Source organism: Meriones unguiculatus, chromosome 8, assembly GCF_030254825.1.
Source record: "Meriones unguiculatus strain TT.TT164.6M chromosome 8, Bangor_MerUng_6.1, whole genome shotgun sequence".
Lineage (NCBI taxonomy): Eukaryota > Metazoa > Chordata > Mammalia > Rodentia > Muridae > Meriones > Meriones unguiculatus.
This window is the reverse complement of record NC_083356.1, coordinates 87,869,359-88,013,537: the sequence shown is the minus strand read 5'-3', so window position 1 is coordinate 88,013,537 and position 144,179 is coordinate 87,869,359.

The window sequence follows — 144,179 nt, the reverse complement described above, 5'->3', positions numbered from 1 at the left end:
ATAAGTAGACATATAGTTAAGACTATATAAAAATTAAAACACAATTTCATTGTATAGTTATATATTTTAATAATATATTTTATTTAAATTCATATATTTTAATTAAAATATAAAAACATCACTTTTTCTCTTTCCTTTCCTTCCACCAACCCCTCCCAAGTCTCTACAGTCCAACTCCTTCCATGTCCTCTCACTCTCAAATTAATCAAATTGATATCTCATTCTCCAATTATTGATTACATATATATATATACATATATACAAATTTATAAAAATGATCCTTTGAATCTGTTTTGCTCTTTGTATTTATATAGTTTCAGGGTTGGACACTTTCTACTGGAAAACCAATTTAAGGACTCATCCCTAAAGAAGCTCATCTCTCTCAGCTGTCATCAGTTGTCTGTAAACAAAAGGCTGAAGGGTAAAGAGAAGGGGAGAGAAAGGAAGGGGTGGAGAGTAAAGGGAATGGAAGAAGAGAGAAGTACTGATTGAGTAATTTTGCTAGTTTGTATGTTAATCATCCTCCTTGAGTCTCTGGACATAAGCAAGTAAACTAAAATAAGGACTAAGTTGACTGTTGGAAAGTCTAATTCACAGTAACCACATGAAGAGTTCCTGAACGCATGCCATATTACAAAAACACTATCTGTGTTGTTTACAGTGGAGTTAGTCAGTTTATTAGTTAGAGTGCTTCATTATGTATAAAAATGCCAATGATAGTCTCCTAGTCAAAATAAACTGGCATAAAGTGTTCTGCATACACAATTTGTGGGGAACAGTTACTTTGCTATTTATTTAATAATTGACCATAAATGGAGTCAAAGTGCAAAGGGAAAAACTGAAAAGCAGCGCACTAAGGGCTTTTTGAAAGATTGATAAATAATGTGGAATCTCAATTAGGCTGTAGAAGGAATGCAGATATTAAAAATTTGGTCAAGAATCTAATTAGCTGGAGGTAATTAAACAGTCTCACACGGGGTCATTAATCTTTTCCACAGACCTTTGATGTTTTGCACACTGTCTCCTAGTCATTAATAAAATTCATAACACTCCACTTTGTGCTGTTTTATCATCATGTTTTTTTTCCTCTGTAAGAGCATAGAGCAAGTGTCATTGCATCACAAGGACCATACTTTACTTAATTTCTTTTCTTCCCCCATGTTTGTTAGGATTAACCATTTAAAAAAACACAGATGAAAAGCAAAAGACACAATTAAATATATTCACAACTTTAGTAAATAAAATCTCACAATATTTTAAGCATCTTTTAAAAGCAAAGTCTCTATTGTTTCCATGCAAATATTTTTACAAAAGTAAATAATTATGAAAGTGAATTTAGTTATATGAAGACTTACAATGTCACATATTAAAGTTGTAATTCCTCAAAGATAGGTCTACTTAATAAAACAGATAAAAGGAAATTACTGAACAAAAATTATACAGTGAGTAGAATAGATCAGAATACCATTTAATAGTGAATTATTCTCATAAGTTTCAAAGTAATGACATATCCAGAATGAGCTGGATTATATAAGACAAAAAAAAAACCAAAAAACCACAAAGCCTTCATATAAAAAATATGATTCTGATGATGAATAGAAAAGCACTTTATTCATTTTCAGATATGTAGTGTTTGTGAGTGTATTATTTTACTTAGGTCTTCACACAAAATAAATAATTGAACAAAAGAAACCTGTTGTTACAGGGAATTGATTGTATTTATAATACAGTCTGTTATTTCAGAAGGCATTCTACCTACACCTCAGTAGATTAGTAGAGGACGCTAAAACAAATTCCGTTATTCTGAACATTTGATTGCAGATATACTATCACACAGTAACGTAAGAAAATGTTTTTTAATCTGAAGATATATGATGATTGAAAACTTACTCACTATAGAAATCCAAAAGAATGATATCTGCAGATACCGAGCGTACAGAGCATTATTTTATATGACATTTCTGATACAAGACTTGTTAACAAAGCAAAGAACCAATGTTTATTTAATTAAATTCACCTCAATTTGCTTTCTATCTAGGGTTTTAAGATATTGTCATTTTTGTTCAGATATTGTAGATATTGTTTTCTTTTTTAAAGGTTCATAGATTACAAATAATTACCATTACTTTTTAAAATGATGATAAAGAATTCCTGTAAGCTTCGTTTAATATCATATAAAATATTGTAACATACTGTGATATTTAATAATTATTCTTTGTTTGTTTAGACACTAGGAGGAAATAAGTTTAGAAAAGCAAAAATGTCATGAGCCTTATAAAAAGAAAGATTTTTTTAAAGAAAAATATCTTGACTTCATTAACAGTACATTATATGAAATTGAGATACAATCCATTTAGCACAATGAGAAGAAAACATCAAACTCTTTTACAAGAAGGAATCACTTAGAAAAATCCATTTGAAATCCCTAGTCAAAAATAGAAACTCTAACTCCCATTGATTAAAATTTAATAGTGATTTGACTAATCAGGGTGTTTATTCTAAGCAATTACAAAGTATTGCTATTTGTTAATTTGTATAGCTTTGTTATTCTCATTAATCTAGAGACATAAATTTAAAACAGGTTGAGCTTAATGACTAGGGGAATATAAATAAAATAGTAAAGCATTTAAAATTCTTCATGGGTTTAATATCATGGCAGAATCACCAAAAATAAAATAAAACTAAGTTTAGATCACACGATGAGATACAGACCACCTGTGATAGATTTTTCTGCATTTTGTTTGTGAAGTAATTAATTTTCTTATATGAAGCCCCAAATAGTAATCTATATTTAACAGTCTAAAGTAACTTCATGTAATTAAAAAATGTGCAGGGAAGTTGGTAACATTCTATTCAAATAAAATAGGAAAGCTTGCTTTGATGTGTATATGCCTTTGTGTGTATGTGTTTGGTGAGGTTTTATGGATGCCACTTTTATTGAATATTTTTCGTGTAGGAGATACTGCCTATCATAGAGGAAAAAATGAACAGACAACATATTAATGCAATTTATCATTTTGTGGCGTATAAAGATCTTTAAAAGTGGTTTTAAAGCAAAATGATTTAAATGTAAATAAAAACCTAAGTATTTAATAAATAATATAGAAGCTGTGTTTTTATGAGTAAATAAACTACATAAATATTAAAGCATTAGACATTTGTTATTTTAATATTTAGGTGCTTTATATACAATGCTTATGTTAGCTCTCTGGATATTCATGTGAAATTTAAATCACTCAAAAATCAAGAACTGTGTACTTTGTTAGAGGAATAAATATTTCCTTTGTTAGTTTCCTCTGTGTCTTTTAGTCCTGGGATTTTGTCTCTTTCTTTTTATGAATGTGCCATAGGAACAAAGCAGGATCACAGTTTGATCACATGGATGTCTAAGGTTCAATACTACCTCCCCATTTCCTGGTTAACTGTAAGGTTGTTCCCCAAACTGCAGGCCATACAGAAATATACAATTCAGGAATCATTATATCATTTCCTGTCCTGTTTCCTGTCAACTGTTCCTGCCAAAATGGCTAATCATGACCTATTTTCAGAAAGTAAAAGAAGCTAAGATCAGAAACATGCAGCAGATGAAATCTCTTTCCTAAATGTAGTTATAAAATCTGGACTTAAGAGGGCAGGAGATACTCTATATCCAAACAGCAGAAGATGAAGAAAACCTCTCAGAGAGAAAATCATCCTTAAACTCGGGTGTGTGGTGACGTGATTTATCTTCAATAAACTCTGTATAAATGCTTTAGTTACTTTGACACCATGATTAAGGGGATTTGCAATGATATTTGAAGCTGTGGACTTCCCTACCCACTGTGCTCAGCTTACTTCATTGAATTTGAATTGACTATGTTTTTTAGACATTTAAAATTTCTGGTAGCTTCTGGATACATCACGAAGAGAGAGCTTACCTGTAAACTGGGACTAGGAGATATGTCATCCATTTAAATAACTACAAAGCACTTTTAATCTTTGCTCTCCACTAAAAACTGTATTCTTTAAAATTATTGATAACATATGTCACAAATGAATATGTCATCAAATGCACCAAGTTAATGTGCATTTCCATGGTTTTCAAATGAATGTTTATGCCATTTTTCCTTTTTAAATTTGTTTTTAAAAATCACTGGAATTGAAAATATGAAACCAATTAACATTTTGGAAAGTGAATCATTGGTAATGATCATTTGTAGCAAGCTACTCAGGAGAATCTGCCAATGAGTATAATGAACAGTATCATCTTTATTTTCACATGGCAAACATTTTAGTTTATATGTATATAAATATATATCCATATATATATATATATATATATATCCATCTATATGTTAGGATGTTTCAACTATTATGACATGGTTTTAAAATCCAATGCAACATGAAATTTAACTTGTAAGTAAAAAAGATATTCTAGGAAATGAAATATTTTTTTCTATTTTTTTCATGTATCTCAGCGTCATTTCACTGACTAACTAAACTAAACACCATAAAAACCAAAACAGAAAAAAAAAAAAAAGATGAAAAAGCCCAACCACTATGTTCCTTAGCACCTAAATGGTCAGGTAGCTGAAGAAAGTTATATTGTAAGTCTAGAAATGGGTATAAAGGCATGAACACTTGACTTATTCTCATTCTGTGGAACTTTCCAAATCTGCCCCCTTCTCAGAATGTCAATATTTATATCACATTGGACCCTTTTGAACATTGTCTGCTTCTTTCATGAAGACACCAAAGTAAATGGTGGTTTTTGTTAGAGGCTTAGCTGCCTTGGATCTAAGAATTATGAAACATTTTTACTTTGAGAATCACAGGAGGAACTTTACACTACTCTCAGACTTGCCTGTCAATGACAATTTAAACCTTTTACTTTTGAGATTATGGTATATCGTACTCCTTTCCTTTCCGCTGCCTAAAATTTCCACATACTACTCCTTGCTCTCTTTCAAATCCAGGTCCTCTTTTCTTCATTAATTGTTATTACATACGTATATGTATATACACACATGAAATACACAGGAAATACATCCCATGCAATCTCAACGTCCTCTATGCTCTTATGCTGTCATGAGTAGAGTTTCTTCAGTAACATATTTTGTGACTTTAAACAAATAAAATGAATTTCTAAAACAAGGTGTTCTTAGAACCTTTCCTCTAAATATCATTTTCCATGAAATAGTCAATCTATATGCTCCAAATGTTCTAAAATTAGGTTACTTTTTTTTCAAGTACTTACTGATCTAGTCTTAGAAATTCTGAATGTTTTTGGATCACGTGGGCCATATTTAGGGTTTGCTGGTTTTCAGGGTATCTCTGCATTACTTAATTCTGGGCTGAAACTCTGCATCCAGATGATAGTGTCAAACATAATTGCCATGTTTCTGCATGGATGAATCCTCTGAAACAGTTTCAGTACTTGCTATATGGTATTATACAATACTTCATAGGAAGAGGTGGCTTCTTGACATTTGTTTTCTATGTTCAACTTCCTGAAATACAGTATATGAGAATAACTCATTACCCTAGCAGATGATACATTCTTGCGCTAAACTTTTTTTCAACTAAATTTTATTATTATTATTATTATTAATTACAATTTGTATACTTTGCATCCTGCTGTAGCCTACTCCTTCATCCGTTTCCAGTCCCACCCTTTCTCCCTCTTCCCCTCCTATATCTCTCCCCTAATCCACTGATAAGGAACATCTTCCTCCCCTACTATCTGACCCTAGCCTATCAGGTCTCATCAGGACTGTCTGGATCCTCTGTCTCTGTGGCCTAGTAAGGCCACCTTACTAGAAGGAGTTGATCAAGGAGCAGGCAACCAAGTTTATGCTAGTAACTGCCCCTGCTCCCTTTACTAGGGAGAACCCATGGAGACTGAGCTACCCATGGGCTACATCTGAGCAGGGAGTCTAAGTCCTTTCCATGCATGGTCCTTGGTTGATTCATCAGTCTCTTCAGGCTCCTATGGACCCAGAATTTTTGTCTCTGTTGTTCTCTTTGTGAAGCTCCTGTCCCCTCCAGGTCTTTCTATTGCCCACTTCTTCCATAAGATTCCCTATACTCTGTCCAAAGTTTAGCTATGAGTCTCAGCATCTGCTTCAATACCCTGCTGGGGAGAGTCTTTCTGAGGCCCTCAGTGGAAGGCCTGTGTCCTGTTTCTTGTCTTCTACTTCTGATGTCTATCTTATTTGTCCTTCTGAATGGGGATTAAGCCTCTTACCTAGGGTCCTCCTTGTTGGAGGACTTCTTTAGGACTATAGATTTTAGTATGTTTATCCTATGTTATATGTCTAATATCCACCTATAAGTAAGTATATACCATGTGTGTCTTTCTGCTTCTGGTTTTCTCACTCAGTATGGTTTTTTCTGGTTCCATCCATTTACCTGCAAATTTCATCATTTCCTTGTTTTTAATTGCTGAGTAATATTCTGTTGTGTAAATGTAGCACAAGTTTTTCTTTTACCATTCCTTGGTTGAGGGAAACCTGGGTTGTTTCCAGATCCTGGCTATTATGAATAAAGCTGCAATGAACATTATTGAGCAAATGTTCTTGTATGGTTGAACATTTTTCAGAAAAAAAATCAGAAGCTTTTCTGTATACAAAAGAAAAAAGGGAAGAGAAAGAAATTAGGGAAACAACACCCTTCACAATAGCCACAAATAGCATAAAGTACCTTGGTTTGACTCTAACCAAGCAAGTGAAAGACCTGAATGAAAAAAAATAAACTTGAAGTCTTTGAAGAAAAAAATTAAAGAAGAAATCAGAAGATGGAAAGATTTCCCACTCTCATGGACCAGTAGGATTAACATAGTGAAAATGGTCATTCTATCAAAAGCAATCTACAGATTCAATGCAATTCCCATCGAAATACCAACATAATTCTTTACAGACCTTAAAAGAACAATTCTCTGTTTCATACAGGAAAACAAAACAAAACAAAACCTAGAATAGCTAAAACAAAACAAAAAACCCTGTACAATAAATGATCTTATGGAGGGGTCTCCCTTGATTATCTCAAGCTGTACTACAGAGCAACAATAATAAAAATGTCATGTTACTAGCATAGAAACAGACTATGGATACTTGATTTTTGACAAAGAAGCCAAAACTATACAATGGAAAAAGATATGATCTTCCAAAAATGGTGCTGGTTTAACTGGATGTCTACATGCAGTTAAACTCTTGCAGCATGCTCTATGAAAACTTGTTGAGGAAGTTAATTATTGACTACCTGTGAACTAAGCCATGGCTTCCCTGAATGAAATGGCAAGCAAGAAAATGATGATGTCCTTCAGTATACTTCCATCTTTGACTCTAGACCTACAACCCGAAGTGAGGCTAAGCTGCTCCTAAAAGTCAGGTCTAAAGTCTGCACTAAGATAAAATATCCTATATCCCTAAGGATCTTAATTAGTTTCCTAATTAATATAAACAAAAACCTGGAGAAGATGCGTTCAAATTTATATTGTTTGTGGGACATTAATAAGAAAGTAAAAAACTAGATTAGGTTGTTTGTCAGCATATGTCCATGGAGCTGAAATTGTGAGTCTAATATTACAGGTCATATATATATATATATATATATACATATAGAGAGAGTTTTGTATATATTATATAAATAAACCTAATATAATGTAAAACAAATATATATTTATAATTATTTGTAATATATGAAATATTTTTATATTTTATATTATATATTATTATAAAGTATATAAACATAATTAATATGTTAATTATATATGTATTTTGGCTGTGTTCTCAATAATAGGAAGTCTGGAAGGTCTGCTTTAACTTTATAAGAAAGAGATTTCTGAGAGATGTACTTATATCCTTGATATTTTCTGTGGGTTAGATGTTATAGTATGTGACACTTCTTAATGTGATTGCTTAAATGCATTGGGTCTCATTGGACTCCATAGTACCAAGAGCCAAAGGCAGTACTGATTCATCAAAGACAAGGTGAAGACATTTATTATATTAGACATCATAGCAAAGCAATGTTTAAAATTGCCTTGCTCGTATAGATCTTTGACACTGAATCATTAATCATACCGTTTACAGAAGTGAAATAAACAAGAAGGTTCCTGTGATGGCTACTTTTAATTGCCAGCTTGATGCAGTCTAGAATCATCTGGGAGACAGTCTCAGCGAGGACTGTCCAGATTATGTTGGCCTGTATGTATGTCTTTTGAGGACTGCCTTTGTTATATTAAGGGCTGGGCAACTCTCACATTATGAGAAGCACCATTTCCTGGACTTGGGTTCTGGACTGTATAAAGAGTAGAGAAGGTGAACTGAGTATGGGTATGTATGAATTCACTATTCTTTCTTCCTAGTAATAGATGCCATATGACCCAGTTGCTCAAGCTCCCACCACTGTGACTTGGTTGTTAGGATTGATTGTAAACTAGAATTGTGAGACTAAATGAACCTGCTCTTCTCTTATTTGCTTTTCTGCAAGAGAAAAAAAAGGCACTAAGGTAAAAACTAAGCTTTTTCTTAGTTGCATAAGTAGGAAGATTCCACAACAAATAAATTAAAAAACCTCCCAACCCCCCAAAAAACATTCTAAATGGCCATAACAACCAATTTCTATAATTAAGTAATTTTTCAGACCCAATTCCTCTAAAGAAAGGGAGGAAGGTCTTCTAGAAGAAGGCTCTCACTACCATAATGAAAATATTTACTTTTAGTATTTATTTAGCTTTACCCCAAAGAACTGTTTAGTTACTTTTGGTTGCTGCCATAAAATACCTCAATTAAAAGCAATTTTTTGGAGAAGTCTTTTTTGACTTGCCGTTTGACAGGAAGTGCCCATAATGTCAGGAGAGGCATGCTACAAGTGGAAACCGGAAGATCACATCTCAAAAAGAACACAGCAAGCAAGGAGGATGGAAGTTCGAGGTTACACATTTTAAATCCTTCCTCCAGCACTGTTCCATAACTTCAACTTGGGGACCAAGTGTTCAAGTACATAAGTTTATGGGAATATTTCGTATTCAAAACACCACCAGCTCTTAGAGATTTTTACATGAATAACCAAACAGTTTTGGAAAAGGAAATACTTGGAGCTTTTGGAACCTATTAGACACTATATCTGGCTCTAAATTAACATTGATTCCTGTAGCTCCAAAACAGCATTGGTAGCCTCCAGCTAAAGTACAGGCTTATGAAATTCAGATGATCAGTGGAGTTTTAGGCAAACTCTGATTCATCGTTGGGCACAACAGATTTTTTAACTCACCCGGTGGTTATTTCTACAGTGTCAGAATGAATAAGTGTAATAGATACACTTAGAAAATTGGCGGAATCCCCACATTGGTTCCTTGACCAATGGAGCTATTATGGTTGGAAAGGTCAAATGGAAGTTATTAGGGCTGCCTCTGCCAAACAAAATAGTGAACAAAAATTCCATCATCACTGAAGGGATTACACAGGTTAGGGGAGGTACTTGGGACATTAGAACAAGTGATCTGTAGGCAACTACTCTCCCTCTGAGAGATAGCTCTTACCTTGCTATTCAACTTTCAGGGCAATCTGAATCCTTGACAGTAAGTCGCCGTGTAACTTGAGCTGACCTTAATGGCCTGAGTGATATGAGATTTAAAATTCCATGAAGTTGAAATAGTTCAGAAACAATTTATCATTGAATGGAGGTACTACTTGCCTGGTCAGTATAGAGCAGGTTCTCAAGGCCAAATAAAATTGCTTGAAGATGTTGCATAATTTCTGTGACTCCTAAATTTGAAACAATACTTACTACCTCCAGATATTTACTTGTGCTCTTGTAGTCATGTCATAGAATCAGTGGCTGATGGAACAGAGCAACAGGGTTTAGTTTATGGATATTTCTGTGTGCTATGAACCACACAATCAATTAATTCTATGCACCACAGCTGGAGTATCACAGCCCCCTTTCTTGGACAACAGCACCAAGCAGTCATGAAGGAGAATTTCCTAGTTGGCAGAACACTGGAGATTGCACATGGCTGTACTTTTTTTTTTTTTTTTTTTGTGCAGGGAAAAAAGACCAAATGTGTGACTGTATAATGATTTGTGGGCTGTAGCCATTGGTTAAGTTTGATAGCTGGAGACTTCTGAGGAGGAAGAAAATGAGAAAACTTTTTTTTTTTTTTCAATGCAGTTTATTCAGGAACATTGAACAATCCTCGGACCCCGGGGAAAGCCAGCCCACAGCTTAAATAGCCTCTGGGTAGCCAACCCAGGCGTGCCACGGGGGCAATGCAGATAGGTCCACATACATGGAAGCAAGCCAGATCCTTGGCCTTAGCCAAATGTGGAGTTGTTCGTGACAGAGAGCACTCACCATCGGGAAGGTGGAAGGCGGAAACCAGCTCTATCTTTAAGGCATAGCATTCCGCAGCTCTCTACAGTTCCCCCTTTTTGTTTTAGACGCATCAGGCAAGAGTAGAGGTCTGATCTCTGATATTAGAAATAAATTGGGACTTTGTACAGATGTTCATTTAGGTGTCATCCACCCAAAGAGCATCAGACCCGTCCAATACCTTTTTCTCAGAGGCGGGACCTGGGGCATCAACCCGCATGCAATCAGACATGCTCTTCTCTGGGTCCAAAGCGGCTGACCCTGAGTGCAGTGCTTAGCCTCGCATCCTGAGCGTATCATTTTAGCTTTTTATGTCATCCAACCATGCTTGGGGAGAATGTCCTGCTTCAATGGCTGTAAAGGCCTGAATGATCATGGCTGCATCACACTGTTGTGAGACTCTAATCTTGCATATATACCACAGGCAAACCAAGGAGACCAACACCAGAAGGCCTGCTAATACTCCCATGCCCGCCCATTCCTTCAGATGATTCATGGCTGCAGCAATCCATGTTGATAATCCTGTGGCTAGTCCTGCGTCCACTCCGGTAGAATTTACTGTGACAATGGCCACTCTCAGCTGCTCCATCGTAGTATCGAATTCTCCAGTCCAATTACCTAAAATATAGCTCGACAATTGTTTAGACAGCCAGATAGAGCCAAGTAATTGTGGTAATGATACTTGCTTTTTTGCCCAATGCTGGAATGCTAGTAAAGTTAGGTATGCCCTGGTTACTCGCATGCCTCACTGGGTGCCTATGCCCATTGATGCCCCTCACGCTATGACTCTCTTCAGACAGAAAAGGGATCTTGGAACTACAGCCACCATTGTTACTACCATCTCATTGACGGCTGTTGGAGCTACCACCAGGGCATTAGCCATGAGTCATACTGGGCAGACTGCTCAGACCCTGAATAATCATTTAGCCAATGTAGCTCATGCCTTAGTTGTACATAAAGGAATTAACTAAAAGGAAGCTTGATGGTGTTCAATCAGAGGATTGACCTCTTGCAGGAGCAAATTGATACCCTATGGCAAATCGCTCAACCTGGCTGTCAATGAAAGTATGCTGGACTTTGTGTCACTAGCATACAACATGAGAATTTTTCCTGCGCTGCAAATCTGTCTAAACAATTGTCGAGAAAACTTTTAAGACAAACATTTGGAGAGAAGGCATATGGGTAAATCACTTTAAATTTGCAAACCGTATAAAGATAGCTGTGTCCCATGTAAATGCATATCAAAAGGTGACTTCAAAAGAAGAGTAGTTTCTGGGTACTAGATAGGATGGCTCATTCTGTCAATAGTAATTGACTTCCATGTCTTGTTATCTCTGTCATAATCCAATCGGCCCACGAATAATATAGCCATGAAGTAATAATGTAGCAGAGATGGAAGTAATTTGTGGGCCCACAAACATGCACTTTTTATTCACCAAAGCTGACATAATTATTGATGCTTAGTGATAAGTCCACTAGTAAAGATTAGTACTCAATTCATAATGTGACATCATTCTCTAGGAAAGCCATCTAATGATCTGTTCATGTGATGTCTAAATTGTACTAGCTCTTTTGTGGAAACAGCAAGCATTTTGTCTTTATTGGAATAGTTTCTTATTCTCCAAACTGATTTGCCTTCCTGCACATAACCCTTTGCCAAAACTGCTATCTGAGGACTTAGCCAATACCTTTAGGATCAAAGAGATGACTCCACAGCCAAAGAAGTGCATACACTCAAGGACTTCCTATATCAGGTTTCTCACAATCTCAGAACATCTGTCTTGATAAAAGTATGGAATGATCTTTTAAAGCTGTAGTTACAAAGCCCAGGAACATGGCTTAGTGTTTAAGAGCATTAACTGTGGTTGCATAGGACCCAGGTTTGGTTTTTAGCACCCACATGGTGCCCACAACTGCCTATGGATCCAGTTCCAGAGGCTCCAATGCCTTCTTCTTCCTTCTTTAACACTGGGCTCAGACTCACACATGTGAATATAGGTCTTCACACATGAATATAGGTCTTCACACACATATATAAAATATTTATCTTAAAATATTTTTTATTTATTTTTTATTAATTACAGTTTATTCACTTTGTATCCCCCCATAAGCCCCTCCCTCCTCCCCTCCCAGCCTTACCCTCCCTCCCCCTTCTTCTCGCTTGCCCCTCCCAAGTCCACTGATAGGGGAGGTACTCCTCCCCTTACTTCTGATCTTAGTCTATCAGATCCCATCAGGAATAGCTGCACATGTCTTTAATTAAAATAGAATTGCATGACTTTCTTCTACCCTTTTATTCCTCTAGCACCACCCAGGTATCCTCCCTTAAGATCCTCTCATCCTCTCCAACTATCAAGGGATACATCTTGCTGATTCCAGCTTTTTTGTTAGTATTGATACAGTTTTCAAGGACCAGCACTGTATACGGGCCCAGGGAACACAGCAGAAAAGTTAATGGAAAGATTGTAAGAGCTAGAATACCAGGAAATCTACTGTGAAATAGTCTCTCCTGGAAATAATCTGCAAAATAAAAATGGAAACAATGACAAGATCAATGGACATGCTAAAACAGAAGAAGAAATTTCATTGGGATCCCCTTTTAGACAAAGATCTACAGGCAAGTAATGACTTCTGCAATAAGAAAACCTAGCCTTTCCCATGGGTGAACCACATTATTGACTGTTCAGTAATTCTCTCTTTAAAATTACAGTTAAGGCACTAATTAAGAGACTATAGGCTAGAAGGTTGTTTCAGACACTCTAAGAGTGGCACATGCTCCGACTCTGCCTCCAGTACATGGTGCTCCTCCTATAGCTAGAATTCATGGGTCCAGGAATCTGGGGTTGAAGTACAGACGGTACCATTCACTATCACCCCTAATAAACCAGTAGCCAAATTCGCTTCCTGTTTCTGTGAAATTCTGTTTTGCTCATCTACAAGTTTTGATATCATGGGGGAGTGGAAATGGGAATTCGTCTCCCAGGAAGCATGACAAACGCTCCACTGATGAGCATACTTTTCCTTGTCACTTAGCATTCCTGATACTGATGAGTCAACAGGCAAACAAAGGAGTTACAGTGCTGGCAAAGGCCATTGACACAGTCAGGGGGTAAAATGTTCTGCTTTTCCACAGTGAAGGAAGGATATCTATTTCTGGAGAGCACGAGGGGCTTTCCAGATCTCCTGGCGTTACGTAATCATGTGATTAAGATTAACTAAAAAATTATAAATAATCCAACCACAGTAGAATGATAAATGGCCTAGAGCCTTCAAGAATGACAGTTATGTATACCCTTCCAGATAAAGAACCAAGAAATACTCAGGTTCTTACTGATGGTGGAGAAAATACAGCATGTATGGAAAAAGGTAGTTGTAAGTGATGGCTAATGCCACTCACTGGACTAGTTACAGAAATAGTGTGCTCTGAGTCTTTCAACCAAAAATGTGACCTTCCTACTACATATGGTGGGGTAAAGCTGGTGTAGCATTTATGGGAGTGGTCAAGCAAGGACTGGTCAATCTTTAGACAATATTATAAGAGGGAGTCCACCCCTGTCACTATCTATGGGGACAGGAACCAGAGACTAGATAGCCCAGAGACACAAGATAGAACCAAAGAGGATCAGAAATTTAAAAAAAAAAAGTCAATGAAATAATCCCGAATTCTGCTATGCTCAAATGCCTAACATAATCACCATCAGAGAGATTTTTATCTAACAATAGATGGAAACAGAGTCAGATTTGACCCATAGCATTAGGTGGAGCTCAGACAATCCTACACAGGTGGGAGTGGAAGGATTACAAGAACTAGAGGGGTGGAGAATACAAACACACACACACACACACACACACACACACACACACACACCACCACCACTACCACCACCACCACCACCACCACCATAAAAGAAAAAAAAGGCCCACCATAGAAACAAGTAACCTAAGTTGAACCGACAATCATATACACACATATGTTATAGTTGTATACTTTGGTCTTCTTGTGGGACTCCTAATAGGGGAGCAGGGCCTGTCTCTGATTCTTTTGACACTTTTTGGACCCTTTTCTTCCCACTGGATTACCTTGTCCAGAGTAAATACGAAGGGTAGTGCCTATTTTTGCTCCAACTTGACATACTATGTTGGGTTGATAGCTATTGGAAGCCTGCCCTTTTCTAAAGAGAAACATTAAACTATTTTTATCCAGTTATTTATCATTACATATACTTAGGTAGTTGATTACTGAAAGAAGTCTTTGAACAGCAAGTTAATTTAAGTAGTAAAAGTTACACCTGAAATCTATTTATCCTTTAATATGAAGCCTGTTAGTAAGGCAAACATGTCTGTGAGTTTGTCTTTTTCATCAGGTTACCTAATAGTTGTAGAAAAGTAAGGCCTTGTGTTTATATGTGAAATGCCATGACCAGGCAGCTGCTGGTCATGATGAAGCTACAGTAAGCCTTCACCACCATCAGAGATCTGAAAAGGAGAACTTATAGCACAAAGTATAATCCAAATGACCTACATATCAATGAAGAACATTAAACTATTACCTAGATGATTGCCCTAGGCTCCCCTGGTCTTGATGGCTTTATTGGAAGCAGTGGTTGTAGAATTTTGCCTGTCATATGATGCGGCATTAAATATTTAGCTGCCACACAGGACTGTATCAGCCATTGGCTGCCAGACCCAAGTCTAAGAGATCTTCTTGTAGAAAAGGAACCTGGAGTACTGTCCTTGCTTTGATGAGGCATATTAGAACAGTTGGGCTAACTGTTCACAGTTTGTGGAAGGCCCTGGTGGCAGGTGAGGGATAGGGAAGTTTTGCAAATGGTTAGCATTTCCACAATCCATGTAGAGTCCTCATGCTCCCTATGTCTTCTTTGGAGTCCTTTGGCTTGACATTTGGTGGTTGGATCTCTGTGATAGCAAGTTTTTTTTTTTCATTAAAAAATTTAAATACAGGATAGGAGCCTACCACAGAGGGCCTCTGAAAGACTCTACCCAGCAGTGTATCAAAGCAGATGCTGAGGCTCATAGCCAAACTTTGGGCAGAGTGCAGGGAAGCTTATGAAAGAAGGAGGAGATAGAAAGACCTGGAGGGGACAGGAGCTTCACAAAAAGAGTAACAGAACCAAGAAATCTGGGCCCAGTGGTCTTTTCTGAGACTGATACTCCAACCAAGTACCATGCTTGGAGATAACCTAGAACCCCTACATAGATGTAGCCCATGGCAGCTCAGTGGGCTTCTTAGTAAGGGGAACAGGGACTCACTCTGACATGAACTCAGGGGCTGGCTCTTAGATCATCTCCCTTTAATGGGAGCAGTCTTATCAGCCCACAGAGGAGGACAATGCAGCCAGTCCTGATGAGACCTGATAGTCAACGGTCAGATGGAAGGGGAGGAGGACCTCCCCTATGAGTGGACTTGGGAGGAGATGAGGGAGAGAGATTGAGATTGGGAGAGAATGAGGGAGGAGCTACAGTTGGGACACAAAGTAAATAAAATATAATTAATATAAATTTTTAAAAAAATTAAATGCCACATCCATCAGAACCCTGAAAAGTTTTGAAGGCTGTCTACAAGGCATACCTGATTTTAAATGAAAATTTATTTGTTTTTAGTTACTTGTTCTAGGTTTAACATGAAAATGTATACAGGAGGTTAAATAAACCTTGCCTCTGTAGACAAATTACATTTGTAAAGAATTTGATCATTTATAAGGTGACTGTTAATCTGCATGTCTTAATTATCTTTAATAGTAGCTTTTTATAAGATTAGCATTCTACAGTCTTATCCCTGTTAATTTCAACCTTAAATATTACAATTTCTAAATGGAATTCTTTTTAATACCAAAATAAAACTTTAAAACTTACATATAGCATTCCGCAGCTCTCTACAGTTCCCCCTTTTTGCCTTCCACCTTCCCGATGGTGAGTGCTCTCTGTCACGAACAACTCCACATTTGGCTAAGGCCGAGGATCTGGCTTGCTTCCATGTATGTGGACCTATCTGCATTGCCCCCGTGGCACGCCTGGGTTGGCTACCCAGAGGCTATTTAAGCTGTGGGCTGGCTTTCCCCGGGGTCCGAGGATTGTTCAATGTTCCTGAAACTGCATTGAAAAAAAAAAAAAACTAAAAAAAAAAAAAAAACTTACATATAGTATATAGGGAAACTGGCAGCTTTACTTTCCTGGTCCTTTTATGGTATATCATTGCAGAATGTCATTGCAGTTTTTTTATGGCTCAGTTTATCAAAAAGCTAAAGCTTAACAAAGTTAGCAAAGACAAGGAGGCTAGACATACATTTTAAAATCAGTCTGTTACCTTGAATAAATTTCAGGTAAGGAGAGACATTTTATATGAGCCAGGTCAGACTGGTTAGGTCATTGACTTGCTGCACCACACCATAGGATAGGAATATCCCAGTTTCTGGTGTTTTGTAGTTGTGGTCAGCAACTATGCTGTTTGTGATTGGTATTCCAGTGTACACTTGAGCCTTTTCTGGGTGAGCCTTTAAGCATAAAAACATGCTTTTTTTTCATGACATATTTCATTTAACAAAAACAGTCAGAAGTAAAAGCATAAGAGTTAAAAAGCAAGGTGAACATTTGAGTCTTTACCCAAAATGATAAACACTGATGGAGGTCTTATAATCTTTGCTAAGATTACCTATGTAGTTTTCTAATTATTAACCCTGTGTTATAAGTTTTATGTCAACTTATGTCAACTGAGGTGCAGAAAACTCATATGATAGTCTTACAGAGATAGGGTTTATTTCTTAGCAAAAGTTTTAAGCAACAGTATTATTTTTAAAAGTCATTTTTAAAGATGACTTAAAAGGCAAACTAGCTTTTCAGCTTCTTTAGTTCTTTATATATACTGGATATGAGTCCTCTGTCAGATAAAGGGTTGGTGAAGATTCTTTACCAATCTGTAGGCGGTCGCTTTGTTTTGATGACGGTGTCCTTTGCTTTCCAGAAGCTCTTCAGTTTCATGAGGTCCCATTTATTGATTGTTGCTCTTAGAGCCTGTGCTGTTGGTGTTCTGTTCAGGAAGTTTTCTCCTGTACCAATGAGTTCTAGGGTATTTCCCACTTTTTTTTTTCAAGCCGATTTAATGTGTCTGGTTTTATAGGAAACAACCTAGGAACCTACCACAGAGGGCCTCTGAAAGCCTCTGCCCTACAGAGCTACAGTTGGCCTCTGAAAGCCTCTGCCCTACAGAGCTATCAATGAAGATGCTGAGCCTGATGGGCAACCGTTGGGCAGAGTGAAGGGAATTCTATGTAAGAACTGGGAAATAGTAAGAGCTGGACAGGGTCTCCACAAGGAGAGCAACAGAATCAGAAAATTTGAACACAGGGAACTTCCCAGAGACTCATACTCCAACCAAGGACTATTCATAGAGATAACCCAGAACCCCTGCACAGATGTAGCCCAGGGCAGTTCAGAGTCCAATTGGGTTCCATAGTAATGTGAAGAGGGACTGCCTCTGACATAATCTGATTGGCTTGCTCTTTGATCACCTCCCCCTGGGGGGGAACAGCCTTACCAGGCCATAGTAGAGGACAATGTAGCCACTTTTGATGTGAACTGATAGACTAAGATCAGAAAGGAGAGGAGAACCTCCCCTATCAGTGGACTTGGGGAGTGCCATGCATGCAGAGGGAGGAGGGAGGGTGGGAGTGGGAGGGGAGGAGGGAGGGGCTTATGGGGGGATGCAGAATGAATAAAGTGTAATTGATGAAAAATTAAAAAAAAAAGGCAAACTAGCTTCTTTCTGTTCATGAGTTAAACTTGTTTCTCAAGTATTGGGTTATGCCCACCTGTAACCTTAATTACAGATGCTTCTTTCTGTACTGCCTGTTCCTGGAATGGCAACCATGTCTTTTGTTTTCAAAAGTTAATCTTTTAAGCCTGGAAATCCACCTTTGTTTCAAAGGAGTGTTATGCTACCTTGTTATGACTATCTGTTGTTATGGTCACTTTGCACCTATGTGGGTGTGTTAGCAGCAGGAGCTTGGTGTGGCTCCCAAGTCCACCTGTAACTGGTACAGAAACACACAAGAAATGGACAGATGAAAAAAACAAAAACAAAAACAAAACAGTACAAAAGACACACCTCTGATAGAATGTACAAAGGCAAGAAAAACACAAGACAAGACACAGAAAATAACAATAGAGACAATAAAAACAATTGGAGTCATTCAGAAGTTCACCAATTTGATCAAAGAAAAAAAAATTTAACACATTGGAGGCTTTTTCTTTCTTTCTTTTTTTTTTTTTTTTTTTTCAGTTGCCTCCATTAAAAACCCAGATATCAGGAATCCACCAGAGGATTTCTTAAGTGCAGGGTTTCACTGATTCACTTAGGCTGGACATTTCTGAGTTCCACCTTGGCTCTGGGTATTCCAACCCCCCTGCGCTGGGCCTCTCCAAACTCTATTTGCCCTCCAGGGCCCAGCATCCTTATGGTTCCTTGGATCTGTTGTGTAGCCTTGACTTTGAAAGCCAATGGGTCCTTAGATGTCAGGTCTCTCAAATTTTCTTGTCCTGATTATCACCAAGGTATCCGCAGGGTCCCAAGTTATCCTCGTCTCATAAAAAACAAACAAACAAACAAACAAACGAGCAATTTAAAACAACAACAGCAAAAACTTGTGGCTCTTCCTGAACTCTCCAGAAGGCAGTAATAATCGGTGGGCAGTGTTTGGGCTTTCTTTGCCCTGGACAGAGGCTTGTTAGGTCTCATCAGTCTGCCAACGTCCCTGGATGGGAATCCCATAGTACCAGAGCAGAACCAGAAACTAGCTGTCACAGCAAAAACTAAAAGCTTCTGTGACCTACCAGAAGGAGACCTTCATGAGAAAAGAAAAAGATGCTTGCTGTTTTACTTTTTTTTTTTTTTTTAATGCAGACCATTTGCTCAGGCAGATGCACTGGGGCCTTGGAATGTTTTCAAAGTTTACACCAAATAAGGACCAGCTCTCCTGTCGAGGCAGACCAAAGGGAAGAGTAGAGCTTCTAAATTTTTGAATTTGGGTTGGAGTCTTGAGCTCACTGGGGCCTCCAAATGTTAATCTCAAAGATGGGAGAAAGACCACTTACCCAAATCATCACGACCTAATTAACTAAAGCAAGCAATTAATTAGAACCTCGTTATTATTTACACAGGCTGCCTTCTCCTAACTCAAGGTTTAGAGGTGAGGAATGCAGGATTTTTATATAACTCAAAGGTAGAGGTGTCTCCAAAATGGGAATTTGTCAGGCCAAATAGGCAGAGTTAGAGGAGCAGAATGTATATGTAACAAGTTAATCTGAAGGATCTTCTGAACAAAGACATGGGTGCAAGGCAACAACAGGGAGTCATAACAAGGTAGCCATGACACTCGTTCTGTAACAAAGGTAGCACTGCAAGATGGTTATTAACTTTTTGAAAAAGGTCATGATTGTTATTCCTGAAACAGGCACTACAGAGCCATATGTAGTTTATTCTTTTCTCAGGTGGTATATAGGCCAATTATTGTGAAACAGGTGTTAATTATAAACAGGAAAGAATGCACTTTGTCTTTATGAGATGGTTTTTAATCCTAAAATGAAGACAGGATGGTTCTTCACGTGATAATTTTTGGAATTATGTTTTAGAATGATGTTAAATTACAAATGAGCGTTATTCTTACATATCTTCCACACATCACCTCATAGATAGGTGTGTTCTGCATTTTGACCAGTTATGGAATTCTGGGATGATTTCTATCTACCATAAAAAGAAGGTTTTGTGAAGAGGGGTGAGAGCTTCACTTATTTATGGTTACAAAGACAGATGTTTAGAATGCATTTGGGAATTATACCGGTGTAGGCTCACAGAATATCATGGAAGACGGGGGAGAACAGTTGTATGATGCAGAGGATTAGGTTACCTGATGCTAGATTGTGTGTGTGTGTGTGTAAAACACTAACCATTATAGAAGAGTTCATTTATTTAAGAGGGAGTTGGGGAACACAGGAAGAATTGGGGAGCAAGGAGTAGCAATAATTTAAATATGATACTAATATATAAAAATTTGAAAAAGAAAATAAATGTAAATAAAGTAAAATCCAACTTTAAAAAAATGTATTACCATTTGGCCAACACAAAATGGGCACCATCGTGACGTTTTTGATTTTTGGAATTTGTTTTTTTTTGTTGTTGTTGTTGTTATTTTCATTATTAATTTTTGTTTGGATGATTTGATTTTGTTTGGGTTTTGGAGAGAGAGAGAGTGAGAGAAGGTGAGAAACAGATGAAGCTGAATGGGTAAAGAAGTGCTGGGGAAAATCTGGGAGGAGGTGAGGGAGGGGAAACATGATCAAATTCATCGTATGTAAAAGTTAAATAAGGTAGATTGTATTGATAACTTCGATTCTTATTTTTTAAATTCTTCTATCATATATTCTTTCAGCCACAGTTTTCCCTCACTCAACTTCTCCTATTTCCTAATCCCCATCTCCCCTCCCTCCCAGACCCACTCCTCCTCTGTATCTCTTCAAATAAAAAAGCAGGCCTCCCAAGGCTATCAACCAAATGTCCTTACAAGTTACAATAAGACTAGGTACAAAACCTCATATCAAAGCTGAAAGGCTGGACAGTCAGCCTTTTGCAGTCAGAAGAAGAGGTTACCAAGAACAGGCAAAAATGTCAGAGATACTTTCCACTCCCACTGACAGGAGTTCCACTAGAACACCAAGCAGCATAGCCATGATGTACATGCAGTAGACTTAGTGCAGACTCCTATATGGTCCATGATGATCATCTAAGTCTCTGTGAATCCCTGTGAGCCCTACTTAGTTGATGCTGTGTGCCAAGTTCTTCCTGGTGTCTTTGCTCTCCCCTGAACTCTACAATCCTCTTCTCCATTTTCTGCAAGGTTCCCCTAGCTCCACATAGTGTTTAGCTGTGGGTCTCTACATCTGATCCTAAGAGTTGCTGGATGATGCCTGTCTGATTATTGTTTTCTTTTTCAATGTTGTTTTATACATATATGTATATATATATTTCATCTGAATGCAGCCATGTTAATGAAAGATATAATGAGCTACAACTTTGCACACAATAAGTATATTGTGTATATATATTCTTTAGTGATCATTATAGGGTCAAGTAAAGCTATATTTAGCACAGAAAATTAGTATATTGCACTTTTCCATGACTTCTCAAGGGTTAGGAATACTAGAAAATAACAATTATTCAAAGAGATAAATCATAACACTTAACAACAAATATGAAAAAAGGTTTTGACACTCAGACAATAATGCTATACAATGGCTAATAGTGTTGGTAGGCATGAGCTTATTGTGTAATCCAAATGCTGATCTCTGTAACCCCCCGTGTCCGGTTACTCTCCTTGTTCTGAAAATCTCCTGTCTCAATGTTGTATAGACACTGCTCCTCAGTTGTCTCCTGGTATGCCAGCAAAGCAACTTACATAGAATCACTGGTTCAGGAAGAGAATAGGGCTGGACTTCCTGCCAGCCAGAGGAGGAGCTGGAGGAGGAAGTTGATGGTTCAGGCACTGGAGATGCTCAGGAGGAACCAGGAGACAGAGCTCAGCAAAGCAACAAAGTGCAAGTATCTCTGAGAAGCTGGGAGGAAGCTAAATTAGTTTAGATGGCTAAGACTAAATTAATAACTGCTCAGTTCTTGTGCTGTGCAGCTCGTTAAAATAACGTAATAGAGTCTCAGTTATCTGTGTGATAGCCAGCTTAAAAGAACAGAGAAGCAAACACAATGTTTATAAAAAATAACCTTAAAAAGTGTGTTATATGTTTAAAAACAAGATTAAAAATATGACTCATTACAATCTCAAATTCAATTAATTGACAAGCAGTTGGGTATTAATTTAGTAGTATCTAATTTAGTATTTGTTGACTATTTTTTAATATTTAATTTTTTTGATATTTTCATAAAATGTATTTTGATAATATACCTCCTTTAGTCCTTTCTGTAACTCCTCTAATATTCACCCATATTGTTATCCCAATTTATCTTTCATATGAGAATAAATGTGGCCACTCTTTTATAAACACGTTAAATACTTAAAAAGATATGGTTTGAAATATCTTCTTCCTCTACATGCCTCATTCATTCTATCATACATTTGAACAGTGGAAGGAAAGGAAAATGTTCATATGCATACAAAGATGCATACATTTAAAAAAGGAATAAACAATAATCTTATTATTTCTAAAATAGGATGTTCTGGGACTCAAAATTACCCTGGAACAGGTATACCAAATCAATTTTATTTGGAGAAATTTAAATACAAATACAAGAAAAAAGCTATATTTATTAAACAAGCAACTATCTTTAAAGAAACAAGTCAAAACTGATTTGCTTTGTCCATCTTAGTTCTCAACTTAAACTCTGTGCATGAGAGCATGAAAAATAGGCAAGTGGATGTCTCATTAAATATTTCACAAAATTAGTAAAGTTAAATTTACTTTAAATCATGATTGTTACCAGTTCTAAGGCAAGTAAAGAAATACCATACGGTCCTCTATACAAATTTAGTTTTAAAACAGGAGACAATTTCCTGAAGAGAACACCAACAGCACAGGCTCTAAGAGCAACAATCAATAAATGAGACCTCATGAAAGTGAAAAGCTTCTGTAAAGCAAAGGACACTGTGATCAAAACAAAATGACTGCCTACAGATTGGGAAAGAATCTTCACCAACCCTTTATCTGACAGAGGGCTAATATCCAGTATATACAAAGAAATAAAGAAGCTGAAAAGCAGCAATCCAAGTAATCCAATTAAAAAATGGGGAACAGAGCTAAACAGAGAATTCTCGACAGAGGAATATCGAATGGCAGAAAAACACTTAAAGAAATGCTCATCCTCATTAGCCATCAGGGAAATGCAAATCAAAACGACCCTGAGATATCACCTTACACCCATCAGAATGGCCAAGATGAAAAACTCAAGCGATAACACATGCTGGAGAGGTTGTGGAGAAAGGGGAACCCTCCTCCACTGCTGGTGGGAATGTAAACTGGTACAACCACTCTGGAAAGCTATCTGGTGCTTTCTAAGACAAATAGGAATAGTGCTTCCTCCAGACCCAGCTATACCACTGCTAGGTATATACCCAAAGTTTGTTCAAGTACACAAAAAGGACACTTGCTCAACCATGTTTATAGCAGCTCTATTTGTAATAGCCAGAACCTGGAAACAACCCAGATGTCCATCAACGGTGGAATGGGTACAGAAATTGTGGTATTTTTATACAATGGAATACTACTCAGCAATCAAAAAGGAGGAAATCATGAAATTTGCAGGCAAATGGTGGGATCTAGAAAAGATCATTCTGAGTGAAATATTCCAGAAGGAGAAAGACAAACATGGGATATACTCACTTCTATAGACCTATAAGATATGATAAACATAATGAAATCTATACACCTAAAAATAAGATAATCAATTGAGCGGACATGGGGTAAGATGATCAATCCTCATTTAGAAAGACAGATGGGATGTGCATTGAACGTATGACAGGAGTCTACTGAGCGCATCTGAAAGACTCTAACTAGCAGTGTTTTCAAAGTAAAGACTCATGACCAAACCTTTGGCAGAGTACAGGGAATCATAAGAAAGAAGGGGAGTTAGTCTGATGGGGAAAGGATAGGAGCTCCACAAGGACCAAATATATGTGGGCACAGGGTCTTTTCTGAGCCTGACATTCAACCAAGGACCATGTATGGATATAACCTAGAACCTCCATTCAGATGTAGCCTGTGGTAGCTCAGTAACCAATTGGTTTCCCAAAGTGAGGGGAACAAGGACTATTTCTAACAGGAACTCAATGACTGGCTCTTTGGTCTCCCCACCCCCGAAGGGAGGAGCAGTCCTGTTAGGCCACAGAGGAGGGCTTTGCAGCCAGTCCTGAAGATACCTGATAAAACAGGATCAGATGAATGGGGAGGAGGTCCCCCATATCAGTGGACTTGGAAAGGGGCACGGTGGAGATGAGGGAGGGAGGGAGGGACTGGGAGGGAATGAGGGATTGGGACACGGCTGGGATACAGAGTTAATAAAATATAACTGACAAAAAAAATAAAAAAAAATGGGGAACAGAGCTAAATAGAAAACTCTCTGTAGAGGAATAGCTAATGGCAGAGAAACACTTAAAGAAACGCTCAACATCATTAGCCATTAGGGAAATGCAAATCAAAACGACCCTAAGATTTCACCTTACACCTATCAGAATGGCCAAGATAAAAATCTCAAGTGACAACACATGCTGGAGAGGTTGTGGAGAAAAGGGAACCTTTCTCTACTGCTGGTGTGAATGTAAACTTGTACAACCACTTTGGAAATCAATCTGGTGCTTCCTCAGACAACTAGGAATAGTGCTTCCTCAAGATCCAGCAGTACCACTCTTAGGCATATATCCAAAAGACGCTCAAGTACACAGTAAGGGCATTTGCTCAACCATGTTTGTAGCAGCTTTATTTGTAATAGCCAGAAGGTGGAAACAACCCAGATGCCCCTCAACTGAAGAATGCATGCAGAAATTGTGGTACAACTACACAATGGAGTATTACTCTGCAATGAAAAATAAGGAAATCATGAAATTTGCAGGTAAATGGTGGAACCTGGAAAGGATCATCCTTTGTGAGCTGTCCCAGAAGCAGAAAGAAACACACAGTGTATACTCACTCATATAGACATATAACATAGGACAAACCTATTAAAACCTGTACATCTAAAGAAACTAATCAAGAAAGAGGACCCTGACTAAAACGCCCAATCCCCATTCCGAAAGGCAAAGAGGATCGACATCAGAAGAAGAAGAAAACAGAAAACAAGCTAGGAACCTGCCACAGAGGGCCTCTGGAAGCTCTGCCCTGCAGACTATTAAAGCAGATGCTGAGACTATGGCCAACTGTTGGGCAGCGTGCATGGAATCTTATGTAAGAAGTGGGAAATAGTAAGATCTGGAGAGGACAGTAACCCCACAAGGAGAGCAACCAAACCAGAAAATTTGAACACAGGGGTCTTCCCAGAGACTCATACTCCAACCAAGTACCAGGCATGGAGATAACCTAGAACCCCTGCACAGATGTAGCACATGGCAGTTTAGTGTCCAAGTGGGTTATGTAGTAATGGGAATAGGGACTGCCTCTGACACAACCTGATTGGCCTGCTCTTTGATCACCTCCCCCTGAGGGGGTAGCAGCCTTACCAGGCCACAGAAGATGACAATGCAGCCACTCCTGATGTGATCTGATAGACTAAGATCAGAAGGAAGGAGAGGAGGCCCTCCCCTATCAGTGGACTTGGGGAAGGGCATGTGTGAAGAAGGGGGAGGGAGGGTGGGACCAGGAGGGGAGGAGGGAGGGGCTTATGGGTGGATACAAAGTGAATAAAGTGTAATTAATAAAAATAAATAAAATTTACAAAAGGGTTATTCATCTTAGACAAAGGAGTTTTGAAATTTTACCCTTTTCAAAAAGACCATATACATATATATCAAATTTGTTCTCAGTTTATTTTATCTTTTCTTACATGTACATAAGACAGATTTAGATGTCCCCAAACTAATTGCTTTGGAACAGCTTACAATTAACTCAGGAAGAGCATATAGCACCCAGGCTTTTAGACTCACCTTCACACACACACACACACGGGAGGGGGAAGGAATGGAGGGGGAAGCTGTTAAAGAACAACTTTCATGCTGTGCAAAGAAGATGCTGAGATGCCGAATGCTTTTTGATGCCTGCGGGTCACTAACCAAAGAGAGAAAAGAGAAAAACACATTCACACTTTATGGCTCTAATTCAAAATCATTTTTCTTTACTTTTCCATCCATGGTGCCCAAATAGGGTCAAAAAGCCAGCACCTCAGTTATTTTGTTGAAAGTATAACAAATGCCTTAACTCTCTGCACCTATTACCACCACAGTGAACACTAAGTAAATCAAGCTTCAAGCTACTAATGCTTTCTTCCTGATACAACTGGACCTTTGTGGTGAACTTTAGAAATAGGTTGAATTTTTCATAATGGTTTTCCCAATATAAGTGGTTGATAATTAAACGAAAGACGTTTCCTCTTACGAATCACATTTTTTTTTTCCTACAATGGACTAGGTCAGATTGGTTTGAAATCTAATATAAAGCTTGACCAGATGTTATATTTTATTTTAAAAAATGAGATTCAAGTCAAGCGTTGTGTGTACCATTTGAACTTAAGAGAAGGTATGAATCCATGTTGTAAATAATTGTCCTGTAAAAGCTTAAGTATGTAATTTTTATTTGAAGAAAACAATGTAATTTTCTTAATGCACTTCTTAAATCAGCATTATCAAGGAAAGGCTAGGACTCAATGGAATGGAGATAAGCCAATGGATTGACTAATAAATATTAAAACCAAACGAATAAAATGTGGCCCATTTATATATACTAACTTAATTTTAAAAAATAATTTTAGTAGTTGTAAATGGATGGAGGAAAATGCATACTCACAACACACAGAACTCTCAAAGGACGTGCTGTGTGTGATGTTGGGAGTGAACAAATGACTCTACCCTATAAGTATCTTTGCTGCATATCAACATTTTACAGACATGATCCTGGGCTTATATTTATTTTGAAGTTGTTATGATAATCTTAATATAGTCATGGTGTTCAAAATAAAAATCAAGAAAATAAGTAGAAGAAAAAAATAAACCCAATTTTATTTTTTGCTCATGACTTACCTATTTTGAGTATTAATTTTTGTTCACAACTGTTTCTTCAGACTACAAACATTATTATCTACTGACGTCACAGCTTCTATTTGTTACCTTTCTTCTATTATTACAAGATTTTTGAAAGAAAGAAATTTATTTTGATTTATGGATACAGAGATTTTCAGAGAGAGACAGAGAGACAGAATGAGAGGAGATTTTTGATATTTTATAATTGTTCCCATAAAGAATTCCCACAAAGAACCCATAAATCAATCAATCTGTTTAAGAAGTCAGCGATTTTTGTCTGGTAGTGGCGCACACCTTTAATCCCAGCTCTCTTTTTTTTTTTATTTTTTTATTTTTTATTGTCATCATTTTTTTTTCTTTCAATGCAGTTTATTCAGGAACATTGAACAATCCTCGGACCCCGGGGAAAGCCAGCCCACAGCTTAAATAGCCTCTGGGTAGCCAACCCAGGCGTGCCATGGGGGCAATGCCGATAGGTCCACATACATGCCCAGCTCTCTTGAGGCAGAGGCAGGCCTGTGTGTTTGAAGCCAGCCTGGTGTACAGAACTAGTTCCAGCACAGCCAGGACTACACAGAAAATTCATTTATTGAAAAACAAAAACAAACAAACAAAGTGTTAGTGTTTTAATGATTCTACTACCTCCAAATGCCTACCTTCAAACACCGTATTATGAATTGTGAACAAAAGATTCAACACATGAGGATGCTTTTATTTTCAGGCTGGGATCATTTTATATCAGGGCCTGGCACCAAAAGGGTCATGTCTAACTTCTAATTTAACATACACTCATTCTACTAAATGTTTCATAGTCCTGGAATAGTGGCAAAGTTTCCTCTGAGGCTTATGGCAAGTGTTTGCCCATGAGCTTTTGTGTAAATCAAAACACAACTAACAGATTACTGAATTAAAAGGCATGAGACAAGCATCCCCATCTGATAAACATGCTCAGAAAAGAAGGAGCCAATGTAGCTAGGTGAGCTACATAAAAATATGTTGTTATTGATCTGTCCTCATGATGCGAGTTCTAATAATCTTGAGCATCCCACTTCCATGATCTTGGTGGTTGAAGCTGGTTTCATGACTCTCTTAGGTGCCTCTGTTTACAATGTTGGCTTCCATTAGCAGAGATTCCATGTTCTTGGGTTTGAGTTCCTCTCATTGCTTCAAATATTACTCTCTGAGGATCTGCTTGAAGGAATATTGAGTCTATTACACAGTTTGGTTCAGCAGTGTTTTCTGGATGCCTTTCTTAACCTTTTCATTAACAAGTTCCAAAGTCTCCTGAAGTACATGATCAGATAAAATAATAACAATGGTCTCATATCTCAGAACAAAATTTCTGTGACATTTAGCTTTCTTTTTTCTCTTTTTTAATTAATTAATTCAATTTGCATCTCAGTCATAGGTCTCTCCCTCTACTCCTTAACTTCCACCCCCCCTCCTGCATCCCGTCTTGTTTCTTCTTCGGGGAGCACCCCTAGAAATTCACCCCAGCTCATCTATTCACATGAGAACTGATTTCTTCTTCCTCCCCTGTGGCCTTGTAGGGAAGTCTCATCAGGGGGAAGTCATCAAATATCAGGCAACATAGTCGGGGATATCCCTCACTTTATAACTAATGGACCACCATGAAGCCTAGGGTGCCCATTTGGCTTCTCTTTTTGGGGTCTGTACATTATAGTATGTCTCTCCTGTACAATATAACTAAAATCTGCTTATAAGTGAGTATATTCCATGTGTGTGTGTGTCTGGGTGTATGTTACCTCACTCAGGATAATCTTTTCTAGCTATTTGTCTGAAAACTTCATGATTTCCTTATTTTTAATGGCTGAGTGGTAAATTAAACACCAGCAAACCAAATAATCAAAGGAAAAAAAAGGGATACAGAGATAAACTGAATTCTCAGCAGAGGACTCTGAAATGGTGGACAAGCGCTTAAAGAAATGCTCGACATCCTTAGTCATCAGTGCAAATGAAAATGATTCTGAGATTGCTTCTTACACCTGTCAGAATGGCTAAGATCAAAAACTCAAGTGACAACACATGCTGGTGAGGGTGTGGAGAAAGGGGAACACTCCCCCATTTCTGGTTGGAGTGCAAACTTATGCAACCACTTTGGAAATCAATCTGGCACTTTCTCAGAAAACTGTTAATAGCCATACCTCAAGACCCAGCTATATCTCTCCTGGGTATAAACCTAAAAGATGCTCCACCATATAACAAGGACATTTGCTCACTCATGTTTATAGCACCTTTATTCATAATAGCCAGAAACTGGAAATAACTTAGATGTCCCTCAACCAAAGAATGGATAAAGAAACTGTGGTACATTGATATTTGGCTTTCTAACACAGTGAAGAAAACAGCTAAACAAATATCTAAAAGTAAAGAAGGTCTGTTTTGTCTCACAGCTTCAGAGTGTTCATGGTAACTTAATTCTCTTTCTTTCTATCTCTCTCTTTCTCTAGAGAGAGAGACACACACATTATATATATACACATACATATAAATGCATAATATCATAGGACAAACTATTCAACTAACAGTAGCAACTAAAAAGCATTCATGGGGCTTGGAGGACACACCATTGGAAAGATGCAGCTTCAAGAGTACAGCCTCTTAACATGTTTCACAGAAGGAGATTCCACCATTATGGTGTCCACCACATTTCAATAGCTCATTAACTTATTTATCAGTCCATGGGTTAATAGGTTGACAGTCAGAGCTCTCATGATCTACAGAGTTCTTAAAGGCCAAGACTCTGAGGAACACTACTTCAATAAAGACAAAGTCTACAAAGCAGGAGATTTTAATAGACATTTGAGATCCAAAGTATAACACCAGTGAAAAATGTTCAGCCTGTAACTTCTACGAAATTCCTACTATTTGATCTAGATACTTTTCTGTGTTTATTAACAATTTTTCTATTATTTATTATAATAAGTTAGCTATATATATAGTAAAAAATCTACATGATCTATCCCTTATTCACATTTATATGGCATTATTTCTTTGAGTAAAAGGCTCCTAGTACGGGACTTCTAGTTGATATCCCACTCTCCACAGTAGTGGTGCTCTAGAGATTCTTATATATTCAGCAATGTACATCCTTTATCTGAAGAACAGAATAATCTGATATTCTGAACATATTTTGTAGATATTGTTTCACATGACCCTGCCTCTGAACTTCCCTAGACTCTTTGTTTACAAAGTATGACTTCCAACTTCAGCTGTCCTAGAAGATACGGCCTACAGCACTAATAAATATGGAAGATCGGCACACACATAGAAATTAGGAAAAATACTATTGAATAATAACAATCAACAAATCAAGGAACAATCACAAATGAAAATGAAACACAACAAATCAATTTTACAGAATACAGTGAGAACAGTACAAATGGAAACATAAGACAATACACAATTGAAAACGAGAAGGGAAACTCAAATAAATAGATTACATTAGACAAAAGAGAATAGTAAAATCAGAACAAAGATAAATCAAATAACAATTAAACCACAGAGAAAAATCAATGAAACCAAAAACTAAGTTGATTGTCCAAACAGATTTAACAAAACTGGCAAAGCTGATTCACGATTCAATGAGGAAGAAAAGGAGAAGAAGAAAACCTAGGTTTAGAGAAGGAAGAAGGGATTTAATGAGAGCTTTCTCAGGAATAAAACAGGACCTATGAGCTGGGTTTGGTGATACTTGTCCCAGCTCTCTGAGAAGATGAGGCAAGTGGACAAAAATTACAAAACTTGCCTAAGCAACTTAAATACAACAAGAAAAGCACACGGAGAGGTTAGTTCCTTCGAAGTCATTTACATAATTTACTGTGCAGCTGAATTATAATAAATTTCAACAGTCTTTCACATTGTACTAGTGCTGTACCTTCAGCTATTGGAAAATAACCACCAGATGTGTTACTTGAACTCTAAACTGCTTAGCAATTTTGCTTATGGAAACCTACATAGACATATTTATTTGTAGTATAATTAATAACCAAATAAAACTTTATGAAAAAGAAAATAAATCTACTATATTATCACTTAGTTACTTTTATGTCCCCTGTAATTCTAGTACTTTTAAGCAGTTTTACACGTCTTGTCTCCCCTTCACTGTAATGTACTTTACTCAACATTATTTCTATAAAACTATGAAAAACCCAAACTGCTCAATCACTGCATGTCTCTATGCCCTGATATGTATATGGAATTATTTACTTTAGTCTCTTATATTTTGTATAATGAGATACCTTGTTAGAGCCAACATATTCCTCAATGATGCCTGTTGCACATGATTCATAGATCCATTCCATTCCTTGATAATGGGAATTAATTTTGAAAACACATTAGTTGGTTGTTTCATCTAAATATCGTATAATTAATTTTTTTTCCTTTTCAAAACATTCACTCACTAGAACCAGTCCTCTTGATTTCCATTCTCTAGTAGAATAGAAACTTTATTTTTATTTTTTATTTTTTATTTTTTTTATCAGTTACATTTTATTAACTCTGTATCCCAGCCGTGTCCCAATCCCTCATTCCCTCCCAGTCCCTCCCTCCCTCCCTCATCTCCACCGTGCCCCTTTCCAAGTCCACTGATAGGGGAGACCTCCTCCCCATTCATCTGATCCTGTTTTATCAGGTATCTTCAGGACTGGCTGCAAAGCCCTCCTCTGTGGCCTAACAGGACTGCTCCTCCCTTCGGGGGTGGGGAGACCAAAGAGCCAGTCATTGAGTTCCTGTTAGAAATAGTCCCTGTTCCCCTCACTTTGGGAAACCAATTGGTTACTGAGCTACCACAGGCTACATCTGAGTGGAGGTTCTAGGTTATATCCATACATGGTCCTTGGTTGAATGTCAGGCTCAGAAAAGACCCTGTGCCCAGATATATTTGGTCCTTGTGGAGCTCCTATCCTTTCCCCATCAGACTAACTCCCCTTCTTTCTTATGATTCCCTGTACTCTGCCAAAGGTTTGGTCATGAGTCTTTGCTTTGAAAACACTGCTAGTTAGAGTCTTTCAGATGCGCTCAGTAGACTCCTGTCATATGTTCAATGCACATCCCATCTGTCTTTCTAAATGAGGATTGATCATCTTACCCCATGTCCGCTCAATTGATTATCTTTTTTTTTAGGTGTATAGATTTCATTATGCTTATCATATCTTATAGGTCTATATAAGTGAGTATATCCCATGTTTGTCTTTCTCCTTCTGGGATATTTCACTCAGAATGATTTTTTCTAGATCCAACCATTTGCCTGCAAATTTCATGATTTCCTCCTTTTTGATTGCTGAGTAGTATTCCATTGTATAAAAATACCACAATTTCTGTACCCATTCCACCGTTGATGGACATCTGGGTTGTTTCCAGGTTCTGGCTATTACAAATAGAGCTGCTATAAACTTGGTTGAGCAAGTGTCCTTTTTGTGTACTTGAACAAACTTTGGGTCTATACCTAGCAGTGGTATAGCTGGGTCTGGAGGAAGCACTATTCCTATTTGTCTTAGAAAGCGCCAGATAGCTTTCCAGAGTGGTTGTACCAGTTTACATTCCCACCAGCAGTGGAGGAGGGTTCCCCTTTCTCCACAACCTCTCCAGCATGTGTTATTGCTTGAGTTTTTCATCTTGGCCATTCTGATGGGTGTAAGGTGATATCTCAGGGTCGTTTTGATTTGCATTTCCCTGATGGCTAATGAGGATGAGCATTTCTTTAAGTGTTTTTCTGCCATTCGATATTCCTCTGTCGAGAATTCTCTGTCTACATGCAGAAAAAGGAAAATAGATCCATATTTATCACCCTGCACAAAACTAAAGTCAAAGAGGATCAAGGACCTCAACATAAAACCAGATACCCTAAATCAATTGGAAAAAAAAAGTGGGGAACAGCCTAGAACTCATTGGCACAGGAGACAACTTCCTGAACAGAACACCAACAGCACAGGCTCTAAGAGCAACAATCAATAAATAGGACCTCATGTAACTGAAAAGTTTCTGTAAAGCAAAGGATACCGTCATCAAAACAAAACGACTGCCTACAGATTGGGAAAGAATCTTCACTAACCCTTTATCTGACAGAGGGCTAATATCCAGTATATACAAAGAACTAAAGAAGCTGAAAAGCAGCAATCCAAGTAATCCAATTAAAAAATGGGGAACAGAGCTAAACAGAGAATTCTCGTATAATTAATTTTATGTATTTACTTTAACTCATCTTTCAGTTGATCTGACTCAGAACACCTTTCTGAGTACCTTACTACCTAATTTTCTTTGGCCACCCACATGAAGACTCTACAAAGCAGGGGATAGAAACAGATGCACTACTCACAGCCAAACTTTGGACAGAGAGCGGGGTGTCTTATGGAGAAGAGTGATATAGAAGGACCTGGAGGGTATAGGAGATCCACAAAGAAACCAACAAGGCAAAAACAAAAAAAAAAAAAAAAAAAAAAAAAGGCTGGCCCCAGAGGGTTCTACAGAGAATGATATATCAACCAGAGACCAGGCATACAGAGGACCAAGACCCCTTGCTCAGATATAGCCAAATCTGAGACAGCTCAAATGATAATATTTGATTCCCACAAATCACACAGTATGTATTCCATCAGAAACATCCTTTTAGATTTCTTCCAGAGGTTATATTTTGTCATTTCAACAGGTTCATAAAGCAGTATTTGGGGGCATTTAGCTGTGGCTTTTGAACATTCTCACTGTCTAAAGTTAGTGTATATTTTTATTTTCTTGTGGTTCATATCCTTTAGATTTACATGCTATGTTCTCAATATGCACTGACACATAGGTTTTGCAACAACTGCCTAGCAGTACAACAAGGCTGGCATTGTTTCTGACCGTCATCAATATCTTAGTTTTCTTATATAGTGTCTAAAAAAAATATTCTGACTCTAAGCGTCCACATTAGGTTACTTGACTGAAGCAGTGCTCCCATACCTACTCCTCACCTAAGTCTAATGTTGTAACACATCTTAACACAAGAAACAAAATAGTCTAGGTACTTATGCTATGCAAAATTACTCAGGAACCAATGAATAAATAATGATATTTCATGAATAATTAAAGAATAATGTTGGGTGCCTCAAACAGTCTTTGTGTGCAAAACAATAAAATCTTTTACTGGGCCATGTGACACACAGTACAATAGGAATAACGTTAGTGGTATCCTACTTGGAAACTTGTATTTTGCTCTCAAATTCTGCTTTTTGTTTAAAAATTCAGTGCGCAGGTATGACCTCAGAACAGTGAGAAGTTAGTGGTTAAGTTGGAAGACAGTGTAAAACAGCGACACTGACATTTTTATTAAAGCAAACTATTTCTGTGCTAAAAAAATTGTATTCATGTACTTTTCATTATATTTAGATTTCTATAGAAATAGGTAATATCACTTTTGGTGAGTTGTACATTATGATAACTCAGGAGTGGGTAAGTCACTTACCATCATGGTTAATAATAATTAATATTCACAAGAAGAGTGTCAGTAATGTTACCAAAATATAGTGACATTTATTATCATACAGCAAGAAAGTAAAGGCTAATAAAAATGCATAGATCTGCTTTTACTGTTATAACTTGGAGCCAGTCATTTACTTGCTAAGCCTCAAGATTTTTACTTGAAAATTTTTAATTGAACTAATCTTAACCAATTCAGAGTTTCTTTCTCATAGATTATTACAGAATGTTTTAGGATGACTTATAAAGCTAAAGAGAATTTTATATCTTTGGTTCTTTAAAGATTAGGTGGCATGATTATTTTTTTAAAATAATGATGTTTTATGCTTACTGTTTGTAAAACATTTAAAAAATTTAAAAGCTAACAAGTGAGCTAGATATGACAATAACAATGGAACTCCCTTTAGAGACAGGGGAGCTCCAAAGAAAATTAAGTAATCTTGTTCAATTGGCCTCTGTCCATTTACATCTCCCATTTTACTACCTTAACTCTTAACAACAGTAGACAAATGTGAGTGAGCAGAATGGCCAGAAAAGCAACATGTGAGACAGGTTTCATTTTACACTCTCTAATTGAAGTACTCCTATTTCCAAATGTTTTCCTTTAAACTGAAATTTTCTGGGGTTGCTTAAGGATTGTATTAGAAAGCACATACAAAATCTTTGCTATAAGGATATTCAGGAAAATACACATCACCTGTGTATTTCAGTGTTCGTGGTCAAATCACAGGTCAAATTAAAATAACATTTCTCACTTCATATAAACCTCAGATATTATTGAAGCAACCATACTTTTTCCTCATATTACATTAAAAAAATGCGTATTTACTACTGTGTGTCATTACTAGGAAGCTTTGATATCTGCAGTTTGTTTGAATATCACATATGAGTAGTTTTTACATAATTTGATGTTTTATATTGAGTCCTGTATATTTTCATTAATTTTTACCAAATAATTCTACCTCCACACATACATAATATAGAAAATAATTTGTAAATACGGCAGGAGCTACTCACTGAGATATTCTTTAAGTCATAACATATATAAAACTAATATTCTAGAGTAAAATGACAAAAAGAAATGATTTTATGCACTTTTAAAATGGTGCAAATTTCACAATATGACCAAGCTGAATATTTTTCCAGTGTGCTGGGAGGACTAATGCAAAATGGCAGCTACACAAAACTGTGTCAAATTATCACCCATAGAACCAAGCAAATAAGGTGAAAGATCACAGTACCCACTCTTAATATGACTAATGAAAAGACACACTGAAGAAGTCAGAAAGGAGACTGTTGCCATGATCTTCCCGAAACCTCAGAGCAACCTAATTTTTAGACATATATGTCACCCTCCATATACATACAAAATAGAAAAAAAAAATAGTGGAGACAGCAAGAGTTTTTCATCCAAGAGAAAAATCATCCAATTCTTACACTTGAAACCTGGGGCTATTCATGCAAATTCAGGGGGCGGTGAAAGCCTTCCCTGTCGGAGTGGACTCTCTTTCTAGACTTTGCATACTTCGTAAACTTTTGTAAACTCTGGAGGCAGGAAAGTGGCCAGGGCCTTGTCTGAGGTGCACCAGGAGCCATTCCCTTCCCACAGACTTCCCCGTCATAACAGTATTTCTAGTCTCTGTAAACTGTCAAAAAGGACATTCTTCCCAAGCATGGTTGGCTACCATCAAAAGCTAAAATGTTACGCTCAGGATGCGAGGCTAAGCACTGCACTCAGGGTCAGCCACTTTGGACCCAGAGAAGAGCATGTCTGATTGCATGCGGGTTGATGCCCCAGGTCCCGCCTCTGAGAAAAAGGTATCAGACGGGTCTGATGCTCTTTGGGTGGATGACACCTAAATGAACATCGGTACAAAGTCCCAATTTATTTCTAATATCAGAGATCAGACCTCTACTCTTGCCTGATGCATCTAAAACAAAAAGGGGGAACTGTAGAGAGCTGCATAATGCTGTGCCTTAAAGATGGAGCTGGTTTCCGCCTTCCACCTTCCCAATGGTGAGTGCTCTCTGTCACGAACAATTCCACATTTGGGTAAGGCTGAGGATCTGGCTTGCTTCCATGTATGTGGACCTATCTGCATTGCCCTCGTGGCACGCTGGGGTTGGCTACCCAGAGGCTATTTAAGCTGTGGGCTGGCTTTCCCCAGGGTCCGAGGATTGTTCAAGGTTCCTGAATAAACTGCATTGAAAAAAAAAAAAAGATTAAAAAAAAAAAGTTGATCTCTAGACTCCTCAATAGGACCATTCCTAGATTATGCTAATTTAAGTAAAAAGTCTGAACAAAATGGGATCAATCCCTGAGCAGGAAACCCCACCAATGCCTGAGCTCCTTCAAGCTCAGGACTTGAAAACCAACCGATCCTCACCCTGGAAATCTCTCACTTAGAAAGCTCCACCGTCTAAGATGTGATCAATCCCTGAGCGGTGCCTGAGTTCCTTCAAGCTCAGGACTCGAAAACCAACCAATCCTCACCCTGGACATCTCTGACTTAGAAAGCTCCACCGTCTAAGATGTGATCAATCCCTGAGCAGTGCCTGAGCTCCTTCAAGCTCAGGACTCGAAAACCAACCAATCCTCACCCTGGAAATCTCTGACTTAGAAAGCTCCACCGTCTAAGAAAACCGATATAAAGGCTATGTCTGCTCAATTCGCTGCCGTTCTCTCCTAGCCACAGGGGCAGCTAACTCTGGAATTGTCTCTCCACACCCTGCACCTTCCCAATTAATTTCTTTTATCAGATTTTCTGCCTGTTGTGACTCTTATCAGAAGAAGCCAAGAAGCAATAAAGAGAAGGGAAGAAGCAAAGAAGTGTAGCTGGGCTGAGGCTCCTCAGCTCCTCAGCTCAGTTGGGGATACTCCTCCCTGGGAGCTGTAATGCCTCTGCTGTTTTGGCTTCTACTGAGACACTGTTCCACCTCAGAGCTGTAGAGATGCCGAGTTCCTGTGTTTCGGCATGCCCTACCTTTGGGACTCTGTCAGGCCTCAGATGTGTGGTTCCTGGGCTCTAGTATCTCAAGACACTCTTCCATTTGGATACCTTCTCTCCTATGAGTTTGGTGCTTTCTGAGCCCCCGGGTCTCTGGATACCCTTCCATCTGAGGAAAGAGGCCAACTATACCAATATCAAACTCCAGTGAAACCTGGTACTATTGAAATCAATTAAACTCTAGTATCAAGCCAATACCTACAGAATTAGCCTCCAGAACTATAATAGGTCATATCATTTCATTTATCTTTTCTCAGTCTTAGACGGCAGGGAAGATAACTCTTCATCTCTCATGCCGTGCCACTGTGTAACGTAATTATCACGGAGCTATTGTTTGCAGAGCTCCAGAACCTCCATGGCAATGTGCTGTGTCTTGTACCCCAGTGAAACAGACTGATGTTTGGCTTATGGCCTCCATCATTATTATCTGTAGGATGACGGTTGGTGCAAACTTCAGTCTTGTGGGTCCCTTTGATTATTAGAGACAGCATGACCAACTTACCATCAAGCTAGCCAAATATCTACCTTCACCAACACACAATCTTGTGTTGTATTGCATAGTATAAGGCCTCTTTTATTTTTTTATTTTTATTTATTTACTTTTTGGCTAGACTATTGTCGTGGGGAGAAGAGTTTGCCCTGTGACAATGGTGGGCTTGTGAACCACAATACTGTATAGATTTAAGTCATCCCCTCTCTGTCTTGGCAGTAGGCATAGTCTCTGGAAAAGTTCCAGTTCTAGAACATTATAAGAAAGGCCCACCTCCTGGACTTTGGTTTGAGCTAGTCTCACTTGTGGTTGATTCCTGGAGTCCTGGCCTATGATTTTACCTCAGCAACTGGCAAAAGTGTATCATTGGTCATATCCCAGTATTATACTGGTCTTGAGAGGATAGGGGCTCAAACGGTTTTGGTATAAGATAAAACCTTGGGGTTGATTTTTCTTTGTTGCCTTTCTTACCAGAGCAAATAAGAACCGTACAGTCTGGCATTATACGGATAACTAACAGTAATATGGACATTGGGGCATAAACAAGTCTCAGAGAGCAACTGGAGATAGACTACTCTTTGTCTCATTGTAGTCTTCTGTTTATTCTCTGCAACACATTAACAAATGATTTGAAATAAACTTGGCTTAGACTGCCCTCTAATACTGAAACAGGGATAATATAGTCAGACCAGAATCCTGATATATCTGGATCTGGGTGCCATCTAGTGCTGAAACAGTGAAGATGACTACAGACTCAGCAAATTCCCAAAAAACTGGTGAGAATTCATGGAAAGTTAGCAATAGAAAAGCCAAATTAGGAAGACTGAAACAAATACCTCATCCTTTATGTTATAACACAGTGTTAAGAAACTATGGTCACATGTAGTACTCAAAACTATGTTTCAGGAATGGCCAAGCAGTAATCAGCATAGGAGACCTTTTACACAAGTGTTACTGGAAACCTGATGAGTTGAAGACAACAGAGGTGAACACTGAATAATCTAAAGCAAAAGTTAGACAATGAAGTGACAGCAGTTAAAAACCAAACAAAAACTCTGAGCCACGGATGGCGTTCAGTGACAGGATAGAATGAGATAGGATCATCAGTGACAGGCAAGAGGAAACAGAACTAACCAACTCCCAAACAAGCTGAAACGTAGTTGAAGAACACAAATGAAAAACAGAGTTTGAAGTTGAACCAGAAAGCTGGGGACACAATTTTTTAAAAATTGGGATTTTTGAGATTCATGAAATTTTGAGAATGCTAAAACATTAGAAAGCTTTTTCTCCTTGGTTTGCCTGTGGTATATATGCAAGATTAGAGTCTCACAACAGCGTAACGCAGCCATGATCATTTGGCCTTTACAGCCATTGAAACAGGACAGTCTCCCCAAGCATGGTTGGCTACCATAAAAAGCTAAAATGTTACGCTCAGGATGCGAGGCTAAGCACTGCACTCAGGGTCAGCCGCTTTGGACCCAGAGAAGAGCATGTCTGATTGCATGCGGGTTGATGCCCCAGGTCCCGCCTCTGAGAAAAAGGTATCAGACGGGTCTGATGCTCTTTGGGTGGACGACACCTAAATGAACATCGGTACAAAGTCCCAATTTATTTCTAATATCAGAGATCAGACCTCTACTCTTGCCTGATGCATCTAAAACAAAAAGGGGGAACTGTAGAGAGCTGCGGAATGCTATGCCTTAAAGAGGGAGCTGGTTTCCGCCTTCCACCTTCCCGATGGTGAGTGCTCTCTGTCACAAACAATTCCACATTTGGGTAAGGCTGAGGATCTGGCTTGCTTCCATGTATGTGGACCTATCTGCATTGCCCAGGAGGCACGCTGGGGTTGGCTACCCAGAGGCTATTTAAACTGTGGGCTGGCTTTCCCCAGGGTCAGATGATTGTTCAAGGTTCCTGAATAAACTGCATTGAAAAAAAAAAAATAAATAAATAAATAAATACGAATATCAACAGCATAAGACAGATCAGAATTTTTAGTATTTGATAGGATGCAATGAGAGAAGCCATAATTGCTTCTTTGATGGTCTTGAAAAAGACAAAAAAAAAAAAAAAAAAAAGCATTTCCAAAAACATTATCTTAGGACATTCCCTAAACCAAAGGAGGATACAAATGAATGCAAGAGCAGGGATGCTTTTGACAGTGGAATGTCTCCCATAGGCTCACATATTTGAACACTTAGGTCTGGGATGGTACTATTGTTTCAGATGGCTGAAGACCTTGAGAAAGTTTAGTCTGGGTGGCTAGGCTCAGACCTCTATTTTACAGCCACTCTCTTCTGCTTGTCACCATGCTTTCCCTGCCTGCATTAAGTGTTCCTTACCACAGTGGATCATATCGCTCTAGAACCATGAGAATAAACTCTTTAATCTTTAACTTGATTTTGTCAGAAGTTTTGTTTGTTTTTCTGTTTGTGTTTTCACAGCAACTTGAAAGTAACTATGACCATGAATGGATATAACCTAGAACCGAGCTCAGATGTAGCTCATTGCTGCTCAGTATCCAGCTGGGTTCCCTAGTTAGGGGAACAGGGACTGTCTCCAACATGAACTCAACGGCAGGTTCTTTGACGCCCTCCCACCCCCAGGGAGGAGCATCCTTGCTAGGCCACAGAGGAGGACATTGTAGCCAGTCCTGAAGAGACCTGATAAGCTAGGATCAGATGGAAGGCGAGGAGGTCCTTCCCCATTAGTGGACTTAGAGAGTGGCAGGAAGGATATGAAAGAGGGAGGGCGAGTTTGGGAGGGAGGGGGCTACAGCTTCGATACAAAGTAAATAAACTGTAATTAATATAAAATAATTAAAATTTAATTAAAAAGAAAGTAAGTATGACCAGTGACTACAGTAAACAAAAAGTAATAATTGAGAGACACTAGTCAAAGCAGCTAAAAAAAGGAAAGGCAATTTTATGATGATTATAGAAATCGGTTTTACAAGTTTACATTTCCACCAGCAATAGATAAGGGTTCCCCTTTTTCCACAGCCTCTCCAAGATGTATCGTCCCTTGAGTATTTGATCTCAGCCATTCTGATGGTTGTAAGGTGGAATCTCAGGGTCATTTTGATTTGCATTTCCCAGATGTCTAAGGATGTTGAACATTAAGTGTTTCTCTGCCATTTGATATTCCTCTGTTGAGAATTCTCTGTTTAGCTCTGTACCCCATTTTTAAATTGGATTACTTGATCTATTGCTTTTTAACTTCTTGAGTTCTGTATATATTCTGGATATTAGCCCTCTGTCAGATATAGGGTTGGTGAAGATGTTTCCCAGTCTGTAGGCTGTCATTTTTTTTTCTGATGACAGTGTCCTTTCCTTTACAGAAGGTTTTCCGTTTTATGAGGTCCCATTTATTGATTGTTGATCTTAGAGCCTGTGTTGTTGGTGTTCTGTTCAGGAAGTTGTCTTTTGTGACAATGAGGTCAAGGCTTTTCCCCACTTTTTCTTCTAACAGATTTAGTGTGTATATGAGAAAACAATACTTCTAAATATGTATATATTAAACATTGGAGCATAGTAGCCTATGCAGTATATACTAATAGTTATAAAATAAAAGAATACTTAATTAAATACTGTAATAAGTGTAGATATTAACACCATACTCTCAGCAATGGACATATCATCAAGAAAGGAAACTGGTGAGGAAACCTCATTGTATCTGTTATGAGTGTATACAAAACCATCTATAGAGTACTTCACCTGACAAGAATCAAACATATATTCATTTGTTCTCATTAACACATGAAAATTTATCCAGGACAGAAACTATACGATTTCCTCATTTGACATAGAAAGACAGTGAATAGAATTTAGCATACCCAAGTGACAAAAGTTCTGAACAGGTTAGACATTCAAGACATGTCCCCACTGTTATACAGGCCGTGTACACCCTGATATTAGGCTAACAAGGGGAAGGCTAAAGACTTTTTAAGACCTAGAACAAGACAAGATTGAGTCTTTTCACCATTTTTGCTCAATGTAGTATGGGGAGTCATGGGCATAGATAGTAAGTACAGAAAGAGATACAGGATATCTGAATTGGGGCTGTTTGCAGATGACGTGATCTTACATAAAGAAAGCCTCCAAAACTCTTCTATCATAAAACTGTGAGAAATAATAAATTAATTCAGAAAAAAAAGAAAATTCTGGTTACAAAACCAAAATAAAAAATTTAGCAGTATACCAATATTGATTAAAAAAAAAAGGAGCCAAATGATTGTAGCTTTAAAGTCTAAGAATAAATAAGTGGAATGAAATGAAACAGATATATTCTTTAAAAATGTGAACCATTTATGAGAAAAAAAAAACAGAAGGAAGCAAAAACTAAAAAGAACATGCTATACTCATGATGGCAAAGATCAATACTGTTATATGATCCAAGTTACACAAACTATTTTGAATATTTGATATAATTCCTTTTCACAGATTTAGGATAACTCTAGAATTAACATGGATACACAAAACCCCATATAAAAACCTAATTCAGAAGAAAGAAAAGAAAGGAAATAATTATATTATTTGAAATTAACCTGTCAAATTGTGACAATCAAGAAAGCATAGTAAAGCAGAAAAAAGAGACATAAAAAGCAATATGAAATAGGAATCTGACAAGTAAACTCTTACACACCGTCTGTTTTTGTTTTTTCTTTTCTTTTCAGAAAGTGGTAATAACATGAAGGAATGTTTTCAGTAAATGATGTTGGGGAAATAAGTTATCTACATGCAAAATAATGAAGCTAGATTCTTATATGTCCCCAGTTACAGAAATCAAATAGATTTACCAAATCAAAATGAATTAAAAACTTCGATGTAGTCCTTCAGAGAGGGAATCTACTCAAAAATAACAGAGAAATTATTTAGGCTATGAGAATGGGCAATGAATTTTTCAGTTGAACTCCCAAAGAGAAGGAAAGAGAGGAAATCTAACAAAAAGGGTTACATTAAACTTAAATAGCTCTGTACAGCAGAAGAAACCAAGTGTAAAGAAAGAAGAGAAAACATTTGCAATCTATGCATCTGATAGGTTGCTGACATTTGGAACATATAAGAAACTCCCAAAATTCAACAGAAAAAAAGGCAAATAACCCCCATTAAAATATGCAATATATTTAAAAAGACAATATGCAATATATGAAAAAAGACACAATATGATTGCCATGTCATTATTATGAAGGAGATGCAAATCAAAACAATGAAATGTTCCCCACAACCAGTTGATAATAGCTACTGTCCAACAAAAACCAAAGTAAATGATTTCAAAGAGCAGAGAATTCTTGCATACATTTGAATAAATCTGTAAATTAAAAAAAAAAAACGACTATGTACAATCATTGTAGCAGTTTCTCAAATAAATAAAAACATGACTCATATTATCTGGAATTTCCCTCATTAAGCATATGTTTAAGCATATGTAAATATAGTTTAAATATTTCAAAGAAACATCTCAATATTCATGCTCACTAGAGAATATTTTGTAATAAACTAAAAAAATAAAAACAACACAAGTCTTCATTCTGTAAATTGATATGGAAAATATGTCATGCATACATAACGGGACATAAAATAATGAAATCATATCCTTTATGACAAGGGCAGACCTAGACATCTTCGTTTTGTGTGAAATTAGCCAGGAAATAAAGATAAATATTATGTGACTTCATTCACATGCATAATTTGACCCCATATGAGTAGGGGATAGAATGATAGGTGCCATAGGCTGGGAAGACTCATAAAAGTAGCTGGGAGAGTAGAGATGAGAAACGTAGAGAAAGGGTTATCAGTGTGTTCATGATTAAGAAGCCCTGAGGTTCTACTGCAAATACAGCAACTACAGGCGACAGGTATGTGATGCACTTTTCATAAAGTGAGAAGATATATATTAAATTTTTAATCACAAGGAAAAAACATGTTTCAGTAGTGATAAATGTGTTCAACCCAAGTTAAACGTTATGCAATGAGTGTATATATTAAATATTTATGGTAGCTCATCAGTAGGAAAAACTTGCGGTTTGGTTATTGGGTAAAAGTGTAAAGACACACTTGAAATGTACTAGATTATCATTTCAACTCTGGAAGTAACCATATGAAAAAGTACATAAGAGGAAAAGATCTTCACACAGTTCCATGTCTACTGTATGGTGTGAGAAAATATCTGATCATTATACTTGTCTCTTTGAGCCACTTGAAAACTATAATTGCATTTCTCTTATGAAGGTATTCAGAGGAGGTATACACTTTCAATAATATTAAACTTTATACCGTTTTTATACAAAAAATTAACGTGTATTTATTTAATATACATTAAGGGTTCAAGCAGACTTAGTTAAAAAATAATAATAATAACACCCCAGCTTAGAAATCAAGGAAAGGACAGACCATCTGAGAACAAAGACGACCCGAGAGAGAAGCTGGACAGCTTGCTTTGAATAGGTTTCTTGCGGGTAGTTCTTAAATGCTGTGGTTTTTTTTTTTTTGTTGTTGTTGTCTTTATTGTTTTGTTTCTCAGAGCCAGCAGTATGTGTGTTCAAAGGAATCTCGGTGTTGGGTTCTCCTGGCAGGCTGGGGACAGAGAGTGAGATGGTTCTGACGTCATACAGTGCGGACCACTAATCCTTGGAGATGTGTAGGCAGAAGTTGCCCTGGGTGTCCATGTTGGGGTGGTAGCAGGGCGTGAGGAATTTCACCGTGGGTGCGCTGTAAGGGTAGCCACTGGGGAACTCTAGGGAGAATTTATACCTCAGGTCTTCATATACGGTGCCAGAGGCTCCATGGATGGTCCCTACCCATTTGAATAGGTTGTCTGATTCAGGGAAGGCAGAAATTCCTTTGTCACCAGATGTCACAAGGGTCATCAGCTCCTTCTATAGCCTCTCGGGGCAGTGGACCCACTGGGCTTGGCTTCTTGCAAAGGCAGAGACACTGGCAGCGGGTGAGTGCATGGACAAAAAGGCAACTGCCCCTTCATGTTTTATTTTTAACACACTTCTGACTTTTAAAAGCAACTGCCAACTCTGCACAGCACAGGAGGTAGCTGGCATGGCTAGTCTGGGGAAAAGATGATACAGTTATTTAGTCAGCACTCACTACCATTTACACATTGTAGTAGGGTGTGTCCCGTGTGTAGCTTGAATGTTTTTTTCTATTAATTATGTACCATATCATTTTTTTTAGTTGGCTCATCTTTATGGCTGATTCCCTTCAGCTTTTACACACATAGAAAGTTTTGCCAGTTCCTAAGAAAATGTGTTTTCAAGGTTTTTTTAGATTTATTTATAAATATTTTAAAACTGTACTCAGTATGAAGTAATATTATAAAACTGATTCGTAGTAGAGGTGGTTCTACACTAACCTTTAGAAAATTAACCATCATTTTAAATTTTCAACTGACACTATGTTCTTAGACAGCTTGCTCACTCAACATTTCTAAGTATTATGGTTTTTGACATGAATGGGACAAGTTCAAATAGATATACTTTGTAGACATTACAGAAATTTCAACATTTTAGAAATGGATCACTGAAGAGTTTTAGAATACTTCAAGTAACAGATCATATCCAGGTTAGGATTGTGATAGGATACCTGTTAAGTTTATTCTACTGCACACACATATATGTATATATTTCTAATTTTCTAGGATCATTTGAGACAGTGAATGTGTATGTCTTTTTTTAAGTTTTTGAGATTATAATATGATTACAGAATGTTATCTTCTTTTAAAAAGATGGCAGGGATTTAATTAAACTCAGGCAGGTGGAGTACATGGCAGGATACAATCAAATGCAGAGCTGAAATCAATAAATTAGAAACAGAGTCTACGAAATGAGGAGTTGGCCATAGAGAATGGCAGTATTAGGATGTGTGGCCTTGGTCCAGGAAGTGTGTTGCTGTGTAGGTAGGCTCTGAAGTCTCCCATTCTCAAGCTCACCCAGTGTGGAATCAGGGTCTCCTTCTGGCTGCCTGCAGAGTCTTTGAGAAAATCAACTGGATATTAAACAAAACAAAACACAACTTGTCAAAGCCACCAAAAGGCAGAGAGAGAATATCCAAATTAACAAAACCCCTTTTCAGAAATGAAAAGGGGATATAACAACAGACACCAAGAGTTCTATATCTTGATTCAAAGGCAGCCATTGGGAGAATGTCTTCTTCAGGCGGCCAGTAGGAGACTGATTCCACACTGGGCTAAGCTTCAGAATAGGAGACTTCAGAGCCTACCCTCGCAGTGACACACTTCCTCGAACAAGGCCACACATCTTAATATTGCCACTCTCTAAGGCCAGGTATTCACACACATGAACCTGTGGGGACCAAACCTATCCAAACCACCACATCCTAGCCCATGGCCCTCATAGGCTTATGGCCATAACATAAGGCAGAAATGCATCCAGCCCAACTTCAAAAGTCCCCACAGTCTATCACAGTCTCAAAAATATTTAAAAGTTCAAAGTCTCTTCTGAGATTCATCCAATTTCTTAAGTGCAATCCCCTATATATCAAAATGCAACTCAGTCTCCAAATGGGCTACCTAGTAAGGGGAACAGGGGCTGTCTCTGACATGAACTCAGTGGCTGGCTCTTCGATCACCTACACCTGAGGGAGGAGCAGCCTTACCAGGCCACAGAGGAAGACTATGAAAGACAGTCCTGATGAGACCTGATAGGCTAGGATAAAATAGAACAGGAGGAGGTCCTCCCCTATCAGTGGACTGGGGAAGGGGCATGGGAGGAGATGAGGGAGGCAGGGAGGAAGGGCTTGAGAGGGAATGAGGGTAGGGCTACAGCTGGGATACAAAGTGAATAAATTGTGATAAATAAAAAATTATATTAAAATCAAAATAAAAAGCAGATCACGTACCCAACATCACAGGATATATATTGCTATTCTAAAATGTCATAGTGATGAAATGCTGGACCAAAGCAAGATCAAAAATCATCTGGGAAAATTCTAAACTCTGTATCCCATGTCTGATGCCCAACTCCTTTCAGCTTTGTTGATTGCAACACAATTATTTCTCTTGGGCTGGTACTACTCCCTGTTAGAATTTTTCTCAGCAGATATCCCATGACTCTGTCATCTCTAATATCTGGGGTCTCCAAGGCAGCTTCAGCTTTGATCTTTCTTGTTCGAAGGTCTGGGATCCACACATAATATTACAGGGTCCTCCAAAGGTCTTTGGTAACTTCTCCAGCTCTGCCCTCTGTAGTGGTCTAGGCTCTGGCTGACTACACTCCACTGTTGCTGCTGTTCTTGGTGGCTATTCCATGGTACTGACACCTCCGGTATGCTGGGGTCTTCTGTTGCAACTAGGCTTCACTTTCACTAATAGCCTCTCATAGGCTCTCTTCATGGTGCCAGACCTCAACTTCTGTTTATGACCCCTTCATTCATTTTCTGTCAGATGTGGGGTTTGTGAAGAACTTTTCCCACTCTGTAAGAGGCCATCTTGTCCTATTGATGATGTCCTTTGCCTTACAGAGGCTTTTCTGTTTAATGAGGTCCCATTTATTAATTTTTGATCTTAGTGTGTGTGTGATTAGTATTCAGTTGAGGAAGTTGTCTACTCTGCCAGGGTGATCAAGGCGCTTCCCAACATTCTATCAGATTCAGTGTATATCATCTGCAAATAGTAATATTTTGACATCTTCCTTTCCTATTTGTATCCCCTTGATCTCCTTTAGTTGTTTTGGTTTTTTTTTTTTTTTTTTTTTAGTTAGAACTTCAAGTACTATAGTGAATGCATATGGAAAGAATGGTCAGCCTTGTCTTGTTCCTGATTTAAGTTGAATTGCTTTGAGTTTCTCTCCATTTAATTTGACGTTGGCTATTTTATTGCTGTGTATTGCTTTTATTATGTTCATGTATGTTTCTTGTATCCCTGATCTCTCCAAGACTTTTATTATGAAATGTGTTGAATTTTGCCAAAGACTTTTTCAGCATCTAATGAAATGAATGTTGTTGTTTTTTCAGTTTGTTTATATGGTAGATTACACAGACTTTATTATGTTGAACCATCCCTGCATTTCTGTCTATTTGATCATGGTGAATGATCTTTCTGCTGTATTCTTTGATTCCATTCATGAGTATTTAATTAAGTATTTTTTTTCATCAATGTTCATGAGGAAAATTAATCTGAAATTCTCTTTTTTATTGAGTCTTTTTGTGGTTTGGATATTATCTTGACTGTGGTCTCATAAAATAAATTTGGCAATGTTCCTTCTGTTTCTATGCTGTTGAATAGTCTGAAGAGTATTGGTATTAGCTCTTCTTTGAAATTCTGCTTTGAAATTCTGTGGTCTTGGGCTTTTTTGGTTGGGAGACTTTTAATAAATGCTTCTATTTCTTTGGGGATTATGGGGGCACTGAAATTGTTTACATGATATTGGTTTAACTTTGGTAAGTGGTATCTATAAAGTAATTGTCCTTTTCTTTTAGATTTTTCCAATTTTGTGGAGTATAGACTTTTAAAGTAAGACCTAATGAGTCTTAGGATTTCCTCAGTGTCTGATGTTATGTACTCCTTTTCATTTTTCATTTTATTAATTGTATAATTTCTCTCTGCCTCTAAGTTAGTTTGGGTAAACTCTCTTATTGATTTTCTCAAAGAACTAACAGCTAGATTGGTTCTTTATATAGTTCTCCTTGTTTCTATTTTTATTGATTTCACCCTGAGTTTGATTATTTCTTATCTTCTACTTCCCTTGGATCTGTCTGATTGCTTTTGTTCTAGAGATTTCAGGTGTGCTGTTAAGTCACTAATATAAGATCTCACCAATTTTTTTTTTAAATTAAGGTACTTAGTGCTACAAACTTTTCTCTCAACTTTGTTTTGTGTCCCATAAGTTTGGGTATGTTGTGCATTCAATTTCATTGAATTCTAAAAAGCTTTAACTTTTTTCTTTATTTCTGCCTTGAACCAGTAGTCATTCTTTAGAAAGTTGTTCAGTTTCCACGAATTTACAGGCTTTTTGTTCCTTCTGTTGTTGTTGAAGTCCAGGTTTAATCCATGGTGGTCTGATAAGGTATAGGAGATTGCTTGAATTTTCTTGTATCTACTGAGACTTGCTTTGCAACTGACTATATGGTCAATTTTGGAGAAAGTTTCATGAGGTCCTGAGATGAAGGTATATTATTTTGTATTTGGGTAAAATATTTTGTAGATACCTGTTGGGTCCATTTGAGTCATAATATCTGTTAGTTCCATTATTCCTCTCTTTAGTTTCTGTCTGCATGACCTGTCTATTGATGAGAGTGGGATGTTGAAGTCTCCTGCTATTAATGTGTGTGTGTGGGAGGGCAGTTAATGTATGATTTAAACTTTCTTAATGTTTCTTTTATCAATGTTTGTCCCTTGCTTTTGGAGCATAGGTCATCTTTGTATGCTTTTTCTTTGATGAGTATGAAGTGTCTTTCACCATTTTTTCATATTAATTTTGGTTAGAAGTCTATATTGCTTGATATTAGATTGCTTTTTTTTGGATTTATTTACTTGAAAAACCTTTTCCAGCTCTTTACTGGAATGTCTATATTTGAGATAATCTCTGTATTTCCTTTTGAGGTGAGTTTCTTGTATGTGGCACAATGATAGATCCTCTTTTCACATCCATTATGTTAGTCTGTTATTGGATAATGGAGTCCATTTATATAGAGAACTATCAACAACCATTATTGTTAATTTATGTTATTGGTAGATTGTGTGTGTTTGTGTGTTTCCTTCTTTTGGTTTTGTTGGTGTGAAATTATCTCCTTGTTTTCTTTTGGGTAGTTAACATCTTTGTGTTGTAATTTTTCTTCTAGTATTTTGTAAGGCTGGATTTGTACACAGATATTGTTTAAATTTGGCTTTGTCCTGGAATTTCTTTGTTTTCCTCTCTGTGAAGTCAGGTGTAATTCTGATAGGTCTGCCTGCATATGTTACTTGGCCTTTTTCCCTTGCAGCTTTTAATATTCCTTTTGTTGTTGTTGTTCTATACATTTAGTGTTTTGATTATTATGTAGTGGGGGGATTTTCTTTTCTGCTCCATTCTATTTGGTGTTCTGTAAGTTTCTTTCACATTTATGGACAGCTATTTATTTAAATTTGGGAAAATATCTTTTATGATATTTTTGAAAATATTTTCTGGGCCTTTGAGCTGGCAATCTTCTATTTCTCTTATTCTTAGGTTTGGTCTTTTCATATTGTCCCAGATTTCCTCAAAATTTTCTTTTTAGATTTAGCATTTCCTTTGGCCTGCATCTACTATGCCTGGGATTCTCTCTTCCATCTCTTATATTCTTTTGGTGATGATTGGGTCTATTGTTTCAGGTCACCTACCTAGATTTTCTGAATTCCCTCAGTTTATGTTTTATTTATTGCTTCTATTTTCAATTTCAGGTCATGAATAGTTGTATTCATTTTCTTCTCTTGTTTCTTTGTATTTTTTTCTTTCATTTTTTTACCTGTTTCTTTATATTTTTCTTGATTCATTTCTTCTTTGAGGGCCTCTATTATCTTCATAAGATTGGATTTAATGTCATTCTCCTTTACTGCAGCTGTCTTGAACTATCTAGGATTTGTTGCATTAGTGCTAGGTTATGATGCTGCCATATTCCCAAACTGTTGTTGCTTGCATTCTTTTTTTTAATTATTATTTTTTTATTAGTTACATTTTATTAACTCTGTATCCCAGCCGTGTCCCGATCCCTCATTCCCTCCTAGTCCCTCCCTCCCTCCCTCATCTCCACCGTGCCCCTTTCCAAGTCCACTGATGGGGGGACCTCCTCCCCATTCATCTGATCCTGTTTTATCAGGTATCTTCAGGACTGGCTGCAAAGCCCTCCTCTGTGGCCTAACAGGACTGCTCCTCCCTTCGGGGGTGGGGAGACCAAAGAGCCAGTCATTGAGTTCCTGTTAGAAATAGTCCTTGTTCCCCTCACTTTGGGAAACCAATTGGTTACTGAGCTACCACAGGCTACCTCTGAGTGGAGGTTCTAGGTTATATCTATACATGGTTGTTGCTTGCATTCTTAGAGAGGCCTCTAGTCATCTGCCTTTGAGGCTATTAAAAGCTCAGGCGCTGATTTCTGAATTTATCTTTGCTAGATGGATGTTTCATGGATGTTTTCCCCTCTAGGGTTCTGTTTCCTTTCTAATCTTCTGGCCTGAAAGGCTTGGAGCTATGGTGACCAGCAAGAATTCAGGTCCAGTGGATGTCTTTTATGGGGTTTTGTGGCCTGAGTGACCTTTAGGATTTTGGTACCAACCTTGACTCTGGGGTTCCAAATAACTAACTGTGGGGCTTCTGAGGTTCTGGATATCTGCTTGGTCTCTGGGCTTCTTAGTAAAGCTCAAGTCTTCAGAAACTATGGGCCAGAATATGGCACCCAGGAAAGAGGTCTTGTTGGGGATGTTGGGTGGGCTTTAAGGAGTGTTAGTGTGTGGTGGGCGGTGTCTTATGTAGGGTCCTTAGTGCCAGTATGGTCTCTGGTAAAGCAGCCAATGCTGTGGTTTAGAATATGGAGCCTAGGGAAGGGGGTGCAGTTTGGGGTTATTACGGCATATTTTAATAGCTCATTTTCTCTTTTTTCTTTTTTTTTTTTTTTACGTGGGGTAAGAGAATAGGAAAATGGGCGGATATTTCATGAAATCACACAAGGAAGTATAAAAGTAAAACGGATTTTCAGTCTTGTATTTTCAAGCAACCATTAAAAATGAACCCAGAAACTGTGAGAAATAAGGATGTGAAAAAAAAAATACAAGAAAAACAGTCTTAGATCCGAGATGAAATTTCTACTCTATTTGTACGTGTCTGTTTTTTTTACTTGTTGTTGTTTGTTTGTTTTTTAACTGAGATAAGATTTCTATTTGTACCGAGAGATTTATCACTTAGTTTGTCCTTCTCTTTCCTACTTCTATACTAAAGTTTGTCCTATTATTTTCTTTCAATAATAATTGAAAAGTTAAAATTATCTCATATTCCAATAATTGATATCATGATAACTAATATTATGTGTCAACTTGGTTAAGTTATTTCACCAACCATTCTTCCAAAAGTCAGTGTAGGAAAAGTTTCCAGACTAAATTAACAATAAACCAGTAGACTCTGAACAAAATACTCCGTATGATCTCAATCAATCAGTTTGAAAGCTTTAAGGCCATCACTTTAAGGCCAAAGCTTTAAGACTGGGGTCTCATGACATAGGGGCTTTTTCTAGGATGGCTTCTACCTTGCTCTATGGGAATTCACTTTTCAGGGTTTCATGTCTGTAAACTTTGGGTTGCCACATTCCCCATTTGCATAAGGTAATTTTTTAATGCCCTACCCCAGTAACTTCATACATTGGTATTAATTCCATTTTTCTGGAGAGTTTTGCAAGTTATATACAAAAATCTCATTGACGAAAAACAACTTGTACCACATGTTCAGAACGGTACTTCAAGAGAACTCACTTCAGCAAGCTAGAGTGTTCTACAGGAAGAAGTATTTCTTTGGAGCCGCCCAATCCAAATCCCTGAGGATGGGTCTTGAGAGCTGTCAGGCTCAGCAGAGTTCATCATAATTTTCCTAATGAGGCCACAGTGAAGCATAACCTTGAAAGCAGTTAGGGGTCAGTCGTTTAGATATTTATGAACCAAAGTTTTACATCTTGAACTTTGAAGTAAAATAGAGAATTATTAAAGAATGTAGAGGAACCTCAGTGTAACCAAATCCATCCCACAATCACTAAGACATTACTGGAAGGACTCAAGAAGAATGAATTGCAATAAATTAAAATAACGTCAAAATAAGTTAAAGTATCAGGCAAAATGAAGAGTAGATTAGAGATGTAACACATCCTTCTACAGGTGCTTGCCCTCAACTCCAGGCACCTTCCGGAATCCCCGGATCTAGTTCAGGTCCCACGTCCAGTTCCATGCATAGTATGACCACCACCTGCTTGTACTGAAACCACTCTCTAGGATTCTTCCAGGAAATGCCCTGACTACCCCAACCCAGAGACCTCACCCAAACAGCACCTATCTCTGACTAGCCAGCCTCTGGATATCCTTCCTCAGAATTTAGCCTGGTGAGTCTGCCTGGCCAACTCATTAGCACACCTTTCCTAACCCTCAGATCTGCTTCTACACTCCAGGCTTGTAACATTATGAGGATTTGTACATCAGCACTGCCTGACTCACTTCCCTCAATCTGCCTGACTTCATTCCAGTTTAGCCATTTCCATCTCTAGGTCCAACCAACCAACACATTCTCGCTTCTGCCCCAAACTACACTTATTGTTTCAGTCATGGTATAGAAGGTCCTCATGCTAACAACACTAGAGAAACAAGTAAAATGTTATGCAAGCAGTATTTTTTCTTCAACCAGAAGTCTAGGAGCCGATGTCATTTTGTGGATCTTTGCTATTCTGTAGAGTCAGGCTTCACCCAAATCTCCCAGACTTCTGAGCATTGTTTCTCAGCCAACAGAACCCATCCTTGTGGAAGAGGTCACGGGTACTTTGCAAAAACTGTATTTTGTAGTCATGCCTTCAGCTTTAGTGTGATAATTGTCACGAAGAAATTTTCATTCAAAGTTGTACTATACTTAAATATGTCAAAAATAAAGGGCTCATGTTCAGACTCCCGATTTCCTTCTTGCTTTTTATGGATAATTTCCCTACGGGTCATGTTTCCAGAGACCCCAAAACAGAACCGACAAGAGTAGCACACATGCCAATACCTTATCATAAACATACAAACAAGATGAAAGATGAAGCCAGCATATTTCCTCCAAAACTTATCATTTAGAAATCTTCGAGAAGCTGGAGAAATGGCTCAGGGGTGAAGAGCACTGGTTGCTCTTCCAGAGATCCTTAGTTCAATTCCCAGCAACCACTTGGTGGCTCACAAACATCTAAGGTGAGATCTGGTGCCCTCTTCTGGCCTGCAGGCACACATGCAGGCAGAAAATTATAAATAGTGAATAAATAATACAAAAAATTCTTTGTGAATGATAATTACCCACATGTACCTTAGACACATCAATGCCACCATTAAATTTAAAGAGTTTATTTATTTTTAATCAATTAATTTATTATTTATTAAAACCTATTCACTTTGTATCTCAGCTGTAGCACATCCCCATCCCTGGTCTCTTCCCAGTCCCACCTACCCTTCCTATTCTTCTCCTATGCCCACCCCCTAGTCCACCGATCCTTTTATCTGATCCTAGCCTATCAGGTCTCATCAGGGTTGGCTCCATCATCTTCCTCTGTGACCTGGCAAGGCTGCTACTCGCTCAGGGGGAGGTGATCAAAGAGCCCGCCACTAAGTTCATGTCAGAGACAGCCCCTGGCCCCCTTACTACGAAACTCACTTGGAAATTGAGCAGCCTATGGGCTTCTTTTGAGCAAGGGGTCTTAGTCTTCTCCATTTATGGCCCTTGGATGGAGTATCAGTCTCTGAAGGACACCCTGGGCCCAGGTTTTTTGGCTCTGTTGGTCTCCATGTGGAGCACCTATCCCCTCCAGGTCTTTCTATCTCTGCCTTATTCCATAAGGATCCCTGCACTTTGCCTAAAGTTTTTTTATGAGTCTCAGCATCTCCTTTCATACCTTTCATACCTTCATGATCTTTCAGAAGCCCCTGTGGAAGGCTTCTGTCCTATTCCCTGTCTTCTCCTACTTCCGATGTCAATACAACTCTTGGGCATATATACAAAAGATGATCAACCATACAACAAGGAAATTTGATCAGCTATGTTCAAAGCAACTTTGTAATATTCAGAAACTAGAAACAACCTACCCTCAACTGAGAAATTGATACAGAAATTCTGGTACGTTTACACAATAGAATACTACTCAGCAATTAAAAACAAGAAAATCATGACATTTGCAGGCAAATGGATGGAACTTGAAAAGATCATCCTGAGTGAGGTAATCCAGAAGCAAAAAGACACATATGGTATATACTCAAGTATAAGTGGATATTAGCCATATAATATAATATAGGATAAACATACTAAACTTTATAGTACTAAAGAAGCTAAACAACAAGGAGGACCCTAAGGGAGAGGCTGAAACTTCTTTCAGAAGGGCAAAATCAAGTTTAAACAAGACACAACAAAATAGCAAAACTAAGTGGAAAGAACTTAAGAAAAGTAACCACCCCAATGAAGCCAAACCACACAAAATCCTAAGGTTGTTAGAAATGGCAAAACAATGAAGGACTTAAAAACCGAGTTCAATAAAGAAATAGAAGCATTAAACAAGACTTAAGCTGAACTGAAGATGGAATTTAAAAACTCAATAACCCTACTAGAAACCTTAAAGGAAACTTTATAATTAGGATGAATCAAACAGAAGACAAAATATCAGGACTAGATGATAGTAAAGCTTCTAGACCAAACAATGAAGAAATACAATTTAAAAAACAAAAACACAAATCACAGGAAGCTGGGCACAGTGGCAAATGCTTGTAATCCCAGCACTCAGAGGAGCAGAAGCAGGCAGTTCTCTATGAATTTGATCAGTGTGGTCTGCAAAGCAAGTCCAGGACAGCCAAGGCTACACAGAGAAACCCTGTCTGAAAAACCAAACTAAACCAACCAAACCAAACCAACCAATCAACCAACCACCACCACTACCACAACAACAAAAAACAAAACAAAACAAAAAAAAAAAAACAAAACAAAAACAAAAAAAACATAAAACCAAAAATCCTACGGGAATGGAGCCTAAGGTATTAGACACATATTATAGCTAAGGAAAACTTATAAGCTGCTAAAGATTTATGACAAGGTCTTCATTTCATTTCTGTTACAATTTTATAAAAATATTCATTTATACTCAGACATTTTTCGTTTTGAGAGTAAGTGCAAATGTTTAATAAATATTCTAATTACCTTTAATCTTCATTCTACATTTACTATCATTCTCTTTAGTTATTATAGGTCTAGATTTTTAATTTTGTCTTAATAGTCTGTCCTCAAATTTATGAGTTAAGATATTATTGCTACCCTGTTAAATTTTGAATGTAGACTTGGATTAGAAATATTATAGCATTTTATTTTTAATTGCCTCTACACACAAATGTGGCATTTCCTGAATTAAGCATTATTTTGATACCATTACTTTGATGGACTTTGTTTAAAATGGTTTCTGTAATCAGTCATTAAGTATAATAGAAGTTATAAGTGAGAAATTAAAGTACTTTATATTTAGTTTGTTTTGCTAGTTGTAATACTTCTGATTTACATAAGTTGAAACATTATTTATTTTACATTGTTATTTTGTGTATGAATGTAATGCTGAGTTTAATGCCTTAGAGTCAGAATCAGTGTTAAGAATCATTCAAAGGGATGCTCCAGGTTTCTTTCTTTTTTTTTTTTTTTTTAACCCATCAGCTTTTTTTTTTTTTTTTTTTTTTTTTTTCAATGCAGTTTATTCAGGAACATTGAACAATCCTCGGACCCCGGGGAAAGCCAGCCCACAGCTTAAATAGCCTCTGGGTAGCCAACCCAGGCGTGCCACGGGGGCAATGCAGATAGGTCCACATACATGGAAGCAAGCCAGATCCTCGGCCTTAGCCAAATGTGGAGTTGTTCCTGACAGAGAGCACTCACCATCGGGAAGGTGGAGGGCGGAAACCAGCTCCATCTTTAAGGCATAGCATTCTGCAGCTCTCTACAGTTCCCCCTTTTTGTTTTAGACGCATCAGGCAAGAGTAGAGGTCTGATCTCTGATATTAGAAATAAATTGGCTGGACGCAGGACTAGCCACAGGATTATCAACATGGATTGCTGCAGCCATGAATCATCTGAAGGAATGGGCGGGCATGGGAGTGTTAGCAGGCCTTCTGGTGTTGGTCTCCTTGGTTTGCCTGTGGTATATATGCAAGATTAGAGTCTCACAACAGTGTGATGCAGCCATGATCATTCAGGCCTTTACAGCCATTGAAGCAAGACATTCTCCCCAAGCATGGTTGGATACCATAAAAAGCTAAAATGATACGCTCAGGATGCGAGGCTAAGCACTGCACTCAGGGTCAGCCGCATGCGGGTTGATGCCCCAGGTCCCGCCTCTGAGAAAAAGGTATCGGACGGGTCCGATGCTCTTTGGGTGGATGACACCTAAATGAACATCAGTACAAAGTCCAGGTTTCTTTTACTCGTTATTTTCTCACTCTTAGAAATTTGGCTGATAATGCTATGAAAAATTCAAATAGAGTGAGATAAATAAACGAAAGAATTAACAGTGGCAGCAAGTCTGAATGATACTTGTGGTCAGCCTCCACGTTTATGTTTTACTTCTGTGAACTAAACAGAAGTCTATTGTCAATGAGTTTGAAGGGAATCACTTATATGAATATGCCACTTTAGAATGAATATAGAATCAGTAATTTCTTGATGTGAAAATGGGTACCCAGATGTTCAGCATGAATAATTTATTCAAGATCAATAAGTGACCCATTCAGAGAGGCATCGTGCAGGGCAGTGATGGAAAATTTCTTATAAATTCTAAATTTATAATGGAGCCAAATAAGCAGAAACACGTCAGAATGGCTTGACATTATACTTATAATCCCATGTGCTGCAAGAGGAACTATGATATTTAAAAAATTTGGTATTTGAAAACTAAATAACTGTGCAAAGCACCATAACATATATGTCATATGCTGCTTTTTTTTTTAATTTGTCTGTGGAGATAATATCAAGACATAGTCTTTCTCAGTTTTATCATATTTGTTGCTCCTTTAAGAAACACAGATATTCATATTGAAATTTATAATGTGTTTCATCGAACACAATGTATGCTTGTGTATCCTTCATATATATAGATTTTCTACATTCAAAGATTGAGTCGTTCTATCTCCTAGTGAACATTATCACATTTTGTGAATACATAAAATATCTCTAAATATAAGTTAAATTTTGTTGAATACCAAATATGTGCATGTTTATCCAAAACAGATAGATACAGAACAAAAGGATCAGTAAATATCATTTAGATTAAAATAAATTAACAATCAAGTAAAATATTCTATTCTACATAAGGCTATAAAGATTTTGGGCAAGCTCCTATGTATCAAAAGCTGGTACTGAACCAACAGCACAGCTGAAAACAACCTTGGACTTCTTATCCTCCTGTCTCTACCTCCATGATACTGGGATTGCAGGCCTACATCACCAACACACCCTGTGTGAGAAATGAATTCCTATAACATGTAGTCTTACTCGGAGTGATATGTAGAAGGGAAGAAACATTGAATATTGAAAGTTAAAGCTGTTATATCTCTGTTAAAATTTGCCAACTAATGTTATGCTCCAACAGGACTATGAAAATGGATGTTGGGGGATGGCACTGATATGATACATTCATATGTTTAGTATTTGTGGCCACAAATTCTTCCAAGAACAACTCTTTGACTCTATATGCACAGCCAATGAAAAGAGGGGTGATGGGAGTTGAGGTAAGAAGGACAATAACAGGGCTGACTGCAAAACCCAACCACAGGGAGCATGCCAGAGGCTGGGGATTGTTTTATATTGCAAAGGTCTCCTTTCTGCCATTCCAAAAGAAGGCAGGCTGTTGTTGCATCACTCGCTGAAGACTGATTTGCAATCTCTTTCAGTGAGGCGTGATGATGCACACTGGGAGGCACCGGCAACACTTTCTTAGGAAAGTGATCATGTAAAGAAAAAAGCAAGATCCAGTCACATGCAGATAGCCACACCTAATCTAATACAACCTCAACTTTAGATCTTAAATAAATTCCATGAATGAATTAGCTTTAAGATTGAAAAGAGCAGCTGAGCCGGTATTTTATTTCACTTATGTAGTTTTCATTGAAATAATTTCAGAAATTATCAGTGTGTTCTAATTCTGTTCACTCGACTTAGCTGAGATATTTCACAGTGTTTCTGTATGTAGTTAAGAGTCATTCTCAATGCTGATTTAAATTTTTGAGGCTTAATAATTAAAACTATTTTTACTGCATACCAATAGAATTTAATGGGGATCAATAAAATTATCATTGCACAAGTCACCCATGATGAACTGGAACTTCCATCCTTAGCTATCTTTTATATTATGTCAAATAGTAAGTAAATATTAGTCACGTTGCCACATGTTGTCAGTAAAAGAACTCAACACCCCAGACAGCTCAACTCTGTGGGGCTCCTTTCAGGGTCTGGAGAGTCCTTCCTCTCCTCTCCCTCTGACAGCTTTAAAAGGACAATGGACAGTGATCATTGTCAAGACAGAAAAATGACCATAAAGGAACAAGCAAAGTTCATGAGAGTCCCCTGCTCTTGTTCCTCACCTGTGTTTTTTATTCCCCACATTCCTGTCTCCATCCTTCTAAGACAAAGATTTGAATAGAAAAGTGCTGTCATGGACATCCTATGACAGAAACCCCTCATTTATGACAGAAATTAGTCCATACAGAAAGTGACTTAAGCTGACATAACTTAAATTGAAACATACGTTGTCATTAAAATGGAAGTTATGACACATATTAAGTATATAATCTTTGATACATTAATTGTTCATTACATACAGAAACAACTTTAACACAAATTCACATTGTAATGTCAGGTAGAGTATTTGCCTAGTGTAAATTTGGAACTGTATTCATCTACTTCATCCAAAATAAATAAATAAATAATGAGCAAGTTAATAAGTAAACAAGAGCTATTAATGCTTACATTTTATAATTATGACAGATTTACTAGTTACTTAAAATAGAAGTAATTCATTATTTTTGCACTAAAAACAATTTGAAAGAAAGGTGATAATGAATTTCCCATCACTGAACTTTAACGAGAAAGATATTATATGGCTAAATATCCCAATAAAACATTAAAAAGGGCAGCAGGAGAGAACTTTCTAATAGACTATGTCAATTTGGTACTATGAGTATTATTATAACTTACTAGTGAGTATAAATAGAAACTTGGTTCCTGGTAGTTACATTTTGGTGAAGGTTTCTCTTTGATGCATGTATTTTAAAGTAATTAGTTCAACACAAGAACAGCCTAAGCAGACTGGCTGTTTAATAAATGTTGTCCCATTTATTAATTCTCCCACCAGAGTAAGATAATTAAAGGTATTTCCAACTCGTGTTCCCATCTGATGCTGATCTGTCGTCTTTCACTGACTTCTCTTAGAGATAAGTTTCGGTAGGAGACTTCCATTCAGGCATTACATCCAAGGTGTGGCAAGAGTCTTTAGATAGCTTAAAGTTTATTCTTCACTATTTATAATACTGGGGATCAAATCCAAGCCCTTATCATGTTAGGTAGCAAGCACTCTACCATTAGTAAAACTTCCCACTGCTTATATCCAAAGAACAGGAGCTACCAAAGGTTAAATTAAACTAGACAATGTGTATGCAACAGTTTAAAGGAAAAATAACAAACAGCACGAGCTATGATGATGTGGTTCCTGTGAGTCTTCTTTGTTCTGGAAAAGTCATGTTTTAAGGATATATACTGACTGATGCCGGATGCTCCAGAAGCATGTTGTCACTTATAAGTTTCACTGAAACAAAACCACAACCATATTTAAAAACATGGTCATCTCTGAAGTCTTACATTCAGCAGACTGCATCTTTAGGTAGATGATGGATAAAAATATTTTTCACTATTATGATGTGTAAGGGTTTGTCTGTTTTGGGGGGGCTGTAATTTCTTGCTAAATCAATACAAGAATGTGTAGTTATGAATACGTTGTCATTTTCCAGAGTCAATTTCTTGATATTCTCGTATTCATGATTGGGAGAAGTTGAGTTTATCAGCTTCTTCCTTGAAATCATACTACTCTAATATTATCAGATTCTTTTATAGTATCTTTTTCTTAAGATCTTGCTACCATACTGAATAAGAAAAAGAATATTATGTCAACACCCTGTTCAGAGTCATGTGAAACAGAGGGAGTCTTGAAACTTGTTCCAATTTAGTTTCTTTTTCTTTTAATCAAAAGTGAAGGCTGTCGTATTGTTCTGATGACAGTGTCGTTTGCTTTAAAGAAGTTTTCAGTTTCATGAGGTCCCATTTATTGATTGTTGATCTTATAGTCCGTGCTGTTGGTGTTTTGTTCAGGAAGTTGTCTCCTGTGCCAATGAGCTCAAGGCTCTTCCCACCTTTTTCTTCTAACAGATTTAGTATGTCTGTTTATATGTTGAGGTCTTTGATCCATTTGGACTTTAGTTTTGTGCAGGGTGATAAATATGGATCTATTTGCATTTTTCTACATGTAGACATCCAGTTAGACCAGCATCATTTGTTGAAAGTGCTATCTTTTTTCCATTGTATGGTTTTGGCTTCTTTGTCAAAAATTAAGTATCCATAGGTGTGTGGGTTAATTTCTGGCTCTTCTACTCAATTCCATTGAGTCTTTGAAAGACTCTACCCAGCAAGGTATCAAATCAGAGGCTGAGACTCATACCCAAACTTTGGCATAATGCAGGGAATCTTATGAAAGAAAGGGGAGATAGAAAGACCTGGAGGGAATAGGAGCTCATCAAGGAGACCAACAGAACAAAAAAAAAAAAAAAAAATGGGCACAGGGGTCTTTGCAGAGACAGATACTCCATGAGTGGAGATAACCTAGAACCCTGGCTCAGATGTAGCCCATGGCAGCTCAGTGTCCAAGTGGGCATCCTAGTAAGGGGAGCAGAGGGTGTCTCTGACATGAACTCAGTGGCTGGCTCTTCAATCACCTCCCCTGGAGGTGAAGCCTTTCCAGGCCACAGAGGAAGACAATGCAGCCAGTCCTGATGAGACCTGACAAGCTAGGGTCAGATAGAAGGGAAGGAGGTCCTCCCCTATCTGGGGACTAGAGAAATAGCATAGGGAGAGAAGAGGGAGGGAGGGTGGGACTTGAAGGAAACAAGGGAGAGGGCTACAGCTGGGATACAAAGTCGATAAATTGTAGGAAAGAAAGAAAGAAAGAAAGAAAGAAAGAAAGAAAGAAAGAAAGAAAGAAAGAAAGAAAGAAAGAAAGAAAGAAAAGGCCAAGCATGGGATAACTTAATTGTAACCCTAGCACTCAGGAAGGTGAAGCATGAGGGCCTCAAATTTGAGGTCATCCTGAAATATACATTGATTTTCAGTCAATCATCTCTTACACAGTGAGATCATTTTCCTTTCTTTTTTTTTAAGTAAAATAAATTTGGAATAACCTCTGAAGAAAAGTTGAAAATAAGTATAATATCTACAGGAGGAAAGCTGTGAGTGTGACAATACTCATCACAAAACCAGGAAATGGTAACCAAGTACTATAGAGAGTAGCAATTTCAGATGTCCTTATTGGGAACTTCCAATGAATGTTATGATGGTTTAATGCTTAATGAGAATTAAGAAAGCTGTTTCAACCCGATTTGAGATTGTAAACTTAGCTGACAAGAAATCCTGTCTGCCTTGCTCTGTATAACACACAGTGGGATGTCAATGCACATGTTTGTTGTTTTTTTTTTTTTAATGTATTACAATTTATTCACTTTGTATCCCATTGTTTCCCAGCTGTAGCCCACTCCCTTGTCCCCTCCCAATCCCACCTTCTCTCCCTGTTCTTCCATGCCCCTCCCCAAGTCCACTGATAGGGGAGGTCCTCCTCCTCTTCCATCTGACCCTAGCCTATCAGGTCTTATCAGGACTGTCTGCATTGTCTTCCTCTGTGGCTAGGTAAGGCTGCCGCCCCCACCTCCCAGGTGGGGGTGAGTTAGTCAAAGAGCCAGCCGCTGAGTTCATGTCAGAGACAGCCCCTGCTTCTTGGGCAAATATTTGTGACCTGCTTGTGGCTTATCAGGCATAGTTAGAAACTCACTGTACAGACACAACACTGTGTCCAACAGGCACAGGTTTTGTTGTTGTTGTTGTTTTGTTTGTTTGTTTGTTTTTACTTGTTAGTGGAATTTGACACAAACACGGAGAGTTACTCTTGAACTCTAAATTGCAGTAGTCTTTAGCTTCAAAACGGGATAGTAGAAAAAGATAAAACTTGTGAATTAAGATTTCTAAATGCAAGTAGACTGTATAACCATGAATAAAAGTAAATGTTAAAAATTTGGGTTTTCACCACAATATAAAATATTTTTCAACTAGTTTCCCTTTTAAAACTGCGGAGATACATCATCGACTCAAATGCTCTGAGAGATTTTCCAAACTTGTGATTCAATTTACAACTTGCTAGTAATCATGGATAATGGTGAGAAAGCCCAGTCTTAAGACTGGAGAGTAACATAAAATATATAATCTTGCCCAGTGGTACACGCTGGCCAGAGATCGTTCAATAAAAGAAAATGAATATATACAGAAAATGTTCAGAGATAATTATGCTAGTTTTTCAGCCTAAATACCTTGGAATTTGCAAAGACAGCTCCTAGACAAAAGGGAGACCACAGAAATTCAGTGCAATAGATTTCTCCATTGGAAGTGACAGGAACATCTCTCTCAATATTACTTAGCTAATGAAGGGATAGATCTGCCGTGAGGTTCCTGGGAGGCTCATTTTCTTGAGTACAGTAGTAAAAGTTAGCTGATGAATGACCTAAACTGCTTAATGTTTCTCCTTATAACTTGAGAGCAGCAAGGCGTATCCAAGCAAGAACTGAAGAAGTTATCCTCCAGGGGCCCTGCTGTCCTTGTAGGTTGTCAGAGGCAATGAGCCAGGTTTATTTCAAATGGCTCCTTAAATGAACATTTATTTTGTGCCAGTAACACGTTTTTGATTAACAGCTCCTTTTGACTAATTTGCTTCCCAAAACAGCCCAATAAATGACTCACTTAAAACATAATTAAAAGCATGTTATTGCTAGTAGTTAATACTGATTAAAACAGGCATTAAGACAATTACTGTTGAAGGAAAGTAAGCACCCCATAGTTAGTACAGACTCTATCCTTACTCTTTTCAGGCCTCATATGCAGAAATAACTTCATGATAAAATCCAGAAAAGTCTCACTCTTAAAGCAAAATCAAACTATGTTTCCATTTTTGTTTATTGTAATGACTGGACAGGTTTGCAAATAGGTGTGCTATTGAAACATCTTTTCTCCCCATTATGTGTGTATGTGTCTATGTGTGCATTTGTGTGTGTGTGTGTGTGTGTTTGTGCTCCACAAGTTAAAATATCATTTCTAATATCCATCAGAACTGGTTCTAGCTTACATATTATTTCATGTAAATGGAATAAAACCAAACCCCTACTCAACGTTCTTTCTGTGAATACACTCTCAGCTGTATTCATTTGAGAACATAGGGAAGCTTCCAGTTGTTTGACTCTGTTGATGCGTTTGTTTTCTTCTTGCTTCCTTTTCAAAGTATGCCTGATTGTGCTGTGAAAGATACAGGGCATGTTTAAATTATTTTCTCTTCTCCTTTTAAAAGCGTAGTTTAAGAGCTTGCAAATGTGGACTTTAGTATTATACATTAAATGCTGTTGCATTTCTGTAACCATTTTGTTTTGCATCAAAGTATGACTTTTCAAAACAGGTAACAGAGAGAAGCATGTGCTCTGTAGGTTGATTTAGTTGAAAATGAAAATCATGAAAAGAGACAGTATTTTCCACAGGATGGTTTTCTTTGTCGAAATTTATTTTATGATCCATTTATGTACTTAAATATAGCCACTCTTTCCACTGTTAAGGGTGGCATTGGATGTAGGTAAAGGCAATTATTTTTTATTTTTTATTTTTAGTGCTTGAATACTTAATTGATACCACTTTTGTAGAAGGGGTTATGAAAGTTATCCTCAAGTTCTGCATTACACACTGCTGAGATAATGCCATGCCATCGCCATTCCTTTCCGATTTCCATTTGCAGTGCCAGTTCCTGGATTGCTCACACAGTGACAGCATGCACCAAGTTCCTTGAACACGTGCATTCATTCAGACAACTTTAACTTCCTCAGCGGACACAGGCAAGGCCAGAAGTCACTGGGACTGGGAGGAGTTGGGGGGGAGGGCTTCAATCTGGATATAGAATGAATAATCTGTGAAAAAAATAAAAGAAAAATGAAAAAAAAATTTGGGACATCAGGTAGTCCAAAATTTGGGAAAAGAAGATATGATAGTTTAATAAGGAAAATGAATGAGAAGTATTTTGTCAAATTTGACATTAATAACTACTTTCCCTCTACTGGAGGCTTCTCTCAATGATTCCAAACACTTCCTACTTTTCTCCTTTTTAAACACTTCACTCTATAATCAAAAGTATGGTTTTAAAATGCAAATACAATCACAGCCCATCTCTTTTTAGCATTGTTCCATTATTATTTTTTTTTTTAAAGATTTATTTATTTCTCTGTGTAGACTTGGCTGTCCTGGACTTCTTTTGTAGACCAGGCTGGCTTTGAACTCACAGAGATCCATTTATATTTTTATTGCTAAAGGGCTATTCATGTAAATCTGTGAAAATCTCTATGCCTTAAATAAAAAAAATATGCAAAAAAAAAGATTTATTTATTTTGTATACAGTGTTCTGTCAGCATGTACATCTACAGGCCAGAAGAGGGCACCAGATCTCATTACAGATGTTTGTGAGCCACCATGTGGTTGCTGGGAATTGAACTCAGGACCTTTGGAAGAGCGGCCAGTGCTCTTAACCTCTGAGTCATCTTTCCAGCTCTGCATTGTTCCATTATTAAATAAATGTTTACAAGTATGTATGGTTTCTTTTTTATTGCCTGAAAGTATATTTAGTTATATTATTATGAGCTTCCTACTCTGGGCAGATGAAGCTGCCTCACCGACAGGATTTTGACTTTTTATGGTATTCCTTGTACACACAACTATATTTATATGTCTGAAAGTTTTCTTTCATTTTTCTTGAATTGCCTTTACACACATTCCTCGATTTACCCTAGAGTATTCACATCTACAAGTTAAAATATATAATAACTAGGTAATTTTGAATTTCTGATAAACAACAGACAATTTTAAGGGCAAGTATATCCCATGAAGAATAAAAATATACTTTTACGTGTCATTTATGTATGTATCCATATATATCTACATTTATACAACCAGGAGTAGAATTATGGATATCAAGTTAACAAATCCACCTAATGAAGGAGATAACCAAAGGGTCTTTGTTACTGACATACAACATGAAAAGAGTTTATAAGGTATTTGTCTAGATTGGAGGCTTAGCTGGGAAATCTTATTTAATTGTCTAATGTTTCAATTTCTTCATCTACCAAGTGGAAAAATAAAAACAAAGATAAAGTGTTTTGGAATATATGCAGCGAGCATCACTTAAAAAGGTATGTAAAACTCAGATGCACACACTAACAGCAATAATCATTGTCAGGGATCTTAAAACATCCATATATAACTGTGCATGAGTCTAGATGGTTGTGTCTTTGTTTCTCAAATACCTTCTCTAAGTTTAGAGCCCAGGACAATCATTCATGCAAAAATTTGACCAGGTGGCCTAACAAACTCTCAGTCACAACGAACCAGTCAAAAGAGTGCTCAGGAGGGCTGGAGAGATGGCTCAGAGGTAAAGAGCACCAGCTGTTCTTCCAAAGAACAGTTCAATTCCCAGCAATTATAACCCTCTGTAATGAGATCTGGTGCCCCCTTCTGGTGTGCATGCACACATGCAGGTAGAACACTTTAAATAATAAATATTTTTTAAAAGATAGACTCTGACATTAAACAAATAACTAAAAGACTGCTCAGGATATTACTGTCCTGCACTTGTGTGTAAGCTCCTTTGTAGGTACTTATGTTCCTGGTCATTGGGTCACAGGCCAGTGGCTGAACTTTCCATATGGCTTTAAGTACCTGAGAATCTTCTCAAATTCTCTGTTTGTTGTTCCCAAAAATCTACACTTCTCTTGTGCCTTTAAAAGCAGTTAATTGTTTAAGCTTTTGCCAATGGCTCTCACACATTTCTTCCAAAGTTCTTAAAGTAAATAAGTACTTACACAGAATAATTTTATTTCAAAAACCATATCACAACTTATTTTAATCATTCAATACATTTGACTATTGTCAAAGACACTGATACATCTCTGATGCCAAAATAATTGTGTAATTTGTAGCATTATCATAACAGGACTATTTGAATTTTATTCAGCAATAAGCCTATTTTGAGTTTAGAGGAATTTTGGAGCTTTGTTTGTTTGTGTCATTTTCCAAATTGTGAAAAGCATTTGCTTGTGGTTGTATGAGATGCCAAAGCCACCTATTCTAAAATGAGAAAAAGCTATAATGTAGGGATTTATCAGCTTGCCTTGATGCCTTGCGCCTAGACAGTGACTTAGATACTAGCAAAACATACTGAAAATAAAATCCGTTGTATTTAAAGAATTATATTTGCCTCTTTGAGGCAATAATATAATGTGATTTTCTCTCAACTTGGAACTGTATTGATTTCACATTTCAGAAAGCCTGTGGATAAAAGAGAATGTGTAGGTAAAATAATGCTAAATATAAAAAAGTAGGTTTTATTTTAAAAGATTATGACTGAGGTGGTTTTCTCTTCACAACATTTCTAGAACTTGCAAACACAGAGAGATTGTAAGAGCACCGAAGGACCAGTGAGCTGCCTCCTGTGAGATTGCATCTTCTAGAAATGTCAAAATCTACACCTACAAAATCTCATCAACATGACTGCCTAAACATGGGCTGAACAAAGATCGCAACAGCAACAGTAGGCATTGCCATGTGGATGAAGAAATCCTACAAGGCCTCAATCCTACACAAAAACTACAAGCATCAAAAATAGTGTTAAAATAGTATTATCTACAGAAAAAAATAGTGTTATCTACAAAAGAGCGTATCAATTGGTTATCCAACACCAAATGGTCAGCTCTGAAATCGGTATAAAATTAATATTTTACAGATAGAGCACTGTACTTAGGAGTTTAGGAATATGTATACTTATACATATATGCATTTAATAACAATTAATGAAAAAAAACCCTGAATTTAAAAGTGACCAAAGAGAGTGATATGGTATTCTTAGGAAAGAAAAGAAAAGAGAAGAAAGGATATTGTTATACATTAATCTCAACAAACAACAAAAAATATTTAAAGGAAAAGGAGAAAATGAGAGGAAAGAATGGTAAGGCAACAAGAATGCTAGAGAGAAAGAATAATATATAAAAACCAGAAAAAAAATGAGTAAGCAACAGTGGTCTAATTGAATTTGAGGTCTGCTCAGTAGGAGGAGACTTATAAACTTAACTGTGGCTGGAGAGATCATAGACTTTAGAGGATAACCTACAAGTATCATTTTTCTATGTCAAAATAGCTTTTTAAAAAAGTTTTAAAAATAATTTATTTAATTTAAATTAAATATTAGTGTGAAGGTGACAGATCCCTTAGAATTGTGGTTATAGGCAGTTGTGAGCTGCCATGTGGATGCTAGGAATTGATCCCGGGTCCTTTTGAAGAGAAGAAAGTGCTCTTACCCACTGAGTCATCTCTCCAGCCCTCAAAATAGCTTTAAACTGTCTTTTAAATACTTACCCTATATCATCAGATAAGTACTGCTCTCCCTCTTTATCAAAGAAATAATCTTTTGCAGGAGATGGAGGGTATTATAACATCCTCAACTTGTCAAAATGCAGAGAATGCAATGATGGTAGTGTGCTCATTACAAGTTTACACACACACACACACACACACGTATATATACAAACAAACATACATTCTATATATAAGACTCAGGGACAAAGGCACATTGTAAGAACCAGATAACCAGGTCCTATGCTAGGTTGCAGTTTGTTTTTCTAGGTAGAACAAGGATATTACAGCCATGAAATCTCAACAATGTGCTTACCCAAACAAGACCTGCATAATGGCCAAACCACAAGACATGCCAAGGTAAATCAGGAGATTCTCACAAGGCGTTACACCTGGATGAAAAGCTACAGGTAGTCAATGGCTTCTGAGAGAGGGAGTTATATTTTCTCCAAGGGCAAGCCTTCTTTTAGGGTATTAAGTCCCAAAGGGTGAGCTCTAACCATTTTGGAGTCAGTGTGTGTGTGTGTGTGTGTGTGTGTGTGTGTGTGTTGTAGAGAAAGAGACAGAGAGAGGCAAAGACAGAGACTGAGAGAGAAACAGGCAGAAACAAAGACGGAATGACAGAAATAGAGACCAATAAAGATAGGAAGATATAGAGAGATAATTACAGGAAAAGAGTTTATGAGTTTGAAAGGGAATGGGTACGAGGTAAGAGTTGGAGTGAGCAGAGGGAGGGGTAGAAATGATGTAAATGCAACATGCTTATATTAAGTTCAGATCACGGACTTGGTCCTGGCTTCTAGTAGCTATTTCACAAATAGTTCGAATCAAGGACAGTAGCCTTCAGGACACAATCCATTTATGAAACCTTTTTAAAGTGTTAAAACTTATACTTAATTAAATAATGGTCTTAAAATAAAACTGATAAAAATAAAAAATATTCTCATGAGATAATAATAGCAGTGTTGGACTTTTTAAAAAGTAAATTTCAAGAAATGTTCTGTGAAATTATAGCACACAATATGCACGCCTAAGATATAAAGTCAGCAGTCATTATTAAAAATATTTTCTATTTTCGGAGAGATCTTATAATCAAAAGACCTTTTTCTTAAACTTAAAGACCTTAATCTTAAACTAATGTTTTCGTAAAACCCTGACAGTAGTTTCAAAATTATCTAAGTGTTTTGTTTTGTTTTGTTTTTTTCCCTAAGAAATTCTTTTAGTCAATGACAGGTAAAGAACCAGTCCCTTGCTGCCATTTGAAAGAAAGGTGGTAATAGCCATCTATAAACACAGTTGTCTTTTGGAAATAGGGAAGATTTAAAATATCCCTGTATGTTTTTCACAAAGCAAAGTGACAGAATTACTTAAAGAGAACTGATTCAGATGTCAAAGGAGAATGTGTTCCAAAGTCAAGCTGTACTATGAAGCAATAGTAATAAAAACTGCATAGTACTGGCATAGAAACAAAATGGTGGATCAATGGAATAAAATAGAAGACTCGGAAATAAACTCACACACTTATGGACACCTGATTTTTTACAAAGAAGCCAAAACCATACAATGGAAAAAAGACAACATCTTCCCCGAATGGTGTTGGTCTAACTGGATGTTTACATGTACAAAAATGCAAATAGATCCATATTTATCACCCTGCACAAAACTAAAATTCAAGTGGATCAAAGACCTCAATATAAAACCAGACACAGAAAACCACTTAGAAGAAAACGTGGGGTAAAGCCTTGAACTCATTGGCACAGGAGACAACTTCCTGAACAGAGCACCAACAGCACAGGCTCTAAGAGCAACAATCAATAAATGGGACCTCATGAAACTGAAAAGCTTCTGTAAAGCAAAGGACACCATCATCGAAACAAAACGACTGCCTACAGATTGGGAAAAAATCTTCAGCAAACATTTATCTGACAGAGGGCTAATATCCAGAATATGTAAAGAACTCAGAAGTTAAAAAGCAACAAACCAAGTACTCCAATTAAAAAAATGGGGCACTGGACAGAGCAATAAGATGGCAGCGCCAGCAGGACACTGTGTCTGAGGAGCAGGAAAGCAGTGTTGGCACAGCGACCAGGAGACTGAACTCAGGGACCTAAAACACCAGTGTTTGTGATTGCCAGGTGAAAGGAAAGCCTAAAGTGTGGAAATTAATTGGGACCAACCTCAGGTCACCCAGTCAATACCTGGTAACGGTCCTGGGGACCGGCGGGTGCACCTGCCACCCAAGATCGTGCACACAGCCTCCTGTGGTGCCCCCAGCCATCATCCAGGACCGGAACACACAGCCTCTGGCCCAGAGTGAGGCTCTTAGCCTCCGACCAGAGCAGAGACCTCGATTGCCAGCCCAGAGCGGAGTGCATAGCCTCTGGCCCAAAGCTGGGTGCACAGCTGTCTGCCCAGATTGGCATACACAGCCTCGGACCCAGATCAGCCACCCCAGCCACCATCTCAGACCGGGCACAGCCTCTAACCCAGAGTGAGGCGCCAAGCCTCCGACCCAGAGCAGAGCCCTTAGTTGCCAGCCCAGAGAGGCATGAACAGCCTCTGGCCCAGAAGGGGACACGCACTGCCAGCCCAGATCAGAGCACAGAGCCTGCGGACCACAAAACTAAAGTCCAAGTGGATCAAAGACTTCAACATAAAACCAGACACATTAAATCAGTTAGAAGAAAAAGTGGGGAAGACCCTAGAACTCATTGGTACAGGAGACAACTTCCTGAACACCAACCACACAGGCTCTAAGAGCAGCAATCAATAAATGGGACCTCATGAAACTAAAAAGCTTCTGTAAAGCAAAAGGACACCATCCTCAAAACAAAACGACTGCCTACAGATTGGGAAAGAATCTTCATCAACCCTCTATCTGACAGAGCGCTGATATCCAGTATATATAAAGAACAAAAGAAGTTGAAAAGCAACAAATCAAATAATCCAATTAAAATATGGGGAAAAGAACTAAAGAGAGAATTCGCCATAGAGGAATATCAAATGGCAGAGACACTTAAAGAAATGCTCAACCTCATTAGCCATCAGGGAAATGCAAATCAAAATGACCCTGAAATTTCACCTTACACCCATCAGAATGGCCAAGATTAAAAACTCAAGTGACAACACATGCTGGAGAGGCTGTGGAGAAAGGGGAACCCTCCTCCACTGCTGGTGGGAATGTAAACTTGTACAACCACTCTGGAAATCAATCTGGCACTTTCTCAGACAACAAGGAATAGTGCTTTCTCAACATCCAGCTATACCACTCCTAGGCATATATCCAAAAGAGGCTCAAGTACACAATAAGGACATTTGTTCAACCATGTTTGTAGCAGCTTTATTTGTAATAGCCAGAAGCTGGAAACAGCTCAGATACCCCTCACCTGAAGAATGGATACAGAAATTGTGGTACATCTACACAATGCAATATTACTCAGCAACAAAAAACAAGGAAATCATGAAGTTTGCAGGTAAATGGTGGGATCTGGAAAGGATCATCCTGAGTGAGCTATCCCAGAAGCAGAAAGACACACACGGTATATACTCACTCATATAGACATATAATAGAGGATAAACCTACTAAAATCTGTATACCTAAAGAAACTAATCAAAAGGGAGGACTCTGGTTAAAATGCTCAATCCCCACTCTGAAGAGCAAAGAGGATGGACACCAGAAGAAGAAGAAAACAGGAAACAAGTTAGGAGCCTCCCACAGAGGTCCTCTGAAAGGCTCTGCCCTGCAGACTATTAAAGCAGATGTTGAGACTTACGGCCAAACTTTGGGCAGAATGCAGGGAATCTTATGAAAGAAGTGGGAAATAATAGTTAGATCTGGAGAGGACAGGAGGTCCACAAGGAGAACAACAGAACCAAAATATTTGAACACAGAGGTCTTTCCTGAGACTCATACTCCAACCAAGTACCATGCATGGAGATAACCTAGAACCCCTGCACAGATGTAGCCCATGGCAGTTCAGTATCCAAGTGGGTTCCATAGTAATGGGAACAGGGACTGCTTCTGACATGAACTGATTGGCCTGCTCTTTGATCACCTCCCCCTCAGCGGGGAGCAGCCTTACCAGGCCACAGAAGAAGACAATGCAGCCACTCCTGATGAGACCTAACAGACTAGGATCAGAAGGAAGAAAAAGAAACCTTCCCCTACCAGTGGACTTGGGGAAGGGAGTGTGTGAAGAAAGGAGAGGAAGGGAGGGATTGGGAGGGGAGGAGGGAGGGAACTAGAGGGGAATACAAAGTAAATAAAGTATAATTAAAAATAAATAAATTAAAAAAAATGGGGCTCTTAACTAAACAGAGGAATACTTAATGGCAGAGAAACACTTAAATGCTCAAAATCTTCAGTCATTAGGGAGATGCAAATCAAAATGATCCTGAGATTTCATCTTACACCCATGAGAATGGCTAAGATAAAAAAATTCAAGTGACAATACATGCTGGAGAGGATGTGGAGAAAGGGGAACCCTCCTCCCTTGCTGGTGGGAATGTACAACCAGTTTGGAAATCAATCTAGCGCTTTCTCAGATATGCAGGAATAGTGCTACCTCAAGATCCAGCTATACCACTCCTGGGCACATATACAAAATATGCTCAAGACTCTACCCAGCAGGTTAGTGAAGCAGATGCTGAGACTCATAGCCAAACTTTGGGCAGAGTGCAGGGGATCTTACGTAAGAAGGGAGAAATAGAAAGACATGGAGGGGAGAGGAACTCCAAAAGGAGACCAACAGAGCCAAAATAACGAGCCATGGGGGACCTGTAGAGACTGATACCCCAACCAAGGACAATGCATGGAGAGGACAACTCAGATGTAACCCATAGACTCAATTTCAAAGTGGGTTCCGTAATAAGGGGACCAGGGACTTTCTCTGGCATGAACTCAGTGACAGGCTTTCTGATCACCTCCCCCTGCGGGGGCAGGGTGCAGCCTTGCCAACCCACAGAGAAGACAATGCAACCAATCCTGATGAGACCTTATAGGCTAGGGTCAAATAGAAGGGTGTGGGGGAAGACCTCACCTCTCAGTGGACTAGGGATGGGTAATAGGAGGAGAAGAGGGAAGGAAGGTGGGATTGGGAGGAGACAAAGGATGGAGACACACTACAACTGAATAAATTGTAGGAAATGATGATAATAATAAAAAAATTCAATAAAAATAAATAAAGTAATAAAGTATATAAAAAGAAAAAAAGAATATACCTTGCTAAAGTATAAAGAAAAACCTGAAGAAAACCTTGGCTTTACAGCACTTCAGCTCTTGAGAAGCACTGAAATGTTTTTTTTTTTATTTTATTTTATTTTTTTTTATCAGTTACATTTTATTAACTCTGTATCCCAGCCGTGTCCCGATCCCTCATTCCCTCCCAGTCCCTCCCTCCCTCCCTCCCTCCCTCATCTCCACCGTGCCCCTTTCCAAGTCCACTGATGGGGGGGACCTCCTCCCCATTCATCTGATCCTGTTTTATCAGGTATCTTCAGGACTGGCTGCAAAGCCCTCCTCTGTGGCCTAACAGGACTGCTCCTCCCTTCGGGGGTGGGGAGACCAAAGAGCCAGTCATCGAGTTCCTGTTAGAAATAGTCCCTGTTCCCCTCACTTTGGGAAACCAATTGGTTACTGAGCTACCACAGGCTACATCTGAGTGGAGGTTCTAGGTTATATCCATACATGGTCCTTGGTTGAATGTCAGTCTCAGAAAAGACCCTGTGCCCAGATATATTTGGTCCTTGTGGAGCTCCTATCCTTTCCCCATCAGACTAACTCCCCTTCTTTCTTATGATTCCCTGTACTCTGCCAAAGGTTTGGTCATGAGTCTATGCTTTGAAAACACTGCTAGTTAGAGTCTTTCAGATGCGCTCAGTAGACTCCTGTCATACGTTCAATGCACATCCCATCTGTCTTTCTAAACGAGGATTGATCATCTTACCCCATGTCCGCTCAATTAATTATCTTTTTTAGGTGTATAGATTTCATTATGTTTATCATATCTTATAGGTCTATATAAGTGAGTATATCCCGTGTTTGTCTTTCTCCTTCTGGGATATTTCACTCAGAATGATCTTTTCTAGATCCCACCATTTGCCTGCAAATTTCATGATTTCCTCCTTTTTGATGAGAAGCACTGAAATGTATCCACCAAGGACATTGTGTTTCCTATATAAAGGAACTGACCCAATATATTTTCATAATCAGCTTAATGGTTGAAGGGTTGTGGTGTTTTGGTGAATAATCATGCATTGACTTCCTGACAGTTTTAATCAAATAATTCTCTGCAAAGACTAGAAGACATTGCCAAGGACTTGAAGGGATAGTTTGCAATTAACAAACTTTCCTGCAGGGTAACTTGGTTGGTGTTGATTTCAGATCTTGACCACAACAGATACAGCATCCTTAAAGTGACTCTTTTCTTCTGAAGATCACCTGTGCATTTTTTATGTACATACAGATACCATGCACACATGCAAAATTTCACGCTGGAGATGAATCATCCCTGTTTTTGTTTCCTGAAAGACATGAATGGATTATTTATATAAGTGAAATTTCTGAAGAAAAAAAAAAACAAAAAACAAATTTGATGTTCGTGTCTATCAAACAGTTTGTGAAACAGGTTAAATTTAGACCATGTAGAGCAACCACTCCATGTGAAACTCTGAACCACATAACTGCAAAATAAATGAACAACTAGCATATTCATTCTAATATGTTGTTAGTTATGGGTATAGTATAAACTGTGTATGGAATATAACCATAAATGCAAACAAAATAATTTGAATTAATTTAATGACATATTTAAAACCATTTTAAATCTCTCCCATTTCCTAATCACTCTTTATTGGAAATTAGTTTCAAAAATGAGTTTAAACTAAGTCACTAAAAGAACTTTGTATCTTTTAGAATTATTTTGAACATTATAAACAAAAAAACCCCACATAATCTAGTTTTAAAATACTAAAAACCTTTTGACATAATTCTACAATTCTTTGTGTTAAAAGTCAATTTGCTACTTGAAGTCTTAGGTAGAACAATAAGACAACTGAAGGAGATCAAGAAGATTCAAGTTGGAAAGGAAGTAGTCAAATTTACAGATGACATAATAGTATACATAAGCAACCACAAAATTTTACCACAGAAGTCCCACAGCTGATAAGCACTTTCAGAGAAGTGGTTGGACACAAGATTAACTAATTAATATATAAATAAGGAATATGAGTATCTCTCCTATATAATAGGAATGCTAAATGGGCTGAGAAATAAAACAGGGAAGCCATACCCTTCACAATAGCCACAAATAATATAAATAACATATATTGGTGTAATTCTAACAAAAAAGTGAAATACTTGTATAAAGGAATTCAAGTGTTCAAAGAAAGACAGTGTAAAAGATATTAGAATATGGAGAGAACTCTCATGTTTTTGGATCAGTAGGATGAACATAGTAACACTGGATATCCTAAAGCAATCTACAGATTCAACACACACTCCATCAAAATTACAAAACAATTCTTTACAAGCTTTGAAAGAATAAAACTCACCTTCATATAGAGAAAACAAAAAACCCGGAATAGCTGAAACAATCATGTACAATAAAAGAACTTTTGGAGGTATCACCATCCTTAATTTCAAACTCTACTATAAAGCTATAGTAATAAAACCCACATGGTATTGGTATAAAAACAGACAAGTAGATCAACCGAATTAAATCAAAGACCTAGATGTAAATACACACATTCATGGTCACAAGATTTTTGACAAAGAACACAAAAATCATACAATGAAAAAACAGAAAGCATCTCAGCTGCTGGTGTTGTTATAAGTGAATGTCTGCCTGTACAAGAATTCATATAGATCCATATCTATTCCTGCACAAAACTCAAGTTCAAGTGGATCAAAGACCTCGGCTGAGATCTAGAAGGACAAACACAGTATGTACTCACTATAAGTAGATATTAGTCATACAGTAAAGGATAACCATGTTACAGTCCACAGAATCATAGATGCTAAGTACCAAGGAGGGCTCAGGATGCAAAATATGAATCTCCCAGGGAAGGGGAAATAAAATAGATATCATGAGTATGGGGTTGGAGGAGATAAGAAAAATCAGGTGGAGTTAGGATGGAGGGAGGGGGTGCTAAGAGAGACAACTGGAATTGGGGTAGGTGAGCATCTCAGGGATGAGCTAGAAACGTTGTGCAATGGAAACTCCCAGGGATCTATCAGGGTGACCTTAGTTTAGACTCCAAGCAATGGGGCATACAGAGCTTGAACCAGCAACCTCCTGTAAACAGACAAGACTTCTAGTAGAGGGACTGAGACACCAGCCCAGCCACTTAATCTTCGACCTATTATTGGCCCTGCCCACAAGGTGTGCTGGGTCCAAGGTGGCACGGAAATGGTGGGAGTGGTCAACCAGTGAGTGGCCAACCAATCACGGTTCCAGCTTGACACCCATGCTATGAGAGGGAGCCTACTGCTGACACTGCCTGGAGGACTGTGATCCAGAGGCTAGATAGCCCAGAGACCTACAATAAAAATAAACATTAATGGCAAAAAAAAATCAATAAATATGATTTCTAATGCTATTCTGCTATACTCGTAGTGTGGTGCCTAGCTCAGTTGTCATCAGAGAGGCTTCACACAGGAACTGAATGCAACAGATGCAGAGAACCACAGCCAAACATTAGGCGGAGCTTGGGGCGTCCTGTGGAAATTAGGAGAAAGGATTACAGGAGCCAAAGGGGTCAAGGACACTACAAGAAAACCCACAGAATCAACTAATCTGGGTTCATAGTGGTCCACAACGCCTGAACTAACAACCACGGAGCCTGTTTGGGACTGACCTAAGCCCTCGGCATATATGTTACAGTTGTGTAATTTGGTCTTTTTGTGGGATTTCCAAAAGTGGGAGCAGGGGCTGTCTATGTCTCTTTTGCCTGCCTTTGGTACACTTTTCCTCATCCTGGGTTGCATCCTCCTGCCTTAATTGATGGAAGGTTCCTAGTCTTACTGCAATTTAATGTGCCATGTTTAGTTAATATCCATGGGAGGCTTGCTCTTTTCTAAAAAGATATGGAGAGAAGTGGAGGGGTTTGAGGACAGAGGGCAAGTGGGGAGGAAGAGCCTGGGAGGAGAGTGGGGCGGGGAAATTGTTGTCTGGATGCTAAAAAATGATAATTAAAACTAAAAAATAGTTCATAAAGCTATATACATCCGGACTGGAGAGATGGCTCAGAGTTTAAGAGCACTACCTGCTCTTACAGAGGTCCTGAGTTCAATTCCCAGCAACCACATGACCATCTATAATAAGATCATGGGTCTCCTCTGGCATGAAGGTGTATATGCAGATAGAACATTGTATACATAATAAAAAAAGATATGCATCCAAACAACATTAAATTAAACAAAATATTTATACTAGTATATTCATATGATTATATATGTAATAATAATAAGTCATAAATTTGAGAGTAAGATGGAGGCAGAGTTATAGGAAGAGGAGGTTAGGGTGGAAATGAAGTAAATATAGCACACATGTGTGGAATTCTTAACGTATATAATACATGTAAAATTGTGACTTAATTTTAAAAATTAGTTTATTTATTTCTTCCTCATTAAAGATTGTTCCTGAAATTCCTTTTTACTTAGCCCAAATAATATCTTCATTCACCCAAAATAAGCAATTATAAATAAATAAGTTAATAGGCATTAAATGATATCTCATTTAATAATTATAATATTCTATCATGGCAATGAACAACATTCTCCTAAGTTAATTATTGTCAGTCCTTGACAAAAGCACAACTATACAACTATTCTTAGATTATTCACTTTTATATGCCTCAGGTATTCTATTAGGAGATTTCAAGTATATAATTTAACCATGGATAAAAAAAAAATCACATTTATAAAAGCAGCCTGAAACTCAGACTCTAATTCTAACAGTTCATCAGAATCCAGCCTTGCCTCATAATTCACTGTGTTTAAAACTGCATTTCCTCGTGCCACATTGGAAAGCATCACACTAGCTTAGGAATCAAAGTTTTCTATATCCTTTGTCTTACTTGGGTAGTAACAAATGCATACATCTCATTTAAAATGACAATCTAATAATAATTGAGATTTTTCATGAGAATTGTGCATTTTCAGATTCCTATGGAGAAGTAATTTCTTAATATAGACACCAATGCCAAGTAATAAATAGGAAACAGACTCAGAAAATTTCCTGGCAAACAAGTCTACAAACTAAGAATTGCTTGTTCTATGACTTTTAGACTAGTCCCATGGAACGATGTGCTTTTACAATAGCTAGAACAATGTACACATATTTGGCTATATTGAAATACATAGAATGATTATGATGCACATCACATGTATAGAAGCAGAGTTTTCTGTGTGCATTAGTCATGCCCATTTGTGTACATCTTACAGTTTTTATTATCTAGGCTTGGTGAAATTTTTACAAAACTCACTCATAACAAACACGTAAAGGCAGAATAAAAATCACATTCCACATAAAGTGCTTGCGCAGCAGAGAGACGTACAATTTTGGCATCTAGTCAGTTTTGTGTGGTATATAAAAAAAATCCTTCATATATTTAAATCTGCTGCATTTTGCATCCTTTATGTGAAGCCTTAAGTGGAATTGATGGTTTATCCCATCTGACTTAGCCACATGGTGCCTCTTAGGATGGGGAGCTCTCACTCTGTTCTGTTTCCTATCAGTGCTACTCATCCCCTGCATGTGGGGTCAATTCATTCTACAGAGTGAGGAGAGGGCCTGGCATTTAATTTAAGCCATGGCATAAGGTTTAATTTGCTAAAAAGGAAAGCTATGCCATTGTAAATCCTGCAGGAGACACCAGGTTGAGGGAGTTGTCAGCCCTGTCTGCTTTAGCATCATTTGAGGTGTTTGTTAGGGTAACTATTATTCCCAAAACTCACTCACCTAATTGAAAGGAGGCGCAACTGAAAATACAAAGCTATTCTTTATTCTGATGTACTGTTTTATTTTGACAGAAACATGATAGATTGATTACATGAAATTGTCATAAGAAATACAAGTTTAGATCAGATACGCAGATTAGACAAATTCTTAAGTATTCAATTCACAAATGGGTAAAGCTTTACTTATGTTGTTATATCTTAATAATGTCTGAGAGAACATTCCATAAGGCATTGTGTAGGAAGCAATAGTAGATCAATTCACAAATGGGTAAAGCTTTACTTATGTTGTTATATCTTAATAATGTCTGAGAGAACATTCCATAAGGCATTGTGTAGGAAGCAATAGTAGAATGCATGCTGAAATCCACGTGGTCTTTGTGTCACTGTTTTACTATTTCTTCACTCTATTTTCTGTTAGAAATATGCATACATATATGTAGTCTCTCTCTATATATATATTTATATTAATGACATGAGACAAAAATACATACTCATAGAAATGGAGTGCTTGTACCTGAAGTGCACTCTATTGCTTAGATGCTTGATATTATAGAAAAAAGAATGGCTTCAATATTAGCTTATCTGGAGCTATCCCTTTGTATTTGCATCCTAGACTAGCAAGTTGCTATTGTTTGAGATTTTGAACACAAATTGTTCTTTGATGTGGTCATGTCTTTGTTTTATTATTATTATTATCTATTATTGTCCTTGTTCTTGTTTTGGTTCTTCTTTTAGTGTTGTTGTTAATCTGCATGAATGTAATCAACATTCTAAAGGATCTTAGTTATGAGTGGACTATAAACTTGAAGATCACTTATTTTGTTCAAACATCTGAAACTTTCAGCAAGCTTCAGTAGATATTGGTCCACAAAATATCATTATAGATTCATAGATGAATGTTTCCTATTATAAAATATAGGATGTTGTCATTGTTCTTTTTATGGGCTACAGTCTTGAATATCATGGGAGGTACTGTCAGAGAAATCTAAAGAGGAACAGCACTTGAAATATCTTGTGACAAGAAGGACCAGTGTACACTAGAGAATGATCAGAAGTTAAAAGAAGGCAACAGCCAGGTTTTCAGAAGAAACAAAATTCCGAGTGGGTACAGATTCTCTTTCTGACGTTGGAAGCTTAGCTAGGTGGGGAATTATCCTGAAAGTATCTTTTCTTTTTACCAGGGCAAAGCAGACACCTCCTTAACGGTGCTAATCTCATTAAAAATTCTGACCTCTCAGACAAATAGGAATAGCGCTTCCTCAAGACCCTGCCATACCACTCCTACGCATATATCCAAAAGAGGCTCAAGTACACAATAAGGACATTTGCTCAACCATGTTTGTAGCAGTCTTATTTGTAATAGCCAGAAGATGGAAACAGCCCAGATGCCCCTCAACTGAAGAATGGATGCAGAAATTGTGGTACATCTACACAATGGAGTATTACTCTGCAATGAAAAATAAGGAAATCATGAAATTTACAGGTAAATGGTAGGACCTGGAAAGGATCATCCTCAGTGAGCTGTCCCAGAAGCAGAAAGACACAGACTATATATGCATATATATATATATATATATATATATATATATATATATATATATATATTCACTCATATAGACTTATAGGATAAACCTACTAAAATCTGTACATCTAAAAAAAACTAATCAAGAGAGAGGACCCTGACTAAAACGCTCAATCCTCATCCCAAAAGGCAAAGAGGATGGACATCAGATAAGAAGGAGAAAGCAGGAAACAACCTAGGAACCTGCCACAGAGGGCCTCTGAAAGACTCTGCCCAGCAGACTATCAAAACAGATGCTGAGACTTTAAGGCCAACTGTTGGGCAAAGTGCATGGAATCTTATGTAAGAAGTGGGAAATAGTAGGTAATGGAGAGGACAGGAACCTCACAAGGAGAGCAACAGAACCAAAAAATTTGAACACAGGGGTCTTCCCAGAGACCCATACTCCAACCAAGTACCAGGCATGGAGATAACCTAGAACCCCTGCACAGATGTAATCCTTGGCAGTTTAGTGTCTAAGTGGGTTACATAGTAATGGGAAGAGGGATGGTCTCCAACACAATCTGATTGGCCTGGTCTTTAATCACCTCCCCCTGAGGGGGGAGCAGCCTTACCAGGCCACAGAAGATGACAATGCAGCCACTCTGATGTGATCTGATAGAATAAGATCAGAAGGAAGGAGAGGAGGACCTCCCCTATCAGTGGACTTGGGGAGGGGCATTTGTGAAGAAGGGGGAGGGAGAGTGGGATAGGGAGGGGAGGAAGGAGGGGCTTATGGGGGGATACAAAGTGAATAAAGTGTAAAAAAATAAATTCTGACCTCTCTTCCAACATGAGCCTTGATTGTAATATTAGGCTTCCTATATTATTTTTTCTCTTTAAACTATACATTTCATATTTCTTTATGTTTCACTTGTTCTTTCTCATTGTAGAACTACATCACCATTATCAGTAACAACAATGCCAAATAATATTGTGCAGTCTTAAGGTTTTCTAAGCCAAAGAAATTATTATTATTATTATTTAAATTAAGCTTCGGGCAAGTTAAAATAGTCCTTGATGCTAGTGATTTTTTTAAGTAGTTATGTGTTGGCATACTTTTAAAAAACTCTCATTTACATTTCTTATATCTCTTTCTCCCTAATCCACCCCAATCCCTTCCATCTCCCTAACACCAGGAAGGAGAGAGAAAGGGGGAGATGGGATGCAGTTCTCTTACATGCTTCCTGCTGGTTAGGGTCATCAGGTTTCTTAAAGTCAGTCAAGTTCTTGTTTCAGGAGATAGCCAACTTCTTGTCTCACTGCATCAATAGCAACAGGAGCCTCATGGGTGAAATGGCAGTAGCCCTCTTCTTTCTAGGAGCACCACAACACTCTGGGCTCTGGCATTTATTCTGTCTCAGGAGTCCTCAGATTTAAATTATCTGCAGCTGGCAAAGAACTCCTCTCAGATCCCACATGAGGCAAATAGGTTACTTCTGTGGACTGCCTGAATCAGTCCCACATCCCTCACCTGGGATTAAAATGTAAATTTGTTTATAACCACAACAGTTATGGCTTTGGTAAACATCCCCTGAGACCCAGCTCTTAAATGCTTGATCCCTAGTACCATTAAATAACACCTAGTTGGAAGTTGGTAGATTGGTCTTGATAATATTTGGGTCCTATTCAAGTCTCTCTTTGTCTTCTTCCATCATAATATTTTGTGTCAATATAGGTCCCAAAGTAATGGTTCAAATAATCATGGACTGCAATATCCAATTTTGAGACAAAATAGACATTTCATATGTATTCTGCCACAGCAAGAGAAAGCTAACTTACAAAAAATTACTGGAAGACAATACTTGTGGAGTATATTTGTAGACAAAAATAAAGACATAATATGTTTACAGTTCCCAACATGTTTTAATGCTTCATTCCAAAAGTATCAGGACCAAAGCAAAGCAACTTCATTAATCACTATAAATAAAAACAAAACAAAACCCAAAAGAGAAAGAACAGTAATTACTAGCCTGCTATTATACATAAACTTGTAATGCATACTTTAGTCAGAGGGATGAGAATATTTGATCTTGTGCATGATTAAAACAGCATACCACTTATAGAGAGTGTATTATGTACCAAGTACAGATTTAGAACTGTTTATTAATTTGCTTTTTTTTTATTCTCCCAGCACCAGTAGGCTAGATGAATTGTTATGTTACATACACACACACACACACACACACACACACACACACACACATATATATATATATATATATATATATATATATATATATATATATCAAGAAACTGAGACACATGAATGGCTTTATTTCTCAGTCACATAGTAATAACTACTCAGAGACATACCTGGGTAATCTAACTCTTTAGTTTTCTCCTGTAATTATGCTTGTACAATGAAGCTTGAGATAGTAGATGGGTACTTATTCATACAATGTGAATTACAGCACATCTGCTTTGTTGCTGCCTTAGCAGTGGGAATGAAAGTGCAGCTTTGCAGGGATACAGGACACTTTTTCCATTGACTCCTAGCATGTAATTCCTCAACTTGACTCTCATAGACTTCAGTTATTTACCTTTAGCTGTTTTGCTATAAAGCTACAGATCATTGTGCCATGTAAGACTCTGATTTCAATTTAAGCAGCATGTATTAGTGTCTTAATTTGCTATATATATTCTGCTTTATAATGCAATTGACCAAGGAAGGTTGTGGTGTTTTGTCTCATTTGTTAGCCAGAATAAATAAACAGCCCTCACTTTTCAAGACTCTTTGCCAACATTAAATTAATTTAAAGTGTGTTTCATTCTGTTCTGTTCTCTGAATCTCTCTTCTTGCTGTTAATAATAATAATTACTCTTTCTTAGCTCTCTGATCAGCTAGTAAATTTCATCAGTTGATCAAATGATGCAAATGGGATGAAATAGAAATCGTCCATACATTTGTATTACTTAAAACCCTACTATAAAGCAAAGTTCTTTCAGCTCTGTTATTTATACATTGTGTAAAATTATGAGCTTTATATACCAAGGCTGCATAATACATCTTAGAAAAAAATGAATAACCACAAACTAAAAGACATTATCTTGTTTGCTGCTAATGCTACCATGGACTTTCACTACATTGGCACTATTTTAAACATTTAAAACATCTGAGTGCAAAGGAGCATTCTAAAAAAAAATATTACTTTGCGTTATAAAGGGTTCTAGAAACTTTAAGCACTAACTATGAAATACAGGGAAGGTATGAAAAAATAAGAAAGTAACTAACTGTAACAGCGATTACTCTTTGCTGTGACAATATAGTTGCCCAAACCACTTTAAAATGGAGATATTTACTCTGGCTCAGAAACTGAGGGTCTGTCCAACCTATCAGAGAAAGCGTGGTGGCAAGGGCATAGGGTTGCTGTCCCTATATTGTAACAAAAGTCAAGGAGTATACACACACACTATATATATATATATGTATAGTATATATATATGTATATATATACTATACATATATTTAGTGAATATATATATATATTCAATACTTGGTGAAACTTGTGATCAATCTGAAAAAACAAAACAAAACACTTTCCTCAGTGTTTATTTGCAAGCAAGAAAAGTCTCCCTTTGCGGATTAAATTCAAGATTTCTCATTTTACACTTATGTTTACCTAAGTTGGAGGCTTCAGTGCGTAAAATCTTTACCTCAGGAATTTGTACTACTGTTTTAATGTGTAACACTAGGTTTCTTGATAATGGTGGTAATATCACAACAGCTTTCTCAGCAAACAGCTTGGTTGCAACATGAAGCTTGCCCATACTATTTTCTTGTTCAAATTGCACACTTTTGTAACATTCTGCTCCACCTTTTCTTTCACTCATAATAGATCCTAATAAGAGCTAGGACCTAGCCTAAATATTACTCTGTCTTAACATTTTCTACACCAAACAAGTTACTTCTTTACTTCTGAATTCGGCCTCACTCACTTGTCTTCTCATCCCGTGGGAAGAATACGGACATGTTCTTCGCCATAATGTAATATGAGCGACCCACTTAACAGTAGAATTCTTGCTCCTTTTGAAATTTTATCAACAGGGGTGAATTCTGGTCTTCACAATTCCACAAGATGGTCCAGTAGTCTTTACTTATAAGAATACATGTTTTTACTCATGAGAAGCTGCAAATTCTTCAACTTTTTCACCACAGCCAGGAAACAAACCACGGTCAAGTTTATTTCAGCAACAAACCAATTCAGCACAAATTTTTGTTTTAGTTTTTATTTCTTTGCCAGACAAGAGAAAGTTAAAGAAAAAAATTGTTTATTTGAAATCTGAAGGTACAATTCATGATGGTAGGGTTGGATGGAGGCAGGAGCGTGAGGCAGCAAGGAGAGAGTTGAATGCTACTGTTCAGTTTCTTTCCTTCTTTATATAAATTTCAGAAACCCAGGCTAGGGAGTGATACATCGTGTATATTTATGGCCAGTCTTTTCAGTTAGCTCTCACTGGAAACACTTTCACAGGCATGGCCAGAGGCATGTTGTCTAGATGATTCTGAGTTTACTTAAATAGACCATGAAAATCTCTTGCAGGAGCAGGTACGTTCTGAATATTAGACCAACTGTGAGATATATTTTTTCATCTGAGATTATCCAAAATTGAAATTCACTTTTTACATAGACATGAGACTAGAGAAGCCAACTCGCTGTTTATGATAGCCACAGGCACAAAAAAATTGTGTGGACTTGTAATTAACTGTCCTGCCTTTGCTGAAAAAGTGATATTTTAAAAGCTGCCCAGTTTTTGTGTTGGGGATAGCCTTATTTCCAAGAATTGTAGCATGTTTTAGTTACTTTTGCATTTTTTCCCTAAAGATCTGTATGGGTCATCAGTATCCAGTTTGGCTTAAATCCTGATAGTGTGTTGCAAAGCTTTCTGAGAATATTTGAACAAATATCTATTAGCTCCAAATGGAGCACCAAATGAAAAACAAAGAAATGATTTCACCTAAGTCCAGCTTGGTAAACCAGATGTTTATTAACGTTACAACAGGAGCAGAAATAATTCAAAGACAACGGGTGAGAATCAAAGCTGCATCTCTGTCCCTCTTTTAGCAAGCGGCAACCAAGAGTCTCCTCACTCCCAGTCATTTTTTTTCCCTTTCTTTGTAAATTACAGAAGTAGCCTCAAGAGTTGTATAACTTTTTGTTATTACTGGGCCTAGTAATTATTGTTGGATTTTCCAAACTTTCAATTCTTCAGGAGATAATGTTTTAATTTGGAGGAGAATTTTATACAACAATCAATCCTTTTTTTTCTTTATTAATTACACTTTATTCACTTTGTATCCACCCTGTGGTTCTCTCCCTCCTCTCGTCCCAATCCATCCCTTCCTCCACCCTTTGCATGCATGCCCCTCCCCAAGTCCACTGATAGGGGAGGGCTTCTTTTTTTTCTCCTTTATTATTATTATTATTATTATTAATTACACTTTGTTCATTTTGTATCCCCCCCTAAGCCCCTCCCTCCTCCCCTCCCGATCCCACCTTTCCTCCCCTTTCTGTGTGCATGCTCCTCCCCACGTCCACTGATAGGGGAGGTGGGGAGGACTTCTTTTCCTTCCTTCTGATCCTAGTCAATTAGGTCTTATCAGGAGTGGCTTCGTTGTTTTCTTCTGTGGCCTGGTGATGCTGCTTCCCCCTCAGGGGGAGGTAATTAAAGAGCAGGCCAATCAGTTCATGTCAGAGACAGTCCCTGTTCCTATTACAATGGAACCCACTTGGATACTGAAATGCCATGGGCTACTTCTGTACAGGGGTCTTAGGTTTTCTCCATGCATAATCCTTGGTTGGAATATCAGTCTCAGGAAAGACCCCTGTGCTCAAATTTTTTGGTTCTGTTGCTCTCTTTGTGAAGTTCCTGTCCTCTCTAGATCTTACTGTTTCCCACTTCTTTCCTAAGATTCCCTGCACTCTGCCCAAAGGTTGCCCATAAGTCTTAGTATCAACATTGATAGTCTGCAGGGCAGAGCTTTTCAGAGGTCCTCTGTGTCAGGCTCCTGACTTGTTCCCTCTTTTCTCCTTCTTCTGATGTCCAGTCTCTTTGCCTTTAATTGAGCATTTTAGCAAGAGTCCTCCCTCTTGATTAGTTTCTTTAGGTGTAGAGAGTTTAGTAGGTTTATCCTATATGTCTATATGAGTGAGTATATACTGAGTGCATCTTTCTGCTTCTGGGATAGCTCACTCAGGATGATCTTTTCCAGATCCCACCATTTACCTGTGGATTTCATGATTTCCTTATTTTTCATTGCTGAGTAATATTCCATTGTGTAGATGTACCACAATTTGTGCATCCATTCCTCCACTGAGGGGCATCTGGGATGTTTCCAGCTTCTGGCTATTACAAATAAGGCTGCTACAAACATGGTTGAACAAATGTCCTTTTTGTGTACTTGAGAATCTTTTGGATATACGCCTAGGAGTGGTATGGCTGGATCTTGAGGAAGCACTATTCCTAGTTGTCTAAGAAAGCGCCAGATTAATTTCCAGAGTGGTTGTACAAGTTTACATTCCCACCAGCAGTGGAGGAGGGTTCCCCTTTCTCCATAACCTCTCCAGCATGTGTTGTCTCTTGAGTTTTTGATCTTGGCCATTCTGATGGGTGTAAGGTGAAATCTCAGGGTCGTTTTGATTTGCATTTCCCTGATGGCTAATGAGGTTGAGCATTTCTTTAAGTGTTTCTCAATTCTTTAAGTCTTATGCTCTCTCTACCTCTTTTGTGATGTATGTGAGTATTGGGTGGGGATGATACTTTTTACATTGATCACCAAGCACATCAACACTCTCTTACTCTTGGGAGACCAACTGGTTAGGAGTCTCTGAAGTAACTACTTCCTACTGCAAAAGATAAGTACTCCATGCCCAAGGCTGATAACAGCAGCATTCTGAGACAACTAATCAGGAGACAATTTCATAGACATATCATACTTTCTGTACAACACCATGACTAAAGGAAACAGAGAGAGGGCCAGAGAGAGAGAGAGAGAGAGAGAGAGAGAGAGAGAGAGAGAGAGAGAGAGAGTTTGTTGGGATTTAATTTTTTCAGAGGGACAATAGTCCAATGGGATGAAGAAGTATGGCAGCAAGGGCAGGCATATCAGCTTCCATATCCTGGGAGCTGCCATGGAGCTGCCATTCATCACTTCTCAAAAATCAGGAGCTCAACTGGTCTGTTTTGTCATTTCCTTCCTGGCTTAAAGTCACTGAAAGAAAAGCTGCAATGTCATCTGCTCTGCCAGGCTCTGGTCTTAGAGGTCTAACAAGCCTTGAACAGGGCTCTGAAGTGTATACCTGGAATCAATGTCGCATGAAGAATTTGTGACTAGACAGGTCATGGGCCTAAGGCGAAAACATACTACTATCATTCTGCTAAATGTAAATGATATTAAACTGAGTCCTAAAAACTTATTGCTATTACATAGAGTGATGCATCTCCCAACCCTCATCACAGAAGCTTCTATTATCAATAAATGGTGTTTAACACCATGGTCCACCCATGACCAAGGTGCAGAGAATAACAGCCTGAAGAATGCTCAGCCTTAAATGGAACAACGTACACTGCACTCCTCCTTCCAGGGCTCATCGACTATTGCCGTAGAGATGGCAGGAAGAACATAAGAGCCATGGGCAGTAAATGAATGCAAGGACCACTGCCTTCCAGCCACATCAGTGCAGCTGCACATATAAACTCACAGCAGTCGTAACATAGCATATCATAAAAGCATCACGTGCCTCACCAAGCCAAATGCTATCATAAAACAGAAGTTGAGCATAAAGGTCTAGTCCTGGTGATAGAGGCATTGTCAATAAATAGCTGCTGGAAGATGGTGAGTCTGTTTTATATCAGAATGTTGACATTGGTAGGTGGTCAATGTGTCAGTAGAACATGACACATCCATGAGTACATAGGCAGCACAAACCGAGCTTGATGGGTGAAAAAGGAGACAAAGTCAGGTTGGTAGGGAAGAGGAGTAGATCTGGGAGGAGTGAGAGAGGGTGAGAATATAGACAAACCTCATTACTCAATATTCTTATAGAATTAACAACAACAAAATCAAGCAAATAATGAAGCAAAATAGAATATAGCAACAATAAAGTATAAATAAAATGAGTCCACTGAAGTCTCAGTTAATTCATAGACTTCATAGGGGTTAGAGTTTACTGCAGTGACTTACAAGACCATGAGATAGGGGTTAGCTACTGTGCATAAGTAAAAGTTATAGGAACATTTGTTAATTTCAAGAACATGGGTAATGAAAAAACAGCTGCATGCTCATTCATGAATACTGCACTCCAAGAAATCTATGTCCAACTCTCAGTGAGCTCAGAGTAGCCTCTCTCAGAAATTATCGTAGGCAGAGCTCTCTGTTGTCTTGTAATTTTAGGAGCTTCCTGAGCCCTTTAAGTGTTGTTACCTTCCTGAGGTTTGATAGTTCCCCCTCTTACCAGGAGGATATGTTTGAATTGACAAGAAATAGTTACAAAACACCATGGTTCTTTTTTTTTTAATTTTATTTTTCTTATTAGTTACATTTTGTTAACTCTGTGTCCCACCTGTATCCCGCTCCCTCATTCCCTTCCCAATCCCACCCTCTCTCCCTCATCTCTTCCCTGGCCCTTTCTAAGTCCACTGATAGGGGAGGACCTCCTCCCCTTTCATATGACTCTGTTTTGTCAGGTCTCTTCAGGACCGGCTGCAAAGTCCTCCTCTGTGGCCTAACAGGACTGCTCCTCCCAAACCTTCAGCAGAGTACATATGAAAGAAGGGGAGTTTGATGTGGAAAGGATAGGAGCTCCACAAGGAACAAACATAACAGGGCACAGGTTCTTTTCTGAGATGGACACTCAACCAAAGACCATGAGTGGATATAACCTAGAACCTCTGCTCGGATGTGACCCGTGATAGCTCAGTAACCAATTGGTTTCTTATAGTAAGAGGAACAAGGACTATTTCTAACAGGAACTCAATGGCAGGCTCTTTAACATCATGGTTCTTAACTCAACTTTAAGAATGAACTTGTAGGCAATGATAAGTTAAGACTTAAAATCATGTATTTGTTCCTGAACCACTTGATGATCATCTGCCACGCATACAAATTCTGGGCATATCAGTGAACCAAAGGACATAATCTCTGTCCTCATGAGGTTTATACTTTTATAACAATATAATATCAGTCAATTAAATCACTATTTCCTACATTCTTATTTTATTTGATCTGATATCCGGGGAAAGAATATTGTGTGTGTGTGTGAATATTTCTTATACACTTTAATGGTTTAATGTACACACACACACACACACACACACACACACACACACACACACACACATATATATATATATATATATATATATATATATATATATATATCAGTCTTTGTGTCTCATGTGTTTCATGGAGAGTCCCTCTGGTATTTTTCTGGAGGTTTCTATCCTTTACTCTGTATAATCATAAAGTCCAATATGGAGTAATTCACTTCAGTCCTAATGAATTTCCATGTGTCAGGATTTGTCTATAAGAGTTGCCTGGCTGTCAACAATTTTTGTTAAATTCAATATAATTTTCTTTAAATTTTGCAAATAATAATAAAATCACCTTTGTCTTTCTTTTACTTCTGAAACACATACTTAAATATTTTTTTGAAAAAAAATATTGAGAGAAGGAAGTTTGACATGAGTATTGCATTCTGAAGCCAGCTATCCATTTGCTGGAGCTTCAAGACCTTTTAAGTTCAAGCAAAGGAACAGGTGTTCTCTTTCTTCCCTCCCCCCTTTCTCTCTCTCTCTTTCTACATTTTCCTTCCTTCCCTCCCTCCCTCCCTTTTTTTCTTTTTCTTTCCCCTTCCTTCCTTCCTTCCTTCCTTCCTTCCTTCCTTCCTTCCTTCCTTCCTTCCTTCCTTCTTTCTTTCTTTCTTTCTTTCTTTCTTTCTTTCTTTCTTTCTTTCTCTCCCAAGATTTAACCACAATCCCCACATCAGAAAGCTATTATTAAGAAGCCAGCCTGCTATTGCTTTCTCTGTGTATACTTAGATGGCCCACCTGCTTGTAGGTTTTGATACCGTGATTCCACTTTTTTTCAAATATATATTTTATACTTTTACAGATTTTTAAATTAATTTTTTTTATTTTTTGTATTAATTACTCTGTATCACTTTACATCCCAGCTGTAGTCTCCTCCCTCCTCCCCTCCCAATCCCATCCTCCCTTTTTTATCTCTTCCCATGCCCCTCTCTCCACAGATAGAGGAGGTCCTCCTCCCCTTCCATCTGACCCTAGGTTATTGGTCTCATCAGAACTGGCTGCATTGTTCTCCTCTGTGGCCTGGCAAGGCTGTTTCCCCAGCCAGGGGAGGTGGTCAAAGAACTAGCCACTGATTTCATGTCAGAGACATTCCTTTTCCCCTTACCAGGGAACCCACTTGGATACTGAGCTGCCATGGGCTACATGTGTGCAGGGGTTCTAGGTTATTTCCTTAAAAGGTCCTTGGTTGGAGTATTAGTCCCTCCTGTTGCTCTCCTTGTGGAGTTCCTGTCCTCTCCTGCTCTTACTATCTCCCCATTCTTTCCAAAGATTCCTTGCACTCTGCCCAAAGTTTGTTTATGAGTCTCAGTATCTGCTTTAATACAATGCTAGATAGAGTCTTTCAGAGGCTCTCTGTGGTAGACTCCTGTCCTGTTTCCTGGTTTCTCCTTTTTCCAATGTCCATCCTGTTTGCCTTTCTGAGTGAGGATTGAACATCTTATCTAGGGTCCTCCTTCTAGCTCACCTTTTTTAGGTGTAAAGATTTTTGTAGGTTTATTCCATATTATATGTTTAGTGTCCACTTATAAATGAGTATATACTGTGTGTGTCTTTTTGTTTCTTAGGTACCTCACTCAGAAGGATCTTTTCTAGTGCCCACCATTTGCCTGCAAATTTCATGATTTCCTTGTTTTTAATTGCTGAATAGTATTCCATTAGGTAAATGTACTACAATTTCTTTATCCATTTTTCTGTTGAGGGACATCTGGGTTGTTTCCAGGTTCTGGCTATTATGAATAAAGCTGCTACAAACATGGTTGAATAAATGTTCTTGTTGTGTACTTGGATAGATGCCTAGGAGTGGTATAGCTGAATCTTGAGGAAGCATTATTCCTAATTGTCTGAGAAAAAGCTAGATTGATTTCCAACGTGTATGTATTAGTTTACCTTCCCACCAGCAATGGAGGAGGGTTCCCCTTTCTCCATATGCTCTTCAGCATATGTGTTGTCACTTGAGTTTTTTATCTTAGCCATTATGATGTGTTAAAGATGAAATCTTAGGGTCTTTTTGATTTGCATGTCCCTGATGACTAAGGATGTTGAGCATTTCTTTAAGTGTTTCTATATGCTATCTTCCTCTACAGATAATTCTTTGTTTAGTTCTCTACCATTTTTTAATTGGATTACTTAATTTTTTGCTTTTTAACTTCTTGAGTTCTTCATTATTCTGGATATTAGCCCTCTATCAGATATAGGGTTGGTGAAGATCCTTTCCCAGTCTGTAGGCTGTCGTATTGTTCTGATGACGGTATCCTTTGCTTTAAAGAAGTTTTCTGTTTTATGAGGTCCCATTTATTGATTGTTGATCTTAGAGCTTGTGCTGTTGGTGTTCTGTTCAGGAAGTTTTCTCCTGTACCAATGTGTTCTAGGTTCTTCCCCATTTTTTCTTCTAAACAATTTAGTGTGTCTGGTTTTATGTTGAGGTCTTTGATCCATTTGAATTTTAGTTTTGTACAGGATGATAAATATGGATCTATTTGCATTTTTCTACATGTAGACATCCAGTTAGACCAGCACCATTTGTGGAAGATTCTGTCTTTTTTCCCATTGTATGGTTTCAGCTTCTTTGTCAAAAATCAAGTATCCATAGGATATTTCTGGCTCTTCTATTTTAGTCCGTTGAACCACCATTCTGTTTCTATGCCAGTACCATGCAGTTTTTATTACTATTGCTCTGTAGTACAGCTTGAGTTCAGTGATGCATATACCTCCAGATCTTTTCTTGTACAGGACTGTTTTAGCTATTCTAGATTTTTTGTTTTTCCATATGAAATTGAGACTTGTTCTTCTAAGTTCTGTAAAGAATTGTGTTGGTATTTTGATGGGAATTGCATTGAATCTGTAGATTGCTTTTGGCAGAATGGCCATTTTCACTATGTTAATCCTATCTATCCATGAGCATGGGAGAGCTTTGCATCATCTGATATCTTCTTCAATTTCTTTCTTCAGAGACTTAAAGTTTTTATTTTTTATTTTTCAAACAGATCCTTCACTTGCTTCGTTAGAGTCTGTGATGTTATCTTACATATATTCCTTATAGTTTTGGAACTTAAAACCTGTTTACCCAGAAGAGTCAGGGTCATGGTATCAACTACTACATCTGTGCCGTGTCCCTGGCTGTCAGTTTGCTGTTAAAATCACTAATGTTATTCTGGTTAAGAAAACTTGGTCTGTCCCATTGACTACATCTGTGTAAGGAACCTAGCTCAAGTCCATGCTCGGCCTTTGGTTGGGTGCTTCAGTCTCCAAAGCCCCTCTGGGTTCTGATTACTTGTCTTTGTTGGTCTTGTGGAGCTTCTGGCACTTCCACTTTCTTCTATCCTTCTGCCCACTTTTCTACAGTCTCCCTACAGTCCAAATGAGCCTGCTGGCCTTTAAGAGAGACCAATGCCACCTATTTACAGACGCAGGATCATACATCTATTCCTTGGCTGGCCTGATAGGATTAGGGTTTGCAGCAGGTTATATAAACCCTCATATGGTGGGGGTATGTGTTTTGAAACCTCACTCTGGAATTCCCAAATTAATGCTTGTCCCACTAATACTGAATCACGTTGTGAACAAGATGATGAATATCCGTATAAAAACTGGAGATGTGAGACTTGGTTCTCCTGGTCTCAACACAATGATCCTCTATCTCTATTACCATAGAGGCCAATAAAACTTGTAAAGATCCTAGTTAATTAAGCTCTGTAACCATAACCCTACAAACTAAGGATGGGTTCCCTCCAGGAGACATCTACGATGAAGGACAGACCTCAGATCTCAGAAATTACCAGACAGGCTAAGACCTGGTTACTGAGTTTACTATCCAGAGACAGCCGTTTAGAACACTTTGAAACCCTTTGGGGGTCACAGCCTCTGGTTTTGTTCTAGGTAGTAAGTAGACCAAAACCTCCCTGTTTGGTCCTATAGCTCTATATCATTCCTTATGTCTACAACTTTGATGGGTCAGCTGGTAGAGCCAATATTGGACTCTCAGGGAGTCCCCTCAGCTGACACTGTAGAGCCAACCCTATCTATGCTTGTGAGAGTTGGCATTGACAGGTCAACAAGATTAGGCACTGCCTCCCTTATTGCTGTTGAAATAAATCCCCGAAGGCTAAGTGAACAGGTGAATAAAGACCTAAGACACGTGCATTTCTTAATCCAGTGACCAGAGAATCAGTGGACTCTAGCTGAAGTAACCATACCGAACAGAAGAGGATAATTTTTCTATTTTACGGAGGTGGGCTATGCATGGCTTTTCAAGAGGCTTAATCACTCTGGAGTCACCAGGGAGATGTTATCCAAGGTCAAACAAAATCTAATATGTAGAGAGCAAGAAAGACAAGAAAGACAATAGTCCCAGAATTGGTTTCACAATTTGTTTCACTGCTTTCCCTAACCAACCACCCTTCTTATTGACCTAGCTGGTCCTCTAACTCTTCTGTTTTTACTGCTCCACATGGGGACCTGTATAATTAACACCCCTGGTAACTTTATTAAAAAAGAATAGGATTTATTAAACTTATGATCATGAGAACTCAACATAACCCTTTGTATACAGAAGATGATCACAGGATTCAATCTATTTCCATAAAGACAAGGAGGGAATAAAAGAATGAAGCTTGGCATGAGGACTGCCATCTTCAGTCAGTCACCCATTTTGCAGGGCTTGAACATCATTTAAGGGCAAGCCAAGGTTAAGGCCAAGACGTGTTCTGTGTTATGTTCCTTGTTTTTTGTTTTTTGTTTTTTTTTTCTCTCTCTATTCCTTCCATGTCTCAACCACAATAGCCATGACTCGAAAACCTATTATTATGAAGCCAGCCTGCTATTGTTCCCTCTTGTGTAATCTTACACAGCCTACCTGCTTGTTGGTTTTGATCTTGTGATGTTATCTTACATATGTTGTTTGTGGTTTTCAAGCTTAAAACTTGCTAACCCAGAGAGTCTGGGTTGCAGTGTCAGATTTATGCTGTGTCCCTGGCTGGTCAGTTTGCTATTGAAACCAATAAAGTTGCTCTGATTCTGGAGTGTCCTGGGTGTTGGATCTTCGAATAGTAGTTTGGTATGATACTTAGTTCCAAAACAATTTTTCCTTCAATACTGTATTATTCCACTGTGAGATATTACTGAGAAGAATTGTGTTGTATCAGTTATCATCACTTATGTATATTTTCAAAAGTTTGTGGATTCTTTGTTGCTAATTTTTGTTATTTTATCAGAATAATTTATAGAAATATACATTTAATAACATATTTAGACACTCATTTCTTCAGTCACTAAACCTAATGAATAACAAGTCCATAAAATCTTTGCTTATTGTTTTTCTGATAAAAGCTTAATCTCCTTGAAGCATTTTTTTCCTCAGTCTTTATTTTAATATTAACCTTACATGCCTGATCACATTTAAAACTTCACAATCACTTAGAGGATATAGATCTTTGATAAAACTGCTTAGTACTATATGTGTGCCTCACAAGTGACTTTTGCTGTGAGGAAGACGGGCCACCACACAGCCCTCGTTCCAGATTTCTCAGACAACGTGCTGCATCTACGTGTGACACCTCACAACGACCAGAGACTCGTCCACAGGATGACTACTGATTCCAGTCTCCGTACTGTTTCAGTCACAGTATACTCAGCCATCTTTGTCGTTCTCTTTCAGGTGTGTTAAGTGGCCTCTGCATGGTACTTGGCAGGGTACCTGGAGCAGTCATTACAAATAACGACACAAGCCACCACGTGGTTTTACCTGTATGTTGAAGCTCCTTTCTGCCTCCCCCCTTACTTCACTATTTTCCTCCCTCCATTCTTCCCTCCCTCTCTCCCTCTTTCCTTTTTTCTTCCTTCCATGTAATCTCATTCTCTGCACCAAACCAATTTCAGGGTCTAATGGGAAGATTTACTCTAATACTGTACGGCAGCTTCTATGTAGCAAATTCTGCTCTGCTCATGACTTAACAAGTGTGTCTACTTACAAATGTGATAAAGCCTCTCCTATCATGTTTAGCTCCTCCACCTAACTTCTTACATAATCTGGTTTGTATTCATTTTATATTGATACGATCTCAGAAGGCAAAGGAGATAAGCTCCATTGTCACCATCTGTCATGAACTGAATTCAAGAAGAGACATTCAAATGCTCAAACTTCTCATGGCCCATCTTTAAACAAATATATGTTAATGGTGCACACTTAATATTAGCAGTATTAAACCAATTGCACCCCTTTCCTTCAGGAATTACAGTCATATATTATAGAGCTTCTCAAACAAAAAGAGAGGCTTTAAAAGAAGGCTCCAAAATAGAAATTCTTTTTTATGAATTTCATCTAATTTCAAGACTGGACTTGCCCTTAGCAACCAGTGAATGGAAATAAATTTGGGAAGTCTGCTGGATGAGCCATTTCAGGGAGGCAGAATCTCAGGGTTATAAAAACAAAGTCAGCAGGAAAAAAGTAGTTTGTACATGCTTGTATTGCTCTGTACCTTTTGAAAATAACTGCACTGCCTATGTTTCATTGTATAACTTTATTCAAGAAATGGGCTTTGTAAAAAGAAGTGTTTCATTTTTTTTAGGATACTTTCTCTGTAACTAATACATATATAGCCGCCTACTTATCAGTTCTATCACCCTGGAATTTTTTTTCCCATCTAGGATTTATAGTACAATATCTTACTCCTAAAGGGATATGAAAAGTCTAGTTTGATGAGCTAGCTCTGTGCCCTTGAATGAAAAGGACCATTAACTCTATTGCACACTCATTGGTGTACAGGTATTAATTTAATTGGTCCTTTATAGGAAGCATGGTTGGAAGCAATTAAAACTTACTGATTTGATTTCTTCATGGTTCTTGCATACATTTGATAGTTTATTATAATCATAAATGTATTATGAGTTATATAATACATTATGTTCTATTAGATTATAATTAGCTATAAATTTATCCTTATCTTAGTAGTGATAACATAATAAATAAATTATGGCCTAAGGCCATGATCAATAATAAATCTATTCATTTTATTTCAAAGAATTTAAACATATGCCACCTTTTATGACAGCTTCTTAATCTCTGCTAGTTTAATGTGTAGTAAAGTTATCCATCTCTATTCCTGAAGGAAGTGTTAGATAGTAATGCCTTTGCAGGGTGACTTTAAGTAGAGGCTGTTAAATCTCAGAAAATACAAACCCTCTGTTTGTAAAGGTTTATTTTCTCCGGATATCATACTTGCAAACAGTTGTCATTACCCAGAAAACCATCAATTTTAGCCTTTAATTTGTGGAAATATAAAGGGATAAACTCCTAGAATACACATTCTTTGGATATAGTCTGAAGAGAACAGAAAATTTGTGGCTATCAGTTATATATATATATATATATATATATATATATATATATATATATATATGCGTGTGTATATATAGTTATTGTAGATATATGCTCATTATTCTGCTTTGAAAAGAATAAGATTTCATCAGTTTTAATAATTCCATCTCCCTTCTTAGAATTTATGTCAGAGGTGAAAGGTCGTGAATTTCAGCTATTAATCTTTCCTGTCTGGTAAAACAATACAGCATATTTGGCTGGGAGAAGATCTTCAAGCTGTTCACAGCAACACTAAAGTTTAAAACCAATCTCCTTAAATTTCAGTGACAGATATCTTTTCTTTGTTTACCACAAAATAATTCTCAAATATGTCCCGATTCAACCTAGGCCAGCTCTGTTCATAAGAAGCACTGTAGACTAAATTGAATTTTGGATCTAAGCCTCTTAAAACTTTAAAAAATATGTTTCTTTATTTAATGTTGTGTGCAGCTATTGGAGAAACAAAATAAGCTTTTCTTTACTTAAGCATAAGGTCAACTCACTATGTCTTCCTCATTAGTTTTTATTTAGCTTATCAGAAAATATGTGTCATTACAAGGTTTTTAGAGATAACACTAAAGAAGAAAATTACACGTGATATATCATAATGGCGAATGTTTCTGGAACTCAAAGTCCAATTTTAAAATTCCACGGACGTTTTAAGTGTTTATCATATTAATATCATCAGTTTTTCCCACAGATTAGAATGTAAGCTTTCAGAAATGTACTCATGTTGTACTTGGCAATATAAACATTATTGTGGAAGCTCAGTAGAGCTCTGGTATTTTCTAGATAATTGTGAGTAAACGATCATTTTATGATGAAGTCATCACCTTCAGCTTGTGACTCTTGAATCGTTTTTCTTTTTTTTCATATTTTAATAATTTATTATGGCTTGCAATGGATTTCTTTATTTTTCTTTATCCTTTTTTTCCCATAATTTTATTTTTCTCATTAGTTACATTTTGCTAATTCTGTATCCCAGCTGTATCCCTCATTCCCTCCCCAATCCCACCCTCCCTCCCTCATCCCACCCTCCCTCCCTCATCTCCTCCCTGCCCCTTTCCAAGTCCACTAATAGGAGAGGACTTCCTCCCCTTTCATATGACTCCCTTTGTCAGGTATTTTCAAGACTGGCTGCAAAGTCCTCCTCTGCGTCCTAACAGTACTGCTCCTCCCTTGGGAGGTGAGGAGGTCAAAGAGCCAGTCATTGAGTTCCTGTTAGAAATTCGACTCGTTTTTCCAATCTGCTGTTTGTCTTGGAATTATGTCCAGTCAGCAGAATTAAGCAGCTTGACAAATAGTCACTGAAGTTTTTTGTTCTTACAAAGGGCCCTCCAAGATGCATATATATATTATATGTATAAAATATTTATATTCACTCATTCTCTTCATTATTCTCTCTCATTCTTCATCCATTCTTTCTCTTCCTGTCTCTCTTCTCCTCTTTAACTTTCATTCTTACAAGAATAAAAATGTTCTTGTTATTTGTTTTCATTTTTCTCTAAAATATCAAAGTATTGGAATTATTTTCTATTACTCTTTTGTCTTTCAGAGAAGATAAGTGCCAATCTAAGCATGTTTGTTTCCTGGATAATGTCCAGATTTTGCAAAGAAGGAGAGTGGTTAAACAATAGGACCTTCCTTTTTAAGTGCCAGTTCCATATTGTCCTGTGATAGTAAATTTTCAAAGAACTTTCTCACACCCATGCCATTTTTACTATCTTCATTTTTTGATAAAAACTTCTTTATCCACACAATTAAATAAAAATATCCACTTATGCTATATTCAAGAGAATTCCTAATAAACCCCTTTCTATGTTTGAATCACCTTGTAATAGTTCAAATGTGCAATAGTGTAACTCCCAGAATCTTCCTTGAAAACGATTAGAATAACTTAAAACAGGCTCTGAGAGAATTTTTGTTTGGTGAGGTGTTCTCAACTTCATGGCCTGCCTATGACCATCTCATATCCTTGTGTTTGCTTCCCAGTACAGTCCAACAGGTTGGCTCTCTTGGCTCTAGTGATTCTCGTCCCATTTTCTCCAATAGGAGGTATTCCCAAGCAGTTAGAATACAGCAAAGTGAACCTGGAATGGTCTCCTTTCTGATCTCTTCACTACTATCTCTATCTTACCTTAAGCACTCTGTGTGTGTGTGTGTGTGTGTGTGTGTGTGTGTGTGTGTGTTCCCACTGACCAAGCCTAACAAATGAACTGACCATGGGATCTTGTGACCTTTCTGCTCTTCTGTCCCAAGTGCAAAGATATAGACACCAGTGCTGTCTACCTCTGGGTTGTTTTTACTAAAAAGAAGTGCTGCAGCTTCTTGTAAAGGTCATGTAACTAACTACCTGACTTGATGTCCCTTTTATTGATTTTCTTAAAACTGATTCTGCCTTTATTTTGGGTGTATCCTGACACACACATGATATGGCTGTTAATATTTCTAGATGACGTCAAAGAAAAACAGAACAAAAAGTTTCTACTCTAGTCCCAACTCATTCTTGAATGCTGAAAATTGCTCTGGCTTTCATTCTTGAACATCTGCCTGTAAGTAGGTGGAAAAAATTAAGTAAGTGCCTTTTAGGGATGGGTTTGATTTAGGGAGAAGGGTGCAGATATGAGTAGAAAGTAAAATGTTTAAAATATTTTTTAAAAAATGCACTTATGGACAAAATTGTAGAATCTTACAACTTGGTTATATCATCAATACCTTGATAAATATGGAATAAATATATCTCTGTTGTGTGCTGACTTGATTCTCCTTCTTTTAGTTTTGACTTATTCAGGAACCTCTCTGACTTGGCAGCACTCATTCAACTTCTCAGGAGTAGTATACAAGTATTGTTTTTCTCATGTCTTTATAATATTTATTGTTTGCTTAGGTGTTCACTATGAATATTATTTAATAATATGGAAAACACAAGCCATTTATTTAAAAAAAGTGGATGGAACTAAATTTCCTTGTGTTAATCAAAATAAGCCAGACACCGAATGCTAATGTGTCCTACAGTTTCTCATAGATGGAAATGACATGGAAGGAGAAAGGAGGTTATTAGGAAAGCTAATCTGCACAAATGGAACATACAGAAAGGGGTAGATGAGGGAAAGATGATCACAGTACTTTATGGAAGAAATGCATCAATGTGCATAATTAACACACACTAATAAAATCCAATTAAACATAACTCTATCTTACTAACTTCTGCCTCTTTAGTTTTTTTGAATGATAAGTAACAGGTAGGAAAATACACCTCCAAAGTGTAAAACAAACATTCATATGTAGAGAAGGAAGCAATCTGTGTGGACTGAAGTTGTCTAGAATGGATCCATGGTGGAAATATAATCTCATCTTATCTTTAAAGTAAAAAAGAAGATTTTGGAAACATTTATTCTGATTAAAAATGTCTAATACAATCAGTATCTTGTCAAATTTTATGTCTTTTAGGATACTAGCAGAAATAATACTAACGACAAATAGAAAATCTCTGTGACATACAAAAATAATTGTTTACAGGTTGAAAGTATATGGATGTATAGTAAGGATCGATAAGAATAAACAGTTTAGGTCAAGTTTTCTTATTTGGTAACAAGTTTCCTAAATAAAACCTGTTGAATCAGTTACCCATGGTTTAATTAAAAAGGCTCCCTTTAGACATCAATATGTTTCAGTAAACTCCAGGCACTTTCCAAGTTGTTTAGGTCTAGTGTAAATTCATTCAATTAATATCTATTGAATTTATATGGTTCTATTTTAGATTCTGAAGATGATATAAGAATGTTTCTTCTTTGGACTTCCAGTTCTAGGAGAGGTGTAAAAAACATAAATATGCAAAACATCTGATATAAATTGATAAGCAGATATGATGGATAAACTCAACAAAGCAGAGAAAGCAAATTTAAAAAGCTTAAAATAAGTTTGTAATTCTAAGTAAGTCAAAGCAACCTCTGTAAGAACAAGCCATCCACATGTTCCCAGAAAGAAGGTTCTAAGTTGAAGAAATAACAGCTGCCTGAGGGAGGCAGTGGCTGGGCCTGTAGAGTCACCACAGCAGAGTTGAGTTTGTCCTCCATGATTTTGTATTTCTTTGGTTGTTACAAAATGCTATATTGTGACAGTTCTAAAGTTGAAGTTTTCTCTCACCTGTTAGACTTGCTTTGTATTAATATACTTATAGGTTATTTTTGTAACAGCTTCTATATTTAAAAATTTATATTCAAGATCATCAAGTGCTTTTGTGACTGTTAAAATTTTAAACATCTAGTGTGGGGGAGAGGGCCTCCAGAAGAATTTGAGGTTAATATACATGGATATAGCAGCTACAAAACAAGACAATATAGGAAGACCCATTCCATATAGGAAGACCCATTCCATACTTTGTCAAATAATTTATTAACTCTGAAAGCAAGCAGAAAAATAGACTCAGGTTTACACCAGCCAACCAGTGAGGACTGCTGTCAGTATGTGATGAGATGGAGTAAGAATGGGTTAGGATTTTACTTTCCTTGTGTGTCCTCTGCAGTGGGCATACCAGAAAGCCTTAGACTTTCCGGGTCCCACACACTTGCTAAGCAATAAGTTCAGATAGAAAGAATTAGACGGCAGCTCCAATTCCAAGAGGGAAGTGAAATCTGGCAGTGAGAGTGCAAACTCGGAAAATATTGCAAACCAAAACTTCAGACAACAAAAACCTCCATATTTTCCAAGAAAGTACTATGGAAGTTGGCAGTGCAAAGACAGGCACACCCCAGATTTCTGAACCAACATATATGAGGTGTTAATTACCCATGGATTAACATCCACACCCGCCACAGGCATAAAGAGTGATTCTCCGAGGCGGGCGGCTTCCAAATACCTTACCCAACCAGGAAGCAGATGGATTATCACTGAAGCACATGAATTTAAATGCAGTAACTTGGTACACTTATGAAAGGAAATGCTTCCAAAGAATCAGAAGTATTCAGGTTTCACTTAGCGTTCTTCTGAAATGTAGCAAGTGCTTATACAGGAAACCACTTCTGATTCTGTGTCTGCATGGAAGTGTAGTTAGTAAAGTTGAAAGAAGTATTTTTTTAAAAATAAATTCCTGCTGTACTCTCTTTTTCTGGAGCCTAGAAATTTCCATATCTGGTTTTGCTGTTAATGGAAAATGCTTGGGAAAAAAAATGAGAAAATGAAATCCATAGACATAATTACTGTTTGGGATTCTGAAGTAGAGACAGGACTGCTTCAGCTGTGCTCACAAACATGAATGCAATTCCCGTTCTCATTAGTATTTGGGAACAACATTAGGAGTCTTGCCAGGTTGGAGCTCCAACAGACAGGAATGAAACAGCAACCCAACCCAACAGCCAAGAGGATTACTGGTCTAGTTTGCAGTTTTTTCCCATGCAGAAGTGATCATGTCACCCTGGGACTGAATCCAGTTTAAACAAGGAAAATATGTCTGCCATGTCTCTCACCTTGAAATCCAAAGTCAAACTTGTGTGAATTCACAGAACAACAACAAAAGGATTAGGGGACTAAGGCTGTGATAAATGTGAGGAGATTAAAATTACACAAAGCAATGTGTATTGGCTAAAAAGAGAAAATCAAGAGTAAAACGGGGGTAGTAAAAAGTTATTTTTGAGACTTGAAAAAGGTGGGAAGGTACTGTGTACTCTGAGAACTGGCTAGGCCTCTAGGAAAGGTGTGAGTGTCTTCATTCTCAGAGCACTTGAGCACCTTGAATAAACCATGGCCAGGGGAGAGGCTGAGAAAGGGCATTCCATAGTTACCATAATACTGATGAATCTCTGGCCCCTTGAGACGGGGGAAGAAAGGAACTACTGATGTGACACTCATCTAGTTCATCATCTGGCTGGAGTAACAAGAGGTTAGGAAAAGAACTTGTGGGTTGGTTAAAAAATAATACTAACTAAACATTTTCTAGCTACATTAAAATTTAGAGTTAAAATAAAAAGAAGCAAATCTAGGGATAAGTGAAATAAGGAAATCTCATATTGGACTTTAAAGCTGACAAAATGTTAGAACGAATCCCCGAGGTATCCTGTCTTCCCATAATATCATTTGTGGAGATAGAAAATTCTATATCAGCTCTACTGCCCACACTTTCTAACCTCAAGTTCAGAGGATATTTTTATTATGTACCATTTTAAAATATATTAGAATGTTTTATTTAAGCCCCTCATAGACAGTATGTAATCATCACGTCCGTAAAAGCCTGCAGCGCTGTTGCCTCAGCCTTTGCCAGGGTGAACCGAGGCATACTAATTTAGAGGAATAGAAAAATAGGTGTTTTAATTCCTATACACTTCTTCCCTGACCCTTGACCCTTCCATCATACAGAGGTCAAAATATGTGTTAGCGTCTGGGCCAGTCATTGTTCTGGTAAGAAAAAGAGAAGGATCTTTCACAGTGAGTAAGAGAGCAGTAGGGCTACAGAGGATCAGAGCTGGATTTTGTCTGTCTGCCCTCCTCCCCATTTATGTTTGCTCACAACCAAATGGAAGCCTCCATACTTGGTACACCAAGGTCGACTGCAGAGGCTCCTGCTCAACCAGAGCTCTGAAGCCTAAGGAAAGTACTCAGCTGCCATCATCCTGAGACAGAGCACATCTGCTCAGCTAATGCGGCTTGCCCTGACGTGGGGCATGGGAACCTCAGAACACTTCCTAACCCAGGTCTCATTAGCTTGCTACAATTAGATTACCGAAGAATGCAGCTGACAAAAGGCACCTATTATTTATAATTTTCATTAGAAGTAAAGACTTCTCCAGACTAAAATTTCATAAGGCCATCTCATGTCATTTGTCACACAATTAATCTCACGAGGACACACTCATTGGTATGAAGAAGCTATTGGAAATATTTGCATGCTAAGTGCTGAATATTTTCAACTTTCTTTTTTTCCTTTCAGACAAGCGCTCTTACCCCTGGGCTCAGTATGGAGAGCATCTGAGTGAATGTGAATGGGTATACTTTTGTTTTTTTTTTTTAACCCTCTTTCATTCTGACAGATAGGTATAATTTCTAAAAGTTAGAAAATGCTTATTTTTAATTTGAGAATATTAATTATATTGAGTTGAGGATAAGTGAGAAAGACATTGTGATTTATACACTTAGGACAGAAATAGTTGTTCACAGCACTCCATCTTATATGAATTGAACTGGAGGTAATTAGTGTTGTGACAAAGACTTCGGACAGTGTACAGATTTTCCTAGAGTTTTCTCTGTCAACCATTTATATTCAGTTTTTGTAGAAACTAAAAAAACATAGTATGACTTCAGTTCCCACATATGTATGTTCAGATAGTTATATCAGAGGAATGTTAGGACTTAATAAGATGTAAAATCAGATAAATTAATTAGAGATAATTATATGAGGTGGGCTATCCTTTCCTGGTTGAAACTTGGCTTTCTTGGGTGCTTTGTTAAGCCTTCCATAAACAGCTGAATACCAAGTCATAGGAAATAAATTATAATTATCTGGTCTTTTAAAATTAAAATTTCTGGATCTTCTTTTAAAATGTAGATTTAAGAAATAATTGAGACTTGTAAACTTGTACAACTGCTTTGGAAATTAATCTGGCACTTTCACAGACAATTAGGAATAGTGCTTCCTCAAGATCCAGCTATACCACTCCTAGGCATATAACCAAAATATGCTCAAGCATACAACGAGGACATTTGCTCAACCATATTTACAGCAGCTTTATTCATAATAGCCAGAATCTGGAAACAACCCAGATGTCCCTCAATGAAAGAATGGATACAGAAATTGTGGTACATTTGCACAATGGTACATTTTACACATTTAAAAACAAGGAAATCATGACATTTGCAGCCAAATGGATGGAACTAGAAAAGATCATCCTGAGTGAGGTATCCCCAAAACAGAAAGATACACAAAGTATATATTCATTATAAGTGGATATAGGCTATATAATATAGCATAAACATACTAAAATCTGTACACCTAAAGAAGCTAAGAAAGAAGGAAGTCCCAGGGTAAGATGATCAATCCTCACTCAGAAAGGCAAACAGGACAGACATTGGAAGTGGGAGATAATAGGAAACAGGACAGGAGTCTACCACAGAGGGCTTCTGAAAGTCTATACCCAGCAAGGTATCAAAGCAGATGCTGAGACTCATAGCTAAACTTTGGGAAGAGTTCAGGGAATCTTATGAAAGAAGGGGGAGATAGAAAGATCTGGAGAGGACAGGAGCTCCACAAGGAGGACCAAAACATCTGTGCTAAAGGGTCTTTCCTGAGACTGATACTCCAACCAAGGTCCATGCATGGAGATAACCTAGAACTCTTACACAGATGTAGCCCATGGCAGCTCAGTCTCCAAGTGGGTTCACTAATAATGGGAACAGGGACTGTCGCTGACATGAACTCAGTGATTGGCTCTTTTAACACCTCCCTCTAAGGTGGGGACAGCCTTACCAGGCCACAGAGAAAGACAATGCAGCCAGTCCTGATGAGACCTGATAAGCTAGGGTCAGATGGAAGGGGAGGAGGACCTCCCCTATCAGTGGACTTGGGAAGGGGCATGGAAGGAGAAGAGGGAAGGAGAGTGGGATTGTGAGGGGATGAGAGAGGGGGCAACAGCTGGGATACAAAGTGAATAGATTGTAATTAATAAAAAAATAATACTTTTTAAAAAAGTTACAAAAAAAGAACTGAGGCTGGAATGTTGCTCAATAGCACAGCACTTGCCCAATATTTACAGTGCCCTAGGTTTAGTCCTCAACAGCTCAACAAACAAACAAACAAACAAACAAACCTTACACTAATGAAAGTCAGTACTAGAAAAATAGAACAAGCATTTATGAAAAAATGACTCAACAAAATGCATTATTTTAATTTATATATTAATATGGTTCATTGGTGTGGCTAATGTATAATTTGAACATTTGAAGATTAGAACATAATATTTACGCATTTGGTATGTGTGTGTATGCAGTGTATGAGTGATACATGTATGTGTATACAAGTTTGTGCTTGTGTGAGGGGTATATGTGCTTCCAGTATTCATTTTTTAACCTAGGAATTCTAACAAGAATTTCATCTCTTATTGAGTGTTTCAATCTATCAATTCTCTAAGAGCAGATTTATAATGTACACATTCACAGTGAGTTACAGTGAGTTCAAGACCAGCCTGGTCTGCAAAGCAAGTCCAGCACAGCCAAGGCTACACAAAGAAACCATGTCTCAAAAACCAAAAACCAAAACCAAGAAACAAACAAACAAATACAAAGGGTTGAAAATGTATCTATTATTTATTTGGTATGTGTGTGTTTGCCTGTGTTTGTCTGTTTGTGTGTGTCTGCATGATGTGACGAAACCTGTTCCATGCTGTGTATATGGAGGAAGAGTAGATCTCTGGGTAGTCAGTTCCTTCCTTCCATCCCTGTGTGAGATTCTCTGGTTCCCAAGCCTTACCCATTGGGCCATGCTATAAGTCCCAGAAGAAACATTTAGAACCAGGTTGTAACTGTTACTTAGATTATAAAATGAACAATTGAGAACTTTGAAGCTTCTTTGAAGCTCTCTCTTTAAACACTGAAAAATAAGAGACACCACAGATACATTATAGATTAACTTGTCAGTAATTTCTACAGCACTTGGTATTGTGAACTCACAAAGCAATGAAAAACTGATTTTGGTATCTAGCATGGAAAGTAAGCTAAATATATTGGAAATTAGTGTTATCAAAAGTGGAAATTATGAAAGGCTAACGAATAAGCAGACATAGGCAGGGCTTGAGTTACTTTAATTTTGAGATGAGGTATAATTTTTGTGCGTTAGTTTAGATAAACTGGAATTTCAATAGCGTAAATGACAACACAAATTTTAGATAATAAAAAAATTCTCAGTATTAATTTTAAATGTAAATTATTAAATACAAACAGGTAAATTAATACTAAAACTTAAATTTTGAGGTGTTACCTGTTTTAAAATTTAATGTTTAATATGTTTAATAACATGCTGAATACTGCCTTATATATTAGATAAAGACACGTTCGGAGATAAGGAAGGGAGGGTGGAATTAGGACAGGTTGAGTGAGGGGGCTACAGCTGGATACAAAGTGAATAAACTGTAATTAAAAAATAATTTAATTAAAAAAGAAAATGTAAAAAATAGTAAAACTGTCTGATTTCTTGATTATTTAAACAAATATAAGAAGTAGCAGTCTTTTTATATTTTTAGCTATTTTTTTACTTTTTAAATTATTATATTTTACAATTTATTCATTTTCTATCCCAGTTGTAGCTGCCTTCTTTGTCTCTTCCCGGCCCCACCCTCCTTCCCTTTTTGTTCTCTATCCCTCTCCCCTAGTCCACTGATAGGGAGGTCTTCCTCCTCTACTGTCTGAGCCTAGCTTATCAGGTCCCATCAGGATTGTCTGGATCCTCTTCCTCTGTAGGCTGATAGGTCACACCACCAAGGAGAAGTAATCAAAGAACAGGCAAGTGAGTTTACGTCAGAGTGTCTCTTCTCCCTTTCTAGAGGACCCACATGGAGAGTGAGTTGTCTATGGACTACATCTGAGCAGGGGGTCTAAGTCCTCTCTATGCATGGTCTTTTTTTTTTTTTATGCATCAATCTCTGCAGTCCCCCTGTGCCCAGCTGTTTTGGCTCTGTTGGTCTCTCCTTGTGGGACTACTGTTCCCTCCGGATCCTTCTATCTCCCCCTTATGCTATAAGACTCCCTGAACTCTGTCCAAAGTTTGGTTGTGAATCTCTGCATCTGCTTCAATCCCCTGCTGAGCGGAGACATTTTTTTTAATTTTTATTTTTTGTATCAATCACAAGTTATTTATTTTGTATCCCAGCCATAGCCCCCTGCATCACTCCCTCCCAAACCCCCACCCTCGCTCCCTCATCTCCTACTTTTAGTGGAGATCTGTGGTAGGCTCACTTCCTGTTCTCTCTCTTCAACCACTTCTGGTATCTATCCTGTTTTCCCTTCTGAATGAGGATTAAGCATCTCCCTACTACTCTTGGGCATGTATCTGAAAGATGCTCAACCATACAAGGACATTTGTTCAAATATGTTCATAGCAGCTACTAGTGAGAGACAGAATCTGGAAATCTACCAAAGAATGGATATAAGAATTATAGTACATTTACACAATGGAATGTTACTCAGCTATTAAAAACAAGGAAATGATGAAATTTGCAGACAAACGGTGTGAATTAGAAAAGATCATCCTGATGCGGTATCCCAGAAGCAGAAAGACACACATGTTTTATACTCATTTATATAAGTGGATATTAGCCATATAATATAGGACAAACATACCAAAATCTACAGACCTAAGGAAGCTAAACAACAGCAGGACCCTATTTTATTTATTTATGTAATTAAAACTACAAATGATTCTCTGGAAGAATATAGTTGCTGGAGTCAGTGTTGCAAGCACTTAAAATATTGTTGATAAACGTATCAAATTAAATATTACATTGTCCAAATAAACTTATCTTAATGAACAGAGCAGAGAAGACAAAAAGAAAAAAGTGAATTTTAAATTCACATAAGAATTGTTGGGATGTGTCCCTTAAACAGTCTGTATAGTTACAAAATTTTTATCCATGAGGTTTTCTTTCAAGATAACAGAATTGTAACATTTGTGCTTTAGTTTTTTTACATTAATTTATTTTTATTTATTACAAATTATTCATTTTGTGTCCCAGCTGTAGCCCTCTCCCTCATCCCATCCCGATCCCACCCTCCCTCTCTCTTCTCCTCCTATGTCCCTTCCCCAGTCCACTGATAGGGAGGTAATCCTCCCCTTCCCTCTGACCCTAGCCTATCCATCAGTACTGGCTGCACAGTACTACCCAGTCCACCTCAAAGAGCCAGCCACTGAGTTCATGTCAGAGACAATCCCTGTTCCCCTTAGTAGAGAACCCATTTGGACACTGAGCTGCCATAGACTACATCTGTGCAGGGGTTCTAGGTTACCTCCATGCATGGTTCTTGGTTGGAGTATCAGTATCAGAAAAGATCCCTGTGTCCAGATTTTTTTGTTCTGTTGCTCTCTTTGTGGAGCTCCTCTCCCATAAGGTCTTTCTATCTCTCCTTTCTTTCAAAAGATCCCCTACACTCTGCCCAAGGTTTGGCTATGAGTCTCAGAATGTGCTGAGTAGAGTATTTCAAAGGCCCTCTGTGGTAAGCTCCTATCCTGTTCCCTGTTTTCTCCCTCTTTTGATGTCCATCCATTTGCCTTTCTGAAAGAAGGTTGATCATCTTATCCAGGGTCCTCCTTCTTGCTGAGCTTCTTTAAGTGTACAGATTTTAGTATGTTTATCAAATATTATATGCCTAATATCCACTTATAAGTGAGTATATACCCTGTGTGTCTTTCTGCTTCTGGGATACCTCACTCTGGATGATCTTTTCTAGTTTTCACCATTTGCCTCCAAATTTCATGATTTCCTTGATTTTAATTACAGAGTAGTGTTCCGTTGTGTAAATGTACCACAATTTCTGTGTCTAGTCTTCAGTAGGGGGACATATGGGTTGTTTCTAGATTCTGGCTATTTTGAATAACACTGCTACAAACATGGTTGAACAAATGTCCTTGTTGTATACTTGAGCAAACTTTGGATATATGCCTACGAGTGGTATAGCTGGATGTTGATGTAGCGCTATCTCTAATTGTCTGAGAAAGAGCCAGATTGATTTCCAAAGTGGTTGTTCAAGTTCACATTCCCACCAGCAATGGAGGAGGGTTCCCTTTCTCCACATTCTCTCCAGCATGTGTTGTCACTTGAGTTTTTGATCTTAGCCATTCTGATGGGTGTAAAGTGAAATCTCAGCGTCATTTTAATTTGCATTTCCCTGATGACTAAAGATGTTGAACATTTCTTTAAATGCTTCTCTGCCATTCAATATCCCTCTACACAGAATTCTCTGTGTAGCTCTGTACCCCATTTTTTTAATTGGATTACTTGATTTGTTGCTTTTTAACTTTTTGAGTTCTTTATATATCCTGGTTATTAGATCTCTGTCATATATAGGGTTGGTGAAGATCCTTTCCCAGTCTGTAGTCTGTCATTTTGTTCTGTTGACAGTGTCCTTTGCTTTAAGGAAGCTTTTCAGTTTCATGAGGTCCCATTTATTGATTGTTGATCTTAGAGATTGTGCTCGTGGTATTCTGTTCAGGAAGTTGTCTTCTGTCCCAATGATGTAAAGATTTAGTGTGTCTAAATGATTTAGTGTATCTGCTTTTATGTTGAAGTCTTTCATCCACTTGGACTTTAGATTTATGAAGGGTGATAAATATGGATCTATATGCATTTTTCTACACATAGACATCAAGTTAGACCAGCACCATTTGTCAAAGATGCTATCTCTTTTCCATCTTGTCAAAAATCAAGTATCCATAGTTGTGTCAGTTTATTTCTGTGTCTTCTATTCGATTCCATTGATCCACCATTCAGTTTCTATGCCAGTACCATGCAGTTTTTATTACTATTGCTCTGTAGTACAGCTTGAGTTCAGTGATGCATATACCTCCAGAAGATCTCTTGTTGTACAGGACTGTTTTAGCAATTCTAGATTTTTGTTTTTCCATATGAAATTGAGACTTGTTCTTCCAAGTTCTGTAAAGAATTGTGTTGGTGTTTTGATGAGAATTGCATTGAATCTGTAGATTGCTTTTGGTAGGATGACCATTTTCACTATGTTAATCCTGCCAAGCCATGATCATGGGAGATCTTTCTATCTTCTGATATCTTCTTCAATTTCTTTCTTCAGACACTTGAAGTCTTTTTTTAAACAGGTCTTTCACTTGCTTGGTTAGAGTCACACCATGGTACTTTATGTTATTAGTGGCTACTGTGAAGGGTGTTGTCTTTCTAATTTATTTCTCAGCCCATTTGTCTTTCATATACAGGAGGGTTCCTGATTTATTTGAGTTAATTTTGTACCCAGCCAATTTGCTGTAGGTGTTTATCAGCTGAAGGAGTTCTTTCATTGAAATTGAGGGGTCACTCATGTATACTATAATATCATCTGCAAACAGTGATACTTTGACATCTTTCTTTCCAATTTTTATCTACTTGATCTCGTTTAGTTATCTTATTGATCTATCTAGGATTTCAAGTACCCTGCTGAAATAATACAGAAGAGTGTGGGCAGCCTTGTCTTGTCCTTCATTTCAGTGGGACTGATTTGAGTTTCTTTCAGTATAGGCTTGCTCTATATTGTCTTTACTATGTTTAGGTGTGTGCCTGATCTTTCAAAGACTTTAAACATGAAAGGGTGTTGGATTTTGTCAAATGGTTTTTGGGCATCTAAGGAGATGATCATGTGTTGGATTTTTTTTCCTTTCAGTTTGTTTATATGGTAGATTACAATAATGGATTTCTGTATACTGAACCACCCCTGCATGCCTGGAATGAAGCCTACTTGGTCATTTTTGAGGTTATTTTTTATGTGTTCTTGGATTTGGTTTGCAAATATTTTATTGAGTGTTTCTTTCATCAATATTCATAAGAAAGATAGGTCTGACATTCTCGTTTTTTTTTTTTTTTTTTGTTGGGTCTGTGTGGTTTAAGTGTCAAGGTGACTGTGATCTCAAAGAATGAGTTTGGCAATGTTCCTCCTGTTTCTATTTTGTGAAATAGTTTGCAGAGATTTGGAGGTAGCTCTTCTTTGAAAATCTGGTATCATTCTGCACTAAAACCAACTGGCCCTGGACTTTTTTCGAAGGGAGACTTTTGATGACAACTTCTATTTCCTTGAGTCATATATGACTATTTAATCTATTTATCTGCTATTGATTTAATTTTAGTAAATGAAATCTATCAAGAAAATTATCCATTTCATTCAAACTTTCAAATTTTGTGGCATATAGGCTTTTGTAGTAAGACCTAATGATTGTTTGGATTTCCTCAGTGTCTGTCGTTATGACCCCATTTTAGTTTCTGATTTTGCTGGTTTGGATAGTTTCTCTGTGCATTTTAGTTTGGCTAAGGGTTTGTCTATCTTGTTTTTCTCAAAGAATCAGCTCTTGGTCTCACTGATTCTTTTAATTGTTTTCTTTGTTTCTGATTCATTGATTTTAGCTCTGAGTTTTATTATTTCCAATAGTCTATTCCTCTTGGATATATCTGCTTCTTTTTTTTTCCCCTACGGCTTTTAAGTGTGCCATTAAGTTGCTTATATGCAATGTCTCAAATGTCTTTCTACAGGCTCTTAGTGCTATGAATTTTCCTCTTAGCACTGCTTGCATTGTGTCCCATGAGTTTGGATAAGTTGTGCCTTCATTTTCATTGAATTTTTTGGAAGTTTCTTATTTATTTTTTCATTTCTTCCCTGACCCAGCTGTCACTGAGTAGAGAGTTGTTCAGTTTCCATGTGTATGTAGGCTTTTTATTATTTCTATTGCTGTTGAGGCTTTGTTTTAGACCATGATAAACTAGTAGGATAGAAGGGATTATTTCAATCTTCTTGTATTTGTTGAGGCTTGCTTTGTACCTGACCATATGGTCAATTTTTGAGAAGGTGTTGTGAGGTGCTCAGAAGAAGGTATACTCTTTCAGGTTAAAAGTTCTGTAGACATCTATTAAGTCCATTGGATTTAAGACCTTTGTAAGTGTCATTATTTCCCCAGTAAGTTTCTGTTTAGATGATCTGTCCCTTGGTGAGAGTGGAATGTTGAAGCCTCCCACTATTAAGGTGTTTTGATCAATGTGTGATTTAAGCTTTAATAATGTTTCATTTACAAATGTAGGTACTCGTGTATTTGGGGCATACATGTTCAAGATTGTGATGTCTTCCTGGTGGATTTTATCTTTGATGAGAATGTAGTGCCCCTTCTCATAAATTTTGATTAATTTTGGTTGAAACTCTATTTTATTTGATAGTAGGATAGCTATTCCAGCTTGTTTTCTGGGTCTGTGTGCTTGAAAACAAACTTTTTCCAGCCCTTTTCTCTGAGGTAGTGTTTATCCTTGTTGCAGAGGTGTTTCTTGGATGAAGTAGAAAGTTGGATCCTGTTTCCACAACAATTTTGTTAGTTTGTATCTTTTCATTGGAGAGTTGAGTATGTTGATATCAATTGATAATAGTGATCAGTGAATGTTAGTTCCTTTTTTTGTGGAGTTGGTGATGTTACTGTGTTTCTATGCTTGTTTTCTTTTCTTTTTTTATTTTTTGTTGTTGTTGTGAAGTTATCTATATCCTGTGTTTTCTTGGGTGTAGTTGATTTTGTTAGATATGAGTTTTTCTTCTAGTGTCTTCTGCAGGCCTGGGTTGCTGTGTAGATATTGTTTAAGTTTAATTTTGTCATAGAATATTTTGTTTTCTTTTCTGGTCTATTTGGTGTTTTGTAGGCATCTTTTATGTTTAAGGGCATCTCATTCTTTAAGTTGGGAAATTTTTTCTTCTCTGATTTTCTTGAAAATATTTTCTGGAGCTTAGAGCCTGGAAGATTACTTTTCATCTATTCCTGTTTCTTAGCTTTCCTATATTCTTAGATTTCATCTTTTCATGGTAACCTTGAGTTCTTGGATGTTTTATATTTGGAACTTAACAGATTTTATTTTTTCTTTGAGAGAAGTATCAATATCTGATAATTGTATCTTCAGCACTTTAAATTCTCTCTACTGTTGGTGATTCTTAACTTTGTCGTTCCTGATCTTTTTTCTAAGTTCTCCAGCTCCAGGGTTTTCTCTGTTTGTGTTTCCTTTATTGATTCTAATTCTGTTTTCACGTCTTGCACCATTTCTTTCATCTATTTTAATGTGGATTCCTGTCTTTCCAAGATGGCCTCTATTTTTTAAAATTTACTTTTTTTTATTAATTACAGTTTATTCATTTTGTATTCCAGCTGTAGTCCCTTTCCTTATTCCTTCCCGATCCCACCTTCCCTCTCCCTCTCCTTCCATGTCCTTTCCCATGTTCACTGATAGGGGAGGCCCTCCTCTCCTTCCCTCTGACCTTAGCCTATCATGTCTCATCATCAGTACTGGTTGCATTGTCTTCCTCTGTGGCCTGGGATGTCTGTTCCCACCTCAGGTGGAGGTGATCAAAGAGCCAAGCACTGAGTTAATGTTTGATATATTCCCTTTTTCCATTACTAAGAAACCCACTGTGCTGCCATGAGCTACATCTGTGCAGGTGTTCTAGGTTATCTTCATGCATGGTATTTGATTGGAGTATCAGTCTCAGAAATGACCCCTTTGCCCAGATTTTTTGGTTCTGTTGCTCTCCTTGTGGAGCTTCTGTCACCTTCAAGTCTTTCAAACTCCCTCTTCTTTCATAACATCCCCTGCATTCTGCCCAAAGTTTGGCTTTATTCTCAGCATCTACCACAGAGCAATAATAATAAAACTGCATGGTACTGGCATAGAAACAGAATGGTAGATCATTGGAATCAAATCAAAGATCAAGAAACAAATCCACACACTTGCAGATACTTGATTTTTGACAAAGAAGCCAAAACCATATAATGGAAAAAAGACAGCATTTTCAACAAATGGTATAACTGGATGTTTAAAAACAACATGTAGAAAAAACAAATAGATCCATATTTATCACCCTGCACAAAACTAGAGTCCACGTGTATCAAAGATCTCATAGACCAGACACACTGAATATATTAGAAGTAAAATGGGGAAGAGTCTTCACCTCATTGACACAAGAGACAACTTCCTGAACTGAACACCAACAGCACAGGTTCTAAAATCAACAATCAAAAATGGAACCTGATGAAACTGAAAAGCTTCCTTAAAGCAAAGGACACTGTCACCAGAACAAAATGACAACCTACAGACTGTAAAAGGATCTTCACCAACCATATATCTGACAGAGGGTTAATAACAAGAATATATAAAGAACTCAACCAGTCCTGATAAGCAAGGATCAGATGGAAGGGGAGGAGGACCTCACCTCCACTATCAGTGGACTTAGAGAGGGGCCGGGAAGAGATGAGGGAGTGAAGATGGGATTGGGAGGGAATGAGGAAGGGGGCTACAGCTGGGATACAAAGTAAATAAACTGTAATTAATATATAAAAATAAAAATACAAAAATAAGTTAAAAATAACAAATCAAGTAATCCAATTAAAAATCAGGTACAGAACTAAACAGAGAATTCCCTATAGATGTATATTGAATGGCAGAGAAACAAATGAAGTAATGCTTGATGTTCTTAGTCATCAGGAAGATGCAAATCAAAACGACCCTGAGATTTCACCTTACTCCTATCCAGATGGCCTCTAATTTTTGTTCATTTCCTCTCTATATCCTCTACTTGGGCCTTTATATATACCTCCATTTGTTTGTCTGTATTTTCCTGTATTTCTTTGAGAGCTTTGTTTGTTTGTTCTTTATGTGCATCTAATAACTGGATAAACATAGATTTAAGATCATTTTTCTCTGTTTCCAGAGAATTAAAATATCCATTGATTTTGGAGGTTGCTGGTGAAGCCACAATGTCCTGATTTTTGTTGAATGTGTTCTTGTGCAGACCTCAAGCTATCTGCTCATCCTTAATTTTTGCTGCTTGTTCCTGGAGTCTGTACTTCAATGTCTTTTTGTTTTAATTTTTTAAAATATTTATTTATTTATTATGTATACAATGTCTGTCTGCCTATAGACCTGCATGCCAGGAGAAGGCATCAGATTTCATTATAGATCATTGTGAGCCCACCATGTGATTGCTGGGAATTGAACTCAGGACCTCTGGAAGAGCAGCCAGTGCTCTTAACCTCTGGGCCATCTCTCCAGCCCTGAGTCTGTACTTCAAATTGGGACTGTTTGTCTCCAGAGTCTGTAGTATTCTTCAGTAAAGTGTGATAGGTTCACTGCTCCTAGAGTGGATGTTGGTGTTTCAGCTGTAGCTAAGGGATGAAGATATCAGGTGCATGTGTGCAAGTGCAGAAGTGTGTGTGGAAATGTGCTTTGAAGGACAGGGTGCTAGAGTATATAAATGCCTGGAAAGGTGCTGGCTCCATTTGCAGGTGCAATGAGCTTGTACAGGTACCCTGAATGTCTCAGTGGCCCATAAGCCTATCCTCCAGGTCTTTAGATCTCTCTGGGTTGCACCATCTTGGCTCCAGGAATTCTTTGCCTGGACTCCACTGGGAGATCCACGAACAGGGGCTTCATTGTTGAGAATGCTGTCCCAAGGATCCCTATATTGTCCACAGTGGGGGATATGGGTGAGAGGGAATCTGATGTCTGCCTGCTACAGTAGAGGAGCCCTGAGTCTGGGGCTCTGCATGCACTCACTTGAAAGCGCACTATTTTGCTTGCAGGCCTATGAGGAAAGCAGTGTTCTCTCTGATCTCTACTCTCAGATTTGGGCCTAAAGGGGTAAATGAAAGTATAGGAGATCTGTCAGCTCAGAGGTGTCTGATGTTTGTCCGGCAGGCAGGGATGCCCATACTTGGGGCAGCTGCCTCTTCAGTCTCAGTCACTGGAAATGTAGGATCCTGCCGGGGGCAACCACTGCTACCTCCTCCAAGCAGGAAGACCTGTGCTTGGGGCAAGGGAAAGTGCAGGGGGTTGAATATTTGCCACTCTCAGGCCCCAGAGACATCCACCGGTGACCTGGATCCAAACTGTCTCAGCTCAGGGGTTGTCTCCTCTCACCCAGGAAGCCTCAGTGTTGATGTTCTGGCTTCAGCAGCCCCTCCACTCACCAATTTCAGAGTTTCAGATCCTCTGGCCCTGTATACAACGCAAGCTGGTTGCAGCCATCTTGATCTCCTCCTCTAGTTTGCTTTGTTTCTTTTATTTGCTCTTGTTTCCCACATCTGAAACTCATCTTGACACTTTTCAATATTTGGCCTCTAATTTATGGCTACAACTTTCTAGCATCAAATAAACAGATACCAATAAACAGTCAAATCTGCAAAGTCACTTTGTATGTGAGTTTTGACTCTAGGCATCAGAAAAGGAGACACATTTAGGGGCTCAGGCAGAGGATTTTAGAAGTTTACCTTATAGAGGTGGGAGATTGTTTTTAAGACTTTGTGATGATTCATCAATAAAAGATATCAAAAATTACTTAGCTTTTTCACTTCTTCATTTTTTAATTTTTTTATTATTAGTTACATTTTATTAACTCTGTATCCCAGCTGTATCCCGCTCCCTCCTTCCTTCCCAACCCCACCCTCCCTTCCTTATCTCCTCCCTGCCCTTTTCCAAGTCCAATACTTGGGGAGGACCTCCTCCCCTTTCATCTGACCCTGTTTTATCAGGTATTTTCAGGACTGGCTGCAAAATCCTCTTCTGTGGCCTCGCAGGGCTGCTCCTCCCTTGGGGGGTGGGTAGGTCAAAGAGCCTCCATTGAGTTCCTGTCAGAAATAGTCCCTGTCCTCCCCCCCCCCTTTTTTTTTTACTTTTTAATGAAAAGTTCTTTGGAAGAATTTTATATGCCTACTGTGTCTTATTTTGAATGAAAAAAGTAACAATATTGTTTTAATAATAATGGTAAAATTAACTCCTATACTACTGAGAAATGTTTGAAAATGAAAAGTAATTTTGGAGTTAGGCATACTGGGTCATTCATAGTCCCAAATGTGTGGATTTCTGAACAAGGATCTTGGCTTACACAGACATGGCTTTATCTTCCTATGATGTGAAGCTTGTGAAAATACGGTAAACAGAAACCAAAGCAAGGGTTTAGCAGCTGGTGCTCTTTGTCATAGCATAAATAGCAAGTGGATGGATAATATAAAAGTTATCTTATAATTCTGAGAAGTGCAAATTAAAATGTAGATGAAGAAACTGTTTATTTCAGCTGAAGATGGACACAAAGAGCAGCAACATAGTAAGTTAAGCAGCAATGAGACTGAAAATGCAACTTTGCTCCTGTTAAGTCCTTCTGTGACACAGCTCTCTGCATAGGACATGATGGTCCCTCTACTCTCTTATGTCCTCTCTCGCTACCTCTACTAAGAAGCTCTGCTCATTTACTCTGAAGCTACTGATTCCTTCTCGATGAGTCATTTTTAATTTAAAACCCCATCCTATACAACCAATAAAATGAAAACAGCCAAACAATATATACTCATGACCTCACTGTATTTCATTAAAGTGTATATTGACACCACCCCCCAAAAAAAGGACCAAGAAAAGAAGACTTGGTATATTTAACAATTTTCAACTTCCCTAAAAATTCCCTCTTGAATGCATTTATCATCTTTTTCATTTGCCTGTCTTCCAGGTTTCAGAATAATATTTATGAATAACCTATGAATTGAATCAACAAGAAAACATACATGAAAACTAAGAATATTACCCTGTTTCTAAGGTAATGGAGAAAATGGTAAGATTTTTTTACTCATAATATATACCTAGCTGAAATATTGACTTTCCCTCTACGTATCTTTCACTATTGAAATGCCATTATGTGCTCCTCACTTACAGAGACTTTTCTTTGAATCAATGAAATTAGGAACTTAGTCATTCACTTAGCAGGGTTTTTATCTCCCATTTTCAGTTTCTCCAGTAGACTTTTACTTTCAGAATCATCTCTTTGCAGATCCCATTTAAGCAAATGTTATGCAATAATAATATGAATATGAATAATAGATTATAATAAGTTGGTGAAAGTATAAAATCTAAAATAACCACCTGCTCTTTATTAGAAATGAGAAATACAATTCTTATGGGCGCACAACCTTTTCCATGTGGAGACTGGATAACACAAAACAGTGCAGTTTGTCTCTGTGCTGCAGTGGTGTCGGGAGACATGGAAGAACATAGGAACTCAATTCTTTCTCATGAAAACAAACTTTAAAACATACGTTCATTTCATCCATTGTTGCTTGTGCATGTTTATACCCTGAGTAGATGGGAGCCTGCTAGATTGTAGGGACTGCTCTGACCTTGGTGTCAAGGTGTTTTGATGGAGAGCTTTAACTCGATATTGGATAAAAAGTAAAGGGCATCAGCAGCTGATGGAAACAAATGCAGAGACCCACAGCCAAACATTAAACAGAGCCAGGAAGTCCTATGAAAGAGTTGGGAGAATGACTTAGGAAGCCGGAGGCATCAAGAACTCTACAAGAAGACCTACAGCGTCAACTAAAGAGGGCCAATTGGGGCCTTGCAGAAACTGAACCACCAACCAAAGAGCATGGATGGACTTGGTCTTAGGCCCCCTGCACATATGTAGCAGATATGCAGCTTGGTCTTCTAGTGGATCCCCCAATGACTAGAGCCTGACCCCTGTCTGACTCTGATTCCATTTCCCTAACTGGGCTGCCTTTGTCTGGCCTCAGTGGGAGAGGAGGATCCTATATCTGGAGCAACTTAATGTACCAAGGAGGGTTGGTACCAATTGGGGACCTCCTTCTTCTCAGAGGAGGAGGAGGAGAGGGAGAATGTGGGAGCAGGAATATGTGGGGTTGGAACTGGGAAGAGAGTAGGAGGATTGCAATCAGTATGTAAAGTTAATAATGAAGTAATATTTTAAAAAGTAAAGGGCATAAAACAGAATCCTCCCTAGGTCTTTGAATACTTATTCGTCTAACAAATGCTGCCATATTGTAAAAGTTTCATGATTAGATACTTCCCAAGCTAAAACAGTAAGAACATATTTACTAATACAATTGTTGATGGAGGTAATTTAGTTTTTCTTTGGAAATATTGTGCAATTTTCCAGAACACAGGAATATTACATTATAGACACTATTCCAACTTTTATGCCTTAACAGGATGAAGGTTAATGATCGGATTTTAAAATGTACTTACATTATTACCTTTTTAAACAAACATGATTTGGTGATCCTGAAACATCTAGTGGTTTAAATATTCAAATACGTTAATTATAGTTAATTATATGCAAATGCACAATTAAAACCCATTTGTGATTGGTGTCTCAATAAATCAAGTAACTGCCATATTTAACAGTAGCGACAGTTTGATCATCTCACACTATAACAAAGCTGAATATTTAAAAGTATCATAAAGTGCAGAATAAAATTATAAAATCCTTATAATACAAAATGGATGGAGACAAAACTCAAATTTCCTGATGGATATATTATATTAATGTAATGGATACCTCAGTGTAGTTAAATTGCATTAAATGGTTATTAATGCTCGAATAAACTTCAAGGAAGTGAGTATGGGTTGAAATGGGATAATATTTTGTTCTGCTAAATTATATGCTAATTGGTATTTCCTCTCTTGTAAGAGGACCTAAAGGGTTTAATAAAGTATGTTGTAGAAACATTATTTTTCCTTCTTGAGATATTAAGACAAGAGTGTAACTGGAAACGATTCAAAGCTTTCCCAGAAAAATTCTTCAGCATTTGTGATGACAAGGGTTTCAGAGACTCCCAAATGTAAATAATTAAAGCCTGTAGTCTTCTGAATAATGGCAGGCTGCATCACTGAAGAAAATAGAACAATGTGCCCTTGCAGTTAAAATTTATTTTCTTATTTTATGTTTCACAATGACAGGCAAAACTGGGGGAATTGAGAATGAAGGCTAGAATAAAAGAGGGAAGGCAGAAGAGAGAAAGAGGAAGATGGGAAACACACAAACACAGAGACAGAGACAGAGAGACAGAGAGAAACACAGAGACACAGAGACACACAGAGAGTGGGAAACATGAATCCATAGGCATACATAGTTTTCGCTATTCTTAAATTACTCTCAAAGTTGAAAATCTGAAAAAAAAATTCCTTGAAGTTTATTTTAAAAACAACACAATACCCTCAAGTTTTACATGAGGGATATGGCTTCCTCTATGTGTGAAAAAAATACCTATAATGCAGGTTTTAAAGCTGACAGGTTAGTCTTCTGATGAATTTTACTTTTTTCAAGCAGATCTAATTCTGTCATAAATTTATGTCTTAGTGTATAAAAGGAAAAGGTGTCTGTAAGTTTTATAGTTTTCATTAGTCAACCTAAGTGAAATTAGTACATAGGAAAGTGAAAGAAATTAAATCTGAAAATGTAGGGTAGAAAGCATTGGTAGATTTATAGCCTGAAGTTCATTAAATTCTATTTAGGCATTAGTTATAATCTTCAATACTCTGCTTTTTTGTCTTGTGGGAGGCATATCTCGTTTTCTTTGGGGTTAGCAGTCACACAATGGTACTCAAGTGCCATGCAAAGAAAGTACAGGCTACTCAGCCTAAAACAATAAACAGGATAGCCCAGTCACACAGGCCACAAAAGCAAGATGAAATATCTGTAGCACTGTGAACATAAAGTCTTGAGGGTGGCAACAGGAAGTGACCTCCCAACTCCATGGAGACACTGATTTTGAACTGAAACATACTTATCAACAGGAAAGTTTAAAAAAAGAGAGAGAGAAACCACAGAAAAGAAGGAAGAGTCATTAATCAAGGCACCAAAGAAGGAAATGGAATGTACATACAAGTATAAACAGGGACATGGTAAGGTCAGTGTTAATTCTTAGCCATTTGTGTCTATCAAAAAGGACTGTGTTACACTCAGGCCTTTGTATCACAAACTAGATTATTTTGTGCCTGTATTTACTTGTTCATCAGTTCAGTACACAGAGACAAACTTCAAAGAATAAAATGTCAACTAAACATTACAACTGAGATACACAGATTCAATGCCATATCCTTAGCCCACATGAAATGTCCACACCACAGAAGGAATATCTTGTGTATTATATGTGAATCACCTGTCAATTAAAAAGACCTATGGCAGACAGAATTCTCAGATAGTGCCAGGCACGGAAGATTTGCCCAGGAAGATGTGAGGAGGACAAATGCATGGTAGATGAGCAAAGGCAACTAGCCTCGTGGAAAAATATACTTTAGTATAAAGGGGTTATTTTATATTATGTAGTCAGAGAGGATCCTAGCCATGTGGCCTAGGTATTTGTAAGCATGAGGTTGGAGTCAGAAGGAAAACAACTAGCCCTACTACACCACGAAGTTTAGGATTTCAGCTTTTACAGGGTATTCTATTATTTTGAACATTCCTTTTCAGACATTGTGCCCTTTTGAGATTTCTGAGTTTGGTACCTTCCAATGTTCAGCTTACTAGGGTGTGCAGCCTTACTTTTCTAATGATTTAAACCTGGGAAAGAGCTAGGTTTCAAATAATTCTCTACGCCCTGCAGTTTACACAGGTAAAAGTTATTGTTGATAAAATGGTGTGTGGATAATTCAAACTGATATCTTACCTCATTTTGTCCACTCTGGAGAAAACATAAAAATACTTATTCTGGTCTCTAATGACTCTGTCCCACATGACACAGCACATGAGAAATATCTTTTTCTTCTCCCAACACTGCCCACAGTGAGCAGAGCAAATAAAAGTTCCAATACTAGACTAGCGTATTGCTCTGTGTACAATAAGCTGATATGAAAAAAAATCCTCTAGAAAAATGAAGAACAAACATATGAAGAGCACATTTTAGACATGAAAATCACCAGAAAGGAGTGATATGAGCTCCATGAAAAGCACTGGTGACAGGAAGGCTTGAGCGCATTTAAACCTCAGCTCCGTACTTTAGTAGGTTTTTGCTCTCAAGTGGAATTGTGTCAATTCTCTTTCTTTTCTTTTTCTTCTGTAAAATGACTAAAAATGAACAGGGAAAAATCTGTCGTGAAGCTTTCAAGATATGAAAGTAAGTGCTGTGTGAAAGTCCATATTATACAGGGGTATATCAAAGCTGTTCATTTCTATTATTGATCCCTAACCCTTAAAGATTTCAAGCAATATGATGATATCCTATTTCATTAACAATTCAAAATTGCTTCATGGAAGTACATTTTTTATTATAAACTCAAGTTATTCCCCACTTCTAAATCCATTAATACTAATTTAAACATTCTCTTATTTGATTTTTGCTTGTTTCCTTTTACTCCCCAGAATAAGAAAAAACCATTCTGATGCTACCTCAACAAGGAATGATTGTCTCCTTTGGACCACCTTCACCACCATGCACTCCATTTACTTGTGTGATTTAATTCAGAAATGATCTTCTTCTGTTTATAGGCCTGCTACACAGCGTTTGTTTACTTTCCAAGTCTTTGCTACTCAAAAGGTGATAGGATCTGATGATGGAATCAGTGGTGTATCGATTGCCTCTTACATTCAGATTGATCGGTTTGCAGTCTGTCTCTCGCCATTTTTAACCTTATCTCAAAGGTCTGGCAAATCTTAGGGCTTCGTCTATTTACCTTGTGGTTTAATGCACCGCCCATCATTTTTTTTTTCCTTCATTTTCCTAGAGTAATCTGATAACATGATTATTTGGAAAGAGTGAAACAGAACAGAATGGGAAATAAGTGAAATGGAGAATGCTAAGTGTAAGGGATAGTTAGACTGTGTCTCCGATAAAAGCTAACTCTTGAAGTGTGGGCTATCTTTGTGATAAATGAACTTATCAAATCTAATGAAAGGAATGAAAGTGTTCTGGTACCACTGTGAAATGCATGCTTTTTGGCAATGCAAGCATGCTCACATGACCAAAGTAATAATCCCATCCAGAGTATTTATGGTTACTTATTAAGTAAAGAAAATTGCATAGGTTAGTTTAAAAAAATATAGATATAAGATTCCACTTCTGATGATAAAATATGAAAGATAAGTGAAAATTTCACTGTGGGAAGAAGGCTTTGGAAACTTCTTTTTTTTTTTTTTATCAGTTACATTTTATTAACTCTATATCCCAGCCGTGTCCCGATCCCTCATTCCCTCCCAGTCCCTCCTTCCCTCCCTCATCTCCACCGTGCCCCTTTCCAAGTCCACTGATAGGGGGGACCTCCTCCCCATTCATCTGATCCTGTTTTATCAGTTATCTTCAGGACTGGCTGCAAAGCCCTCCTCTGTGGCCTAACAGGACTGCTCCTCCCTTCGGGGGTGGGGAGACCAAAGAGCCAGTCATTGAGTTCCTGTTAGAAATAGTCCCTGTTCCCCTCACTTTGGGAAACCAATTGGTTACTGAGCTACCACAGGCTACATCTGAGTGGAGGTTCTAGGTTATATCCATACATGGTCCTTGGTTGAATGTCAGTCTCAGAAAAGACCCTGTGCCCAGATATATTTGGTCCTTGTGGAGCTCCTATCCTTTCCCCATCAGACTAACTCCCCTTCTTTCTTATGATTCCCTGTACTCTGCCAAAGGTTTGGTCATGAGTAAAGCAGCTCCCCCTGGATGTGTGTTTTTGTGGTTAATGCAAATTGACCGTTTGAGTCATTGCTCACACAAAGCAGGGAAGGAAACACTTGTCCCCCACACACCACAGAGAGAGATGGTGAGAGGCTCTTGACTTTAATGATGGACACTGTCATAACACCCCCCCAAGTCATTTGTTATTTCCAACTGTTAAGCTCAGAGGTCATCAATTCTTAGCCTTTTCATAGTGTTCGGGTTTATTGCTTTTGCTAGAGTCACAAGGGGCAAAGCAATCTTTCTAATGGGCTCAATGGCTTTCGAGTGAATTCTACCCAAGCAGCATAAAACCTAACACAAGTTTCAGCCAGTAGATAGGTATAGGTTCTCAGGACTGGATTCCTTATATGGTGGTGGTTCTGTAAACATGAGAAAGGAGACATGACTGTCTCCTGATATCATATGGAAAGGAGAAAACAAATATTAGGTAGGTAAGGAGGTTAACATCAGTACGCAGAAGCATCGGAGTGCAGTGGTGACAGGTGTCTGGCCTGCTACTCTGTCAAGGGAAATTTGTGACTGTAAAATGACAACTATTAACCTAATAATGGTACCATTGATGATGTGGATCACATAGTATATCCTGAGAATTTTGAGGGGCATGGGCTCTCCACTGGATATTTGGACTTTAATACATGACTTGTTGTTTAGAAAAATTCTTGTTGAAGCAATTACATTTAATTTTTGAGACACAAGTTGACCCTTTTCTCTGAGTGATAGGTGGTCAGTGAAGCATGATCCACTCGGACAAAACCATGGCAGATACCAAGTCAATTCTCCCAGGAAAATACTTTTGGCAACTTCCAGTTCTTTTACAGTTACGTATCTACTAGTTCAGATCACAATACACAAAACGTTGTAGATATTATAAACGAAGACTATATTGGCTCTTATCTCCTTATAATTGGGTACTAATATATGTGTTAACAAATGAGTTTTGAACTATTATATGGACGATGCTGTCTTCCATATGTCACCTGTGTAAAATGGGGAAAGATGAGCAAGAAATAGAAACCCATATTGTGAACCTCATACTCTGGATGGAGAAATTAAACAATATCTATGAAAACTTACACCAACCTTAGTTCATACCGCCACAGTACAGTAGTCCTAGAGGAATGTAACAGTCTAAACTGTTGTAGATGTAGAGCAAACCACGTGCAGTGTTTTCTAGTGTTCTGGAGGTTTGTTGAGGACTGAGGCTGCACCTGACGTTAGAACTGCTAGATCCATAGCAAAAGAAATGTGGGGACAACATGGGAAAGGAGCTCAGGGTGTGCACTCTAACACGTGAATGTTCAGATGTCAGCTTGGGATGTTTAATCCCTTGAAGTCCAATGTGAGGCTTGTGTGGCTTTGAGAGGAGTGTGGCGATAGCCACTATTGAGCTCAAATGACGGGGGCTTAGAATTGAAGTAAAATACCAAGGGAAAGGTTGAAGAAAGGTAACCTATCAAACCGTTAGTAATTATGAATTAAGAAATGATGAGGAGGACCAGGACTTACACCCCCCCTTTTTAAAACACAAATATGCTTGCTGTGAATTTGAGTAAAATTGTTTTTCTTACCATTCAAGGTATTGACACTATAAATTAAAACCTATAATAAAAATCCTTTTTTTTTTTCTCACGTAAACTCCGCGTAATGGAGTGACTTTCAGAATGGTGTTGATATAAAAGGTTTTAGTGTATATTTGTGAGCATCAGTGAGGACTGATGAAGAGATTTGCCTGTGTTTACGCTAGGAGCACAGTGCTGCTCTGTACTCCAGCAGTGGTAGTACGCTGGCCATGGCCACCTAATTAGTTACACACTAAGATATTATTGAAAAATTAGGCTTCATATGATTTCCTTTAGAGAAATTCTTTAGCCCCTGTTTCTTCTTCCATTTAACCATAACCATTTTAAAGGCTCGGTTTTAATAACAAATTTTGATCTTCTCACCAGTAAAGAAGTAAAAGCCTCGTGTTTCAAGTGCTGGGATTCACGTGCGCACCAGGAAAACGTCTCTTCCTGCCAACCTAATTAATCAGAAAAAAGGTTTTGTGTTTTTACCCCAGTGCTTCATGGTCCTCAAGAGTTTCCTAAGGTCTTGCCACTTCCCGTCCCTCATACTACACTTGTGTGGGAATTTGAAAAATCCCTGCTTGGAAACTCTTTAATGTTCTAAATATAGATTTCTACACATTGCTTGTAATTAATTTTCAAAGATAACATTAGTCATACTGGAGGTCCAGCTTCTAATCCTCCTCTGCTTTCATCTGCAGACATGGACAATTCATCCATGGTAAAATTTAATTTTAGCTATAATTACAAAAGTTTGAAATTAAATCTCACTAGTGCTATGCTTCCATTAATATGGACAAAAAAAAGCCTGATGTGCTTAGGATTAATGTGGTGGACAAAAGTAAGATTTCATTTTTAACTTTTATAATTAATTTTGAAAAAAATGTAATAAAGGATTTTGTTTCACAGAAAGTTCACAGTTTCAAGGAAGACATCTCAGCACTCCTTGAAACTCCGACACACTAGAGGACTCCTGCATAAGATTATTGTAAACTAGAGCTCAAATCGTTCCACAAACTAGACTTAATACATAATAGCTTTCAAACCTGAGGCAACGTGTGACCCTGGTTGACAGTGTTTATTTTTAACTAGTTGAAGATGAGAAAGCTTCTTGAGAGAATACTGACATTTTGCACGTTAAATGATATCTACTCAAACCAGTTGTGTTGACAAAGTAATCGTAAGAACACAGTGTTCCCACTCAAAAGAGGCACCAGATCTTCAGTTCCCATGTGATATGCACTTTGACCATTGCTTATCTTATTTAACAAGTATATAAAATTCAAGTTATGAAGGTATACAAATTAAAACAAATGGATAAGCAAAAATGAACCCAGACTCTCAGGCAAGCTTAAGTATATTAATCCTTCTTTCTTTCGGTTCACATTTCTTCTTCTTTATTATTATTATTATTATTATTATTATTATTATTATTATTATCATTTATTACAGTTTATTCAATTTGTATCCCAGCTGTGGCCACCTCCCTCACCTCCCAATCCCAGTCTCCTTCCCTCTTCTCCCTATATGTCCCTCTCCTAGTCAACTCATATAGGAGGTCCTCCTCGCCTTCTATCTGACCCTAGCCCTTCAGGTCTCATCAAGACTGGTTGCATAGTCTTCCTCTCCTCTGTGGCCTGGCAAGGCTGCACCCTCCAGGGGGAGGTGATCAGAAAACCTGTCATTGAATTCATGCCACAGACATTTGTGGTCTAAGGATTGAAATATTCTCAAGGTACTAAGTTAAATCTGAATGCGTTCTTATAAGAGTAATTGAGAGATTCAGATAATCATAGAGTTTTTGCAGAACATGGACAAGAGGGACAATCAATAGCTCTATGTGAACTGCCTTAGTGGAAACCATGAGTCAAAGTAGACATGGGTGTCCTCAGCCAGCCAAAGCAGCATGGACACTACAGTGTTGATTAATGTTAAAGCAATAATGCATAATTCTTTTGGTTCAAGATATGTATATGATTGGAGAATTACCTTGCTTTTCTATAGTTCATAAATGCTTATTACTTTCTGTACGGTGGCAGCTTTTAGTGTAAAGATAAAATGGTATTTAATTTAAAGGGGTTTTAATATTTTGGAGAGATACTACACAGTTTATAAAACACATAAAGTCACTCAGGATGATCTTTTCTAGTTCCCACCATCTGCATGCAAATTTCATGATTTCCTTGTTTTTAATTGCTGAGTAGTATTCCATTGTGTAAATGTACCACACTTACCCAAAAGCAGAAAAACACATATGGTATATACTCACTTATAAGTGGATATTAGCCATGTAATATAGGATAAACATATTATAATCTACAATCCTAAAGAAACAAAACAAAGAGGACCTTAAGGAAGATGCTTATTCCTCACTCAGAAGGGCAAACAGGATGGACAACAAAAGTAGGAGAACACAAGTAACAGGACAGGGTCTCTGAAAGACTCTACCCTGCAGGGAATCAAAGGAGATAGTGAGACTCACAGCCAGACTTTGGGCAGAGCACAAAAACCTTATAGAAGGAAAGGAAGATAGAAAGACTTGGAGGGGAAGGGAACACCACAAGGAGACCAACAGAGCCAAAAACCATAGGCCCAGTGTGGCCTGCAGAGACCGATACTCCAACTCAGAACCTTTCATGGAGAGGACTTAGACCCCCTGTTTAGAGGAAGCCCATAGACTGCTCAGTTTCCAAGTGGGTTCCCAAGTAAGGGGAACAGGGACTGTCTCTGACATGAATTCAGTGGCTAGCTCTTTGATCACATTCCCCGGGGAAGGGGGACAGCCTTGCCAGGCCACAGAGGAATATGATTCAGCAGCCTTGATGAGACCTGATAGGCTAGGGTAAGGTAGAAGGGAAGGAGGTCCTCCTCTATCAGGGGACTAGGGAAAAGGCATAGAGGGAGAAGAGGGAGGGTGTGTAGGACTGGGGGGAGATGAGGGAGGAGGCTGAAATGAATAGTGAATAGATTGTAATAGATAGATAGATAGATCGATAGATAGATAGATAGATAGATAGATAGATAGATAGATAGATAGACAGATAAAATAAATAAAAGAAAGGGAAAAAAAACACATAACAGCATCAGCTAAATATATGGACTGACTCGGGTTGTTCAGTTCATATCCGTCTTATTTTAGTGAAGTTTAATATAGTTTACAAATTTTAAGATTCAGCTGGAGTGGTGCCACATACCTTTAATCCTGGAACTCCGAGAGGCAGAGGCAGGTGGATCACCTGATCTACAGAGTGAGTCCAAGAGAGCCTAGGCAACAAAGAGAAACCTGGTCTCGAAAAAATTGCCTTTCCATTGGCCCATTGAGATTGTGGTTGTTATTTGGTTGTTACATTGCTGGAGAAATCCCAAATGAACACAAAATAAAGGAGAAACAATTAAAAATAAATTTGTATTTAAGCCTAATATGTGATTATTACCAAATTGAAAAATCAAATACATAAATGAAGCATCAACTCCTCTATTTGGAAGAAACTAAGAACATTTTTTTTGCAGATAACACAACTTCAATGGTTTTATAAGTAGTACATCAGAAAGAAGAGTTAATTTGGTAAGCAAATCAACTAGAGAAGTAGTGCTACTGCTTGTAATTACATTAATTAAAATCTAATATTCAAATAAATATTCATCTTTTATAATTTTCCTTGGTAGCATTTCACTGAAACATTACCTTTTACCGTAAAATTTGAGTGCCTCAAAATTGTCTAGAGCTGAGTTTTTAGTTTATCCTCTTTGAAAGCACCCTCTGATATTAAAAGATCCTGATAGTTACTGACATTAGCTCCCACATGTCAATATCCTTTTAATTGGCTCATAAAAAAGTCTGTTGAAAACAATTAAGGATGAAATGTAAACCAAGGGTGTGTGGGGGGTGGGGGAAGTCACTCATAAAATCCAAATGGCTTTATTTGAAAGAAAACATCAAAACTTCCAAGGAGCATTTGTTTGAATTTGTATAGTTCTGCAAATATATGATATTGATGTAGCTTTTTATCTGGGCTGTATTACAATGAAAATGAGATATGCTGAGTGACACGAAGCAGAGACTCCTCTTAATGAGAAGGACTATGAAGTTCGCTTTTCAGGTCTCTGCACACTACCTGGCTAAAGGGCTGATGTGTTTTGTACTCTTCTGACCATCAAAATGTGACAACTGTCTAAAGACTGAAAGCCCAGGTAAAGACAGAATCAAGAGGTTTAGATGATTGTTTGAAATACATCTTACTTCAGCCAAACAGCTGAAGTAATCACAGATTTTCACCCTGCAGGAGTGTGTACAATCACTTTTCTATCACAAACTGTATTTCTAGTCTTTCTTCTGCTAAGCCAAGAGGAGAAGGCAGTTTCTGTAGGGACTGGTGGTTTTTAATTAGTCTGTGTTTGAAGCCAGGACAATTTTATAGTTATTTGCTTGTCAAATCACCCGCAATAAAAACGAAGTATACATGCCAGTTCGATTATTCTGCAGAACTTCGAAATCCATATAAGTTAAAATATCTCTAAATGAGAAGAAAGATAATATTTCTGTGAAATGACATTATATTTATTCATAAAACATGCAAAACACATTCCACAAAGGAACTATGATTTGTTCCCTTTCCTACACCTCTTGTTGTGAAGCAAGATAAAAAGGGAGTTAGAACTCTTTCAGGTGACATCAGAACCTTCCCAGAAAAGTTCACTCTTACTTCACTCTCTGGAGTGGAAAAGAACAAAGGCAAAAATCAGGTCCCTCATATACTCTTTTAAGGCTCTGTAAAGGTCTTAAAAAAACATGTATTTTGACATTGACTTTACAATTTTTATTCATAAAATAAAACCATTTTAATCTTTTATTACTGTAAATTTTCCCATTTTAAGTTTAGTTTACCCATTATGTTTTAAGATATTTTTTCAATGCATTTTAAGACAACGTGAGAGGAGTTTGTTGTGTTTCTTAACTCTGAAAATGTACATAGTTGGTTAAATGTGAGTGAATTCGACCACTGTTCTCTCAAATATACTTACTGCAAAATTTCCTTCTTTCAACCCCTACAATGAAAATATGATAGATATTAGTTCACAGGTTTCTAGAACCCTGAACATTTGATTTCCATTCCATTCATACGCTGATCACACTAACTAGTTATCCTATCATAGCTTCCATTTTTATATCCTTGTTCTCAGCAGTCTCTGTTCTATTACTGAGCCTTGAATCATATTTTAAATTTATTTTTTTTCTTTTATTTTAGTGAGTACTGATACAATGTGATGATTTCATGCACGTACATGCTTTGGGGTTAGTAAGGAACCCCATCATTGTAATGCAGCATGTCTCTTTCTTGTTGTGGAGAAAAGGTGTCTGACAGCAGCTAGTTAAGGAAAGGGACAGTTATTTTTGACTCAAATTTCAATTGTATAGTTCAGACAGGGAAAGTCAAGGTGGGGGTTTAGCCTGATAGCTACACTCAAAAGTCGAGAGAGAGAGAGAGAGAGAGAGAGAGAGAGAGAGAGAGAGAGAGAGAGATATGCAGGCTCCTATCTAAATTGGCCTTGAAATTTAGTCTAGGGTTTAATTCAAGAAATGATCTTGCCCACTGGTACAGTGAGTCTTCCCGCCTAATTTACATAATCCAGACAAGCCCTCACAGTGTGGCTAGAGGCCACCTGATCTGGAGAATCCCACAGGCAGGTCCAGAAGCTTCTCTCCAAGGTGACTCTTGATCTGGTCACACCCTTGCCAGATATCTTGGTAAAAAATTTCAAAATTGATCCTTTCCAAAAATTTGAAATAGGCAAATCATTATTTTTAAGGATAGTTAACTGCTGTCCAGGTAGTCACCGGAAACATCTCCCCCCGTCTAACCATGTACTATTTGATAAAGCTCATCGTTTTTCTTGTCCACACTTGTAACCAGTGTCTGACTTATACCAACTTATTTGTCAGGTTCAATCTCAGTGGATTACAGATATAAGTAATATTTGTTTCTCTGAGCTTCCACTATTTTAAAAGGTTGAATAGTATCCCAAAATGTATTTTTATTTTAAATATTACATTTATTTGTTTTAAAATTTCTGTTGACTTCTATTGTGCCTTCCCCCGTTTACAGGGTCTAACTGTCATTAATCTGAGTATCATGTTTGCCTCATAAGATATTATTCAAATAACTCCATAAAACTTGGCTCCTAAACTCAATATGGGCACTCAAGAATGTATTTTTATTGTTTTCCCCTGAATGATCATCATACATTTCTTATTACTGACATTTTAAATGACTTTGGATTTTGTTATTTTTCATGACTGAGTATTATTTGTATGCATTCCACTTTCTTTCTTTATATCTAGATAGATAATTTCTCTCAATTTCTTGCCTGTTACATATGCTGCTTCAATCAAGTAGGAATTAATATGTGCCATAGTCGTTCTGGGACATGCAACCAAAATAGTAAACCTTGGTCATAAGGTATCACTTTTTTTATTATGTCCATACTATATTGCAAACTCTCCACACTCATTTACATTTACAGGAGTGTGAAAATGTTTTCTGTCTGCCATAATCTTGCCAGCACTTGTTGTTTATAGTGTTTTGTTTTGTTTTATTTTATTTTATTGTTTGCTGCTGAGTGTTGGAGTTGCCATGTTCATGCTGGCTATTAATGTCTTGTCAAACTAATACATCATAAATATTTTCTGTGATTCTATTAAGTGCCTGTTCACTATTTTGACATAACATCTTCAACTGTACAAAAATCTGTAATTTGATACACTATTGGCATTTTATGACCACCCCTTTCCCTGTCTTTTCTTCTTCTCCTCCTCCTCCTTCTCATTTTTCTCTTCCTCTTTCTCTTTTTCCTTCTTCTCCTCCTCTCCTTCTCCTTTTCCTTCTCCTTCCATTCCTCCCCTTTCTTTCTGTTTTGTTATATTACCTAGTGTCACAGGATTTTATTTTTTTCTTTCATTGAATAAAAATGGGATATCCCCTGGAGAACACTGTTTTTTTCTTTTTCTTCCTTTTCACGACTTAGTAATTTATGCACATAATGAAAATGAAAGGAGATCTGTATATGAAAACCTTAGCATTACTTAAATTATAAGCAGTTTTCTCTATTCTTTAAATCTCTTTTTGAATGAGTCAGTGTGTGAGCAGGGGCTTGTGAAATATCATTTGGCATCTCACTTTTCCAACTCTTATTTTGTTTCAGGAGTAAACACCGGGTTTGTGTAGGGGGACATTTAATGGCCATTCATATAGTTGCCTGTTTTTCACTTCAATCCTCTCTTAGATTTCACTGTACTCTGTTGAGTTCATGCATGCTTACATTTCCTTGTTCCTCTGTACAAAGGAGGTAAGGTTACTGTCTAGACTCCCGGGTTTTTGTTCTTTCCCTCATAACAGGACTAGGTTTTCAGGACATTCCACAGACAGACAACATTTTCCTCCACTCTGTATGACAGGACCTCTTCTTCCCAAGTGCCTCATCCAGAATCAGTGTGATGCTTGCTTTTCTATTGTCTTTTGTATTTGTACCAGAGACTCACTGAAATATTGTAGTTTTGTGATGAGGTTTGAATTTGAGGATGAAAAGAAGGCAGAGAATATAGAAGTGGGAAGATCGGAGGCAAGAAGTGAGGGAGATTGATACAGAGAGAAGGAGATAGAGAGGGCAAGTGGGAGAGAGAAAATGGTACATTATTCAGGTTTATTTTTCAAACAGGGAAGGGCATATAGAAAATATTCTTTTAATGAATGGAATGGGAAATGAGCACTGTAGTTTTGCAACTTTTAGTTGCTTCTTTATATTTTAATGTTGTTTTCTTCCAAATTCTTTATATAATGAGGTTTTTTAAATTTATTTTGTTATGTTTTAAGCAGTAAACAATGACACTTTAGTTATTTGAATTGAAAGTTTCATCCTTTCTTAGAATTTGAAGACAACACAAACACACATATACACTCACACACAAACACACACACACAAACACACACACACACAAACACATACACTCATACACACATACTCAGACACATACACTCACACACATATACTCATTTAAACACACATACACTCACACACACACTCATACACACAGTCACACACACTCGCACACACACTCATATACACACTCACACACACTCGCACACACACTCATATACACACTCACACACATACACTCACCCATACACTCATACACATACACTCACATACACACACACACACACACACACGCACACACACACATACATCCGTATACTCACACACATACATACATTCACACATACACAGGTACACTCACACAATAATAATAATTATTATTATAATACAAAATAAAATTCCCACAATGATAAATTCTATTGATACTGTTTCATAGTAAATATTCTAATCTACTTATGGATCCTGATTGTCCTTAGTCATAGATTAGAGACGTGTTTTGGAGAAATTAGTTTCTATATAAGATCTATAATTGTGGTTTCTACAAGATATATATATATATATATATATATATATATATATATATATATATAATCTTGGATTCCTCAAAATGCTATATAGAAATAATCTCAAGAACAAGTATAATAATTTATCAGCTTAATTGTGATACCTAAGTGAGTTAAAGTATATTTGAATGTTAAATTTTTTTCAAAATATTTTTATAATGCTAATTCAAATTAGATATTATCCTGAAAGTATAAACAGTGAAAATAACTCTAAAGTGAGCATGCGATATTGCTGAAGGTTTCACACACAGACACACACACACAAAACCACTCCTCGTGAAATTCAATGTAGTATAATACCATCAAAGTTAAAAAGACATTCTATGTACTACTCCGAGTTGAAATTTGCAAAAAGATTTCTGTGAGCATTTTCAAGCATATTTTAAAGACAGTTTTATCAACATAACTCTACAGGTATTGCAAAGTAAATTCTTTACCATTTAAAATTAAAATTAGTGACATTCTAAACACCCAAGACATTACAACATCAACCCCTGTGCCACGCAGTAATTGGGGCTAAGATAAAAGTTACAGTCCACGAAAGGCTGAATATTGATCTGTCCATTCTGCCTCCATTATTGCTGATCTTTCAGGATTTAAATATCGATTGGGCGCTGCTATTCCAATAAGCAAGAGCAAAGGCCCATCCACACCGCGATGTTGAGCGAAAGAAAAAGAATTTTAACCTCAGTAAGCCTCTGGCCTAGTTAGAAAATGCCATGCTCATTCTAAATCTTCAGCCTAGCTATGAAAAAATTAATAATTTATTAAAACGTATTTTATTACAGGGCTTTCCCTTCTCTCTGGCAAGGTGCCAGGATACACCATGAAGTAACAGTTGGAAAATGACCTCTACTTTGTCAAATGAGTCGTTTCTTCAGTTTGGCTTCATATTAATCATTTACTTGGGGAAAAAAATTCCAGAGACACTTCTCAGGATGGCTCTTCTTTCATGCTCAGCGTGGCTCTCTGCCAGGGTCTAATATGACATCAGAGTGATGTTAATGTGGCCGTGGCCGCCGTAGTAGAGTTATAATGCATCGCTCTGATGATATATTAAGCACTGACTTAGAACCTGAATATATAATTGTTCATGACAGAAGAAAGCGTGATTTAATATCTTCCCTGGCCCTCTCCTCCACACGTTCCCATCCCCAAACTGCTGAGGTTTAAATGTTCTCACTGTATCCCTGTCGCGACAAACACTGTTTCCACGTGCGTGTGTAACAACTTACCAAAGGCTTTTTCTTTGAAATAGTTTGCATTTTACAGAGACTTCAAAGACTTGCATTCTGCTCTTTTTTTTTCTTACAAAGTAGACTTGATTTTCCCCTTCTTTCCAATAAGTGGTAAGATGCTAGTCAAACATTAAATGCCCGATTGTTCATAGATCAAGAAAACATAAAGCATGCCGTGAAATGTCCCACAATGAAACACATTTGTTTTCACCCTGTCCAAAACCAGTACTTCTAAATGCACAGCCAGCCTGTCAGAGACAAAATATCTTTCAAATTTTAGCAACCCAGCAAAATCAACTTTTGCCAGATTGCCTTATTGACTCTTATTTTCTATAATAATCAGCAAAAAAGTATGATTGTGAAGAAAATCGGAAAGCAATAAGTTCTTGTTGCCCTTGAGCCTTTATGTTCTTCTTTTTCTGGTCCCTGGAATATCTGAACTATCAGAGATTCAATGCTGATGAATGTTTTCATAAATTCATCAACCCAAGAAGACTCTGCATGCAGCAATCCTCCTCTTATCCTCATGTTCAGGTTTCTATTTGGACATTATTTGGCTGTGTATATTTTAGGAAAATTTACAAACCACGGTTAAATGGCAATTCCGTGTACTGTATCTTTTTCTAGTTTTAACGAAAATATTTGAAAACAGTTGCTACTAAAAATGATATGCTTACTCTATTTCTTCAAGACTTTGTTAATTGCAATCATAGGTAAACTTCAGGAGAAAATTCTACTCATGTTCAGAAAAAGAAAGCTCAGTGTAAGGCAGGATTTTAGGCTACTCTTTTGTTTGACGATTGAGATTGACTATACATAGCAGACTCAAGAGGTCAAACATGGGCTACTGTCTTTGTGTATTTGTTTTATATTTTATTAACCTAAAACGTTTCTCCTTTCACTCTGTATGTATACTATTTTCCCATATTGTTTTGGGGTTGTCTAAGATGCCTTTCATCTTCATACAATTTCCTTTAACAGCAGAAATTACAGAAAATACCTTTTACTGTCAAACTATAGCACAGACATTTTAGTTTAGTAAAGATAACTAATACAGATCCTGCAAACATGCTGTCTCAGGACAAGGTTCAGAATATTGAAGAAGATATCCTGAAGAGGTAAGAAGTCTAGAAGATAAAACTGAATTTGAATAAAGCTTGACTTGACCACAATGTTTTTATGATAATGATTGTTGCTGTGCTGGTATGTTTTATTTTTCTCTGGGGATAATCTAAGATTGTTTTCAATCTAAGAATTTGTTTACCTGTTGTGCTGACCTAAAATAATGTGTGAACAGTGCAAAAATATGTTTGTGGTCTCATCACTGGCATACAGGATTTAAGGAGATAGACGATTCATCATGTACGGTTACTTAAGGTAACTGACACACATGGCATAAAATAAAGTAATCTTTAAACTCCAGCATGAGGATATTCATAGTTCTCTAAAAATTAATTTCATTTTTCAGATAGTTTCTGTAGTGAGTTATTTAAAATGTATATTGTTTGTTTTGGGATTTACATTTCTAATTTACTATTTTCCAATGTGGATTTCTGAGTTAACATATTATTTATAGTGGATTATTTTAAAAATTCAGAATCCCTAGGCAGTAATAGCAAACCTGTTGAATGACATTATTCAGAAAACTGTCTTATTCTCTTTTATTCCATGAAACAATACATTTATGCTGAGGAACTTTCTCTCTATGCCATTGTTTTCTAGCACACATTGATGTATAAATCAATCCAAAGACCTGTTGTTATGTGACTTCACAAACTAACATAAATTTTACTTATTCATCCGAATAAGGCAAACTTATAATGGTTTAGTTTGTGCTGAAACACTAATTTATATGCACTTGGATATACAATTATAAAACTGGTAACTTGAATGTCTTTAATTAAAAATATAATTCAATGTTTCTGAAAGAGAGTCACTAACTCAAGATTCATTATTAGTGTTGTGATTTTAAACAAAATATAGTTTTCCAGGAATTTTAGCTTTACTTGAAACACTGGGTAATAACAGCATCTATATCCTGTGTAATTTTGAATTATATAACCTAGACAGTGTCATTACTTTAGCAAACTATACCACCTAAATATTGACCTTATTCAAACCCTACACAATTTTAATTCCCCCAGAAACAGATTAATAATGGAAAAAAATATGAAATAGAGTAAAACATCTTTGAGCCAAGCACCTTTGAGTTTCAGTCTATGGGGCTCTGCATCTTTTCACTACCACGAGGAAACTACTCAGTTGCTTTCCAGCACATCTCTAGGCAGCCCAATAAACTGTAAGTTGTGTCACACTTCTCCTCCTGCCCCCTGGGCTTTGGGCACTGTAGCCTTCCTTACTGGCCTTCGTTCCATGCTGCTGCTTGTTCATCTCTGGGGCTTGCAGTGGCTTTCTGCAGCTTCAGTATCTGGTGTTTTCCTCATTAGCCTTATAGGTGCATGTTAAAGAATTGTATTTAAAGTCTATTAATGATTCACTATAACTATTTCAGCTATGGAAACCAATTAAATTCGTGGTTATGCTTTAATTGTAATAAATATGTCTCCTATGCTATGAGTGTCATAATCCACTTTTAGGGACAATAAATCAGAAGAATTACATCCACTGAAACATTCCATCCCTAATTTTAAACCTATGCTATAAATACATACTTACACATGTGCACATACATACATACCTTCTACCTAGGCTTACAATATATTTTAAAGTATTTTTTTTAAATTAAGTAGTTTCTAACAAATTAAATATGTATCTTAGAACAGTAATCTAAGAGGCAAAGATATCAGAAATATTTGCTTTTTATGATATATTTTCTTTTACATTATTTTTTGTTACATCAGAGATTCTATTCTTAAAAGCTGAAAGATTCAGCATTTGTTGTTTTTCTTTGCAAGACACAGGACACCAGCCCATTCTTGTAGAACTTAGGGTCTCATGAAAAATAAGAGCAAAAATATTTTAAGACAAATAAGGTTAAAAGATATCACAGTATCAACTTCTGCATACCAACAGTGGCCTGCCATGTGTTTAATCCTAGAAAAGAATTAGATTTTTTTCCTGACAATTATTGATTGCATGGAATGAACAACTGCTTTAATTTCTATTGAAGGAGACCATTAAGAGTTGTTACCCTCCTTTTTCATAGATGGACATTGATTCCGGAGCATAAGAACACAGATCCCACAATTTTAATCTGTTCGTCATCTACATGAAATATTGATCGGTAAGTGAATTTCCTATTTAGCATATATATTTAGAATATATATAAAATCTTATTTAAAAAGTAAAATTTCAAATCAATCATAAACTAAGGTTAGTTTTCAACTATTAAAAATGTATTTCAGTAGAAAACAACACTAGATTATACATCTATGACAGATTAAGCTACTAATAAATCTACAAGACAACATGTGAGCTGTTTAATTTGGGACATTATGTGGAGTGTTCAAAAGCCCCAGCATTTTGGGCACTATGTTAATAAAAACACCTTCAATTTTTGATAAAAGTGTGTGTGCAGATCTTCCCCCCTTTGGATTGCGCATTTTACTGAGGGAATCTGTGAAAAATTAGCAAGGTCTCTAGCAGAATTTAAATTCTCACTGACCAATGGAATTCCATTAACACAAAAGCGTGACATAGTTGAGATTTATACTGCCAGAAACTCTCTTTGATTTATAATCTGGTAATCCTTTTATCCTCCATTTATATGCAGTATAACTTGATGTAAGTGAAAGAATGTCTCTGCTAATAGAATTCACATATATTGGACCAAGACATTTTTAGATCATAAAGGCTGTGTGAAAAGGAGGGAAAAGGGAAAATGGGGGCCTGGTCTTGATGGATGATGGGGTCTGGCTTCAACCTAGTCTCATAAAGTGGAATTCTGGTTACAACCACTCAGTTAAAACTATTTGACTGGCATAACATTCTCTACAGATGAGATTACTCCCTCAATTCAGCCCACATAAAAGTATTTTACTAGTCCTAAAACCACAAGCAAGTTTAGACACTTGTAACTTTGTAACAGTTTATATTAAAAGAAAAAGTTACATGAACTCGTTAAGTGTGTAGGGGTAAAGAAAAGAAAGAAAAGGAATCAGAGGAGAAAAACAATTATAAACATCATACTGAGCTTCAGAAAATTCTGGGATAGAGAAAGTTTAGTACACCAAGAGAGGATTTTTTTTTCCACCTTTACTGCCCCAACAAAAGAGACAGCATTCAGACAGAGAGCCCAAACTCAAGAGCGAACAGTAAAGTTAGCAGCCAGGCTATGTGTGTACATCAGGATTCTCTTATGACCTGCACCGTCTTCTCCAGCCCTCGGTTTCCTGCTTGTTGGCCTTGCAAAAAATGTGGTTGTATGATATTTCCCCCAATTCTTTATCAGTAAATAATAAACCCTGTTTTTGTCCTTTTCTACAAATTTAGATGTGGTTTTTGGAAAAAAATTAGGTTGTTTCCACTATTTTTCTAAAAATTGTGAAATACCCACTGCAGTTCATGAATGTATGCCAGGAGAATGTGTGTGTGTGTGTGTGTGTGTGTGTGTGTGTGTGTGTGTGTGTATGTGTGTGTGTATTCCTGTTGATTCTTAATATGTGAGCATAACATTCCATCAGAGTGTTAGAAGCCTTGGCTGTGCTGTGGCGTGTCAGACGATTCCAGGATATTTGTATTTGTTTCTCACATTTTTCCTAAGGAGGGACACTAATTAAAATGGTCAGTGGTGAATGAATGGAAACCCTGACTAGAGCCCTTCAAGAAAAAGTTTGTTGGTTTATAATAAGTTCATAGAACCTTCTAAAATATAGGGTATAACCCAGGTTTTCTGCAGTATTCTTTTATTTTTCTGCAATTGAAAATACTTTTTTCCTTTGGCAGAGTACAGGAAATCATATGAAAGAAGGGGGAGTTAGTATGATGGGGAAAGGATAGGAGCTCCACAAGGACCAAATATATCTGGGCACAGGGTCTTTTATGAGACTGACATTCAACCAAGGACCATGTATGGATATAACCTAGAACCTCTGCTTGGATGTAGCCCGTGGTAGCTCAGGTACCAATTGGTTTCCCATAGTGAAGGGAACAGGGACTATTTCTAACAGGAACTCAATGGCTGGTTCTTTGACCTCCCCACTCCCCAAGGGAGGAGCAGTCCTGTTAGGCCACAGAGGAGGGCTTTGCAGCCAGTCCTGAAGATACCTGATAAAACAGGATCAGATGAATGGGGAAGAGCCCCCCCCCCTCGCCATCAGTGGTCTTGGAAAGGGGCAGGGTGGAGATGAGGGAGGGAGGGTGGGATTGGGAGGGAATGAGGGAGCGGGATACAGCTGGGATACAAAGTTAATAAAATGTAACTGATTAGAAAAAAAAAAGTAAAGAATTTTTTTTCAAAATATGTATTTGCTGTGTTGGGGCTTATCATTCCAAAATTTATACTATATGTTTTCCTTGATATTAAATAAACTGGCGTCAAACATTTGATTATATGTTCAACCAGCCAAGTTAAAGTTTTAAAACGAATTTCATAGTAAACCACAGGAAAGGAAGTCAAAATATCTCTTTGCAGTAGATAGTGATTAAAATACATACTCATAACTGGTAACTTTGCAGAGACTGATAAGTGGTTGAGTGTTCAAGGCTACATGGGACATAGATTTCATAAGGTTTCCAAGGCTCCAGGATCATCTCCTAAAATCGAACAGGAAGATTACAAAATACTGAGGAAGTGGCTGACTCTAGGAGAACGGTTATATCTGGACCCAGTAGTGTAAGTTGAACATATGTTCTCACAGCATTGAGGACAACATGCACAAGACCTACATATCCTGAAGATAGACACATGCAGGACCCAGGTGGCCTTAAAATCCCACTACTAACTGAACAGGGCTCCTGTTAGAGGGAGAGTCAGTTTTTGTCAAGAATGCTGACCTCATGGAGACAGCCACATTTCAGTGGAAGGTACAATGGCAAGAGTATACAGGCAACATAAATTCAATAAAATGGGTTTAAAAAAAAAGATACAATGCAGCCACTTCTGATGAGAACTGATAACTAAGACCAGAAAGGAGAGGAGGACCTCCCCAATCAGTGGACATGGGGAGGGGCATGCATGCAGAAAGGGGGGGGGTTGGGACGGGGAGGGGAGGAAGGAGGGGCTTATGAGGAGGATACAAAATGAATAAAGTGTAATTAATAAAAGTTAAAAAAAAAGATACAATGTTTGTTGGCCTGGAAGGATTTGGGTGATATTGAAGATACCATAAAAACACATTGTTAGAAATTCTCAATGAATTAACAAAACATTTTAAAAAACACTACTGTGCTAAATAGTTTCAGAAGTAGGATAGTAAATACGATTAACTGATTCTACCGTATTAATAATTGGATATTGTTTTCATGATAAAAGAAGCAGAAGAAAACACTAGGAGAACAATAAATGGAAAAGTTAAAGTGAAAGTAGTATATAAGCAATATTCAGTAAGACCCTTAACTAGTGGAAAAAGGGTCAAGCTACTCTTTTTTTGATGATTGTAGATCTATATTTTATTTGCCTGATTCAAAGGTTCTCTCAGAAGCGTACTGCTGAAGAAGCTCACCCTTTCTATTCATTTCTGAATTCCATTTCCTGGTTCAACTCAGTTGTTTTGACTCAAACACTTTTCCTAGCTGACTAGTTTAAACAGGCTTTTTTCACTTCTGACTGAATTTCTGTGCTTGGCCTCAAACTAAGTTTAGCAATCTGTTTTAATCTCCTGGCTCCTTCTCAGTCACCGGCTCATTCTGTTTTCACCCTTGTCTAGCTTGTTCTCTCTGCAACCTGTCTCTGTAAAACTGTCCCAGGAAAAGTGCTTCTGAACTGCCACCAGCTGTGCTGAAGCAAACTCAGCTCCACTGCAGTGCCTTTCAGCTGACTCTCAACTGTTGACTCTCAACCGACTTTCAGCTGACTCAGCTCAACTCTACTCCTGTCTCTACTGTATTGTCTTTTCTACTGAATTGACTATTGGGTTCCACTGTATAGTTTTCTCTACCCTCCCAACTCTACTGTACTTCTCTTAAGTAGCTTCTCTTTCCTGTCCTTGTGATAGTTGGGATTATCCTATCTTTGACTCATTCTGTCAAAGCTTTCTTTGATCGCTTTATCTGCCCTTCAATTAGATGTCATTTTTAAACTTGGTTGCTTCCTTCTACAAATGAATTTTACCATCACTGTTTGGGATTAAAGGATGTATTTCGGTCATTTTAGCCCAATCACACAGATCTAAAAGGTCTTTGGACTTGATCCCTTGCCAGAGCAGTCATTTTGCTGTATTAAAATTCCTCTACAATGATATTGAAACAGCTTCAAAATGTCTCACCTTCTAAGGGAAGACTCTCACAGCACAAAAACTCTGCCTCACATTTTGCACATATTGCTAAGCCTGGCATCATAAAAGTAGTACAACTAACTCTTTCTCTATTAAAATGCATATATTTATTATTATTATTAAATTTCTTAATTTTAGAGTATTAGAGGGCACTGTGAAAATTTTGTTGACTCATTAGAAAGACCTAATGTGATTTTCTGCACAATGAGACACTGTATTAAAAGCCTATATTTATTGTGTTAATTTTAAGTCCCTATTTGAACTGTTATGGTAAGAGACAAATGTGAAAAAGGTAAATCTAAAAGTTAGACTGAGAGCCTTGGCTTTTTAGCTTTCCAATTTGCTGAACATGCATAAACACTTCTTGATGTAGCATATATACTCTGCAAAATCACAGGACTCCGTGTTTTTCCTAGCACTTCTCTCAGTTTTCTTTAATTTCTCTTGTCCTTCCTTTCTCTCAAATATTTTCCCCATCTAACACCACACTTTGAACTTTACCTGTCATTATGTAAGTTCTGAATTTCATTCATAGTTCACAGTGATGAACAAAGACACATAATTAAATTTCCTTCTAAGGCAAGTAACATTTACTGAATTATCATATATTATAGCAGTTCATGATTCAG